The sequence below is a fragment of the Myotis yumanensis genome, unplaced genomic scaffold (genome assembly GCF_028538775.1).
Source record: "Myotis yumanensis isolate MYYU_CA2020_CCGP unplaced genomic scaffold, mMyoYum1.0.hap1 SCAF_9, whole genome shotgun sequence".
In the NCBI taxonomy this organism is placed as follows: domain Eukaryota; kingdom Metazoa; phylum Chordata; class Mammalia; order Chiroptera; family Vespertilionidae; genus Myotis; species Myotis yumanensis.
The window spans coordinates 19,368,691-19,512,869 of NW_027223760.1; the positions used below are offsets into that span (position 1 = coordinate 19,368,691).

At 38.3% G+C, this 144,179-nt stretch overlaps 1 protein-coding gene and 1 pseudogene across 6 annotated transcripts; both read right to left on the reverse strand.

The window, feature by feature from the left end:
• Positions 1 to 12,670: 12,670 nt before the first annotated feature.
• Positions 12,671 to 85,243, reverse strand: POT1 (protection of telomeres 1). 6 transcript variants are annotated; one of them, XM_070423835.1, is made up of 20 exons: positions 85,184 to 85,243; positions 81,999 to 82,197; positions 78,852 to 78,924; positions 77,509 to 77,600; positions 69,411 to 69,521; positions 68,595 to 68,642; positions 66,357 to 66,471; positions 56,150 to 56,280; positions 50,777 to 51,067; positions 45,464 to 45,619; positions 40,022 to 40,191; positions 38,861 to 38,943; positions 34,569 to 34,625; positions 32,819 to 32,975; positions 29,997 to 30,202; positions 25,306 to 25,441; positions 21,036 to 21,124; positions 18,730 to 18,821; positions 15,943 to 16,048; positions 12,671 to 13,913 (listed from the first exon to the last, which is right to left on the reverse strand). In XM_070423835.1, the coding sequence occupies exons 2-20, from the start codon at positions 82,119 to 82,121 to the stop codon at positions 13,801 to 13,803; spliced, it is 2,349 nt and encodes a 782-aa protein (XP_070279936.1). In that variant the 5' UTR covers positions 82,122 to 82,197; positions 85,184 to 85,243; the 3' UTR covers positions 12,671 to 13,800. The 6 variants fall into 6 exon arrangements, 5 of the variants coding, with proteins under 5 accessions (XP_070279936.1, XP_070279938.1, XP_070279937.1 ...); XM_070423837.1 differs by lacking the exon at positions 85,184 to 85,243 and adding an exon at positions 84,990 to 85,115; XM_070423836.1 differs by lacking the exon at positions 85,184 to 85,243 and adding an exon at positions 82,660 to 83,039.
• A 43,160-nt stretch (positions 85,244 to 128,403) lies between these two features.
• On the reverse strand, positions 128,404 to 130,525 carry LOC139016838 (developmentally-regulated GTP-binding protein 1 pseudogene; annotated as a pseudogene).
• Positions 130,526 to 144,179: the final 13,654 nt, after the last annotated feature.

Here is a 144,179-nt window from a genome sequence, read left to right on the forward strand (position 1 = left end):
ACAAATATTATTTCATATGAGGTTTTGGAATTAATAGAAATCTGTTCAGTTGTGATTTATGTGCACTTCCAATCTGAAATTGTTACAGAGGAAATTGTGGCAGTTAATCAACATGCAAATTACATGTTTATGTATGAGTTAAAATAAATTTTGACAGAAGTATGCATGCCAAATATTAAAATTTAAAGCTTTAGCCTTGTAATGAAAGTGACTCAAACCACAGAAAGATCTGCCTTACCTGTAGATATATTGAAGGTCAAGAGAGTTTTAATTAATAATTGCCAGATAATTTTTCACTTGTTGATAACAAGTGCTATAAAATAAAACATTCAAAATGCAGGAAGTCAGAAAACACTCATACTCAAAACCTCACCTGCCACCTCCATCACAACACATTGTTATAATATCCATTCCAATAAATATAATTTTTAGATATGTGTTCAGGATTAAAATGGGTACATTTAAATGACCATTCTAAGATAGAATTTCTGTTCATAAATATTTAAAAATGGACTCCTGTTTCTGAATCTCAATCATGAAAGTTCAACTTTTGTTAGAAACTTTACAAGATTATGAATAAAAGAAAGGAGTTGTGTCCTGGCCAGGTAGCTCCGTTGGTTAGAGCGTAGTCCCAATATGTCAAGGTTGCAGGTTCAATCCCCAGTCAGGTTACATATAGGAATCAACAAATGAATGCATAAGTAAGTGGAGGAAAGAGACTTTTAATTAATGTTATTCTTTCTCTTTCTCTCTCTCTAAAATCAATAAAATTTTAAAAAGCAGTTTCTATGAAAAGGTATGAGATTGAAAGCAAAACACACAAAAAATAAAGTAATTTTCATTTGGAAGATCCTCAAGTTAATATGATTAAACACAAGTTAAATGTTAGCTACTGTTCTGTACTCTAATTGCATTACATTCATTATTCTCTTTAAATGTTGGGAATTGAAAGAAGTTGAACCAAACTGAGGCCAAAGGAATGAAATAACTTGATCAGATCACACTGCCAAGAAGTAGTAGAGCTATCTTTTCAATCAAGGCCTGGTCCCAGACTCCTTGCACTGATCAACTACACTGTACATCTCAGACTAAAAACAATACTTTCTCCCACAATTCCTTGTCATTTCCTGGGTACACTGCCGGTTAATGAATTTGGTGTGGAACTAAAGGTGGAGTTACAAGGTCCAGGATAGCACCCGTAATGCCAAGAAACAGTTCGAGAAGGAAATAGACTAGCTTTTGGCGTGAGGGACAACAGGATGTCAAAAGAGGGTAACTGTGAAGAAGATAAGCAGATCTGGGCCGGCTCTGGGCAGAGACTAATTTAACAAATAAGAGGGCTTCAGTGAGACAGCCAGGCATAGAGAATGGAAAAGGTGTTAGAAAGGCAGAATGACAAATTTAAAATGTATATTAAAGAAATTTAATTATAAATTGGAGACAAAAATGAACCAGGAATTCAGAGCCAAGACTCAAACTATAAGAGAAAGTGGAAACAGTTACAGAGACAAAAGAAGGGCCCTTGGAGCTTAGGAGAGAGATACCTGCCTTGAGAGACCAAAGAGGGAGAAGTCTGAGCATGCTCCAGTGGGGTTGGGGGGGTGAGAGAGAGAGAGAGAAACTCACTCTGGGGCAAGAAGAGGGTGGGGAAACACACAGGCCTGTTCCATAGAGGGAGCTTTTATCTGAGGTCTCAGGGGCGGATCTCAATAGAATATTCACCAGCTTTCCCCTTGTACCTCCTCAGGGTCCTGGTCTTCACTGGTTGGTCAGTGGCAGGCGGCGGGGGGTGGGGGTGGGGGAGGGGGGTCATTACTCCTTGCAGCTGGTCCTGATGTCAGGCATGACTCATTCTGATTTTGCTGCTTCTGTGGGCCTGGAGCTGAAACACAGCCGAAGTCTAGATGGCACCTCCAGAGGTTAGTGCCTCAGGGAGTGGTCATGCAAGGGCTTGTAGCTTTGCCCATTGCTAGGCACCAGGGCCTCTCCGCCCTTGTGACTCTCTGCATCTGGCCCATGGTTCCTGCTCTGCTTAGGCCTGTCTAGCTGCCTACAACATATTTACTATCCCACTTGGGATAGGCATTTTTTAATATTTTACTCCATTTAGTTTTCATATTAACCACTCCAAGAACAAATACTTTAGAATATATTTTTTCCCCTCATTGTTACAGCTGCAGGTACCAAACATTCCGAAGAACCCTGGGCTGGTAGAATTTAAAGAGTCAATGTTTGAGCCTACACCCTTTGGTTCCAAATGCTGCCATATGTTTAAGTACAAGGAGGGAGGGAGTTAATAAAAATAGATGTTTTAGGTGATTTTTAGTACATTTTCTGCATATAATTTCTCGTTGTTTTACCATCTTAACCATTTATAACTTTATCGTTTAATAGTGTTAAGTACATTTACATTGTCCAACCAATTTCCAGAATTCTTTTCACCTTACAAAACTGAAACTCTACCTATTAAACAACTTTCCCATTCTCCCCTTCCCCAACTGCATTTTACCTTCTGAACATGAGAGTTATTAGTTTAATCTACTCTTTTGTTCTCTTTTTTATTGAATCTATTGGTTAATAAAATTATGTAGGTTTCAGTTATAAATTCTATACTACATCAGTTGTATGTTGTATTGTGTGTTCACCACCGCAAGTCAAGTCTCCTTCCACCACCACTTTCCCGCCTTTACCCTCTTCTACCTCCCTCCTCCTCCCCCTCTGATAAGCACCATACAATTGTCTGTGTCTGTGAGTCTTGGATGTTTGGGTGTGGTTTTATTTGTGTGTGTGTGTGTGTGTGTGTGTGTGTGTTTTGCTTAATCCCTTCACCTTTTTCACCCAGCCTTGCAACGTCCTTTCTGCTCTGACAGCTTGTAACAAGTGTACATATTTATGGAAAGAAGTGAAAAAAAAAAGACATTTCTAAAATGTCCTACATTTTGTATATTCCTTTTAAGAAGAAGATACTAGTATCTGTATTTTTCTTGTGAATTGAATTGTATTTTTATAAGTTCAAAATGACCTTTTTTGTCTCAGTTCACTCCACCTTTAAAGGAAGGTCTATTCTTGAAATGGGGCCTATCAGGCAAGGATTTAGAGCCCTCTTGGGTCCTCTGGGTGCAGACGAAGAGGAAAGGGGTGAATTTAGAGGTGCATACTATTTCTTTGACAGTAGTATTTTCTTTGTTTTGATTGGCAGGGAAAATTGACTAAGATAGGGCACTATTTTTGTGCGCATGATAAACCAGGACGTGTTGAATCTAGAGGATGTGTCATACTTCCTGTGGTTTTAGCACCAAATCAGGTCCCTGGGCTCCCCAAACGGTGAGCATCAGGGGTGTCTGTGAGAACTTCTCAACACGGTGGAAGGTGACATATAGGGACACAGGAGACTGGCTCACAGCGAATGTCTCATGACTTGCCTTATGATGTCCTGCTGGTCCCAATAAACTCCAGCATTTCTGGAAGATTCTCCACCTTCCACACAGCCTTGGCTTTACATAAATGCAGTAGGTGCCCTGGGGACATTTGATTACATTTTAAAAGAATACCTCTCTAAGTTGCAACATGAAAATATGCAAAAGTAGTGTGCTCTTTTTATTAATTTCCCCCTTATCCCAGAGAGGAGGAACATGTTGTGAAGATTATCCTAATGCTATGATGTAATGAGACTACTTTTCTCAAGCTGTTTAAGAAAAACGCTTTTATTCTGCTAGGGCAATGGTTCTCAACCTTCCTAATGCTGAGACCCTTTAATACAGTTCCTCATGTTGTGGTGACCCCCAACCATAAAATTATTTTCGTTGCTACTTCATAACTGTAATTTTGCTACTGTTATGAGTCGTCATGTAAATATCTGATATGCAGGATGTATTTTCATTGTTACAAATTGAACATAATTAAAGCATAGTGATTAATCACAAAAACAATATGTAATTATATATTTGTTTTCCGATGGTCTTAGGTGACCCCTGTGAAAGGGTCGTTTGACCCCCAAAGGGGTCGCAACCCACAGGTTGAGAACCGCTGTGCTAGGGTTTCTCCTCATCTAAGCAGAGTAAACTGAGTAACGTGACAAAAATGTGTTTATGCTTTAGTTTGAATATGAGTTGTTACACGATCCTCACAGGATTTGGAAAAGTGTAGACAAGGTTCAAAAATCGAAAGCTGTTAGCATTCAGACGGGCTCTGCCTGTATCTGGCATGGGTATGATTTTGAGGGAAGGGACTGTCTTGTTTTTGCTGCATTCCCAGTTTGCAGTGCTCTGAAAACGTGCTTGTTGAAAAAATGTATGGACACACGTACTGAATGGGACCAGAGTGCGTGAAGGCTCGAACTGGATCTCAAGTGTGCTGACTCTCAGCCAGGGAGAGGTGGGCCAAGCCACCTCATCTTCTAGACCCGCCTCCACTTCCAAACTTCTTCGTGGAGGCTGGTGCCCTTGCACTGAGTCTGTGGGAGGTGATCCCTGGAGTCGGGCAATGTGGCCTCTTACTCTTGTACTTGGAAGGTCTGGACAGTCCTCTATCTTCAGTACAACACCACTTAAGATTTTATACGAACTTTAAATATTTATAACAACATAAAGTATTGCCTTTCTTCCAGACTTGTTTGCATTGTGTGAAGGCCTAAGGCCTTGAACCAAACAAGGGAAGCTCTTCCAAGTTCAATCTCTTATGAGGTGTTCTTTTGGCAGAGAGGAATTTCTGGTAAAGAGCCAGATTAAGGCAAGTCTGAAGTGGATATTAACTTTTCAAAAAGCATTGATCTATTAAGAGCGGATCCGGGGGAATCCTGTTATGGATTGTAGTTTAACCTCCTCTGCCATGTTCCTTCAGGTGTGCTCTGGTTCTGAAAGATCTGTTTTATCACTGTCTTAGGATAACCAAGTGTTGTGTCATAAAGACAAGAAGACATAGAAGCCAGGTTTAGGTAAATTTTAAGTACCTCATCTGTGTAATTTCTATAAGAACCAAATCTTATTTTCTGAGTCATTTAGATTATGATATGTATCACATTCCCTTTTGGTGATCTTACAGTAGAACGTAATTTTGCACTTTCAATATTGGAAATTCAATGATTTCGAGTAGGTGTCAGTTACAGTCTGTGGAACCATAAAATAAGCATTAAAGTAGCTCACCAAATATTCTGGCATAAAAAATGCATTTTGATTTGCATTTAGATTTAACTAAAACCACAGGGACTGAACACTAGTGTTGTATTACGTCCTTATTCTGTTTAAATCTCTAGTATAACAAGAAGAGACAGGTACATGGAGCCATATAGCTCATTCCAAAATTAGATGCTACCAAATATTAAGAAATTTTCTTGATGACTTTAAAAAACAACTAATAAATAGACAGGGAATGACTTATTAAATATAACCACTCTTGAGTGATAACAGCATTGGGAAATCCACCGATTTATTTGTATTTTAGTTTTACATGACTCAAATGAAGAAACTGAAGAGACTTTTACAGACTACATTACAAAAAACGTTCCCCATAATATTTACTTGACTTTTTCTTCTTTTCCATCATTGCTTTAGGGTTGTTTTCAACCAGACAGAATATTTTCTCTCTCAGGGCTCACACACTGTGCTGTTTTCAGACTCCTCGCCTTGTCACTTGGTCAAGCTATTCCCTATTTCAAAACCAGTATCAGCTCTACTGATACATGGTTGCTGTATATCCTGAGTTTGTTTGTCTTTCTGTATTTTTCACAAGAATGAAATAGAGAAAATGGGATTTTAAATAATAAAACCATGTAAGATAACCCTCTTAGGAGAGGATTCTTTGGTCAATTGATCCAATGATTTTATTCCATTCCATTCCCACTTTTGCAATCTCTTCAGTAGATGGAACCTGCAATGACCTGGAGTGCGTGGTTGTTTCCCTTGTCTCCACTGACCAGGGCTTGCTTGGACACTAAACAGAAGGATGAATTTCAAATCTTCTTTTAAAGAAGAGCAATAAAAATTAGTTTTTGTTGGGAAGAGATTAACCAGAGGACTTATATGCATACTAGTAGCCCAGTGCACAAAATTCGTGCACATTGAAAGGGAATTAATTGCCCTAACCTGTTTGGCTCAGTGGATAGAGCATCGGACTGTGGACTCAAGGGTCCCAGGTTCGATTCCGGTCAAGGGCATGTACGGTGGTTGCGGGCACATGCCCAGTGGGGAGTGTGCAGGAGGCAGCCGATCGATGTTTCTCTCTCATCCATGTTTCTAATTCTCTATCCCTCTCCCTTCCTCTCTATAAAAAATCAATAAAATATATTTTTTTAAAAAGGGAATTAATATTGTTATTTGCCCTTTCTCTATAATAGAAGTGTGAGAGATGAAAGGAAATTAGTAAAATGTATATGAAAATAATATATAAATTTATTAATAAATAAACAGTAACAAGGGGGGGGGAGAAAGGACACTTATGTAATACCCTTTGTAATACTTTTAGCGAAAAATTAAAAAAAAAATAAAATAAAATATTGGGATAAAAAAAACAAAACAGTAACAAATATAACAACAGAGGCATGATATAAAAACAACAGTGATGCAAACAATGACTGATAAAGTGATTTAACTTATTCTAATATCTCCCTGTACACCACATTTATGAGTGAAAACACTTTCAGAGTGCTTGACTAATTTCCCTTGTGATGAAGTATTTAGAACTTTAACTGTAACGTCACATGCTCTTCAATCTCGAGAGAAAGCAACATATAATTGACCATGTGGGAAAACGGGTTCAGGTAGGAATATGCCTACTTTGTCTAGAGTTTGTCCTTGTGATTTATTAATAGTCATCACAAATGCTGGCATCACAGGAAACTGTCGTCGAATCAATTTAAATGGGAGGCCAGTGTCAGATGGGGACAAATTAATTCTTGGAATCAGAACAACCTCTCCCTCTGCAGTTCCTGTTAATACTTCAGCTTCGATAATGTTAGGTTGTAATCTTTGGATAATAAATCTGGTACCATTACAAAGACCCCATTTACTATCGAGATTTCTCAATAGCATGATGATTGCACCCACTTTCAATTTTAATTTATGACACGGCATTCCCAAAGGAGTAATATTATTAAGAAATTCATGGGAAAATTTTCCTTTTCAGCATCATCTGTGGAATCAATGGAATCATCACTCAAATATGTGTGAAAATCTCCATCGAGTATATCCAAATTTTTTTCATTTAATTTTTGAACATGCTCATTTTTTGGACAAAGAATTGCACGTTTAGATATATTTTTAATATTATCTATAGCTGTGGTTCTCAACCTTGGCTGCACATTAGAATCACCTGGGAATCTTTTTAAAATCCTGATTTCTGGACCTCATCCTCCGGAAATTCTGTTTCTTTGTTACTAATGTTGTGGTCCCACCCTATAACAAAGAAACAATTTCTGGAGGATGAGGCACAGGAATCAGGATTTTAAAAAGATTCCCAGGTGATTCTAATGTGCAGCCAAGGTTGAGAACCACTGATCTATAGATATAGTATTTCCAAAGGTAGCTTCAATAATATATCCATTACAAATCATTTCACTTCCACGCTCTGCTCCCAGGGTGGGTTCCTGCCTGAAACCTCCCCCTGAGGGCAGGTTCCTGCCTGAAACCTCGCCCTCCAGGAAACAGCTGGGGGAGGGCACAGCCATTTCCAAGACGACCCCTGCAGGACTGACTTCCTTCTGGTTGGTCGTGCTTCTGGCTGTGATGTTACACCCAGGGTTTTTATATAAGTAAATATGCATAACCCATGGACACAGACAATAGTGTAGTAGGCCTGGGGGAGGCTATGAGGTGAAGGAAGTCAATGGAGGAAGAAAGGGGGACATCTGTAACACTTTCAACAATAAAGACAAAATTTTTAAAAATGATTATTTTGGCATCAAAAATATAATGATATCTAATCCTTTATGAAGGTTTCCTATGTGCCACATTCTATGTGTTTTATATATCTGATTTCATTTAATACACCTTGCATCCCCCTCATGGTTTTCTGAGGGGCGCACTATGAATATTTTCAAATTTCAAGAGGCTAACCAATTTGCCTAAAATCAAACTAGTTTGGAGTGCAGACGGGTTGAATGCATGCAGTATTTATTATTATGATGATGATTAATTATTGCTGCAAAAAAGCTTTATTGTTTCCATTTGGTCCAATGCATGGGAGAGCACTTCAGGGTGGTTAAAAGGATGTCTAGTAGTTTCAGGGAGAGGCTCAGGCAGAAGTCAGACAGGGGATGCAGAGGGGCCCCACAGAGGACTCTGGGCTCCATGGATCCAGTTATGTTTGAGGGTGAACCTTTCAAAGAGACACTCAGCCCCAGCCTGGGGGCTGGGCAGCCTGCAGAGGGTAGCCAGGTGGTTTCCCATCTTCTCTGTGAGTTTCACCTCCTCATCCAGGAAATGGTTCCTCAGGAAGTCAGAGAGATGGGGGTCTGTATGAGACCCAAAAGGGCCAGGTTCGGGTTCTTCTCCATGAGCATGGGGGCTTCCATGGCATTCTGAGTTTTACCCGCCTCACCTTGGGAAGAGGGCATGGTTACCACACTGGCTTTGCATCTTCAAGAGCCGCTCTGTACCCTCTTGCTTCTCCTTGGCCAACTTGCGGAAGAAGTGGCCCATGCCCTCCAGAGCCATGTTGTCCAGGTTGAAATAAAGCCCAGAGAGGTAGGTGTAGGAGGCCCTCAGATGCAGGCTGACCAGATTGTACTTCATTAAGGCTCCTAATAACTCTTGCATATGCAGAGATATTTGAAATGCTTTGATCATTAATAAAATCCAAACAGAAAAGTACCTCAAAGAAGAGCCGAAGGTGGAGAGCCAACTGAGAATCCCTGCTTCCTTTCTTCCACTGGCAGGGCTTGCCTCCCACCTTCTGCATCAAATTGCTGCATTTTAAAGTGACTGTTATCAATCACAAAAATCATTGCTTAGTGGGTTAATGTAAAAATTCACCTTGTTACTCCTAATAATGCGATAAGTAAAAGGTTTGCCTTTTTGAAAAACATGATCTAACTTTTGTTATTGAATAACAGCAATGTGAACTGTTGCATTTTCATGCATAAATTTTGTTCAAAACCTGTGGCATCCCAGAGGTTAGGAATATTAAGTTGTTTTTAAGTCTTTTCTTTATTTAGCTCCTGTCTTCTTGCCCCATTTTTTTAAGGTTGAGTCTTTTGTTGTAAATCACATCAAATCCCTCTTGGAGAGACAATGAATAAGTGAATACAAATGTATAAGCAGACTTTTAAATTCCAATTTCATATTCTGTGTTCTTTATCGTAATCTCCATTTAAGTTTTGGTCATTGTACAGAAATATTTGTCAATTATTCCAAAATTTAAGAACAAGTTCATCATTCTAGAGCCTTATCTAATTGGGAATAAAGACATAGCATTTCCTATCCAATAAAATAACATCATAGTGATGCCTATCTAATGCAAGCTACATTTTCATCTGACTCCACAAGTTGGATTTTTAAAAGTGTGTTACCTTTCCTATTAACTGTTACAGAAGCTTGGGACAGAAAGTGGGACAGAAAGTCATTTAAGAGGTCATTAAACTAGGCAAGAGATTTTAAATTCTAGGAAGACTTTGCCCTCCAATGGAGGACAGAAATCTGCTGAAGAATAGAGTTATATGTAATGACAAGTTGGCTTTTATGTGGGAGTTCACATTTCAAAGGGAAAAATCATTCTAAATGTGTAGAAAAAAAGAAGGTATATACTTGAACTTTAAGATTAGATATGAAAAGGTACTTGTTCAGAACTACAATATTTGATGGAATATTTTACGAAGAGATGATAAATAGGTTTTCAGTGAAAACATGCTCCAAATCTTCAAAATATTGTGAACAAATAGCTGAAATAAAAGAAACTTTTCACACAGTTAAAAAATGTCTTTCTTTGGCAGTTGATGACTAGATTGTCAAGTAAAATACAATATAATACCCTGCAAAGTAAACTCAAAACAGAGAATAAAAGTAAGTCACACGCACGTGTGTACGTGCGCCCACGCGCGCACACACACACACACACACACACACACACACACACACACACCAATGTGACTTTGTGGCCTAGATTCTAAGGGGAAAAAATAGAAATTAAGATGTTGCTATTGTCTAAAAATAGCAGAGGAGTTTCTGAACTGTCCATGTTTCACCAACTGGCACATCTGAGGGAGGGCTCCCATATGCATCGATGCATTATCCTTGTCATGTAATTGATGCCTAGCACTTCTCAACCCATCAAATGCAGTCCTGAATGGAAGGGACATTCATCTCCATGTAAGAGGATCATCACTTTGAAACTGCAAGTGATCTCAAATTTCCTAACAGCTCAAATGACAATATTGCACAGTGCTACTGATTCATTTCCCGACTGCCAAAAGCAGACAGAATCTCACATACCAGAGCACACTGGGGAGTTCCGATACCATTTCCAAGTAGCAAAGGGAAGAGATCACTGTGCCCAGATTTTACTGGCTGACTAGGTCTCCATTTTCTGGGGTGTAGGAGGCTTCAACAGAATTTCAGAGAGAAGGTGGGGAGTGATTAACCAGGGAACATATGCATATAATCATAGCTTGTGGATACAGACAATAGAGTGGTGAAGGCTTGGTAGCCATTTTGACAGGTGTGAGGTGACACGTCATTGTCATTTTAATTTTCATCTCTGGGATGATTAATGCCTTTGAGCATTTTTTATGTCTCTTGGCCATCTGTATGTCCACTTTGGACAACTGTCTATTTAGGTTCTTTGCCCATTTTTTTTATTGGATTGTCTTCCTTTTGTTAAGTTATATGAGTTCCTTATATATTTTATATAATTTTTTTTTTTTTTTTACAATGGAAAACAGTCTGGAAAACTATATACCAAACTGTGAAAAGTAGTTTCCTCTGGGGTACTAGTTAGAACAGCAATTAATTCAACTTTACATATTTTATGTTGTTTTAAATTCTTATATTACTTTTATGAAAAATATTCTGGATGGAAGGAAAACTTGATGAAATGCATGGTCAAATTCAAACCACTGAAATAACTAGAAGAATATAGCTTTCCCCCCAGAAAAAAGGAAAGCTTCCAGAAAGTGCAGAGAATTGGCTGGATTGAGAATCACTAGCTTCACAAACTCATGCTTTGACTTTGGAAACAGATGACGTGAGATTTTGACCCACTCCTGTGATCTGCAAGTAGCTAGAGCACAGGATCTACCCTGAGTCACAAAGACACTGCTTTCTCAGGTGGACAGGGATGTATTCAGCTTCCTCACTTCCATCCACACCAGTTTTTCTATATTCACTTAGAAACAACCCTGATGTAGAGCATGAGACCAGGGGTGAAAAAAAAAAACAACGGGAATGATGCATTGCATCTGGGCATGTGCAGCTCCTCAACTAAAGCAGTGTGATGGAAGGGGGGGGGCGGGGGGGGGGACGCAGGAAGAGCCTGCAAGCAGTGCATATTTCATGATCATATCGAGATAAGAAGCATCGACTACCTCAGATCTTCTAAGACAGGCATGCTCTTCCCCATAAGAACAATCCAGGAGTGTCCAAAACAATAGATGCTGCAGAGACTGAAACTGAGTTTAAGGCTGTACACGCACTGCTTCCTTCACTTCATGTCATTTTAAAACTGACAGGAAGACTTTGCCAGTATTCACAGGGACAATGCTCAAATCCGGGCACGATGAACTACCATCTAGTTGTTGCTCCAGGAACAGAATTCTCCTATTACTCCGGGTTCTTGACTAGCATACGGCACACAGTACCACTGGGTAAGTACTAGTGTCGATGGAACTCTTGCTCAAAACTGAAGTTAAAAAATAATACTAAGGATGACAATGTAGGGTGTCCAGGAAAAAGAAAACAAAAGAGAAATAGCCCGTCATCATGAAGCGTCACAGTTTCCCCTCCTCACTTCAGAGAAGCACAGGTTGACACTGTAAGCCTGGGGCTCCGCTGCCCCTACTCCTCTAGACCCGGTGCTTCCCGAAGGCAGAGAAAATGTCTCTCTCCCTTTGCAGCCCAAGCCTACCAGCAACACTGAAACTTATCTGTTCAAATTTATGTTCTGAACCAAGAGTTTAAATCCCCCAAACAGCAGCATCGGTCTCTTTCCATTGTCTCAAACAAGCTGATACTTCAGTGGGAGGGGAGATGGGTAGTTAGGTCTGGAGATGTGCTAACATGCTCAGAAACTAGAATTTAGTTATGAGCAGAGGAAATCAGATATTCAATTATTTTTTGCAATAAAATGTTACAAGCCTTTTGGTGAGTGTAAGGAAACACATCACTGACTCTTCTCACTTCCAATGTTTCAGATGTTTAAGGTAGGACGCATTTGCAGAAAACCCCATGTTGGCTTTTGCTCCAGAATCCTCAAGTAGTGAACAGTGCAACCTCTGGAGAGTACTGACTAGCATTTAATAATTGTATGAACTTAGACAAGTTGGTTCATCAATCGAGCCTCCATTTCTTTATCAGGAAAATGGGTTGTTGTGAAACTCCAATACATGTTAAGTGCTTTGCACAGTACGTGGTATGTAGACAGTCCTAAATATGTTATACTGATATACCTGCTTTGATTCTTTGCTTCAAATCATGCCTGAGTTCAAATAGGGCAAACAAACAAAAGAGCTGAATTATGTGCATTTATTCACGATTGAACTAGAAAAATCTGTATCTGTCTTTAGCAAATAATATACATAAATGTACACATATATACAGATATATAGAGTAGTTTCATAAAACTGAATACTCATGATTTTATTTTTTCAGTTGTTTTAACATTATTTAATGAGGTGAGCAGTCTGTATTCCTCCCCTCCCCCGCCCGTTCTGTGTTTTAAAGATATCCCAATTGTTGGAATTTATCACATCTAAGAATTCCTGACAGTAATGATTGTGCTCATTATTCTTAGTAGCATACATGCATACATTGGCAGTTCACATAATACATGGTTAGTTTCAAGTTTAAAGAAGTGATAGGTAAACACAGTAAAAAAAAAAGTACACCACATTCCCAGCACCCAGATACACTTTCTTAAGTCAGGATGAAATAGAATGACTTCTAATATCATATAGAGAAATAAGCAATCAACGCATATCATTCTGGTCTAAAAAATGGATTTATCCTAAATTGGTCAATATCAGCCCCCAAAGAAAGCAATTCTACCACTTCCACTTAAAGTAAACCCCTCTTTAAAGTACACTGTGGCTCATTTGAAGAAGCATTTTTTTGAGGGGTATTGGTTTAAGCAGATCCCTTTGTACAAAACTAAAGCAAAGCAAAACCACTATCCACTACAAGCATCCTTGAACTCAGTCAAAGCTCAGACTTAAGGCCAGGGTCTCTTCTAAACCCATAACCATGCTAAACGCAACACTGCTGATCTAAAGACCTAGGCAAGAAAAGCAGCTCAACCAGGGATGGGGGATGGCAGAGAAATCAGTGGCAAAACCAACGGGAAAGTGACTTTAATGCAGGAACAAAATAGCTTCTCTGAAAGGTCTACGAAGAGTAAGCAAAAGTCTTTATTTATTCATTGTCTCTCTTTCTTTTATAACCCGAGCAGCCATCATACTGGATATTTCTGAGTAACAGGAACATTTTCAACTTACAACAAGGTGTTAAGATAACACAATGCCTATTTTTTTAAATTAAATAGTGGTTACAATGAAAGATAAACTACTGAGCTAAAGCATTTACATGTTGATAGCAATCTCATAGAAAATAATGTTTTTAAAATTACAATATTTTACATATGCTAAGTTGAATGTCAATATTAGATAACATCATCTGCAACTGTGGTGTCAAAAATCTGATAGCAAATTTGCTGCTCCGTTCCACTTGTGACATTATACGATTTGATGAAGCATTCCAACCATGGATATGTGTCTACAAACCCAAAAGAAAATGTTACTTACCCATTAAAATTAAACAAATAACTCTGGCATATCTAAGCATAATGCTTAGCTAGAAAAATTAACATACTTAATCTGAAGATAGAAAAGTAAATAAATATACTCATCAAATGTAATGTTATCTACTCTTCCAAATTACACATTGGATTCATGTTATTATTTTACAGTGATTCTGACTAATTTGAACTTTTTTCTAACAACAGGAAAAAGTAATGTGGGATCTTCAGAATGTTTGATAGTGAATGTTATAAACTACCTCATTCTGAATTTTTATTCCTTTTTTTTCCTGCTAATTTCGTACTAATCTCCAGTTTTATTTATTTATTTATTTATTTGTTTATTTACTCTCTTGGTTGACTGCAAAGAAAAGAAACGAATCAACCCTGAATTTCTCGAATCAGCTGAACACCTTACATTTATCAAGGTAAAACTATAGGTACCAAGCACCGAGTCACGGCAAAGCTGGCAGCCATCGATGCCATTTCCAAGCTTTGGTTATGACCACAGTAAGTGTATTTATAACATCTAGAAAAGATTCTGATGGTTCCTTCAAATTTGAATTTGAAAGACATTTAATCTAGTCCTCAATTTGGCAAGTGTCAAGAAGGACAGGAACTATAAATAGGTAAAATATCATTGAAAAGCAATTTTGAAGTTATGTATCAAAAGTCTACCTGACCTGTGCTTTTTGATATGACAGTTTTATTTCCAGAAATCTATCCAAAAGAATCTAAATAGCCAACAAAATTAAAACTGCCATCAAATAAAAATATGTAAGTTAAACTTTGTTACAAATGTATAAAAAACTATCTTTGTAGAATTGCTATAAAATGTATAGACTGACCAGGGTAAAATAAAGCCTGATTAAAAATAACCTATAAGCCCAGCCAGTGTGGCTCAGGGGTTGAGTGCTGAACTATGAATCAGGAGGTCATGGTTTGGTTCCTGGTGAGGGCATGTGCCTGGGTTGTGGGCTCGATCCCCAGTAGGGGCTGCGCAGGAGAAAGCTGATCAATGATTCTCTCTCATCATTGATGTTTCTATCTTTCTTTCCCTCTCCCTTCCTCTCTGAAATCAATAAACATATATATTTTTTAAAAATCTATACAAGTTAAATGAACAGTTAAATCTACAGCTGGTAAAATTTGTTACTGATGGAAAATTATTAGAAGGGTCAAACTGTCTTAATATGATTTAGATCTGCAAGTTTCAATGTAAATACAGATAATGGCCACAAAAGGAACACTCAGTGGCTTTCGGTATAGTAATCTATACAATTTGACCTGAAGATTTGGTTGATGAATCAAATGTTAAATCAAAAGCAACTAAAGCTGCTAAAAATAATTAATAAAATAAAAAACTGTAAAATCTGAAAATAGTTAATACTGAATAGAAAATTCATCAATTAATTAAACTGGCTAAATGGAGTTTGTTACAGAAAATGTTTCTTATAAAAGTTTCCTCCCTGTTAATATAACTTCAAATAAAATATTTGTATGTATAAACAGAGTGTCAAATTTCCTTTGATCAAAACTGCCTCCCCTTTATTGTATTTCAAAATATTTAAAAAACCTTTTCATTTCAGAAACTATGATTCATACCTATTTTTTAAAATATATTTTATTGATCTTTTACAGAGAGAAAGAGAGAGGGATAGAGAGTTAGAAACATTGATGAGAAACATTGATCAGCTGCCTCCTGCACACCGTCCCTACTGGGAATGTGCCCGCAACCAAGGTACATGCCCTTGACCAAAATCAAACTTGGACCCTTCAGTCCGCAGGCCGACTCTATCCACTGAGCCAAATCGGTCAGGGCGATTCATACCTATTTTATACCTGCCACTGTCTTCATCAAAAGGTAGATCATACAGTCATTAAGCACTACTTAGTAATTTATTTGAATTCACATTTCAAAGTTTGCATTCCTCTAAAAGTTCATAATTTAGATATATGCTGGTGCTATTTTTTAAAAAAGAATGAATGGCATATACTATGGCTTACCGATTTTTTTTTCTGGAGGGCAAAGCATATTCATGATCATATCCATACTTTCCTGAAGGTAATCATTGGTTAGGATTTCTGATGCTGGAATATGAAAGAATTTGTCCTTAAAAATTATAGAAGAAAAAGGAAATGATATTAATCTTTAATTCAAGTTATAATTAATATAAAATGGGTGGGCAAAGGTAGGTTTACATTTGTACTGACATTCTTTTGAGTTAATAAAGCTATTGTAATAATCATAATCCTGCATATTTTTTTCCATAGGAACTGTAAACCTATTTTTGCCCACCCCTGTATCTTAATACTATCTAATTAAAATAATCTAGACCAGTGGTTCTCAACCTGTGGGTTGCGACCCCTTTGGGGGTCGAACGAACCTTTCACAGGGGTTGCCTAAGACCATCGGAAAACACATATACAATTACATATTGTTTACAGTAGCAAAATTACAGTTATGAAGTAGCAACAAAAATAATTTTATGGTTGGGGGTCACCACAACATGAGGAACTGTATTAAAGGGTGGCGGCATTAGGAAGGTTGAGAACCACTGATCTAGACCAGTGATTCCCAAAGTGGGCGCTACTGCCCCCTGGTGGGCGCTGTGGCGATCCAGGGGGGCGGTGATGGCTACAGGTGCATTTGTTTTAACTTTCTTTGTATTACCTTTCTATTCTGAGTTCAATAAATAGTTTCATAATTTCAAACTTCAATGTTTCTAATTTACACCTTTCTTTACTATATTTTACAAAAAAGGTAGAAACATTAATACATATATCTTTCTGTTTAATTGCTATTAAAATTAAAAAAAAATTAATTTCCAGGGGGCGCTGAGTAATATTTTTTCTGGAAAGGGGGCGGTAGGCCAAATAAGTTTGGGAACCACTGATCTGGACTATGTCACTCTATCAAGATTCCAGAATTCATAAACGACAGTGCTAGTCTGAACTCTAAAATATGATTTACTTTAATAACAGATTTGAGATATACAATTGAGTTAAATGGCTCTGACTTAATAATAATCAGAAAACAGGGAGACTTACTATTCGCTTAATAACACATACTGAGTGCCTACAATGTGTAAATATTAAGTTTAAGAGTATAACATATTTACTTAATTTTTTCCTCTTCTACTCGAATGTAAGGAGGAAAGGGATTTTTGTTTGCCTTGCTCACTACTATGTCTTTACCACAAAGAATAGTACCTGGCACATAGAAGGTGCTCATTAAACATCTTACCTAATAATAGAAAAACATGTAAATTGACTGTACCTTCGCTACACTAACCAGCCAATCAGGAGAGTATGCAAATTAACCCAACAAAGATGGTGGTTAATTTGCATACGTAGGTGTGAAGCGGCGGAGTGAAGACCGAAGGCGGCTCAGGCCGGAGCGAAGGCCTGGGTCCCGGGTGCCGGAGGAAAACCGGTGCCGGCAGCCAGGGGAAGGGAAAGCCTATTGCACGAATCTCTTCGTGCAACAGGCCTCTAGTTTAGTTAATAAATGGATACATGAATTGTTTAGGTAGGAGAAAATTCTCAACCTTACCCGATTCTTTCACAATGTGTGTAATAAAAAAATAATGTTATTAGCCTCTCCCTTGGCTTCTGGGAGGTAATCTGTAAACCTGTGGATGTCATGCCTGACGGGAGTGCCCTTGTTTGCCTGGGGACACAGGGTCACACTGGATAGTCTAACAATGCGCATTTGTGTCATATAGTATTAGCTTGACCACTGCGGGGTCTGGAGACTGAGATCAGTCATGTGTACATTCAACCATGACTACGTGACTGGACTCCAGCAAAAGCTCTGGACACTGAGGCTCAGTGGAGCTTCTAAGGTTGGCAATACTCCATAGGTGCCCTTACACGCTGTTGCCAGAAAGTCACTCTGTCTGCTGTCTTCTACAACACGAAAGAGGGCAAATGAAAGTTCCACATTTGAAACTTCCCTGGATTCTGCCCTATGCACCTCTTCCCTTGGATGATTTTAATCTGCATTTTCTTAAGCTGTAATAAACTATAATGGTGAGTAAAACTAACAAGCAAAATAACGAGACTCAAAGATAGCATGGGGTGGGGGTGGGAGTGCGGCTGGGTATGGAGTGTGGAGAGATTGAGCAAAAATGAAAAAAAAAAAAAAGATAAAAAACTCATGAACATAGACAACAGTGTGGTGATGACCAGGGGGAGAGGGAGAGAGGGGGAAGGGGAGGTGGAGAAGGGAAAAAAATAGCTTTCAGTCAATTCTGTGGGTCTTTCTAGTGAATTATCAAAACTAATGGTGGTCGTGGGGACCTCTGACCTTGCAACCTGAGTCAGAGTGAGGTTGGTCTTGGAAATCCCCAAACTTGGAACTGCTGCTGGGAAGGAGGGTGGTCTTGTGGAAAGCTCCCTAGCTTCACCCACGTCACTATCTCCCTACCAACATAATTGTGTTCCCTCTAATATGAAATGAGGAGGCTTTAGAAGCCTAGTGAAATGCTGATTGTTAATGCCTAGAGGGCATGGTTATTCACTGCCTTTGACTCCTGGAACAGATTTCTGGGTGGTATAAAAAATTATTCTCCTAAAATTCCTATTCTTCAATTTTTCATTATTTGGACATTAAGATTTATAGTGTAATATCAAAAGAGAGAGAAACACATAGACAATTTAAGATCTATGCACTATTTTTTCTACATTGCCTTAAATCGTGTTAGTAATAAAGCAGGTATGAATAAATATATTAAAATTCAAAAAAAATATTATTTTTAGTTAAAAATATCTTCACCACCTGTTACTTACAGAATCCATGAGGTAAGCTTCCAATACTCCTGTTCCATCATCAAGAGTGAATGTCATCACAAACACATGTTGAAGGGGTACAACACCCAATACTAGTGAAGGGAAAAATAGATTACATAATATGAATTTGCTTTCGGATAGTATGTACCTGTTAATTTTGTTTACTAAAATAATTTAAAAGAGAAAGAAAAACATATATATACTATATCTTTTTGTTCTCCAACATATCTTTTTGTAATACCAACATGTTAAGCTCATTTTAGCAGGTTCATTTTGGAACATTACAATATACCTATATAGAGGCAATGACATATAAACAACTGTATCTTTTTGATTAAATATTAATATATCTTTAAAATGAGTTGATCTTGATAGAAAACATAAAAACTGATTAATAAAATATAATTTATTACATGTTAACCTTATGAAAGACAAAAATAAGATACCAGAATGCTCTGAAAAATAGCATGCAGTTCAATATTTATGATTATGTAACATGTCTCTCCCCTCTGTACTACAGGTATAGGGATCACTTATTTTTTAAGAGACATCATCAGGTGAGTGGACAAAAATATCGGAATCTGAGATTTAATAATTTAGTAAGATGAAGAAAAAGGAAGAAATTAATGAGATAATAAATCATATGAAAATTTACAAGTTAAATGCACATCTTTGTGTTTGGAAATGGAAGACATTCAATATGTTTACAGAATGGAATAAACAGAATTAATTAGGGGGCAACTAAGAAGAACAAATTAGGGCATATAGTTGTGACAGTGATTGTTAAAACAGAGAATTGACTTTTAGGATTTAAGGGGTCTCAACAGGTTAACACTGTGAGCTAAAACCTAGAAATATGAACACAAAACCTACTCTGAGGGACTATACAAACAAACAGACAACTGCATTAAGAAAAGGATAGGAAGACCACGCTGTCTGGACAGAAGTTCATGTGAAAGTAACCTGGAATTTCACTGGACCACAAACAAAATAAGAGATAGCAGTATCATACAGCTGAATTAAAAGAGAAGGAAAACAAAACCAAGTATACAAATTAATATAAAAAACAAATTAATATAAAAATAAATATTAACACAGTAAGTTCTTAACAATATTATCAACAGGTTCTTGGAACTATGGCAAAACAACATATAACAAAACCAATTTTACCAGAGGCTAATTGATATAAACAAGAGTTAAGTTCCTAAGGCATCTCCTCAATGTTACAAGGAAATGACAATGAACAAAACGATGTTATTCAAGAACCTGCTGTACAATGAAATTTTCCGGCCAATACAAGTTTTGTTTGTATTCTGAATTGGCCAGTATCTGCAGCCCTATTTTCAGCTTTGAATGCTAAACTTGGAGGAGAGCATTGGCAAAGTGAAATGTTTACTGAGAAGGAGAAATAAAATACAAAGGAATGTGGGAAAGTACCAAAGGAGGTGAGATGCTTGCTTGGAGAAATAGACTAAATGAAGGCTCAACAGATATTTTCAAATGTACAAAGTCCGTTGATCTTTGGAAGAAGAAATAGATATTCTCTAATTCTAGTAAATAGAATGTGGCCCAGGTTAAAATCATAGGTAGGCACATTTTGCCTCAGTATCAAAAACTGCCTAAAAATTAAGGGAATATGTTGCCTTGCAGTGTAATGAGTCCCCTGTCACTGAAAGAGTTTTAAGCCAAGGCTAGGCAACCACAGTTAAACATGTGAAATAAAAAGATAATTGTTCCAGCTAAAGACTTGTATTGGGCAAAAAGTTGTAATAGCTATCTCGAAAACTCTTTTAAATTCAAGGTACTGCTCTAACCGGTTTGGCTCAGTGGATAGAGCGTAGGCCTGGGGACTGAAGGGTCCCAGGTTCGATTCCGGTCAAGGGCATGTACCTTGGTTGCGGGCACATCCCCAGTGCAGAGTGTGCAGGAGGCAGCTGATCGATGTTCCTCTCTCATCGATGCTTCTAACTCTCTATCCCTCTCCCTTCTTCTCTGTAAAAAATCAACAAAATATATTTAAAAAAAAATTCAAGGTACTATGAGCTGGAGAGATTTTTCAGAAGCTGTATTTGTGATTAATGATTAAAACTAAAACAAATTACTGAACATTAAAATAAGAGTAAAAATTAAAAGATAATGGCAGATGCTTGAAAGTTAAGTTTCCAAATATTTTAAGCATTTACTTTATACTTTTATTACAATCACTTTGCTCTGGTTTTACTATATCCACAAATACTGAAATATAATCAGTGAGATCACCTGACACAAAGACAGTAAAAATTGAAGGACAAAGAAATTTAGCTAACCTTCTGCCACAGAAGAAGGAATCCATGATGTTTTATCATCCAGATTATTTAGATTTTGTATTGGTCTCAAACTAGAACACTTTTTACATCTGAAATTAATAAAACAAAAACAACCATTTTAAAATAACTTATGATATTACTTATTATAACTCATTTAATATTATAACTTATTTTTGCTGTTCGACTATGCACGTTTTAAAAAACAAATTAAAAAAATAGTATTGTCGCTCCTATATTGTGCATATTACAATCAGAATTATTTTAATAAGCTTTTAACAATAGAAGCAATCAAAAAGAAAGTATAGTTCAGAATAAACCAATAAATTGAGAATTAGAGAGAGGTTTCAGGTCCAGATTATTAATTAATTGCCTTATTTGGTAAAACAAAAATGTTTAAACAGATAATCTTTAAGAACTTTCATTTTATGGCTCTGTGAACAATAAAGAATAGCCGCGGTCTTAATATGAGCAAAATATTGTGACTACAGAAGGCTGTATTAGCAACATTTGGGTATTATATTCAGTAAGTACATATTTAGAGGTTTATAGTTTGTGATGCCTAATACTATAGTTATTCTTCATAATATAAATCAATTTATAACTATGTAATATTCTAAGATTATACATTATTTAGTATAGGTATTTTGATTCTTATATACAATATATTTAAAGTGATTTTTTTTACATAACATCATAATTTTTAGATGATAAAATATGTATTTAAATAAAAACATAAAAATCCAATATTTAAGAGGTTCATGCAGACTCCTTTTTATTTGCAAGCTGGGGGAAAATGGAGGGTTAACTATAACAAGAATTATCACCTCCCACCCTTCAAACAAATCTGTTTTGTGTGTGTGTGTGTGTTTTTTTTAACAGAAAAAGGCAACTGAAAGAAATATTATTGCCTTAAAAATGGCAATATTAACTTTAGACATTGATAAAACAAGTATACAAATAAAAAATTAGCATGCAAATGAAAAATTAAGGGTAACAAATAAAAATTAAATACAGAATTCATTAGTTCTAACGTAGTGAAAGAGAAAAAAGGAGAAAATTAAGAACATTTTTTATAAATCAATTCCAAAGAATATTGAAGAAAAATAAGTAAAATAATAACAAAAATAAGAGAACAGTAATAGTAGAGGTGAAAAACAACATAAAGTGTAGAAATAAGACCTAATTATATCAAAAATTAACATTTTAAACTCATCTATTTAAAAATAACTAAAATTTACTCGTAACTATTTATTCATGAGACCCACTAAAGGATAACAACAAAGGAACACGAAAGCAAAGAGGAGAATAAGATACTAAGCAATTACAAACTGAAAAAAAATCCTGATACAATAATAAAAATATAATCAAACCCCAAAACCTTAGGGCAAATAAGTCATGATTGCCCTAAGGTTTTGGGGTTTGATTATATTTTTATTATTGTACTAGTGGCCTGGTGCACAAAATTCGTGCACATTAAAAGGGAATTAATTAGAGGAAATATTTTAATATTGCTATTTGCCCTTTTTTATAATAGAAGTGTCAGAGATGAAAGAAAATTAGTAAAATGTATATGAAAATCTTCCTCCTGTCAGAGTCTGGGGCACACCACTGGACCCAGAGTCAAGTCCCCGCCCACCTGCATGCTGGGGGCAACCCAAGCCTCCTGCTTGCTCCAGCTCCGTGGCCACCGCAATCTTAGTTGGGTTAATTTGCATACTCCCTCCTGATTGGCTTGTGGGCGTGGCTTGAGTGTAGCAGAGGGACAGTTAATTCGCATGTTTCTCTTTTATTTTATATAGGATTCTAGTAAATGAAGGATATTCCAAAGTGTAAAAACTAATATTGTTTTTTCTGGTTCAAGACTGGCCAAAGTGACTGATATTAGGAAGGATATTGGAAGAGAGGAAGAGGAGAGAAAGGTGCAAGCAAATGAGGATGGGCATGTAAAAAAGAGAAGGCCCATGTTAGTGACTTATTAAAAAGAAACAAATAGCCCTAGCTAGTTTGGCTCAGTGAATAGAGCGTCGACCCAGGTTCGATTCTGGTCAAGGGCACATGCCCGAGTTGGGGGCTTGATCCCCAGTAGGGGACATGCAGGAGGCAGCCAATCAATGATTCTCATTCATTGATGATGTTTCTATCTCTCCCTTTCCCTTCCTCTCTGAAATCAATACAAATATATTTATAAAAAAAAGAAACTAAATTTGACAAACTTTATTTATTATTATTTTTTAAATCCTTACCCAAGGACATGCTTAGAAAGTGGGAGAAAGAGGAAGAGAGAGTGAGAGAGAGAGGAAAAGAGGGGAAGGGAGAAACATCAATGTGAGAGAGAAACATCAATCTGTTGCCTTCTGCACATGCCCCGGCAACCTTTAGGTGGTGCACAGAACAATGCTCAACCAGCCACTCTGGCCGGGCAATAAAGTTTTAGTTTTGAACTAATTGCTGGATAAATCTTGATGAGCTTAACTCTGAAGTCATGAGTTCAATGAGAGATATAATTAAAAATACAGGGCACATCAGAGTAAAAATAGCTACAAGCCAGGGCTTTAACTCAGTGGCACACTAGTTCCAACTTATACCTGAAGTTTGACATTTTGTATACGGAACCGAACCCAGGGCAATCTCCACATGCCTACCAATGACTTCAACAGTCACAATCAGCCGAAACCGGTTTGGTTCAGTGGATAGAGCGTCGGCCTGCAGACTGAGGAGTCCCGGGTTGGATTCCGGTCAGGGGCATGTACCTGGGTTGCGGGCACATCCCCAGTGGGAGATGTGCAGGAGGTGGCTGATCGATGTTTCTCTCTCATCGATGTTTCTAACTCTATCTCTCTCCCTTCCTCTCTGTAAAAAATCAATAAAATATATTTAAAAAAAAAAACCCAAAAAAAAACCAGTCACAATCATAGTGATAACGTGATTGCAGGATGCAGTTTTCAGCTGAAATCAAGATTTTCATATTATACCAATGAACAATGGCTACAAATATAGGAGCATGCAAGGGGGAGGGCTGGTATAAGATGTATTCTATAATTCAAGGTTTCTCAAAGCAGAGCACTTCAAGATGATTGTTTCATCAAGTGAAGGAAAGGAGATGTTATCCCCACTACTTCCTTCCAAAGGTAAAAATCTATTTCTAGTTCCTAATGTACTCTGATATGTTCCAATTACTCAGTGGCAACTAATCTGTAACTTTGTGCCACAGGAATTCTGGAATTCAATCACTTAACATTGACGAGGCTGCAGCTCTGAACCTTTCTCTGTAAGTAGTTAAATCCTTGTGAAAGCAAACAAATGGTAATTACTCTCTGGGTAGCTATATATCTAGCACATTGTAGGCACTCAATATATATGCTATCAAAACAGTAAATATAGAAGAGAGAACCTAGAGACCAGACTTGGCTGGAGATCCTACACAGAACCTAGAAACAGAACCTAATGAGAGAACCTGGCTGAAGAACCTAAAGACAGAACCTAGAAACAGAACCTAGAGAGAGAACCTGGCTGAAGAACCTAGAGACAGAACCTAGGGACAGAACCTAGAGACAGAACCTAGCGAGAGAACATGGCAAAAGATCCTGGACAGAGCCTTTCTACAGAACTTGGCTCATAATTTTAGCAAATGTTTGGGTTTGGTATTTTTCAAAGTCTTGGAATAAACTTACTCTTGTAATCTCAATATATGAGATAGAACTAGTCCCAATGATTGCAAATAGCTGATTTTTTTCTGACTTTTTAATTTTAGCCATTCTGGGAGTGTGCAATGAAAGCAATGTGGGAAACCGCCTATTGTTTTCTCTAGCAGAGAGGTGTGGACAAGGAGCCAGGAATGCTGGTGACCCTCGAAGCCCTGGCAAAGGTCAGGGCTATGAACCCACTGTTTAGTTGAGACAATGGTAGCTGAAGGAACTTCCCCACCAGATAGTCATGTAAATCCTTACTGGTAAGATAGTCTGCCTGTTACTGGAACTTGCCTGCCTAAGGGCTATAGGTGAATCCCAAACTGAATAAAAGGATGGCAAGGCCTGAGCACAAGCGGAGCCCATCCTCTTGGGATGGGCTCTTGCCTGGCCCCCCAATTTCCAAATTAAAAAAAAAAAAAAAAAAAAAAAAAAAAAACAGTAAATATATATGAAAAATCTAGTACATATAAATTGGTACTCAGTAAGTATCCACTGACTATACAGAAACAAGTGGGTAAAATAATAACAGTAAAAATTACTCTTATTTTTAATTTATAAAGTTCCCAGAACTAAAAACATACCCGTAGTGATGTATTTTTCCTTGGATAAGGAATGGTACTGAAAGATCAAGCAGTTCCAGGTCTTCATGGCCAGATTTCACAGGGATTACACTATGAAACTTGTCTGCCAGTTTGTAGATTTCACTAAGTGTACCTCCTATTAAGAGAATAAAAAACCCTTCAAGTAGTACAAATATAATGTAGGCAAAATGTAAGGTATAATAAAAGAGAAAAAGACAAAGCCATGAATTTAGGGATTTAATACATTTATACATTCATTCTGAAAAATGATTTGTAAACAGGTTCCTGCACAGAAACCACTGAACAGAAAATGCTGAGACTTGAGCAAAATACAAGGCTTGTGAAATTTTAATCATCTTCTTAAATGTATACAAGTTGCTCCTTATGCCAGGAACACTTGGTTTCAAAGAATCAAAAGAATAAAATTAAAAGCCAAAATACACAGGATTCTCATTACTAAATTTTCTATTACTACTAATGTCTAGGCAAGTTCAATCCTGAGTTTGAGATAACTCTTTTAACTTTTAGGTCAACATTAAGTAAAGATGCATAGTCCATGTAATATGAATTCATGTACTATTATAGTGTTGGTTCATTTTTCCTGGAAAACCATCTCAATGACCTCAATTTTATGACAGGGTGAGCATTAAAACCATCATGCTGGCTGAGAAGAAACAGTACGCCCAATGGTGCACCATTATTACAAGGCAGTATTTTCGGGGGAAAACTCACACCTCTTGGTACCTTTTCTGGTGTACTTTTTACTTAGATTGATCATTGTTCCTCTTTAGGGAAAAAGAATATGATTTATAAAAATACTTTGGTGTATTTCCTAAAATCTGTATAAAATTTGGAACATTAAAATTCAGTTGTGATGGGAAGCATTTCTGGCATAGCCAACTAAGGATGTCCAAAAATACACTTCTCCATAAAGACAAAATGAACACTGGCAAAACTGTCAAATGCAATTCTTCCAGAACTCTAGAAATTAATGCAAGGCTCTCAACAATGCAAGGATAAACTTTCCCCCTACCCCTCTGTCTGCAGCTCTGTGGGAGCTAGAAACCACAGCTCTGCCAGGTCACACTGCAGTTAGGTCCTAGCCTTGGGTTAAGCAGGGTTACAATACTCAGAAACACAATAAAATAAAAACATTATATTTTGATGAAACCCTTCCATATTTTAAAGTGCTTTCAAATCTTTGTAAGGTAAAGTGTTATTGCTTTGAATTACTTATTTACTTAATAAATATTTACTGAGAGCCAGTTATATGCCAGGCATTCTATGCCAGGTGCTGAAGGTACATAGATTAAAATAAACATGTATCCTGTCCTTAGAGAGCTTACATTCTAATAAGAAAAAACTTCTATGAACAGTCAGATAAAACACAAATATAATACAAGAAGAAAAGTGCTCTACTGGGAATACAAGCAGTATGTTATAAAAACCACTCAACTCTGTCTGGTCAATCAGAAAAAGAGCTTCAAATGTATAGGTGCCCATTAAATACTAGAGGCCTGGTGCACAAAAATTTGTGCACTGGAGGGGGGATCTCTCAGCCTGGCCTGTGCCCTCTTGCAGTGTGGGACCCCTCGGGGGATGTCCACCTGCTGGCTTAGGCCCACTCCCCGGGGGATTGGGCCTAAGTTGGCAATCAGACATCTCTCTGGCAGCCCGGGAGCCCTCAGGGGATGTCCACTTGCCAGCGGGGAGCAGGCCTAAGCTGCAGTCAGACATCCTTAGCGCTGCTGAGGAGGCAGGAGAGGCTCCCACCACCACCTCTGTACTGGCAGCCGTCAGCCTGGCTTGTGGCTGAGCAGAGCTCCCGCTGTGGGAGCTCACTGACCACCAAGGGGCAGCTCCTGCATTGAGTGTCTGTCCCCTGGTGGTCAGTGTGTGTCATAGTGACCAGTCATTCCCAGTCCTTCTGCTGTTAGGATCAGTTTGCATATTACCCTTTTACTATATAGGATAGAGGCCTGGTGCACGGGAGGGGGCCGGCTGGTTTGCCCTGAAGGGTGTCCCGGAGCAGGGTGGGGGTCCCGCTTGGGTGCCTGGCCAGCCTGGGTGAGGGGCTGATGGCTGTTTGCAGGCTGGTCAAGCCTCCCCGCCCCTCACCCCATGGAGGTTTGGCCAGCCTGGGTGAGGGGCTGATGGGTGTTTGCAGACTGGCCACACCCCCTTCAGGGTGGGGGTCCCCACTGGGATGCCTGGCCAGCCTAGGTGAGGGGCTGAGGGCCGTTTCCAGGCTGGCCAAGCCCCCTGGCGATGGAAGCTCCCAGCCTCTCTTTTTTTTTTATTCTGGGATTTATTTACCTTGTATAATTGAAACTTTGTTGCCTTCAGTGGAGCTCAGAGTTGGCCGCGGCAGGTGGGAAGCTTGGCTTCCTCCATCACTGGAGCAACCAAGCCTCCTGTTTGCTCCAGCTCCCTGGCTGCCGGCTGCCATTTTGGATGGGTTAATTTGCATATAGTCGCTCTAATTGGAAAGTGGGCGTGGCTTAAGGCATAGCAAAGGTACGGTCAACTTGCATGTTTGTCTTTTATTAGATTAGATTCCACATGAATTGCTAAACTAGTGTTTCTCAACCTTCCTAATGCCGCTACCCTCCAATACAGTTCCTCATGTTGTGGTGACCCCCAACCATAAAATTATTTTCATTGATACTTCATAACTGTACTTTTGCTACTGTTATGAATCGTAATGTAAATATCTGATATGCAGGATGTACAAAGTGGTTGTGACCCACAGGTTGAGAACCACTGTCAAAACAAAGGGAATTATTGAATTTACTTCTGAAGATGTACTAGAGCACAAATTCCCAGAAGAGCAATGGAATGGCAAGAAGGCACAGAGTAAGATGCAGGGTTTAGGAATTGCCACCAGTTCAGGATGGCTGGAGAGGGAATTATGGGAGAGGAGCCTGAAGGTTTGTGGCTGGGTGGTAAGATAGGACTAGGAGCTAAAGGGACTTTGTAATTCAAGCTCCCTTGGACCTTCAAAGCCATCTTGGCTTCAGCACAGAATTCTGTGGGAGGCAGTGCCACACAGGAGGGTCCTGAGGCACACAGGACATCCTCTCTTTGGCCCTAAGGACAGTTCTTATAAGCTTCCTAGGACCACAGCTTTCTTTTATTTTTATAGCCTACAAATACTCTGACTCCATTTTTTTGCATGCATGTGTCTGTGTGCTTTTGTTTTGAAATCTATCTCCTGGTACAGATTAAAATATTGCTAATGGAATTAAGATACCACATTTCACTCATCAAAGTAGCCAAATTCTTTAAAGTGCTAGTATATGATCACGAGGGTAGGGGAGCAGATAACGGCCTATGCTGCTAAAGCATATGCAACTAGGATAACTTTACTACAAAGGAACTAGGCAACATTTACTTAATTACTGTGCCCTCATAATTATACTTTATCCAAAGTTCATCACAGAGTTACTATGTCAAAAAACGGAAAACAATTCAGTTCCACCACTTACCACCTACACTGGGAAAGACATTTAACTTCTCCGCAGTTCAGTTTTCTCATGCATCAAAACAGCTTATAATAGTACCAAATGTATAGGATTGTTGTAAATATTTAATTATTGCACAGAAATTAAAATAGTTTCTGATACACGATAAATGTATTAAAATAAGATGCTCATGAAAATGATAAAATGTGTATTCTAGATATAGCTATTTTCTAAAAGGGTTATGTACTGCTACAAAATAAATACAAAAATGTCAGTAATAACAATGATCATAACCCATTGTAATAAAGAGCATTCATTTATAGAATGCAACTACAGATTTCTATAATGCAAAATTAAAGAAGATGTTTTCCTTTTATTATGGAATATTCTTAAGAAAAAAATCTCAAGGAAAATAATGAAACTAAATTTAGCATGGGAAAAAATCTGTGGTAGATATATTAGATAAAAATAAGACAAAAGTGGAAAAGCAATGCAAAAATAAATAAGACTCAAATTTTAACTTTTTAAAAACATGTCAAGTTATCTTTACTTGTCTCAAGGGTCCCTTCTCTGGTTAGATATCAATAGATGATATCTATTTCATTCTACTTTTATGAAGCGATAGTGACATCCAGAGGCCAAGGTAACAGCAACTGTACATCACAAGCAGCCTCTTAATTATTACTCAGCTTGATAATCAGCTTGGATCTAATTAAAATTACATGCAAAAATCCAACAAAATGAACAAATGCAAACACCTGAATTTAATGTATAATTTCAAAATGTCATTCAGATAAATATATATATATGTGTATGTATATATTTAAATATAGTTGTTATTGATAATATATTCCATTTTATGAAATTTAAATTAACAATATTTTGACTTAATATATCCTAGGTCAGTGATGGCAAACCTTTTGAGCTCGACGTGTCAGCATTTTGAAAAACCCTAACTTAACTCTGATGCCGTGTCACATATAGAAATTTTTTGATCTTTGCAACCATAGTAAAACAAAGACTTATATTTTTGATATTTATTTTATATATTTAAATGCCATTTAACAAAGAAAAATCAACCAAAAAAATGAGTTCGCGTGTCACCTGACACGCGTGTCATAGGTTCGCCATCACTGTCCTAGGTTGCCCCTAAAATAAGTTTAATAATAATTAGAGAAAGACATAAGAAAGCTATAATCTAATAAAAAAACAACTTAAATATCTTACCTTCTATCAAAATTAGACAGTCATTTGAAAGTGGGAGAATACCATTATTTTTCACAAAATGAACAGCTACTTGTCGTTCTCCCTGATCTTTAGTGGACCAGACTTTCGAATCATATAATGAAGTATTTTGTAGTTTAGTATTGGGAGTTTTAGTTGCGTTTTCTTGCAAAATTTGATCCAAATCACCTTCGTGCAGAACTTCCTGCCTAAAATAATCAACAATGAAAAAACACAAAACAATTGGCATAAGCTTGTAAATTCAAATTTTCCAAATTATCCAATCAAAGAATTGTTTATGTGCTGAAGAACCAGCTTATTTTAAAATATGGAGATAATTCACTTTCCTGATTAAAGACTGTTATTCGATAGAAAGATATTTGTATTTCATGGCTAAGTAGCTCCTTATCAATAATTACATTAACCACCAGCAACTTCCCTGGTTTTGTGATATCCAAGTTTTTAATTATAATTATTTCTAGTACCAATTTGTTCTCCTTTGTAAGGAATGCTTAACTTCCCAGTGGGATAAGAAAATGCAGCAGTCCCCTCCTTGTCTTCAACCCACTTACCACCTAAGAAATCTCACTATCATAGGGCATCTACTTCACAAACCAATATTTGTTTTGATTTCTTTTAATCTAGAGTAATAGTTTTGAAAAGTCACATGGTAAAGTATGCTTGAGTAGAAATGCCATGATCTGGAATCAACCAGCTGTGTAACTTTAGGTAACACCTCTTAACCTTTGTGAGGCAATTTCCTTATTTGTGTAAAAAATGATCACAGAGGGTGGTTTTGTTTCACAAAGTTAAGTGATATTACAGAATTTGACAAACTATCATTTGATAATGCTTCAAGAACTATCTAAAATCTGTCTGATACTTTAATTCCAACTATCATTTAAAATTCAAATGGGCAGAAGACAGTCCCCCCTTTCAGTTAAGAAGACATGATGATCAAAAATCTCTACTAACAGTATTACACTTAGATTTTAGATGGGACTACACATAAATCAGTGTACACGGAGGCATAAACACAAACAATATATAAGCACACAAATATAATTGAGATGCGTATATAGTATTTATATATCATATATTTAGAGGGAAGATTGTTGAGCTAATAAGCTAGTAAGTACACATTCATTCTAATGTCTTATACATTTATATGTTTATCTATCTATCTATCTAAAAACCTAATATGCAAATAGACCGAACAGTCGCTATGATGTGCGCTGACCACCAGGGAACATGGTGGGCATTGACCGTGGCAGGATGATAGAGGTGAGTGGGGGCACCAGACCAAGGCAGGGCACTGGTTGCTGACATCAGGGTGAGCCTACGGTGGTTGCTGACATCAGGGTGAGCCTACGGTGGTTACTGAAAATTCTTTGTTCCCACGCACTGATATCCTTCCCGGCGCTTGCACCCTGCTGCTGGTGCACGGCGCTGGTCTCGATTGCTCATCAGCTGGTAGGAGAGGCGGCTACTGGCCCCAATTGCCCCTGAGGGCTTCTCCACCTTTCTCTGCTCCTGAGGGGCAATTGGGGCAGCAGCCACTGCTCGCACCTGCTGACGGCACCGGTCCTGCTCACACCCGCTACTGCCGTCAGCGTGTGGGAGCAGCGGGAAAGGTGCTGCTGGCAGACGGGACCTGTGGTGGTAGGTGCCAGGCGGGGGCATGGAGGATGAGCAGAGACCTGCAACTGTGCCCACTGCAGCCTCGAGGCCCACAGTTCCTTTCAAGTGCATGAGTTCGTGCACTGGGCCCCTGGTATTATAATAATTGATGTTTAGAATGAAGACTTTAAGGTACTGAGAAATTTTCAAATACTAACAATAATTTAAGTTGCATTTACTATGTTGTAGTTATTAAACAGGAGAGAAATATTTCCAACAAGGCTTTCTATGTCAGTTAAAATTTTCAACTAACCAGAAGTCTTTTCTATTTAAGAATTTTAGTTGCTTTGACTATTTGGGATCTTTTGTAATTCTATACAAACGTGATGATTATTTTTTCTATTTCTTTAGAAAATGTCATTGGGATTTTGACGGGATTACATTAAATCTGTATATTATTTTGAATAATATGGGCATTTTAACTATGTTGATTCTTGTAATCCATGAACATAGAATATCTTTTTAATTCATTGTGTCTTTTTCAATCTCTTTTAATAATGCTTTGTAGTTTTCAGTATATAGGTCTTTCATGTTCTTTGTTAAGTTTATTCCTAGGTATTTTATATTTTTGTTGCAAATGCAAAAGAATTGTTTTTTCCATTTATTTTTCTGAAATGTCATTGTTAGTATATAGGAATGCAGTGGATTTTTGTACATTGACTTTGAATCCTGCAACTTCATTGTATTTGTGTATTGTTTCTAATAGTTATTTGGTGGAGTCTTTAGCATTTTCTATGTAAAGAATCATGAAATCATTAATTTTAATAACAATGTCACCCCAATAAATATAATTTAAATAAAAAAATTATAGTAGTTAATGGTTTATTTTTAAGAATATTTTTTGTGACAAATGAGTAAGTCTCCCCAAATATTTTCATAGTTTATTATTTGTCTGCATTTGACAGAGCTAAATTGAATTTCACATCTAAAAATAGCCCCTACTTTTATTTGTTATTACTAAGAAATATCAGAAGGATTTACTTTCTAAGAATTTAGTATTTTCTCTTAAAAATGTTAGCATTCTATCTAAATATAATGCAGAAAATCACAATTTACTCATTCCCAGGACTTAAACTGACATATATGAAAACATATATACATAAGTATTATGAAATGAAACTTGTGTTATTATGGAAGATACTTACATTGACTGACAGTTAGGACAATAAAGTTTAATAGACTGAAAGAGTTTTCTGGGCTTATATGATCTCAATTTTGCTCGGATACGATATCGTTGGGGAGCTTTTTGTTTCAAAATAGCACATAGTGGGGTGTTCTCCAAATATTGATGATCTGTAAGTACTATAAAGAAATTTTAGATTAAGGTAGAATAATCTATAAGAATAACAAGTATATTCATGACATGAATCTCCTTGAAAATATATTCTCAAAAATCTATTTAAATTGTATTGTCAACCTTGATAAGGTTTTTCCACATTTATCATCATCTCCATCTGTCTTTATCTCTGTCTCTCTCTCTCCACATATACAGGGTGTCCCCCCAAAAACGTATGCACATTCTAATAGTTGATAGTGTGTGTATACATTTTTTGGGGACACCCCATACCTTACAGATACATAATTCATTTATAATTGTGTATATATGAGAATCCTTAGAGAATAATTTCCAGACATCACACCCCTTTAACCCTAAATATTTCAGTGTGTATTTCACAAAAACAAGACTTCATTTATATAATATAACAGCCTTTATTCAAATTTCTTCAACAGTCCTCTCATAATATTCTTATTCAGCATTTTATTTCTGGGTTAGAATCCAATCATGAGCCATCCACTTCATTTACTTTTCAAATCTCTTTGAACCCCTTTGGTGAAGACTGGTTCCTTAGCTTTACTCTGTCTTTCATGACACTGATGTATTTGAGAAGAGGCCATTTATTTGGTTGTGCCTGGCTTTTCTCATGATCAGATACAAAATATGCATTTCTGGCAGGAATATTACTATATAAATAATACTGTGACCTTCCTCTTCAATGTATCACATCAAGAGGCATACGATATCAGTGTTTTCTTTCCTGGGGATTTAATTGTTGATTAAGGTGGTGTTCAACAGATTTCTTGACTATAAATTTATTTTTCCCCTTTTTAATTAATAAGAAAGTAATTGGGGAAAACATAAATATCCCAATCTTATTAAACAGGAAAGATTCCACTAGTTTAGGACACACTGGCGATTCACAAATAAATCAATTACTATCATGGTTGCAAAATGGTGTTGTCTTTTATCCTAGCTTCATCATTCCTTTTACATTCATTAGTTGCCATTCTATTTTTAATAAGAGCTTCCAATCCTGGCTGGTGCTACTCAGTGGTGAGAGTGTCATCCCTTGCACCGAAGTGTACTGGGTTCAATTACCGGTCAAGGGCACATACCTGGTAGGTTCGATCCCTGGCCCTGGCCAGGGTTCCTATGGGAGGCAACCAATCGATGTGTCTCTCTCACATAGATGTTTCTCTCTCTCTTTCTCCCCCCTCCCTTCTTCCCTCCCAGTCTCTAAAAATAAATGGGGAAAAAAAGTTTAAAGAGTTTTCCATTCAACTTCATTTGTTTTGTTCTTTTATTTACTATCCACATGAGCTAGTGGATTCTACTTTATTCAGTAAGTTCTATTCCATCACTAGTATGTTTTATTTTGATGCTCAATTTGAACAAGATGTGACATGTTCCATCATTAACTGAGAATTTCTTTTCTTGGTTTTATTTTATGCTAGTTAGGATGAGATAGAGGAATAAAAGAGAAATATAGATATGTTTTTGCCCTCATGGACATCTGCTCTCAATATTTAATAGAAATGAATTTGTTGATATGTGGAAGGGCAGGTTTTAATGTGCTCATGATTATGCTGTATTTCAAAAATGAAACATGGTCTTACTTGTAGCTGATAGTTGTTGACATCTTTCCACCTCATACAATGATACTGATCCAGAGCCTATAGGAAGAAAAATAGGGAATTATACAGTTTTAAAATCCATTAAAAATTTAATGAGGCATTGAAAACCATAATACATTGCAGAGAAACTGAAAAAAATTTAAACAAATAATAAAATATGCCATGTTAAGTGATGGGAAGTTTCCCAAATTACTCTGTAGATTCAATATAATCCTAATCAAAATTGCAGCAGGTTAACTGTACAAAGAGACAAGTGGATTCTATCACTTAGGTAGAAATATAAGAATATAGAACACATCTTGACAAAGAACAAAATTGGAGAACTTATACTCAAGACTTAAAGACTTGCTAAATTAAGACCATATGGTACTGACATAAAGGCTGACCAACACATCAACAAAATTAAATAGAAAGCTCAGAAATAAAACCACAGTTACATGATCATTTTATTTTTGATAAAGGCAGCAAAGCAATTCAAAGGGGAAGCAAAACTCTTTCAACAAATGGGGCTACAACTGGAAATTAGTGTGAGGGGAAAAAATGCTTAATTTATAATATTAGTAGGCACTGGACAGAAAGCCCAGAAATAAATCCACATTTATGCCCATTTAATTTTTGACAAAGATGCCAAAGCCAACTTACAGAAAAAGAAAACAAGCAGGTGATACAACTGTAAATTCATATTTTAAAAATGTCTATCTCATACAATACTACTAGCATTAAGAAGGAATAAACTATTGATACATGAAACAATCTATATATATAAAAGGTTAATATGCAAAGTGTCCCCTCAGGAGTTCGACCAGGCGTTTGATTGCTATGATGTGCGCTGACCACCAGGAGGTGGTGCAGAACAAAGGAAGGCCCAGCCAACAGCTGGAAGGCCCCGATTGGCCCTGATCACCAGCCGGGCCTAGGGACCCTACCTGTGCACGAATTTTGTGCACCAGGCATCTAGTATGAATCTAAAAAACATAGTTTATACAAGGGTACACAGTAATTCATTTATTTGAATTTCTAGAAGAGGTGCAGTTAATCTACAGCAGAAAAATAATCAGAAATTCTGGGGTTAGGTAGTGATGAGGATTCACTGGGAAGGAGCATGAGGGAACTTTCTGTGACAAGGATAATGCTCTAGATTTTAAGAGAGATTCTGGCAGCCACTAGATCCTGCTGGGAGCAACTCCGCCTCAAAGGGCAGCCCTATACAATGTCTCACTCAATGATTGAGGTTAACCCTTAGAGCCACCCAGCCTAAAGGGTTAACTCCACCCACTAAAGGGCCAACAGCATTCATCAAGATGTAACTAAAACAGGGAATGCACATAACCCATAAGAAACATTCCTGGAGTACTGAGCACAGGTAATCTGGAAGAATGTGCCATTGAGCCCGACAAGACACCTCGAGACTATACCTGCACAGCAGCCTACACACCATGGTCAGGGTCAAGCCTCAGTTAGCCAGCCTGAGGGTCGATCCCACACATGAACATGCCCCAAACAATCAAGACCTAATTACAAAAAGAGGGCCCAAATAACCCACACAAGAGACATTCCTAGAGTGCCCAGCTCAGGAGATCAGAGACTGCACCATGGGGTCCCGCAGCACACCTACTGCAGAAGGCCACCACACCAAGACTGGGAGTCATAGCAGTTCTATATACTATATAAAACAAACACAAAGAGACAGCCAAACTGGGGAGACAAAGAAAAAAACCCTAAGTAAAAGAAAAGAAGGAAATCCAGAAAAAGAGCTAAATGAAATGAAGGCAAGCAATTAATGAGATATAGATTTCAAAGTGGTTATAAGGATGCTTAACAGCATGAAAAGTTACATAGAAACCATGAAAAAAATCAGGTATAAGTGAAGAATATGCTGATATAAAGAATACATTGAAAGAAATAAACAATAGGTTTGACAAAGCAGAAGATTAAATCAGCAATTTGGAAGACAAGGTAGAAAAAAATCATCCAATTAGAGCAGCAAAAAGAAAAAAGAATTAGAGAAAGAGGATACTTTAAGGCAGTGGTTCTCAACCTTCCTAATGCCGTGACCCTTCAATACAGTTCCTCATGTTGTGGTGACCCCCAACCATGAAATTATTTTTGTTCTACTTCATAACTGTAATTTTGCTACTGTTATGAATTGTAATGTAAATATCTGATATGCAGGATGTATTTTCATTGTTCGTGACCCACTGGTTGAGAACCGCTGCTTTAAGGGAACTTAGGGAAAACATGAAACTTAACAACATCCACATCATAGGGCAATGATGGCAAACCTATGACACGTGTGTCAGAGGTGACACGCGAACTCATTTTTTTGGTTGATTTTTTGGTTAAATGGCATTTAAATATATAAAATAAATATCAAAAATATAAATCTTTGTTTTACTATGGTTGCAAAGATCAAAATATTTCTATATGTGACACGGCACCAGAGTTAAGTTAGGGTTTTTCAAAATGCTGATATACTGAGCTCAAAAGGTTCGCCATCACTGACCTAGGGCTTCCAGAAGAAGAAGAAAGTGAGCAAGGGATAGAGAATCTATTTGAAAAAATAATGACTGAAAATTTCCCTAACCTGCTGAAGGAAAAAGTCATGCAAGTTCAGGAAGCACAGAGTCCCAATCAAGATGAAACCAAAGATACGCACGCCAAGACACATCATAATTAAAATGGCCAAGATTAAAGATAGAGAGAGAATCTTAAAGGCAGCAGGAGAGATACAATTAGTTACCTACAAGCAAGTTCCCATAGGCTGTCAGCAGATTTCTCAACATAAACACTTCAGGCCAGAAGAGAGTGGCATGAAGTATTCAAAGCAATGAAAAGCAATAACCTGAAACAAAGACTGCTCTATCCGGCATGCTATCACTTACTAGTAAATTCAAAGGCAAAATAAAGAGCTTCCCAGACAAAAAAAGGCTAAGAGAGCTCAGTTCCACCAAACCAACATTGCATCACATGCTATAGAGACTGCTTTAAGAGGAAAAAGAAATAGAGAGGAAAGGAACATAAGCATAAAGAAAAAAATGGCAATAAATAAGTACCTATCAATAATAACCTTCAATGTAAACTAATTAAAAGCTCTAATCAAAAGATATGAAGTAGCTGAGTGGATAAGAAAACATGACACATTATATATGCTGTCTACAAGAGACACAACTCAGAACAAAAGATTCACATAGGCTGACTGTGAAGGGATGGGAAAAAATATTCCATGCAAATAAAAACGAAATAAAGCTTGGGTAGCAATACTTATTTCTCACAAAATAGACTTCCAAACAAAGGCCATAACAAGAGACAAAGAAGTTCACTACATAATATAGTTGGTCTTCGGGTTACGCCAGAGATCTGTTCCTAAGGTGTGACCTAACGTGATTTTCGCCGTAAGTCGGAACCCACCTACATAAGCACCTATGTCACTCACATGGAGCACATACACAGCAATAATGAAGTGAAACAGCAAACAAAATTTAAAAGAAAGATAACAATTCCTGACCTTGTGGTAAATAAATAATAAAAAACATAAAGCACATATGCACATACGTCCAAATGACGGAACTTTTTTTTTTTTTAATAAGTAAATGGGAGATGGAGACGTAACCACAAAACGATGTACGTCGAGTCCGACATAACCCGAGAACTATCTGTACTAAAGGGATCAATCCAGCAAGAGAATATAACCCTTATAAACATATATGTACCCAATATAGGAGCACCTAAATATATTTTTAAAAACTGGTGGTAGACTTTAAGGGATAGATCAACAGCAAAACAGTCATAGTAGGGGACTTTAATACCCCACTGTCATCAATGGATAGATCTTCCAGACAAAAAAATCAACAAGGAAACAGTGACCTTAAATGGAACACAGGATCAGATAGATTTAATTGATATTTACGGAACATTTCACCTCAAAGCAGCAGAATATACATTCTTTTCAAGTGGACATGGAATATTCTCAAAGACAGACCACATGCTAGGACAGAAAATAAGTTGGAATGTGTGTAGGAGGAAACCATTCAATGTGTTTGTCACATCATGTGTCTCTCTCTTTCTCTCTTTCTGTCTCTCACTCTCCTCTCTCCCCTCTCCCCTTTCCACTCTCTCTAAAAATCAATGGAAAAAAATATCCTCACTTCTTGGGTGAGGATTTAAAAAAAAAAAAAAGAGACAGATATAGGAAGATATTAAAATAGAGAATTAATGTTGATAAAACCATTTTACTTGGCAGAGATTAAACTGTGAACGTTAAAAATTGTCCTTACTTGTTGGAAAGCTGTCCTCACATTCCGATTGACATACACCATCTGAACACTGATTGGCTGTCAAACTTGCACATTCTAAAGCCCTATTATTGGAAGAATATAAGTTAAAATCACATGAAACAAAGTTAATATGGTCAGTTTAGCTCTACCCATAGGAACCAAGAACTCACTAAAATTGTATAAAAAATTCTGTGTATTCATTTCTCCGTAGAAGGTCTATATATCTGGAGTTCCAAGGGTCCTCAAAATTTAAAAAAAAAACACCTGAGTCTAAGAAGATACAAGTGTAACAGTGGGACGATGAGATATTGTAAACAAAAATAAGTTTGTAATTTAATGGATAACATTCTTAGTCAGCACAATCTCACTCTAGATCCAAGAACTAAAATATTATAACATGATAAAATAGTGAAACTCATATAAGATTATTAAAATAACGAATTTAATGGATTTTAAAGTCATTGCTTTCAAAATTTTAATATTTAGAAAGTATCTACATCATTTCAAAGTACTGAATGGGATATTTTCTATATCTCTTTGAAGATATGCAGAAGATTTACTTTTATTTCTCTAGAATACTGGTCAAAAATTCCTATACACAGAGACTAGAAACACATCAGGAAAAAGAACTGCATATAGGACTTAGGGTACTACTCACTTTCTGGAAATATCTAAAGTTTTAAAAATATGACACCCTAAAACACTTCTGTTACCTATTTTATCAGCAACAGGCACTTTAGAAAGGCCACTATTTTTTTCATAGTAGGATCAAGTATAATGAAATGCTAGATATATATGCAATTTTCCAACTTTAGCTAAGCTCCAGTTTCCACTCTTTGTTGCTGTCCTTGGAAAATGTGGCAAATGACAGAAGAGCATATGTGCAAGAATAGACGAATAGAGGTAAGTACATACTGAAGTGGAAACCTTAGACTATATCCCCAGCTCTGCTACTATTTAGCTATTTGAACCTACAATCACTTCATTTGTTTTATTTGGTTCATCTCACTAAAAAAATGGATAATGCCACAGAAGGCTATCAGGATCAATTACAAGGAACCTTTTAGATTCCCCCTTACCATCCCAGAATAGTATTGTCTTGAAAATCTGCTTAATTGATACCTTATTTACAATTTTTAAATAGATGTCTAATAAGCCTACTTTTTCAGTTGATCCACATCAGAGTTGCTTTCTGGCAAGACTCTGATTCCCCGACCATAACTGGTACCTCCATGGAGATGAAACTCTAGAGCTAACAATGTAGCCTGGTTCTCCGAATTCACTGATTGAAGTTTGGTATGAAGGCTATAAATTCTAAGAAAGCTTCCAACCTAAAAAGAGATTATTAATTTTTTTTTAGAAAATGAAGAAAAACCAAACCATTTCTAGTACTCAAAATATTTAACAACCATATGGGGTACAGACCAACCACCAGGGGCAGTTTAGAAAGGCCAATGACATACCAGAAAAGATACTGGTATGTTATACTGGTAGGTTGTGTACTGAACATCAGCCCCAATGACACCGTATCAAACCCAAAATGTGTGTGTGTGTATATATATGTGTATATGTATATATGTATATATATATATATATATATATATATATATATATATACACACACACACACACACACACACACACATATATATAAAAGTATGTATAACATACATATATATATATGTTAAAAATAAGTCATTTCTACTTCAGAGATATTAAAGTATGAAAGATTGAGTCTTAGCATTGATAAATGACCTAAATCAAGCCTATGCCCTCTATTTGATTAATAAATTAGGATTAATAAACCTATTTGATTAAGGTTCCCGAAAATAACTTGTTTTAACTACTTTAATGTAAGATTTAATTAAATCTGATCACTAAAATACTCATTATAAGAATATTATAAAATAATTTAAAATCTGCTACTATATCAGAACAATACATCCCTTATCCCACAAGTTCTATGAAAACTTTTAGATTAAACCAATTATAGTTGGGAACTAAATGTTCTATAGTTAATTTCTATGGTTAAGTTTTGTTAAGCATAATCTTAAAAATACCTTCAATTATAGAGTGTTTGCTATGCTTTTAATGTAGAAGACTTAAATGAGGCAGATGAAGATTGTCAAAGAAATTGACACCCACCAAAAGAAGAAACTATATAACCTAAATCTTATTTATTTTTATAAAGAGTTATAAACAAAAGGAGTTACCAAATTGGAAATTTAATTTATTTGCATAAGACAGCACTCTTGACTGCTGATGATTGGAGGAATACAATTCTCTTTTTCACTTCAAGTTCAGAATTGAATAACAGTGGTGAAATGCTATGCAACAGCAAAGCTATATAAGGTGGAGTATAAAAAAAAGAAGTCCTGGCCAGGTGGCTTGGTTGGTTGGACTACCATCCTATACACCAAAAGGCTGTGGTTCCATTCCCAGTCAGAGAACATACCTAGGTTTCGGGTTTGATCCCCTACGGGAGGCAACTTCTCTCTCTCAAATTCAATAATCCTATACAATAAAAGCCTAATATGCAAATCAACTGAACGACTGGTTGTTATGATGCGCACTGACCACCAGGGGGCAGACGCTCAATGCAGGAGCTGCCCCCTGCTGGTCAGTGCGCTCCCACAGGGGGAGTGTGCTCAGCCAGAAGCTGGGCTCAGGGCTGGTGAGCACATCAGTGGTGGCGGGAGCCTCCCCCACCTCCACTGCAGGCGGGTGGTAAGGAGCGAGGGGTTCCGGACTGCGAGAGCCCTGGACTGCGAGAGGGATGTCCGCCTGCCAGCATAGCCTGATCCCCAGGCCTAAGCCGGTGGGCGGACATCCCCCCAAGGGGTCCTGGACTGCGAGAGGGTGCAGGCCAGGCTGAGGGACCCCCTCCCGCCCCAGTGCATGAATCTGGTGCACCGAGCCTCTAGTAAATAAATAAATAAGATGAGATAGTAAACCAATCTCCCATCTCTGCTTATTGCTGTCTTAGTTAATTGTATTTCTCCTCACCACCCTCTGGATTTGATGGAGGGGAGAAGTGGGAGAAAAAAGTAAGGGGGGATAACCCACACTCCCAGATGCTACTACTCCTTCATTCACAAGAGTCTTTTTCCCATCCAATAATGGATTTTGTGAGGAGGAGGCAAGGCAGTTTTTTTTCCTCTGACCTCTTCCACTAACATCTACTTCATGGCAGTGGAACAGGGTGGTCAGAGAAGGAAAACACAAAAAGAAGAAGAAAAAAAAAAAGGAACTGATTTTCCTCATGATATCCAAAGTAAGATACTGAAACAAAATATAAAACAGTCTATTTCTATTTACTTTTATCTGACTTTTCTGAACATTTATTATAATTGATGATTCTTTTTTTTAATATACATAATATATCAGTACAGTACACATAAGCCCCACAAAGGACTTAAAGAAGGCTGAAACACAAGGAGAAAGACAGCATATTCATGAATAAAAAGCTTCTACATTATAAAGATATTTCCCCTTGATTAATTCATCTTTAAAAATCAATGGAATGTAGATTAAAATCCCAAATATCTTTCATGAAATGTAAAAAGCTGCTCTAAAAATGTATATAACAGTGAACAGACAAGTCAATTTTGAAGACAACTGCGAGCGGGGTCTTGAATTATGGAATATCATTTTAAAATAAAGGTACAACAATTAAGACAGTCTCGTATTAATGCAGATATATGTATGAACATAGATAAGTCCTAAAAATGTCAAAGGAAAAAAGCAAATTACAGAATGATACATATACAATATACATTTTTCAGACAAAAGTATAATAAACATGGATATTCATGCCTACATGTTAGGATATGTAGAAAGAGAATATTGAGGAGGAAAAATGAGAATAAGCAGAGATACAAAGAAGGTTCAGTATGTAGTTTTAGTTCTAAAAAATTGAAAGTACCTAAAATAAGTGTGACAAAACATTTAGAAATGTTAAGTATGAATGGTAAGCATATCAATGTTTATCATACTATCTTCTCTATTATTGTATTTCAAAATAAAACAAAATTTAAAGACCAAGAGAGAATTTATTTATATAAAGATGACAAATTGTTATTTCCAGAAATTCCTTCTGGAGGCAGCATTGTATTTTCATAAGCTTACTAAATATACTAGGAAATATGCCAGATGCTCTATTATAATGGACAAATATTACTTAATTTTGTCGGGAATGTGATAAGATTCCAGAAATACAAGTGATGGTGTCAGAACCAAACAATTATAAAAACTACTTTAAAAATTGTTACAAAAGCCCATTTCAATGCAGAAACATTAAAAATAAAGCAAAGCAAGTACAGGTATTAAGAAATCACTATCCCTTTAGAAATAATTTAAAGATTCCTTATAAACTCTCATGAATTTCACTTTAGGCTTAATATTTTTAAAGATCTATACATGTCCAAATTATATCTCTTGAGTCACTGAAGGCTAAACAAAATTGTTATTACGTGTTTTATGATTATTTTAAAATTGTGTCAAGATAAGACTGGGGATTGAATATACACTGCTTTAACTTCCAGATAAAAGGTTTAAACTGTCAGTTTGTGTAAAATGCTTAGACAATGAGATAACTTAAAAACAAGATATATGAAAAATGTTATGGGCAACTTATGCTGTAAAAAATGTGTTATAAACAGAAGTCAATTATATTTATTTTATAATTGTTTTAACTGTCCTCTTTATTTAAAAAAAATTTTTTTTCTTACTGTACCTAAACAGTAAAAATGTGTTCCATGTATTTCGGTATAGAAATGGAATTTTAAATAGTTATCCTCAAGTGTTGATAAGAATTCATTTGTATCAATGTCATCTATCTTGATTTCTTAAATTAATATGAAATGGTTGATATAGAGGTTGTCTCAGAAAAATTAAAATGTGATATCAATGTACATTCATAAAATACTACAGTTATATTATTTATACACAGAAAAATCCTCTTCATTTTTCTATTACACTGCAGATACATATGTCCTATCTTCAGAAAAAAACTAAAAGCTCAATATTTAATTGTGTGCTCACAGCACCCTCTAGTGGGTGAGATGAAGCAGACAAAAAGGGAGAGGGGGAAAAAACAAAAAAAATTCATAGCACTTGCTCATTCAATCATTTACCAGCAAATACTATTTTTTTCATCCTTACTTCATGGAAAGCACTGAGCTGGGTGCTTCTCAGGACTTGGATAAGAAAGTCAGGACAAGTGAGGGGAAACAGAAAGACATGTAGAAGCAGCATAGGGAAAGATAAGGGCATTTGAAAACAGATCTAAAATGTAAATCATTTTCACTTATAAAAGAAATCTATATTTTTAAAAGATTTTAGCACAACTTTAACATTACATTTTTGTTAAAATAAACGAATCAATGTAGATAAAATGAGGGAAAAGCATCAAAGATCTACCTCCAACAGTTAATTTTCTCAAATATGTCAGAACATGAATGTACACACACGCATAAAGGAGTAAGAAAGTGCAGTAGTTACCACCATCCTGGAGCCTGACTTAATCTAATTTATTGATTTGGGTTGAGTGGGCTTTATTTGTAACACAATGTGCAAGTGGAAATATACAAATTTTAAATATACAAATATTATTTCTCCAAAAACATGTATTTACAAAGGAAAACTGGGCACTAAAATTCAGTTCTAAAAATTGCAATTCACTTTCAGTTTTCTTCCTATAAGTTGGTTGTATAACTTTCTGTAAGTAAGCTGTGTACCTAACTCCCTAAAGGTGGGATGGGAGCTATTTGCAATAAAGAAAATCATTTCTTTATACTGGTTAAGAGATTGGCTCTGGAAACAGACAGTGTAAATTCAAATACTGGCTTCAATAAGTAACTGTGAATTCTCGGGCTTACTCTCTGAGTGTGTCCGTTTTCTCATTTGTAAAATGGAAATGATGACAGTTATCTACTGAACAGGATAAAGCTAAATACAGATGAAGTGCTTAACAAATGTTACAATTATTACCGTTATTATTAATGATGCTATTCTTTGCTGGAAAGAACACTTGCAAATAAGATATAAAAAAATAAAGAAAAATATTCCTTAAAATATATTATTACTAAGCAAAAACTATCTTATCTAAACAGTATATGCTTTCCTAAAGCTATATCCCCAAAACACTGAGCAAATTCTAATAGACTGTACAGTACACACACACAAATAGACACACAATTTATGATGGTAGAGGTAGAGTAATAATTTCTTAAACTAGTAAGTACAAAGACTAGATTTTATCATACTGAAAATTAGCAAAGCTCAATGTTTAAATATACAAATATTTTATAAATCCTGTCATTTTAAAGCAGTACGTCATACACAACAAAATTTTTCTTTACTATTTTTATAGTAATATTGCATATAGATTTAAGATATTCAGGAAACATTACTTTGAAAAAGCTGTTCAAGCCATTATATTTTAGTACACTAATAATTATTATGAACATTCATTTTACAAATTAAATATTAAAGAATATAAATTTGGAGTTAATTTCTAGACCTCAAATATCATCTATGAATGAGATTTACCCCCATTTATAAAAATTAAAAAAAAGCAAACAGCTCGCTATTCAACATCACCTTCAGAGATTTTGCCACTTGAACATGGTTATCATAGACTAAAATGTCGACTGCCAGGTTCTGCAGCCGCCGGATGTGACTTAAATCACCATGAAAAACAAGGTCTTGTACGCAGACTCTCCAGGACGGAAACGGGGTCCTGGTGCCATCCCATACCTGCCGGAAGAGGGCAGAGCAAAGTTTAATGACCTTTTTGTAAAACTGTGGAGGCTAAAAGAGTTTTACTTGCTGGCAATATAACTTAAAAGTAATTAAATGTATACTCCCAAATCTCTGCTAAACTTTAAATATGATGTATAACCTTTTCTGACTGTAAAAGGACTACAAATGAAGACGTACAGAAAAAAGTTCAAACTACTATGACCGTAGAAAAAACAAGTGTTGAACTTTATACTTTTTTCTTCTATGTATTTATGTCTTGTATTATTATCATTTTTTAAGAAACTGGCATTATATTCTGTTTTTCATTTCTAAGAATATTCTTGAGCAATTTATCAGGAAATTTAAATATTCTTCTAAAATACAATTTTCAATGGCTTCACATTATTTCCTGGTATGGATGCACAAATTTATTAAACCAATAACCCCTTTATTGGTCAGTTGAGTTGTTTCAAACCTTTCATACTATTTCAAATAACTTAGCAATAATTATCTTACATATATAAACTTTTATGAGTGCCTCTGCTAATATTCTTAAGTATAAATTCCTAGCTTTTAGGAATGTTTGTTCAGTTGTTTCAATTTGGAAAAGGCCTTTAAATGTACAGACAGGACTATTTTGCTTATGTTAGATGTTACCAATACAAATGCATGAACGTCATGGGTGCTGGAAAAGGAATAGGGATACTGATTGCTATGTAAGGTGCACTCAGATAAAGATGGGACCAGGGCACAGGGCCAGCATGTACTGCCCCATCCTTAAGACAAGAGCCAGCCCGGCCTGTGCTGTAAAAGGGTATCAAGTGGGAATGCCTCTGCATGTCAGGAGTTTGACTTGAATAAAAAACACCACATTGCTAAACAGAAGATGTCTGCCAGGGTCAGGTTACAGAGGAAGGATTGAATAATGCTGGTGACAGTGCAAGTTTCTAATAAACAATTATGGGTTTGTGTCACTCATTCTAGTCCCTAAATAGTTCAAAGACGCAGAACAATTACCTTGAGAGCAGTAACATCACATGGCACAAACATGACTCTCCATTTGGAATTTGTTCTTCATTTTGTGCAGACTGTTTCTGTGACTTTAAAATGTCTTTAAGACCCATCCACAAGCCTTTTAAGGGAGGAGCTGAGAGGATACAGTGTTGCTACATTGCTTTTATGTTATAGTTTTAATTGCCTAGAAATCAGACTTTTAACAACCTTTCTTTACCAATTTGAAATGTTATTTTTATCACATTTTGAATTATCATAGGTATAAGAACATTTCTGAGGTTTTTAATCCTTTCCATTGATCAGTCTTACTATAACTTTAATTATTATAACTGCATAATATGTTTAAACTGGAGTCCTGGTGCACAAAATCAGTGCACTGGGGGGGTAGGAGCTGTCCCTCAGCCCAGCCTGCACCCTCTCCAATCTGGGACCCCTCGGGGGATGTCTGACTGCCGGTTTAGGCCCAATCCCACTGGCAGTCGGACATCCCTCTCACAATCTGGGACTGCTGGATCCCAGCCGCTCGCCTGCCTGACTGCCCCTAACTGCTTCTGCCTGCCAGCCTGATCACCCCCTAACCACTCCCCTGCCAGCCTGACCGACACCTAACCGCTCCCCTGCCAGCCCAGTCACCCCCAACTGTCTTTTCCTGTCAGCCTGGTTGTCCCCAACTGCCCTCCCCTGCTGGCCTGATCACCCCCAACTGCCCTCCCCTGCTGGCCATTTTGTGGCTATGAGCACAGCCATCTTTGAGGGTGTAGCAGTGAATTAGCATATTCCTTCCTTATTGGTTGTGGGTGCCACCATCTTTGAGGGCGGGACAGTCAATTAGCATATTCCCTCCTCATTGGCTGTGGGCGCCGCCATCTTTGCGACAGTGTGAGGGTCAATTAGCATATTCCCTCTTTATTAGATAGGACTAGAGGCCCGGTGCACAAAAATTTGTGCACTCAGGAGGGGGGGGGTGTCCCCGCAACCAGGCCTGTGCCCTCTCGCAGTCTGGGACCCCTCAGGAGATAACGACCTGCTGGCTTAGGCCTGCTCCCGGGTGGCAGAGGGCACGCCCAATCCCTAGGTGGAGCCCCTGGTCAGGCTCAGAGCAGGGCCGATTGGGGAGTTGGGGCGCCGCCCCGTCATGCACAGAGCAGGGCGGATCGGGAGGTTGTGATGCCACCCTCAGTCACACTCAGGGTAGGGCCAATTGGGGGGTTGGGGCACCGCCCCGTCACACTCAAGGCAGGGTAGATGGGGAGGTTGCAGCGCCACCCCCTGTCACGCACAGAGCAGGGCCAATCAGGGGGTTGAGGAGCTCCCCCCCGTCATGCACAGAGCAGGGCCGATCTGGGGGTTGAGGAGCTCCCCCCTGTCACTCACAGAGTAGGGCCAATAGGGGAGTTGGGGCACCGCCTCATCACACACAGAGCAGGGCGGATCAGGGGGTTGGGGCGCTGCACCCTGTCACACTCAGGGCAGGGCCAATGGGGAGGTTATGGCTGTACCCTGTCATACATAGAGCAAGGCCCGTGGAGGTGGGTTGGGGTGCCACCCTCTATCACCCACAGAGCAGGGCCGATCAGGGGGTTGGGGCCCCGCCACTGTCACACTCAGGGCAGGGCCGATGGAGAGGTTATGGCTCTATCCTGTCACACACAGTGCAGGGCCTGAGGGGGGGTGGGGGGGTTTGGGGCGCCGCACCGTCACACACAGAGCAGGGCCCATCAGGGGGTTGGTGCGCTGCACCCTGTCAAACACAGAGCCGCAGGGCGATCAGGGGATTGGGTAGCTCCCCCATATCAGGCACAGAGCAGGGCTGATCAGGGGGTTGGGGCGCCTTCCCCTGTCATGAGCAGAGCAGGGCAGATAGGGAGGTTGTGGCCCCGCCCCCTGTCACACACAGAGCTGCAGGGCCATCAGGGGGTTTGGGCACTGCCCCCTGTCATGCTGATCCCGGTGCTGGGAGCCTCGCTGTTCCGCTGATCCCGGTGCTGGGAGGCATATTACCCTTTTACTATATAGAATAGAGGCCTGGTGCATGGGTGGGGGCCGGCTGGTTTGCCCTGAAGGGTGTCCTGGATCAGGGTGGGGGGCCCACTGGGGTGCCTGGCCAGTCTGGCTGAGGGGCTGAGGGCCGTTTTCAGGCAGGCCAGTGACTGAAGCTCCCAACTGCTCCTTTTTTTCTTTTTTTTTTTTCTATTCTGGGCCAGCTTTAGCTCTGAGGCCTCGTTGCTGAAAGCAGGTTTCTGGCCTTTACCTTCTGTATTTGATACAATGTTGCGGTCCAGCTGGCTGAAGCCCGGCTGACTGAAAGCTGGTTTCTAGGGTTTTGTTTAGCTTCTATATTTGCAACATAGTTGCTTAGAGTTGCAGCTGAGAGCCCGGCAAGTTAGGCGGGGAACGTTGGAGTCCGCAGTCACTGGAGAAAGCAAGCCTCCCTGTTTGCTTCAGTGCATGGCTGCCGGCCGACATCTTGGCTGACAGTTAATTTGCATAAGGATATGCTGATTAGCCAATGGGAAGGGTAGCGGTCGTACACTAATTACCATGTTTCTCTTTTATTAGTGTAGATATCTGATAGACAGCTCCCATTTAGCTTTCTTTGGTAAGCCTTTCTTGTTTTATTGCTAGTCATTTGTTTCTAATAAACTTCAGAATTATAATCAATTTAAAAAAATGTGATTTTAATTAAAATCTTACTTTCTTTAAAAACACTTTAGTAAAAAAAATCAAAAATCTTTTATTAGTTCAAGTTTTCTTTAAAGCTCCTTAGTAAAGTTTTCCTCACAGAAATTCAGATATTTTTTACATGAACTTTCTTATTTTACAGTCATTGAGACTTTGAAAGATATTTTTAAAAAATATATTTTTATTGATTTCAGAAAGGAAGAGAGAGGGAGAGATAGAAATATCAATGAAAAAGAGGATCAATTGGCTGCCTCTTGCATGCCACTTACTGGGGATCTAGGCAGCTGCAACTTTCGCATGTGCCCTCACCTGAATGGAAATGCGACCTCCTGATTCATAGGTCCACACTTAACCACTGAGCCACACTGGCAGGGCTGAAAGATTTTTGTTCAATTATCTGTTCTATTCATTACTGATATGTAGAAGAGCTATATTTTACTCATTTTTTAAACCACTTAGCTCACTGAATAATTTTTATTAATCCAAATAGCTTTTTAGTTTATTGTTGGGGTTTTCATATCTTGTGAGTACTAGGAACACATAAATGATATTTGCTTGTGAATACTAAGCCAATAACATGCATTTACATATTCAGAGTATTTAATGTGTATATAAACATGTGCTATTATCAACTTCAAAAACTTCACATTTTACTCAAAGATTTATATCTACCTTAATATGGGCAAGATATAAATGATAATAATGCTAAACCAATATTGGTCCAAGAACTACTGCAATGCATTTCCACCCCTACTGTTCCAAAGGGCCAGAAGTTAAGGAAACCCACAGGAGCAAGGCTGAAGCAGTGCTGGTTTAAATGCATCCTGCCTAGGATGCGTAGGTGAGGATAATATCAGACAATTGCCTTCTTCAAAAGCTACTCATGATTTAACAGGGAGAGTGGTAAACAAAGACTAGATGGGTCTTGTGTCACTTTTTAAATTCTGTTGATTTAAAAACATAAGAGCAACGAACACTTCAAAACTGTGATCTACCCAGGGAGCAGGCAGAGAAATGACATCAGATGAGAATGTGATATCAAAGGTCCACGAAAGTAAATGAGAAGGCTACCTTGACAAGGAAGCAAAAATATGTGTATGTAGAACTGCAACTAAAAAATAGTAATATTTTTAGTACTAAAATAAGAAATATGTATTTTGTTAGTACTAAAAATACATAGTACTAAAATAAAAATACATATTTTATTAGTACTAAATAAATATAACATAAAGTATACTACATTTAAAATGTAGATATGATAATACCATTTTTCTCTAGACATACAGGATAAAGAAGAGAAATGCAGGAGTAGAGCTGCATGAATTTCCAGGCTAATCAAAAATGGTAAGTTGGAGTTTAAGTTCATCATATAACACGCAGTATATATAATTATTCCATCAGAATGCTAAAACATAAGTACCTTAAAGACATGTAGGTGGTACTAATTAATAATTCCAAGTATTTAAAAATACCTACCTTTAGAAGAAACGATGCTCCGTCCACTTCAGCTTTGCCCAAGAGCTGACAAGTCAGGTCAAAATACTGCATCGACTGAACATCACACAATTTTACTAACGTCGAAGAAGGTGAAATATGAGTAGATGCCCACGCACGTAAGGTTTCTACCATTTTGTGGTCCTCAGTTGTGAAGTTAAAATACTTGCTCGAAGTACGAGGTATAACAGGAGCTCCCAAAGTTCCCTCAAATGTCAAAGATGCAAAGCCAGAACTGGTGATACCTTGGGTCTCATTTTTATATACTTGGATCTAAGAAAAGGGGACAAAGTAGAAGACAAAACAGAAACACATAAAACTGCTTACTGATGCAAAACCTGGGGGCTGAAAATCAGAAAGATTATAAAATCTTGCCAGTATAGTTAAGAGAAGACATAATTATTTAGTATTTCATTTAACTAGTATATGAATTATAAAATCAACTGGGTTCTATCAAGATCCACAAACACCATGTAAACTGTAAAACACTATGCAAAATCTATTTCTATTTTCTACAGAACTAGGTGTTAGACTCCCTAATCCTACCAAGCTTGTTCTTTTACATTTATTAGGTTTAAGACAGAATTTACAGAAGGAAAAACAACAAGTGCCAGTTATTTATGAGCATACTAGAGAAAACTAGAACACCTAAAATGTAAGTTTGAAGTGAATTAAATGCAACTGAGGCTAAGGTTTCATCAGTCTGAGAGAGCTGAGATATGCCACTTTAGCTTTCTAAATTTTGAAGTTCATTTATTAGATGCACATGCATTTATGATAGTTACGTATTTACAAAGCAACCCTTTGGTGACCTTGTGAAATGTTCCCCCATTTGATCTTTTGTAAACTCTATCTGATATTAATAGTTATTTTATTTTTTACTTACTATTTGCTTGGTATATCATATCTTTTCTACAGCTCTGCTTCCAACTTATTTGCATATTTATTTCTTGTAGCGATATATTTGGTTCTTGCTTTTTATCAGTCAATTCTTTTCTTTCACAAGAAAATATAGTAGCTATTGATATGGTTATATTTAAGTATACTATCATATTTCCTTTTATAATTTTTTTCCATTGTTTCTTTCCTGTCTTATTTTGAACAATACTAGTATGTGTCCCACTGACTGCTCCTTAGCTATGGATGAATCCTAACATCTCAGTCAGTTTGGAACACTTCCTCTTTTCCACTTCCCACTTTTTCTATCCCATTTTACACTCTTTACTGAAAGTATAATAACCTCTAAAGGTAACAATCTTTCAGTGGTATAATTCCGTTTAACCATCCCACCATCCTCTGTGCTGTTGGTGTCCTGTTTTTCTACATATTTTACACACTTCACCTTCCAAAATAAGTTTTTCTTTTAAATAGCCATATGTATTTTAGTTAAATTATAGGAGTACAAAACACTGTATTTCATATTTGTTCATTAACCATTTCTTTTGTTTTTATTTTTGGTCATTTTTTATTGATCCAGTTTCTGGTTGATAGTATTCTTCTTTGCCCTGAATACTTTCTTATAGTGAAGATATGCTAGCTATGGATCCTCTCAATTTCATTTATATAAAAATGTCTTTACCTTTTTTTGTGAAGGATATTTTCTCTATATAAAAAAATCTTGGTAAATTCATTTTTTATTATAACTTAAAATGTACCATTACTTTATTCTTCAGATGTCATTATTTCCAGGAAGTAATCAGAGATGACTGGTATCACTGTCGCCCAATATGAAATGTATCATTTCTCTACAAGCTGATTTCAAGATTTTTTATCTTTTTCAATGTCACCATGATTTCTTTAGATGTGCTTTTCCTTGTGCATCATGCCTAAAGTGTACTGAATTTCTTGTATCTGTAAGTCAATATTTTCATCAAAATTGGAAAAAATTCTGCTTCCTTATTTCTATATTTTTCCTATTCCCAGTCTCTTTTCCTTTGTATCATGTGTCATGTTCTACTGTATGATATTATTCTACAGATACCTAAAGGCCTGTCAATTTTTCTTTAATCCTTATTCTTCAGATCACATAATTTCAATTGACCGATCCTCTTGTAACTGCTGTTTAGCCCATCCAGTAAATTTTTCATTTCATTTCATTTGCTGCTCCTTTCAGTTACTCAATTTATTAGGTTCTTTTTCAGTTTCCATTTTCCTACAGAAATTTCTTATTTTGCATTAACCAAATGTTCATGTGATTTACTGAATATATTTTGCTTATTTCTTTGAAAATATTTATAACTCTTTTAAAGTCTTGGTTTAAAATCTAACATCTGAGTAAAAGAACCAAGATGGTGGTGGAGGTAACTGCCTGTACTCGCTGCCTCCCATCAAAATACTGAACAACCATTATTCAGAACCGCCTGAAAGCTGGCTGAACTGAAGCCCTACAACTAGGGAAGTAAAGAAGAAATCACGTTGAGACCGGTAGGAGAGGCGGAGGTGTGGAACGGGCTGGACTGGCACACACGTGTGCCACTTTTTTAATCCAGAGGGAGATCGTCCCTGTGGAGGCCCCGTGTGAGGAGCAAGGGGTCCCAGCCCCACACCAGAACCCCAGCCCAGGGTCCCAGAGCTGGGAAAAGAAGTACCTGTAACTATGGGCTGTAAAAATCAGCGGGGACTGGGGCTCAGTGACATGAAGGCTGCTCGTGACCCAGGTGTTCCTTTTAAAGGGCTGGCTCACAAACTGAACTTACAAGGTCCAGCTTCCTCTGAGCTCCAGTGGTAGGGTGAGGCTCTGGGGCAGCGGTCGCCAACCTTTAGGAACTCAAGGACCACCAGTGGTTCTCGGACTACCGGTTGGCAACCACTGCTCTGGGGGGATCCAGACACACACGAGGAAGAACTGGACTGTCTGGCATTAGGGCAGGAACTCTGGAGGCTTTCTCCCAGAGGGAGGTGGTCACAGGAGTCACTGTTTCTGTGCTGGGACCTCCCTGGTTATAGGGCTGATTGGCAGCCTTAGCTGTTTGCTCTGCCCTGGCAATTCCCTGAGATCCCACTCCATCCAATTTGCAGCCCCACCCAACCTATTTGTAGTAGCTTTTGCATATGAATGGCCTGTCCTTGCTCAGGCTTCAGACTTTGCTAAAATCTCTAAAACAAGCTGCAGCTGGGTCAGCATGCCCCAAACCTATCAATAAAAGGCCCAAGACCTGGCACAAGCACCAGTCTGCCTTGCTTCACAGCTGGGCCTCGCCTGGGCACCTCCAAGCCCAATACAAATACCTCCTGCAAGGTGGCCCCAGGCAATGGCTGCATTTGCACCTCCCTGGAGGCCCTAGAGCTAGTGCACCTGGGGACAGCTTCAAACCATAGCAGATTACAACTCTACACATCCATAAGCGACACACTCAAGAGGCAGACTCAGTGAGTACCAAAGCCCCACTGAAGCAAGTCCTGATCCATAGGGGTGTTTCCTGCACATTAGCTCTCCCACTGCAGTCACAGCTGGTCCTCACAGCCAATTAGCCTAGAGGTAATTCCTCCCACTGATGCCAACAGCAATCAAGGCTCAACTTTAAGACTGTATACACAGCCCACACAGGGATGTCCCTAGAGTGCCCAGCTCAGGCGACTGGGGAGGCTGAGCCACAGGATCTTACAGGACACCTACAATACAAGGCCACTCTACCAATTCCAAAATACATAGCAGCTCTACCAAATACATAGGAATAAATACAAGGAAGCAGCCAAAATTGGGAGACAAAGAAACATGTCTCAAATGAAAGAAATGTAAGCAAGCAAACTTTTGGATACAGAGTTCAAAACCATGGTTATAAGGTTACTCAAGACCTTCATGAGACTTTCAAGTATCTTAGTGAGAAAGTCAAACACATGAAAAAGGACCAGTTAGAAATCAAGCACACACTAACTGAAATAAAGAATAATTTAAAGGATTCAACAGTAGAATAGAGCAGTGGTTGCCAACCGGTGTTCCTCGGACCACTGGTGGTCTGTGAGGTCTGAAAGTTTGGCGGCCATTAGAGAAGAGGATCCTAAGAATCAAATCAACAATGTTGATGTAGTCACACAATGGAATACCATTTGGCAATGAAAATGAGCAAAATAAAACTATATGCAGTAATATGGTTGAGTAAAACAAACATAAACCATACATTAAATGAAAAGCAAAAAACTATAATCTATCCTCTTTATATAAAAAAAACAAACACAAATGAAAGTAATACATGTTAAAAGTTACGAGACTATTACTGAAAGTGGAGAAAGTTAATGACAACCTTGGGTGGGGATATGAAGGAAGTTTCTAGAGTGCTAGTTCTATGAATATGCTTACACTATGAATATGAACCGGGAAATGTATATTCTACTTCAATTCAACAACAGAAGAGAATCTAGAAACTTTAGAAGTGGAGGGTGTGCTGTATGAATATGAATATTACAGGACCCCACAGTGTGTGAAAAATAACCTACTTTGTGAAATTTGAATAAAACTGTAATATAGTGCTATTATATTTCTATTTTTATCTTTATGAACATATTCTCTACTATTCATCTATTCTTAGGGAAAAAGTACTGATAGATCAAGAGAGGTAATTCCCACCATAGAACAGAACATACCTGGAATATTGTGCTCATTTATAGGTATCACGTTGACCATGAGGGACACAAACAAACTAAAGTAGTTAGAAAAAAAAGACAACCAAGATAATGAAGGGGTTGCATGCAAACCCATGTAACAGGAGGAAAAGATGAGGGACTAAAATGCTTACAACCTAGGGGACTGAAAATATTACAATACTGAAAAACTGATTTAAAAAACACACATACTACTTAATAGCTTTACTTTTATATCAAAGGTTTTCTTATATTTAATTATTTAACTGCTAGCAGAACTTTAAAATTATCTAAGTATCTGTTCACATTTTAACACATTTGATCAACTTGTTTTGATTTTATACTTAATTTCTCAATCCTTTCATTGTACCAGAATTAATACAACAATCAGGAAAGAATAATACAATCTCCCAATCTTTTGTACACTTTTGTTGTTGTTGACCTAAGACTTTTTTTTTAAACAAAATTCTGTATTAAACTCTAAATGGAAAACATTTAAAACATCAATCTATATTTAGAAGCAAGAAGATAGAGCACAACCAGTCTGAATCATGGCATCTAACACATTTGCATGGAAGAAAGGCAGGCAGCTTGCTCAAATACAGAGGTCTCCTAATATACATTATTTGAAGTATGATATGACTTACATTTCTTCTAATCTCTTGAAAATGCTTGATGTCATATTCTAACGAAGCAACCACGTAATTAGTGCTAACTAGTTTTAGTGAATACAGTGCTCTCTTAAAAAATATAAGTTCTAGACAGTATGAATTATACCTTCAGCCTGTGAAAGCGAACGATATCTCCATTTTTATAAATTATTGGAAGGCTTTCATAATTTCCACTAAAGAGTAGGCAGGTTAACTTTACATTTGTCTGGTCCACAATTGTAACAACCGAACAATAATCTGGAAAACACAAGAATATTTTACCTGACTTTTAGTATTTCAAAAGATTTGACAAAATGAGAATATGTTCAGTTCAAAATATCAAACAAACTTTATGTCTTTAAGTATTCTAAGAATAAGATAAAAACACAGAGGCATTTTCTTTGCTCTCAGAATGCACTACAAAATTATTTTACAAGTGTTTCATAAAAACTAAATTTGGTAAAACAAAAATTAAAATCTTACTTAATATAACTTATCTGGAGTGGCAATAACTTCTCAAAATTTAAAATTATGATGCAGACAAAAACATTCAATATAATCTAATTTATAAAATAAACAACTTTAGAGTGAAAGCAAAAGACTAAAAGATGTTTGCAACAAATGTGAAGATGAGTCAATATACTGTATAAAGGTCCCATGAGAACTGGTTATAAAACCTAGGATTTCACAGTAAATATGTAATTCAAATGAACGAACAATACATTGAAAACTGTAACAACAAACTCAAATGGGAAATGATTTGCTAGTTACATCTATGAGTTTACACACTAGAGCAAGAAATATTTTATATAATTTAAACTGGAAAACAATTAATGATAGTTGAGTTGCAATGGAAACAATAACTTCAAATACTGGTAGTAGTAAAACTGCAACATATGCTGCCTTTTAATATACAAGTTTCAGAAAATTGCACACTCAAAAAAATATGTTGACTCCTGTCCTTCCCAAGAGCCTAGTAATTACAACATAGAAATAGAAAAGAATAACCCAGAACAGTGAAGGAAAGGGAGATGAGAAGGGAAGAGAAAAATAAAGGGCAAAGGATATCAATATATTTCAGGAAGATGGAAAAATAAATGGTTACAGGATAAAATGGACTGGCTATCATCAATAAAACAACAGGCAACAAGTGCTGGCGAGGATGTGGAGAAAAGGGAACCCTTGAGCACTGTTGGATGGAGATTGGTATAGCCATTATGGAAAGCAGTATGGAGGTTCCTCAAAAAATTAAGTATGGAACTGCCTTATGATCCAACCATTCAACTTCTGGGAATTTATTCCAAAACATGTAATCAAAAGAATATATGCACCCCTATGTTCACTGCAGCTTTATTTACAATACCAAGATTATTTGGAAGCAGCCCAAATGCCCATCAGTAGATGAATGGATAAAGAAGCTGTGTTACATTTACACAATGGGGTACTACTCCACCATAAAAAAGGAAATTGTACCCTTTGTGACAGCATGGATGGGCCTGGATAGCATTATAAGTGAAGCCAATCAGAGAAAGACAAATACCAGGTGATTTCACTGAAATGTGGAATATAATGAACAAAATGAACTAACAAGCAAAATAGTGACAGACTCATAGAGAGCTGGCTGACAACTGCTGGAGAGTGGGGTCCAGAGGGGTGGAGAGATTGGGCAAAAAAAGAGAGAACCCATGGGCAAGGACAACAGTGTGGTGACTGCCAAGGGAAAGGGGGAGCGAGGGAAAGGCGGGGGATAATGGTGATGGACAGAGGCTTGACTTGGGTCAAGTCATTAGTGGGCCCGCAGCTTGATAGACAGCTCTCTTCCCACCACCCTAGGCTGACACTTTCAATCAATACCCTATGCAAGTACTGTTTCCATCAGGTTTCCCATGCAAGGAAGAGATCAAGTTAGAAGAATAAGCTACTCATATACAAATGTCTACAACCCCAAATAAACCATATCTAAACCATATTTAAAATGTAAAGACAGCAATTACCAGAAACAAAACTGGAAGGAAGGAAAGAAGGAGGGATGAGGGATGGAGAGAGGGAGGGAAGGAGGAAGGATAGGAAGAGGGAGGGAGGGACCAAGGAAGGGAGGAAGGAAGGGAAGGATGGAGGGATGGAAGGGAAGGAAGAAAAGGAGGGAAGGAAGGAAAGGAGGAGGAATAAAGGTCGGAAGGAAGGGAAAGAAGGGAAAGAGGGAAGGAAGGGAACGAGGGAAGGAAAGAAGGAAGGGAAGGAGGAAAGGAAAGAAGGGAAGGAGGGAGAAAACTGGGAGGGAGAGGTGAGAGATGAATAGATGAAAGCAAGATAGGAGAAAAAGGGGAAGGAAGTGGGAGGGAAAAGGGGGAAGAAAGGTAAAGAGGGAGGATGGAAAAAGAGAAACCTGATTCTATGAGGGGGAAACAATTCAGAGAACGTTAAAAAAAAAAAGAACTTAAAAATAAAAACAAAACTTTAATTTAAAAAGAGAAAAAGATATTATAAGTTCATCTCTTGTTATACTAGCAGGATCCACTGAACCCAAGTTTAGTTTCTGAGTTTCCTTTTTCAGTAGTTCTAACAAATGTAAGGAGGTTACTTCATGACATTTTTTCTATCTTAGCAGTCTTCCAAAGATCACAAAAAAGATAAATCTTACTTTTTTAAGTCAGATTTTTTGTCATGTGGCTCTACCATACCTTTTTAAAATCTAAGATACATATGGGATCTTAGTCATCTGTTTCTTCATGCAAAGTTTGTCAGTATATTAAATCTAACTTTATAAGTACTCTCCTTGCAGGTACACACACACACACACACACACACACACACACACACACACACACACACACACACACACACACCCCAGTTCTATTCAATTACTGAGCTGCAGGCCCAAAAAGACTTACAATAGCAGTATTCTTCAAAATATCATCTACCTGCTGCAGAGCAAGCTCTCTGGGATGGCATAATTAAATATAAGGATGCTCTTAGAATTTCCTAAGATTATCTATAAAATAATGAGTTGGGCACAAGCTACGCATTTTAACAAATACTAAAAAGGCAAACTACTAAATAAGCTTTAATTAACTACTCTAAGCAGTGTTCTACCAAATACAAACATACATACAAATATAATCCTTAAATAATGAATATATAAAATGAAAATATTCATTTCTCATAATCCATTTTTTACTTATCCCCAAATGAAGAAAAAATTAACTTGTGGAATTAGGGACAACTTATAACTTCACATTTTAATAATAAAGTTAAAAGGCTAAGAAGGTAAATTTATAGTCTATTTTCTCGACAGCTAACATCAGCAGGGAAGGTAGAAAGAGTAAAAAGACCTTTAATAAGTCAGTATTCTTACTTTACCGAAAGAGTACATAATATCTAAAAAGATATTCAACCTTTACAGTAATGACTTTAACGCATTAGTAAGACTTTATATTTAAACTGTTGACAAAGTACTTAACTACTTTAACACTTAGGTAATGCTTCATGTAACTTGATATAAATATGGAAAAGATAACAAATGATAAATTAAGCCCTATGCTCTGCAATCTTGAGCAATTCACCTAATTTCCTCAGTATGATTAAGTGTAAACTGTCTTGGAGTTTTATTACAAGAAAAAGCTGGTAGCACATCTAAGCAAGGTCCTTAATCAAAGAATCATCCATGGATAAATTATGTAACACAAAAAATACCTCCTGAAAGCTGTTTCACCATTTTATCTACTACAGCACTGCTTTTAAACTAATCAGTATTTCAGCTACAGCTTTCCGCTCCTATAAAAGTTTATTATTGAAACATTCAAGTAAAAGCTATGAAGGCAAATCACGGAATCAAGGTCATACTATATGCTACAATCTTTGTTTCACGAGGAAGCATCATACAACACATATAACAGCACTCCGTTTAATAGGCTGGTGTGAGGTTATATAATTTCCCTTGTGTTCTTATTATATTGCAAACGATCATGGGAAGCAGGAAAGAGAAGAAAGCATGATCACTATGATCTTTTGATACATATAGTGACAGAGATTAAATAAATAGGTAGGCAGGTACACAGATAGGTATTCCATGAATTCACAGTTCATAACTGCTATTCTGGAATTACAAAGACGAACAATGGCCTCTATCTTCACAAAGGTTGTATTTAAAACAAGAAAGACCAAACAACAAAAACATATTTTAAAATACCTATAAGAGTATATTGATATTCAGTATATTGATATTGATACCTGCTACAATATGGATGAACCTCAAATCATACGCTAAGTGAAAGAAGCCAGAAGCGAAGCCTGTATGTTCTGTGAGTCTTCTATATGAAGTAACCAGAAAGATATACAGACAGAAAGAAAATTAGTGGTTGCTTAGGACTGGGGATGGGAATGAGGATTGACTGCAAACAGAACAGAGACTTTGGGGTATGGTGTTTCTTGCATATGCTGTCCCCATGCATCAAAATAAAACTGTCTTCTTGGTTAAATCAGTTAGCATCAACCATCCAAATCTCAGCATTGAAGTTTGGCTCGCATATCTTATTAACTATCATCTCCTCTTCCATTCTATTTGACATTAAAATCAGACCTTTTTTAAACTTGGAGTTTATTGTAACTTCAGAGGGAGCAAATATAAACACAGGCACTCTACTGTCTGAATCCTTCTAAAATGTGATGAAAACCATAACCATGAATGAAATCAGAGGTAGGCAAACATGGCTGTGGGCCAGCTGCCCATTGTCATAAAGTTTTACTGCAATATAGCATCACCGGTACCACTTTTAATTCCACATTTATACAACAGAGAAGATACTACATCACACTTAGGGCATCCTGTAAATGTAAACAACAATCAATATGAAAGACATAACAGAATTTAGTAAATAAGAACTAAAATATTATTTAGAGGGTCATGCCCCTGAAGAATACAGGCAATACAAATTACACAGAACAAAATGTTTCATTTACAATTGTAGTTTAGTACTATGTTATGTTTCTAAACTCCTTTTAGTCTTAATTTTATATTTTAAAAGATATCATTAGCAGAAGGTGGGAGTGAAATTAGTCCCTCATAGAGAAAATCTTCATGACTTTAGAGACTTTTATGGTTTAAAAGTGGCTCAGTGGTTGAACACTGACTTATGAACCAGGTCACAGTTTGATTCCTGGTCAGGGCACATGCCTGGGTTGCAGGCTTAATCCCCTGTGGGGGCTGTGCAGGAGGCAGCTGATCAATGATTCTCTCTCATCATTGATGTTTATATCTCTTCCTCTTCCTTCCTCTCTCTCGAAAAATCAATAATAATAAAACAAGAAAATGTCTCAAGCTTTAAAAAAATTAAGCTATTTTATTTATATTTTAAATATGTTTTTATTGATTTCAGAGAGAAGAAGGGAGAGGAAGAAAGGGATAGAAACATCAATAATGAGAGAGATGTTTCTGTATGCCTTCTACTGGGGATCGAACCTGCAACTCGAGCATGTGCGCAGGCAGGGAATCTAATCAAGACTTCCTGGTTCATGGGTCAATGCTCAACCACTGCACAACACTGGCCGGACTAAGCAATTTTTTAAAATCTGAGAAAAAGCTAAAATTAAAATTCTCTATATGTGTTATCTAAAAAAATGTGATCAATGTTATCTGTACAAGACAAAAAACTGCATTTTTTACTCCATTTAGCCAGCTCTCTAAAGCAAAAATGTGAGGCTTTCAGAGAAGATAATTGCTTTAAATCTCAAAATACTATGAAGGCAGCAATGACCCTGTCTTCCTATTTGAAAGAGGCCACAGTATGTACCACTGATGATCCATTATCAAAATCAATTTTGATAATACAATGATCTTTTAATATTTGCTGTTTACATAATCTCTGAGAAATTCTCAGTTTTTCATAATGAATGTTACCACAATTGAATAAAAACATATCTGTAGCTTTTTTAACAACAGGACTGATAAACTTCTGCAAAAATTAAATCTACAACTTCTTTAAGACTGAATATAAAGCTTTGGAAATAAAGCATTTGATACCTTATATAAGGTTACAGTCTGCTACAGGTCATATGTAATCATTATTACTAATGATGAGAGAAAAGTCTCTAAAAAAATTTTGTCAAAAAAAAAAAATGCTAAATTGTACCAAACTTCCTCTACCACACTGAATGTAACATTTATAAAATAAATTTTAATAAAAAATCCCAGCTAATGATATATAACAGAATAAATTATTTTCCACCTACCTAAATTTGAGTGGCATAAAGGTAATGTTCCTTCACATAAGTAATTATGTACTTATATGCGATATTTAGATGTGTATTACAAAATAATGATTTATCCTATCTAATAAAGAGGGAATATGCTAATTGACCCTCACGCTGCCGCAAATATGGCGGCACCCACAGCCAATGAGGGAATATGCTAATTGATTGCCCCACCCTCAAAGATGGCGGCGCCCAGTCCCCTCAGCCCCAGGGCCGCCAGAGGCTTGTGATGCTGGCAGTGGCAGCGGCAGAGGTGTGATGGGGGTGTTGCCTTCTCCTGATCGCCTCTCGCCCCTGAGGGCTCCTGGACTGTGAGAGGGGGCAGGCCGGGCTGAGGGACCCCCCTCCAGTGCATGTATTTTCATGCACCGGGCCTCTAGTGTAGTATAGAAAAGGCACAGCTGTGGATTGATCCTGTACATTTATTCTGGTACTTCTCAGTGCTAATACTAATGAAGGTGTTCCTTTCCTGAACATAAAACCAGCGCTATTTGTTTGACTCACCTGTAGCATGTTGAAGGATGGGTTCTATCATCTACACTAATAAAAGAGAAACATGGTAATTGGCGTACGACCGCTACCCTTCCCATTGGCTAATCAGCGTATCCTTATGCAAATTAACTGTCAGCCAAGATGGCGGCCGGCAGCCATGCACTGAAGCGAGCAGGGAGGTTTGCTTCCTCCAGGAACTGCAGACTCCAACGTTCCCCGCCTCACTTCCCGGCCTCTCAACTGCAACTCTAAGCAACTATTACTATGTTGCAAATAAGAAGCTAAACAAAACCAGCTTTCAGTCAGCCCCGGACCGCAACATTGTGTCCATGTTTTCAGCAGCGAGGCCTCAGAGCTAAAGCTGGCCCAGAATAAAAAAAAAAAAAAAGAAAACAAGGAGCAGTTGGGAGCTTTTAGTCACCTGCCAGCGGGAAAACAGCCCTCAGCCCCTCAGCCAGACTGGCCAGGCACCCCAGTGGGGACCCCACCCTGATCCAGGACACCCTTCAGGGCAAACCAGCCGGCCCCCACCCGTGCACCAGGCCTCTATCCTATATAGTAAAAGGGTAATATGCCTCCCGGCACTGGAATCAGCGGAGCAGCGAGGCTCCCGGCACCGGGATCAGCGTGACAGGGGGCAGCGCCCAAACCTCCTGATCAGCCCTGCTCTGTGCCTGATGGGGGGAGCTCCCCAATCCCCCGATTGCCCTGCGGCTCTGTGTGTGACAGGGTGAGGTGCCCCAACCCCCCGCCCCCACAGGCCCTGCTCTGTGTGTGACAGGGTAGAACCATAATCTCCCCATTGGCCCTGCCCTGAGTGTGACAGGGTGCAGCGCCCCAACCCCCTGATCCGCCCTGCTCTGTGTGTGACAGGGGGCGGTGTCCCAGCTCCCCTATCGGCCCTACTTTGTGAGTGACAGTGGGGAGCTCCTCAACCCCCTAATGGGCCCTGCTCTGTGAGTGACAGGGGGTGGCGCCGCAACCTCCCCATTGACCCTGCCTTGAGTGTAACAGGGGGCAGTGCCCCAACCCCCCAATCAGTCTATCCTGAGCGTGACTGAGGGTGGCATTGCAACCTCCCGATCCGCCCTGCTCTGTGCATGACGGGGCGGTGCCCCAACTCCCCAGTCGGCCCTGCTCTGAGCCTGAACAGGGGCTGCACCTAGGGATTGGGCCTGCCCTCTGCCACCCGGGAGCAGGCCTAAGCCAGCAGGTCGTTATCTCCCGAGGGGTCCCAGACTGTGAGAGGGCACAGGCCGGGCTGGGGGACCACCCCCCTCCCCCCCCCGAGCGCACAAATTTTTGTGCACCGGGCCTCTAGTCAGAAATAAAAATATAGGTGTAACTACAGTTATAACATAGACAGTTCTAAAACTTTACCATCTTGCTAGTAGTATTTCAATGAATATGAATGATAAACTGATGACATTTTAATTTAGTATCTCATAATAAATACAGAAATATCTGTCACAACAGATGGCTTATTACTACTCATGATTTTTTTTTTTAATATATGTTTTTATTGATTTCGCAGAGGAGGGAAGAAGGAGAGAGATAGAAACATCCATGATGAGAGAGAATCCTGGATCTGCTGCCTCCTGCAAGTCCCCCACTGGGAATCCAGCCCACATCCTGGGCATGTGCCCTTGACCAGAACTGAACCTGGGACCTTTCAGTTCGCAGGCCGACGCTCTATCCACTGAGCCAAACAGGCTAGGGCTCATGATTTTTTTTAAATAAGGGATTGGATCCAACTAAACATATCTGATAGACATACAAGACAATTATGAATATACTAGTGGTCTGGTGCACGGATTCGTGCACATTGAAAGGAAAATAATTAGAAGAAATATTTTAATATTGTTATTTGCCCTTTCTCTGTAATGGACGTTAGTCGCCGTCTGTGGGGCGATCAGCGGGGCAATTGGGCCCCTGTTCAGCTCCCTCAGTGCCTGGGCTCCAGGTGGCAACCCTGCCTCCTGCCACTGGTCACCTTCTGTGGGGCAACAGGCCCCCTTACGCACCTGCCTTGGCCTGGTGCCGCTCGCTCACCTGCTCCACCATCCCACCCTTGTCGGGACCCACTGGGGCCGGCAGCGCCTCCACTGCTGCCTGTTGCTGGCGCTGTGTCACTGACGCCTGCCATATTCGCGCCAGCCCCTGGTGGTCAGTGCATGTCAGAGCAAGCGGTCGAATTCCTGGTCTAGGGGACAATTTGTATATTAGGCTTTTATTACATAGGATAATAAATATTATAGTTCCCCAATGCTTTCATTGTATGTACATGACTTAATAACATGTTGAAGAAATTTATTATGCTAATAATTTAAAATTAACATTGAGTTATCCATTTTTTTAAAGTTATACTTTTATTCTATATTACTATCATTTTATTATTTTTGATAATATGTTTACTGATTAATTTACTAAAAACTTTTAATGATAAGAATTAGCAACATATCAAGTGTAAAAAAATTTTTAAGCTATATCTTTAACCAAGTTCGGTGGACATTATTACCAGCAATGTGGCTTATCCTCAATTTGGCAGGCCAATTACAGCCAGCCAGATAACACTTGCAAATGGAGGAGGATCAAAGTTATCGTTTCTTTATAGCAAATTCCCAGAATGAGCACATGTAAGATTCAGAGAGGGAAAAAATCTGATGGTCAGAAGAAACTACTAAGATGAAAGTATGCAAAACTGTATGTCGAATGGTATGATGGGGTGGGAAATGAAGACTTGGAAAAAATAAAGTCAAATGAAAATATGTGAAAAATACATATTTAAACAAACATTTATCTGCTTTAACTTTAATGTTTACTGTTTCTCTTTCCACTAAAATAGGCTTTCCAATAAAACACCCTTTGTGGTCTTCAGATATGCTAACAGGCTTCACAGGACCATTTTCATATAGACTAAGTATTTACATTATACATTAACAAAATAGTTGACCATATGAAAATAAGATATTTCCCTCGTCACCCCACTAAAGGGCACACTTCAAGCTCATTCTACCGTAATAAAATTTGCACATCCATAATGTGATATACAAAATCTTTTAAAAATATGATTTCAGTGAGGACATCTTTGTGTTCCCAACATGAGCCACAGTTCCTGGCAGATAGTAAAGTATTTCATCAACACCACCACTGATCCATATTTTAAAAATTTGATCACATCTTACATTTGACATTGAAGCATAGCTTAATTGGCAGTGCTCTTCTCTTCTTAACCACGTAGAATAATGCCTTACAAATAATGTTTCAGATTAGATTAAATAGAGTAATGTTGATTTAGTTCAGCTGAATTAAATCAAGGTAAAAGTGTGTTGTCTATTCTATATAATGAAAGCCTAATATGCAAATCAATCGAACAAAGGAACGACCAGTCGCTATGATGTGCACTGACCACTAGGGGGCAGGCGCTCAACACAGGAGCTGCCCCCAGCCCACAAGCCCCAGGTCAACACATGAGTGTTGGTTGGCAATTGTAAATATGACTTGAGCTTCTAAGACAGGATACTGAAACTGTATTCCTGAAACCAATAAAACAACGCCAGGTAATTAGAATCTTGACCAATTTGAATACCTACCAGTTCCTTTGCTTAGATATGGAGGCTTAAAGAACTTCACAACACCATAGACATTGACAATCATGCCACCTTTGAGTTCATTCAGCGGTGTGTACGTATAACGTGTTGCTGGAACCTGAAGAAAAACAGTAAATAAGTCGATATTAAGTATTTACATTTTAGAATCATATTATGATCAAAGAAGAGTCATCTAACCACATTTTTTTTGAGTGTCTGATAAGAGGCTGAAGCTTGAAAAAGGAAATGTACAGCTTAAAAGGTTGCTATATAAACCACTAATATTAATTTTTCTTAGGAATAACTTTGATCATAAATGGTATAATTTGTACACAATTCTAAGTAATGACATTTAAAAGATTTTGGTTATGGTTTTTAACTCTAAGTAATATCACTTCAGAATCTGTGGGAAATAGATTTTACTTCGGCCTAAATAAAGCTAGGTTTTGATTATAAATGGTGTGAAGACATTAAAAATGGTAAGAGAAATGAAATTTTCTGAAATAACTGTATGTAAGTTTGGAAAGAAAAGGGAAAGTGATTCCCAAGTTTAAGTCTACATATTTGTCAAACAATCCATAAAAGAGTTCATGCCCTAACCAGTTTGGCTTGGTGGATAGAGTGTCGGCCTGCAGACTGAAGGGTCCCAGGTTGGATTCCGGTCAAGGGCATGTACCTTGGTTGCGGGCACATCCCCAGTAGGGAGTGTGCAGGAGGCAGCCGAATCGATGTTTCTCTCTCATCGATGTTTCTCTCTTATCGATGTTTCTAACTCTCTATCCCTCTCCCTCTCCCTTCCTCTCTGTAAAAAATCAATAAAATATATTACTTAAAAGAAAGAGTTCAGACATCTGATCCTACTACCCACCAATATACTATCTTAAGAAATATCTCCCTAATGTATAAATGAATGACCATATCTATTCTGGTCATCTAAGTAATATACTTGTTAATTCATAGCCAACAAACAACTTAACCATAATTTGGCTTTCCATGTAAATAAGTTAGTATATGTATGCAGAGCAGCTAGGTTATATCCTAATAGTTCAGAATACCTGGGCTTTCTGAACAACCACTTTCCTCAAGTTTAGAGGCTCTTTTGTTTACCTCTGCCTTATTTATGGGTTCATGGATGCTTGAACCTGATCTACTTATACTAATTCTGAGAAATATTAACATTTGGGGTTAATTTACTTTTTTTTAACAAAGTACATTAATCCTTTAATTGGTTATACTTTCCCTAAATCAAAAATTCAAATTATACTATTATAGAATTATTCAGAATTTAAAACCTGTACCTAATAGTCATTGTCAACTAGAAACAAAATCTCTGAACTCTTGTTTGCCCACTAGAAACTAAGGGCTTAAGAAGATAGTAGAATACAAATTTTGTATTAAACTTTATCATGACACTAAAAGCCCAGTGCATGACAGTGGGTCCCTCAGCCCAGCCTGCGTCCTCTTGCAGTTCGGGACCCCTCAGGGGATGTCTGCCTGCCGTAGAGGCAGGAGAGGCTCCCACCACCGCTACTGTGCTCCCCAACCATGAGCCCAGCTTCTGGCTGAGCGGTACTCCACCTGTGGGAGTGCACTGACCACCAGGGGGCAGCTCCTGGATTGAGCGGCTGCCCCCTGGTGGTCAATGCACATCATAGCGAACGGTTGTTCCGCCATTCGGCCCCATTTGTATATCTGCCTTTTATTATATAGGATTAGCTTCTTTCCATTTTCACTCAGCTACAAGTAGCTCACCTGTAAAAATGGGAACTTCCTAGTGTTATGAAAATAAAATTTTATTAAATACTAAAAAAAGTGAGAAAAAAAGAAGAGCAAAATGTCTGACAAGCATAATAAACTACTTCTAATTACATAATTCAACACATAAAAACCTGTTTAAATACAATATGATTAAAATGAAAGAAACACATTTGGCTAAGAAATCCCAATGTCTTCACACAAATCAAATTTTTTTTCTGTTTCAGTTTCCTTATGCATGTAACTTAGAGAAAACATCAGCAGATCTTCCAGACAACAGAATAACCAGGTAATAATTACTAGGTAAATATATACCTTGAATGGAACATCAGATATCAAAAAAGTAGAGATTATGTTTTCCCACTGAATCAAATACTACTTCAAAATCAGATTATAACTATACATACATATTCATGTGTGTATCTATAGTTGTGTATATGTGGGGGTGTGTGTACATGTTCTAAATTAAAGTAAATATCATCTTACCAAAGACATTGACTCTGTAGAAAAATCTATTATAGATTTAACATAAACCTGAAAAAAAAAACCAGAAAAGGTTTATTTGTATACAACAACTTCCAATGTGGTTACAGACCTTTAATTGTAGCAAAACTACACACTTAACTGTAAATAATATTCAAATGCATCACAGTGGCATAAAGTTATGGCTTATAAATTAACAGTGACGTGTAAAGTTGTCTAAGCTAAGCTTCAGTCTAATTCATTAATTTTAATACCACAGGACAACCTCTAGCCCAATAATGCCCTGTGCATACTAGAGAGAAACAGGCAGATGTTGGCCTGTACGCACATGGCTTGACCCAACTCTATATGACAGCTTTCCTCAAACAGGTAGTCTCCAAATGTGTGTGGGGTGGAGGGTGGATCTGGAGGAGGGAAAAAGTAAAGACAGAGAGAATGAGCACCTTCATAAAGAATAAAATAGGAGGAAATCAGTTTTACCTAAAAAGGGATACTTGATCAACTTAAAAGTGCAATTCAATAGATAATAAAAGAGGCTGACAATATAACTGCAAAGAATAAGATGAAGTCTGGAGTGCCTGTGGAGTTTCAACATTTTCATCAATAAGTAACTATCTTTAAGGGATTTTTATTGTCTACCTGGAGTCATCTAAACATAAAGTCAGAAAAAATATTTTCTATTTTTAAAACTTAAAATATTAAAATAATTCAGTCAGGCTAAATAGTTTACCTGCAGATTTATAGAAACACTACTTCTATTCCATCACCTTACCTCATTAAAACCATAACATGAGTAGAGACTAAAAGTTACACACTTACATAAACAGTTGACTTGAAGTCCTCAAGTGCTTTCAAAAATAAGCAATGTTCACCATCTTTGCTTGTTGTAGGTGAAGACAAAACAATAAAACCAGCCACTGCAATGGTGTCCTGCATAAAAAAAAAAGTTTCCATTATCAAAATATCTATAATTTTTTATTATTTATAAACAGGAATCATTGCTATAAAATGGAAACTGGTTAGCTGGACTTGTTTAATGCTTACGGAATATAAGACTGTGCCTACCACCTCCTCTAAAAGGGTATCAACAGTGCAGCCGGAGATGATATAACACCCCCATTTCATAGACCAGGAAAACACTAAATCATTTGGAAAAGTTTATTTACTGGTACTTCAAAAATCAATGTTTATCTCAATTTATGTCAATAAGTTTGTACAAATAAACGAAATGAAGATAAAACACATGATCCAACAGTATTATGAGTGGAATTTAAATGAAACAATCTCAGACTTGAGAAAACTCAGTACAAAAACTCCACATTGTTACAAAGCTAATATATGTGTCTATAAATTCAGGGTATGAGACATAAGAAACTTCCATTTATAAACTATTAAGGTTTATAATAGCAGTAAGAAGTCACTCTCCATTTAGTCCTGCCTACCTTATTCTATAGTTAAATTTTCTTATTTTCCAAATACTGAAACATACACACTCAACAAGTTCTGTCTTATTGCATTACATATATTTTATTATCTTACTCCTCTAATTTTACCACCCAAACCTTGAAATAAAAAAATTCCTGGGCTTTTGGAAGCTTCCTTCAATAATCTTAATCTCTACCAAGTAAAAGCCTTTTGTATAGAAGACTTTAGCTTTGCACATACAAAGTCTGGTTTCAAACCCCAGGATTCTATATTTGGATCCATTAACTAGGCTGTGAGCATCTTCAAGACAGGGGCCTGTTTTATATTTATAGGGTTTGGCACACAGTAGGTCCTCCATAAACAGTCTGTGAGTCAATGAAAGGACCTTATATTGTCTTTCTAAAACCTCTAGACCTATCCAGATATTTCAACTCTGCAAATTTCCTTTTTTTTTCTTCAGGTGATTGCCAAACAATTGTGTCTATGCTGATAATGCTAATAATCTCAACTCTTCATAGTTAAATGGGAGAAAATGTTCCTTCTTACTCTTTTTCCACCATATTTTAAAGGGAAATAAAATAAACAGGAAGATTGCTTCTGGAACAAATTACTTTTACAAACTGAAAAATATGCTATGCTTTCAATTTATTATCTCAGACCAGTATGCTCTGATTTAAATGAAACATTAAGATTTTAGTAAAAGATTTAAAGTTTAATCAAACTCTCTTAGCCCTAAGAGAAACCTTCACCCTTCTCAGCATGGAAGCAGTTAAGAGGCCACCAATGCCCCCTTCCCCTGAAAGAATTCAGAGCCAAGATCCTTGAGGGGATGTGTTAGGCAGTTAGACATGAGCAGAGCAAGGACAATGGGCCAACTGGAGGAGAAATGGATGGGCCAACCCTGAGATGTGCTTTTTACCACTCCAACTGCTCTGAAGCCAATAATGAACCTGTGTGGACTCTCTCTCCCTCTCCCTTTCTTAGAGGAAGGGAGACAGGTTTTAGAACAGGTCATAAAGATAGAATGAGTGTAACAAAAAAAGGGGGAGAATTTGTAAGAAACATGCCTCTGGCTTATCGTCATAGAAAAGAAACAGCATGTGGCCTGGCCATTAGTGAATTTCTACAGAGCAAACAGGGTGTGGGGGTAGGAGAGGCTATGAACTGTACACTGCACATGGCCTAGGAAGATTCCCCTAGACCAGCGGTTCTCAACCTGGGGGTCGAACAACCTTTTCACAGGGGTCGCCTAAGACCATCCTGCATATCAGATATTTACATAACGATTCATAACAGTAGCAAAATTATAGTTATGAAGTAGCAACGAAAATAATTTTATGGTTGGGGGTCACAACATGAGGAACTGTATTTAAAGGGCTAGAGGGTTGAGAACCACTGCCCTAGACAAAGGGAGGTGGAGGCAACTAGAGAAGGCCCCAGCCCATTTTTTTAAATAACCCAATGGGAGACAGCAAGACCTAGGTGACCTATTAGGAAATAGGTGATCAAATAGTACTTAGCCAATGAGGAGCAGCAGGAGGGTCTAAATAAATAGGCTATGTTTCCAGCCCCATGCGTGATCCTGTAAAATGGACTCCTGCTCTCGAGAGTATTATTCAAAGTCTCATTTTCGCCATGGAGAAAAAATAAAAATAAAGTTTAATCAAACTAACACAGGAAGATAAATAGAAGTAGGTGAGTCACTGGCTTACCAGTTCTAAATTCTCTTAAGAGTACAAAAAATAACCTAACTCATGTTATTTTCTATCTTACTTTAAAATGTCTTAAACATAAATATTATATGAAAAGAAATACATTAGATGCAAGTGTTGGAGGTACAGATGCACATTTTTCTTTCTACTTTTCTGTATAATCTAAATTTTTAGAATAAGAATTTCTATTATGATGGAGAAAACATTTCAAATGAAGGGAATAAATTACTAAAAGCATTCATAGGAAACATTTATTATATTTATTTATTATATTTATAAACATGAATATATATTTGAATATAACTACATTAGAGGACCACAGTGATCTCATCCCAAGCGATCTTGCATGTTTTATCTCCATATATTTCCATTCAATACTACATACATCGGATTCTTTTACACACCTACTGCTTTTCTACATATATTCTTTGCTTATTCTGAGGCCTCACAATAATAAATAGCATTTTTCTCCTTTGCAAATACCTGACCCTATCTATTTTTTAAAGTTTGGGCTATAAATGCTTCTTCCCAGTGAGGTCTAGTGTAGATTTTTGTCCCTCTCCCAGAAAAATAATTATCCTCTGAACTCTCCTATGCAGCTTTTGATATTTTTCGTTTTGTGTGTTATTTGTAAACTTTTCTTATTGTTTTTATTGCCCTTAAAACTCTTTAAGATCCTTGGGACTGCCCTAGTTGGTTTGGCTCAGTGGATAAAACATCGGCCTGCGGACTGAAGGGTCCCAGGTTTGATTCTGGTCAAGGGCACATGCCTGGGTTGCGGGCTTGATCCCCAGTAGGGGGCGTGCTGGAGGCAGCCGATCAGTGATTCTCTCTCATCATTGACGTTTCTATCTCTCTCTCTCCACCTTCCTCTCTGAAATCAATAAAAATAAAAATATTTTAAAAAATCACTGGGACTAAGAATAATGTACTATCTATCCATATAACCTATACTAGTGACTGGCAGAGGCTTCTTTTCTGTTCATAGTCAGTGCTCAACAAGTAGCTGTTGAATAAATTAATTAATACTGGTAAAAACCGAAGTACAGATATAAACAAACGAGGAAAAAAATGGTTCTTAGGATTCAGTTCCCATAAATTTACAAATCATAATGGCTTTTAAATTAATTCACATACAAAAAGGATAAGAAAGATAAGTATATAATAGGCAGTATTAGTATTATAAACATCATTAGATTGAGTTGAAAATTAGATTTAATATGCATTATTTTAAGTTCTAAGCTTCTGAGGAAAGCACACTGAAGCCATTCAAACAAGAATGGGAATTACATAGTTCAATGTTAAGAGTATATTCTGCGATATTAGAGTAGATGTTTTCTCAATCTGCTAAATAAGTATTAGGAAACCAGCTTGAGAATAATGCCATGCTACTAAAATGACAAGGCTTTATCAATATACTAGAGGCCCGGTGCACAAAATATGTGCATGGGGGTGGGGGGCTGTCTGTCAGCCCGGCCTGCACCCTCTCACAATCCGGGACCCCTCGGGAGATGTCCGACTGCCGGTTTAGAATCCAGGACCACTGGCTCCTAACTGCTTGCCTGCCTGCCTGCCTGATTGCCCCTCATCCCTCTGCCTGCCTGCCTGATCACCCCTAACTCCTCGCCTGCCTGCCTGATTGCCCCTAACTGCCTCTGCCTCGGCCCCCGCTACTAGCCTGATCGCCCCCAACTGGCCCCCCTTGCCAGTCTGCTCATCCCCGACTGATCCCCACTGCCGGCCTGCTTGCCCCCAACTGCTCCCCCCCCCCCACCCCCACAGCCGGCCTGATCACCCCCAACTGCCCTCCCCTCCTGGCCTAATTGCCCCTAACCACCTCTACCTCGGCCCCCGCCACCATGGCTTTGTCTGAAAGGACATCGGAAGGTCTCCCGGACTAATTAGCATATTACCCTTTTATTAGTATAGATATTAAACGTTCAAACTTATTTTAAATAAAAGCTAAAACTGGAGAAAAAGAAAAAAGGGGTCTCATACTGAGGGAGGAACTAGTAAAATGAGAACATATGTATTCCAGCAAAATGTATCATTAGTCTAGCAAAGCAAAAATTAAACTTTTGTTAAAAAAATTTTTTTAATGTTTTAAGATATTTGTTATATTCAAATACAGAGCTAACCTTAAGGGCACGAGCACGAAACAAATAAAGGTACAGGAATTAAAACCGAAAATTCATTGTTTTATGAAGTTTTAGCTTTGATTTACAATAATCTTTAACCTTAATACTATAAGCTCTAAATTAAATAGCCTACTTAGACCTCCCAAATGACCAGCATTTGTGGATTTTAAACCCAGAAAAAATTTAAAGTAAACTTGACCTCAGTCTTCTCACCACTGTATTTTAAAAAGGAGAAATCTTATTTATCATTGTTAACATCCTCTATTACCTGACAAGTACTAATTAGCTAGTATAGTTCTATTCTATTTTAATATCTATTTTTAAAATTTCAATAGAAGAAAACACTTTTCACATGTCAGGTAAAATACTAATATCTAATATACAGTACATATTTTGCAGATGCATTTACATGTTTTGCTAATTCATTATATTATAACCTTTTATATTATTTTTCAAATAAAAATTTAATATTAGAATCCTAAAGGATAAAGGTGGAAATGTATTTAAAAATATAAGCAAACAGATTCCTTAACATTCAAAAACATGTAATTATTTTTAAAATCCTCTTCTAAGATAGCCAAGATATATTATGAAAAAAAAAAGCAATTTACAAAATATGGATAGAAGACACTTGGTAAAATGTACATGGATACAAAATTATTTATGTATATATGTGCATATATAGTTACCCATATATATACACACTTATTTATAAAAGCTGAAAAGATACCAAAAGAGGGAGAAAGAGAGAGAGAGAGAGAGAAGAGAGAGAGAGAGAGAGAGAGAGAGAGAGAGACAGCAGTACAATGGGACAAGGCAATGGGAGTATGTTCAGAGGTAGCGGGGCAGTGTCTGCTTTTCTGGTTATACCTTTGCATATTGCTTAAATGTTTTCAAAACTATGGCCACATAAGAACAATACTTAAGATAAATATTTTCAAGACCTAATTCAAGTCCACTATATCTCCCTTAGACAGGAAAAAAATACATTTGTGGAGATAGTTTCTACACTTACTACAAGTTCTATAGCAAATCTTGGGCTTTGAATGGTTATTTTCAGAACAGTACTAATGACAATCACCACAGGGGATTACTAAAGGTTACTATGTTTATCAAATGATAAACATATGGAAGTACTTTGCAATTTGTGAAATTCTATACAAATGTAATACAATATTTTTACTAAAAGATTAGAAAAAAAAGATGTCATATATGTATAAGATTAGTAATAGAATATTTTTAGTAAAAGATTAGAAAAAGACTGGTTAAACTGTCCAGCCAGGGTGGCTCAGTGGTTGAGCAATGACCTATGAACCAGGAGGTCACAGTTAGATTCCAGCTTGTGGGCTCGATCCCAGCATGGGGTGTGCAGGAGGCAGCCAATCAATGATTCTCTCTTATCATTGATGTTTCTCCCTCTCCCTTCCTCTCTGAAATAAAAATATATTTTTCTAAAAAATTAACTGCCCATAGATATGTGTTTATTTCTTAACCCTTAATTCTATTCCATTGATATACATGCCCTTATGCCCCTTCCATACTGTTGATTACAGTATCACTTAAGTTTTATTAATCATGAAACATGAGACCTATGACTTTTTTTTTTTCTAGGTTATTTTGGAATTCAGGGTCCCTTGAAACTCATTATGAATTTGAGAACTGACTTTTCCAGTTCTGCACAAAAGGTCATTGAAATTTTTATAGAAATTGCATTGAATCTATAGATCACTTTAGGTAGTTTTGACAGCTTAATATTAAGTCCTCCTACCCAGGAATACATGTCTTTCCATTTATACAGGTCTTATTTTAACTTTCAGTGTACAAGTCGTAAATTTATTCCTTTAGATCAGTGGTTCTCAACCTTCTGCCCCTTTAAATACAGTTCCTCATGTTGTGACCCAACCATAAAATTATTTTCATTGCTACTTCATAACTGTAATGTTGCTACTGTTATGAATCATAATGTAAATATCTGATATGCAGGATGGTCTTAGGCGACCCCTGTGAAAGGGTTCACGACCCACAGGTTGAGAACCGCTGCTTTAGATGCAATCATCTCTGGAATAATTTTCATAATTTCATTTCCAGATTGTTCATTGTTAAGTGTATTGAAATCCTACTGAGTTTTGTGTGTTGACCTTACATCCTGAAATACTGCTAACTCATTATTAGTTTTAATAGCTTTCTTTTGGATCCTTTGGGATTTTCAAATATAGGATCATGTTATCATGTTGTACTTTTTCCTGTACAATTTAGATGTCTTTTATTTCTTATTATTTAACTAGAGGCCCGGAGCACAAAATTCATGTGCGGGTACAGTCCCTAGGCCTGGCCTGCTATCAGGGCCATCTTCCCCAGCTGCCCACAGCCAGCCCCACCCCCGGCCGCCACCCATCCCTGGCTCCCCGTTCGCCATCGGGTGATTATTGCCTAATGGCTGGGGGAAGGGACCGAGAGGTTGGCTGTTCCCACCCACTCGCTGGCCCCGCCCTCACCACGGGTGGCCATCAGTCAATCGGAACCTACCGGCCAGGGAAAGGAACCAAGAGGTGGTCAGTGCACCTCATAGTGACTGCTCCAGTGGCCGTTCTGCCATTAGGGTCAATTTTCATATTACCATTTTATTATATAGGATTACTCTAGCTAGAACTTCCAGTACAATGTTGAGTAGCAGAGGAGAAAGTGAGCTTCCTGTGTCTTATTCCTAATCTTAGGGGAAATGCTTTCAGTCTTTGACCATTGAGAATGATGTTAGTTGTGGATTTTTCATAAATGTTCTTTATAATGTTGAGGAAGTTCCCTTCTATTCCTAGTTGTCTAAGTGTTTTGATTATGAAGAGGTGTAGGATTTTATGAAATGCCTTTTCTGCATCAATTAAGATGATCATTTCCTTTTTTCCTTTGTTCTTTTAATGTGATGTATTGCAATGATTGATTTTCTTATCTTGCACTCCCAGGATAAATCCCACTTGGTCTGTGTGTCTGCTCTAATATGCTGCTGGGTTCGTTTTGATAGCATTTTGATGAGGATTTAGCAGGCATGTATTTTTAAAACAATTACAAAAAAATATTATAGCCCTTGCCAGTGAAGCTTGGCGGTTAGTGTCAGCCTGCTAACTAAAGGGATGTGGGTTTAGTTCTCAGTCAAGGGCACATACTTGGGTTGTAGGTTTAATCCCTGGCCCTGGTTGGGAAGCATGCGGGAGGCAACCAAATGATGTGTCTCTCTCACATCAATATTTCTCTCTCTTTCTGTCTCCCTCCCTTCCAAAAATATACCTGGGTGAGGATTAAAAAAAAAAGAAAACATTATAAACATACAAAGAGCTACTGCTCATATTATTTCTTAGTAAGAATTTTTTTTAATTGAGGATAAATGTATATATCTTTAAGACATTCTATTGAACACTAAAAATTAAAATGAAGTAAAAGGAAAAAATGTCCCTTTTTATGTCAATGATGAGTTTTACTATCTTAGGGTTGCTGCAATTTTAAAGATGTTGCTTCTTTAAGTATCATTCTTTTACATACCTGCAAATATGTAATGAATCTCTAAAAAAAAAAGTCTACAGGATGACTATAGTATCATCAATGATTCTAAACCCACTTCTAAAGTGATAAAGTAATATGAAAATATTTTACCCCTTCAGTGAAAACTTTTGCACAGTCCTTTGCTAATTTTCCAAAAAATAACACATTGATGGCGTTACTCTCCGAATCTGAATTTTCTTGTTCTAGAGAAAAACACACACACAGGAAAACACTTATTCGATATAGCAGTTTTATACACAACAGAAAAGTGATGGCAACTACATTCTAAAAACAATAGTTATGCTCTGACCGGAGTGGCTCAGCTACTTGGGCATCATCCTATGCACCAAAGGATTGCTGGTTCCATTCTGGGATAGAGCACATACCTGGGTTGTGGGCTGGATCCCTGGTAGGGGGCATGCAGGAAGCAGCCAATAGATGCGAAGCTCTCATATCAATGTTTCTCCCTCTCTCTCCCTCTCCCTTACTGTCTCTCTAAAAATCAATTAAAAATATTTTGAAGCCCTAACCAGTTTGGCTCAGTGGATAGAGCGTCAGCCTGCGGACTGAAGAGTCCCAGGTTCGATTCCAGTCAAGGGCATGTACCTTGGATGCGGGCACATTCCCAGTAGGGGGTGTGCAGTAGGCAGCTGATCGATGTTTCTCTCTTATTGATGTTTCTAACTCTCTATCCCTCTCCCTTCCTTTCTGTAAAAAATCAATAAAATACATTTTAAAAAATATTTTGAAAAAATAAAAACAATAGTTACTTCAAAATGTAATTATAAAGAATAATTACAATGTTTACAATTCAATTTTGGTTTACTACTTTCATTTCAAACACAATGAAGAGAATGCTACTGGGCATAAAAACCAAAACTATAACAAGTTTCAAGTAGAATATGTTCTATAAATCTCTATAAACATCACATTAATATCACCTAATGACCACTTTCTATTTAATTTCCCATATTTATAATCAAAAGAAACTGAACAAGATATTAATTGTTCAATTTTTATACAATATAACAATATCACCCCACAAATATTCCATTTACTGAACTTCTAGTAACTATAGTTTTGGGCATATTAAGTTTTAATTTAGACAAGTGTGGTCTTCTCCCCCAGCACCCATATATTGAAGAGTAAAAGAGCTGTATAAAAACTAAGCTATCTGTAACTTTGAAAATAAAAATTACTTGGGTATAAGAAATAAACATTGGACAAGTCACATCATTTGGATCTTCTAGGCTTTGGGAAAGAATTTCCATAATCTTCATTCTCTAGGAATCACTTCCTATAACCACTGCAGCAAGGCTGAATTCGAGGACTCAATTATATCATCATATAAGTAAAATTGCACTTCTGTGTGTATCTGTGTGTGTACATTTATATACAAAGTTACCCATTTGTATATTACAGGAAAAAAATTAAATAGAAATGATCTTATATACCTTGTAGTCCAATCTTCAAAATAGGTGTTCTGTTTCCACCATAGGTTAAAGGAGAGATATGTGAAAGCTTTCCCTGAAACGAGAGAAAAAGAATTACACAGAAGTCAAAGAGGTTATTATAACACCAAGATATAAGACTGGAATCATTTTTTAAAGGCAATTGACTTTTATCTTACAAGAAATCACAGTATTATGTTTAAGTCAGTATTTTTAAGACATGAAAATGATTTATCTAGAGAACAATGAGGGCCTAAAAATACTTTTGTTCATAAATTAATTTCTTTTTGTTTGTTTTTTATTGTCTAATGTTTTACATGTCTTCCTTTTTAAATACTTTTGTTCATAAATTAATTTCTTTTTGTTTGTTTTTTATTGTCTAATGTTTTACATGTCTTCCTTTTCCCCAATTGACTGCCCCCAGCCATTTCTAGCCCCAAGAGCAAGCCCCCATCACCCCAGTGTCTATGTCCATTGGTTATGCTAATATGAATGCATACAAGTCCTTTGGTTGATCTCTAACCCTGTACCTCCCCCATAAATTAATTTCTTAATCCCATTAGTTAAATATTACCAATTCCTCATTTTATATATAAAGATGAACTAGCTCAACTTCAACTTTATTTTAGCTTGTAAAACTGTTTTCTACTAAAGAAAAAGATTAAGAGTTTGCTCCTAGAAAGAAATTAAAACTTATTAAGGAAAAATTTTAAAGTGAAAAATGATAATCTCATAAATAAGGACAGTGTGGACAAATCAATGGACTAAGGCACAAATACAGTTTAGGCTTTGTTCTGCTATAACTAAGCAACTCTGTCAGTCAAAAAAAGTTATTTAATCAGAGTTTCAGAAAAATAAATTATTTAATCTGGATAGTTTTTATCATTTCTTTTAGCTCTAAAATTTAATGATTCTATGATCAAATATATTATAGGGTTCTTTGAAAACGTACACACAGAAATATAGTTGATTTAATAAAGTTTAACAATAGATCCTATAATACATCTCCTAAACTAATATTCCAACTTTGATATAGCCAACAACAAAAAACAGCTATGTTCATAAATCAATTTAACTTAAAAGCATCAGAAAAAAAGAAAATATGACTATCAGCAGCACAAAATGATTCAAAGTAAAGGTAAATAGTTTCACTTAGGAAGTACAAAGCTGGAAAGAACGAGAAAACGTGGAACAATGAACAAATTCACAGTTTTTCTTGACACACCAGAGTTGAAAACAGAAAGCAACCAAATAACCAGAAATCTAGGAAAAGAGAAGTTCCTCCAATGAGAGATGAGAGGCAAGTATCTACATGGAGAATATTGATTAGAAGGGCAAAACTAAAATGCAGCCTTCTTGCTCTTTCCTTTATTCTTGGACTTACTATACTAATAAGCCTCTCACCTACCTCCCATCATTTTCTCCTTAGTCCCTAACTTAAATGTGTAATAATGAAAATGAAATGTTCACTAAATATGCGTAACAGAATATTGGATATGGAAGAAAAAAGGTTCAGTGACCTTGAAGACAAATCAATAAAAATTACTCAATCTAAAAATCTCTCTCCACTAAGAAAGAAAACAATGCTGAAGAAAAAGAGACCTGTAGCTAACCAGCAAATACCATAACATACAAACATACATGTAATTGACATCCAGAAGGAGAAAAGAGTAATAATGTCAGAGGGGAAAAAAATTCCAAGGAATTTTATATATCCTACTAGAGGCCTGGTGCCCAAAAATTTGTGCACTGGGGGGGGTGGGGGGGTGAGGGGGGTCCCCCAGCCTGGCCTGTGCCCTCTCGCAGTCTGGGACCCCTCGGGAGATAACAACCTGCTGGCTTAGGCCTGCTCCCGGGTGGCAGAGGGCAGGCCCAATGCCTAGGTGCAGCCCCTGGTCAGGCTCAGAGCAGGGCAGATTGGGGAGTTGGGGCACCGCCCCGTTATGCACAGAGCAGGGCGGATCGGGAGGTTGTGATGCCACCCTCAGTCACGCTCAGGGTAGGGCCGATTGGGGGGTGGGTGAACCCCCCATGTCACACTCAAGGCAGGGTCGATGGGGAGGTTGCGGCGCTGCCCCCTGTCACACACAGAGCCACAGGGCGATCAGGGGGTTTGGGCGCTGCCCCCTGTCACGCTGATCCCGGTGCCTTTTACTATATAGGATAGAGGCCTGGTGCATGGGTAGGGGCTGGCTGGTTTGCCCTGAAGGGTGTCCTGGATCAGGGTGGGGGTCCCCACTGGGGTGCCTGGCCAGTCTGGGTGAGGGGCTGAGGGCTGTTTTCCGGAAGCGGGTGACTGAAGCTCCCAACCGCTCCTTTTTTTCTTTCTTTTTTTTTTTCTGGGCCAGCTTTAGCTCTGAGGCCTCGCTGCTGAAAACATCGATACAATGTTGCGGTCAGGCTGGCTGATCCCGGCTGAATGAAAGCCGGTTTCTGGGGTTTTGTTTAGCTTCTTATTTGCAACATAGTACATAGTTGCTTAGAGTTGCAGCTGAGAGGCCGGCAGCGGCAGGCGGGGAACGTTGGAGTCCGCAGTCACTGGAGCAAGCAAGCCTCCCTGCTCGCTTCAGTGCATGGCTGCCAGCCGCCATCTTGGCTGACGGTTAATTTGCATAAGGATATGCTGATTAGCCAATGGGAAGGGTAGCGGTCGTACGCTAATTACCATGTTTCTCTTTTATTATTGTAGATATAATAGAAGCCCAGCAACCATACAGCTAAATGACCAGAACGACTAGTTGACAAGTTGCTATGATGTGCACTGACCACCAGGGGCAGACGCTCAACACAGGAGCTGCCCCAGCTGTTCAGTGCGCTCCCACAATGGGAGCACCGTTTGGCTGACCAAGATGAGCAGCTGCTACTGCAGCAGGAGCAGGTCCACAGCCGCACTCAGCTGACCAGGATGAGTGGCACTCCCATGGTGGGAGATCCCTGCAGGCCACACCCCCATTAGTGCACAAACCCCATGCACCGGGCCTCTAGTTAGCCAATAATTTCCCTAACTTGATGAAAAACATTGACTTATGGATCCGAATAGCTCAGTTACTAAGAAGCAGGAGAAATGCAAAGAAAAAACACACCTAGACATACAACAGTCTAACTACTAAAAACAAAAGATTAACTATTCTGAGTTATGAACATTCTTACCTGGACATATTTCTTGCTATAATCACAACCTAGCTGTAGGGATCTGAATTCTACTTTGTGTAGTTTATTTAGTGGCTCATTTTCAGGCACCCCATTGACTTCTTTTATTAATTCTAGTGGCATATCAGATCTGCTTTACAGTGGCATATCAGATCGGCTGTCCAAAGCAAATTCAATCAGGGAAGTTGATATCTTGATGCTGAAAATACAGAGACCAGTGTTTTATACAAAATGTAGTCAATATTTGCTTTAAGCTTCTATGTCTTAGTTTTGCTTTGCTTTTCCTTTTAGTTAGTTATCACTGTTGGTGGACAAGAGCTAGAGAATGGATTATGCTATAATTTTATTGCAAGGATAAATATACACATTCTTCTAAATCACTGAAACTTAATCCCCTTCTATTTGCTTTTGTATTTTATTTTTTAAAATTAAATCTTCATTGTCAAAAGTATTACATATGTCCCCTTCCTTCCCTCATTGACTCCTTCTAGCCTGCCCCCACCACACTCCCGAGGCCTTCACCACCCTACTGTCTGTACCCATGGGTTATGCATATATGCATACAAGTTCTTTGATCTCTTCTCACCCACCCACCCAATCTCCCCCCGATCTTTTCTGAGGTTCCACAGCTGTTCCTATGCTTCTATGTCTCTGGATCTACCTTGTTCATCAGCTTATTTTGTCCATTAGATTCAACATATGAATGAAATCATGTGATACTTGTCTTTCTTTGACTGGCTTATTTCACTTAGCATAGTACTCTCAGGTCCCTCCATGATGTCTCAAAGCATAAGAGATCCTTTTTAACAGCTGCATAGTATTCCATGGTGTAAATGTAGCACAGTTTTATCCACTCATCTACTGATGGGCTGTTTCCAGATCTTAGCTATTGTAAATTGTGCTATGAACATAGGGTGTACACATTCCTTCTGATTGGTATTCCAGGTATTGTAGGATATATTCCTAGAAATTGGATCATGTAGTCAAATGGGAGTTCAATTTTTAATATTTTGAGGAAACTCCATACTGTTTTCCACAGTGGTTGCACCAGTCTGCATTCCCACCAGCAGTGTACTAGAGTTCCCTTTTCTCCACATCCTCGTCAACACTTGCTTGTCATTTGTTGATGATAGCCATTCTGACAGGTATATGAATTTTAAGTTGTATGAATTCCTTATATATTTTAGATATAAACCTTTATCTGATTTTTCATTGCCAAATATGTTCTCCCATGCAGTGAGCTTTCTTGTTGTTTTGTTGATGGTTTCTTTTGTTGTGCACAAGCTTTTTATTTTGATGTATTTCCATTTGTTTATTTTCTCCTTAGTTTCCTTTGCCCTAGGAGATGTAAACATATTGTATCTGTAAACATATTGCCATGAGAGATGTCTGAGATTTTGCTGCCTATGGTTTCTTCTTAGATTTTTATGGTTTCACGTCTTACATTTAAGTCTTTCATCCATTCTCAGTTTATTCTTGAATATGGTTTAAGTTGGTGGTCTAGTTCATTTTTTTGCATGTATCTGTCCAATTTTTCCAGTGCCATTTACTGAAGAGACTGTCTGGACTACTTTGTATATTCTTGCCTTCTTTTTCAAATATTAGTTGAGCATAATGGCTTGGGTAGGATTTATTCCAGGGATGCAAGGCTGGATCAATACTCGCAAATCAATAATGTGATGCATCACATAAAAAATTGAAAGACAAAAGTCACATGTTCATATCTATAGATGCAGAAAAAGCGTTCGACAAAATCCAACACCCTTTTTTGATAAGAACTCTCAGCAAAGTGTGAATAGAGGGATCATAACTAAACATTTTAATAAAGGCCATACATTACAAACTTACAGCCAACATCATACTCACTGGGCAAAAACTAAAACCATTTCCCCTAAGAACAGGAACAAGACAGGGATGTCGGCTTTCACCACTCTTGCTGAACACAGTACTGGAAGTCCTAACCACAGCGATCAGACAAGAAGGAGGAATAAAAGGCATCCGAATTGGAAAGGAGAAAGTAAAATTCTAGCTATTCACAGATGACATGATATTGTACATAGAAAACCCTAAAGACTCCACCAAAAACTTCTATATTTAATAAATGAATTTGGCAATGTAGCAAGTTACAAAATTAACACCCAGAAATCGGTGGCATTTTTATAAGCCAATAATAAATTCTCAGAAAGAGAAACTAAACAAATAGCCCTATTTATCATTGCAACAACAACAACAAAAAATACTTAGGCATGAACTTAACCAAGGAAGTAAAAGACCTGTACTCCAAAAACTACAGGACAATGAAAAAAGAGACTGAGGAAGATATAAAGAAGTAGAAGAATATACCATGTTCATGGATTGGTGGAATCAACATCATTAAAATGTCCATACTACCCCAAAGCAATCTATAGATTCAATACAATCCCCATTAAAATACCAACAGCAGATTTCACAGATCTAGAACAAATACTCCAAAATTTTATACGGAACCAAAAAAGACCCCGAATAGCCGCAGCCATCTTAAGAACAAAGTTGGAGGGATCGCAATACCAGACATCGAGTTATACTACAAAGCCGCTGTAATCAAAACAGCCTGGCACTGGCACAAGAACAGGCATATAGATCAATGGAACAGAAGAGAGATTTTAGTTTTGTATTTTAAAAAGTACTTCTAAAAGTCAGTTTTAATATCGGTGATAACGGAGCTAAGAATAGCCTTTACCACCATGCTTTAAAATGCACAAGCCGCTGGGCAAGGAAAGTTTTGACAGTGTTAATATTGCGTAGGCAAACTGTACTACCAAAAGCAAATTACTCCCAAGTATATCCTTTGCCTCCTCCCTCCCGCCCGATACAATCAAAAGAAATGACTGCTGAACTGACGTTAACGTGTGCACCGTAGGTTCAGTCTTATTTCTCAGGACTCTTAACTGGGACAGTTAGTGCCAACCTCCCCCCGCCGGCAGCCTCCGCGGGGGCGGAACGGGGACTAACCCACTCAGGGCTCCCCGACCCCAGGCGGGGCGCTGGGCACCGCAGCTCAGACAGCGACGCGCACGAAGAGCTTCTCCGCAATAACGACGCCACCTCTGGGTCCAAACGAAATCAGCCTTTATCATGCCAGGTCCGGTTCGGATCCACCTAGGATGCACACTACCGACTCCAGACCTACTCAAAACTGTACTCACCGCGCTCCGGAGCCAAACTCCGCGTTCTGACGGGCGCGCCGGTGACGTCACACGCTCGCCGGCGGCGCAGCTCCCGCGCATGCGTGTTCGGGCCCAGGGACCACCTCGCCGTTCTCTCCCGCGCCCGCGCAAGGGGGCCTGAGGGCTCCCAGCGTCTCCGATGCCCTGCAAGTTTAGCGGAACACGAGATGCGTCACGCGTTTATTTAAACGAGGCATGCGGCCCACCGGCCGCGAGTTTGACAGGCTTGGCCCGGGGAAGGGGGGGTGGGGTGGGAGGGGCCGACCAAAGCGTCCGCTCGGATTCCCGCCTCCCCTGAGCTTCGCCCCCGTCAGTTCCCCTGGTCGGGCCGGAAGCGGCCGCCGGGGAGGCGGGAGCTGATTGTAATTCCTGTGACTAATTAAAAACTATTCCTAACCCTGGGCGGGATCAGAGATTCTGTTTGCTGGACTGGAAGCCTGGGGGGGGGGGGGGGGGGGGGGGGGGCACTTCTTTTAACCCAGTTCTCCCACCCCCACCCGCACCCCCACCCCCAGCAATGGCCCAAGTGTACATCCTACAAAGAAATCGTCCCAGCGGTGAGCAAGGCTGTGTGCAGACAGGCTTGACGGACCTCTTCACTGTTCATAGGGCCATGATTTCGTGCATAATTAATAACTGCAGGCCAACAGTGGGCCAGGTATTGCTTGAGCTGAAAGGACTCGTTGGGGCGGGGCAGGGAGGGGTGCAGCACAGGCCAGCACCCACGACCAGCCACGTGCCAGAGGCGAGCTAGTCCATAGGAAGCCCTTTCATGAGCGGGAAGAGCATATTGGGAGGAGAAAGATGCAACCTTCAAGTTCTGTTATAATCACAGAGCTCTTCCTGGGGGGCATTCAGAACTGGCCTGGGCTGGGAGCACCCTCCCCCAGGCCCTGCACAATTTATGATTCGTGCCTCTGATCATTTCAGTGAAACCAGCTAGTGCAAAACAATCATAAAGAATTACATATTTTCAAAGCTAATCTGAACTAAAATATCTGCTGCAGATACACATTTGCAGGAAGAAACAGTTTTTAAAGTCACTTTTTCAGCAGGAAACATTAGGTAGGTGTTAGCCCATCTTCCCTCCCATCCCCATATTTATATACCCTGCAGGAATCAGCAGTGACAATGTATTTTTTAAGAGAAAACTATGCTTAGTTAGATACTCCTCTTCCTATCCTGGCCTCACTGAGCTGAGAAATAACTGTTCCTCCCCATAAGGGAAGACCTCCACGTGGGTCTTGATAGTTTCATTTTACCTCCATCATCAATCATATTCTCTCAGCGTATTTTCAACTGCTTTTTTTTATTCTTTGCCATCAGCATTTAAACACAGTCGTCCACAGCCTAAGCTTATTAAAGGGAGAGAGAATTGTTTACTATTACTTGCATAGAGTTTCTGCTGTGCCTGGTACATTGTAGGGCCTGAATATTTTGGAACTGCCCGTCAAGATCACTGAAGTCCTTTATTTCTAAGCCAAAAGGACAATAATTAGTCTTTCTTGCTCATATTTTTTTAAAAAAGTGTTTTCATTTTGCTACCACACGTTCTTAGTTTTCCTCTTATCCTCTGTCAATTTAATCTTTTAACGTTTTTTCTTTTCCTCTATTTACTCTATAAATGTTCATTTTCTAGTATAATGAAGACATCGAACAAAAGTGTCTATAACTGCTTTTATTGTGATTATTCTCATTTCTCTAGGACTAAACACTTCTTACACATCCAAGTAAATTTCAATCTTGTTTCTTCTTTAGTCTCCTAATTAGTGGCAGAGGCTGGGATGCATAAGGCTCAAGAACCTATATTGCTTTCCCTAAGATTAGCAATTAGTTTGTCCTACAAATAAAGAAAATTGAACATGAATATACAGTACAATTTAAGATAATAAGAGAGGAAAAAAGACATTGAATCAATTACACAAACACATTGAAGTCATATATGCCAAAACAATCCATTACTGTTTTTCTATATCGACACAGCATTAAAGATACTTCAAGACAATGCAATAACTATTAAAAATTATGATTTTTAAAGGTGTAAAGAAGAAAGTTTTGATATAATCCACAATGTAAAAATGTTCAATTTTAAAAATGGTTAAAATGAGATTCTCTGCTCTGGCCGGCTTAGCTAGGTGGTTAGGGTGGTGGCCCGCAGACCAAACAGTCATGGGTTCAATCCCCAGCCCGAAACCAATCAACATGTCTCTCTCACATTGATGTTTCTCTACCGCTCCTTTCCCTGGCTTTCTCTCTCTCTCTCCTCTAAAAAAAAAAAAAAAAAAATCAATGGAAAAAATATTCTCAGGTGAGGATTTAAAAAAGAGAGAGAGAGGGATTCTCTCTGATAACTAGTGAGCACCAGAAGTGCAAAACTTCTAGTTTCCTTCAAATCAAATGTAGCCCTTTTGATGTCCCCTCAGGAATCCTAGGGGACAAACCAAACACTAGGGGAAGAGTGAATGGTGCTCTGGAGAGAGAAAATGAAAGTCTAAAAGCCAAGTTAGCATAACAGGGAATCCCAATGTGTGAAGAAAGCCACGGACTAAGCAAGAAGGAACAAGACTTCATTATGAATGGGAATGGGTCATTCTCCTGTTTTGGGCCATGCCACGTGATACCTAAGTGGCTCATAGTTTGTAAAAGGCACAGGGTTGAGATAGGCTGTCTCAAAAGAGAAATTTTGATGAAGTTACGCCAAAGCTATGTTGAGATAGAAAAAAAAATGCACCCACAAACACTACCATGAGTGTTAATTGAGGAAAAGTTTCTCTGACAAGCTTATAGGAAAACACGGAAATCTCCAGGTGCCTATGTAAGAACCATATTGTCTAAGAAAATGGTTGGTTCTTCAGGTTTCTCTTAGAGGTGAGTAAGAGATAAAAATTGAGAAGGAATCATCATAAAGCCAGAGGGTATGCATGATTCTCAGAAGAGCTGTCACTCTTTGATGCCTCTGCTGTTTTCCATTCACCCATTACAAAAATAAATTGTCTTAACAGTGTAAAGTTATTTTTCTCACAGTAAGGAAGTAAGGAATTTGGTTTATGTTCAGATTGATACAAGAATAATTGAGGAAGCATACACATAGAGGGAGATGGAAAAAATAAGAGGAAAAGACTTGCTGGAAATTAACACACATGAAGGATAGATTTAACAAAGATGTTTCAGCTTTTTAAAAAAATATATATTTTTATTGATTTTTTTACAGAGAGGAAGAGAGAAGGATAGAGAGTTAGAAACATCAATCAATCGCTTCTCGGCCTTTTGGCTAAGATCAAGTGTAGAAACATCAATCAGTTGCCTCCTGCACACCCCAACTGGGGATGTGCCCGAAACCAAGGTACATGCCCTTGACCGGAATCAAACCGGGGACCCTTTAGTCTACAGGTCAATGCTCTATCCACTGAGCCAAACCAGTTAGGGCTGTTTCAGCTTCTTAACACTGTAGATGTAGGGGTTTGTGTCTTAAGCTTAGAGTCCCTGTTTTCTACATGCCTACATTTTTTAAAAATATGTTTTTATTTATTTCATAGAGAGGGAGGGAGAGAGAGAAACATCAGTGATGAGAGAGAATGGTTGATGGGCTGCCTCTTGACCCCACTGTGGATCAAGCCCGAAACCTGGCATGTACCCTGACTGGGAATAGAACTGTGACCTCCCGATTCATGGGTCAATGCTCAACCATTGAGCCACACCAGCCGGGCCATTCCCTACATTTTATACCATGAGAATATACAAGAAAAGTTCATACAAAGAACCTTATTTTTATGTAATCTTAGACTAAAAAATTGTGTTGATGGTTTGATCGCTTGGAAAAGATGATGGTCCAGCTCTAAAAGATGGAGGGCACACTCGCATATAGCAATTAGTCTGATATTTCCCTCTTTCTTTCCTCTCTTTTTTTATGAGAGATCAGAAATAGGCAACTTTAAAACCTTTATAACGAATAGCTTTAAATAATGAAAAACACATTAGCAAGTTGCATGCTTTTTAAAATTTATCATCATTATTACGAATATTTGAGACCATTTACTTTAGATTCAAAATGCATTTTTAACACAGAAAGACATTTTGTAACTTTGTTGGAAGTTTTTATTGCTAGTTTAAATAGAATCTGCACTTATTATGTTCATACACTTTTTCAGGAACTGGAAAAGTCAACAGCAAAGAGTTCTCTTGATGAAAATTGAGGGATTTTATACATTTTTCAATTGTACATGATAACAGTGAAATTTTTTTATGTCTAAATGACAGTTTGTCTTGTCTCCCCACAATTGCCCATCAAAGATTGTGTGTTGTTAGAATGATAGGGTTATAGCTACTGGATTAATTAGAGAATAAAATAACATTTGTGTTGGCCCTACTTTTATTTAGTTCTCAATAGTGAAAAATTAGTCCAGGGTATTTTTCCTATGATTAAAGCTGAATAGAAATGATTACCATATAATCACATTTGTAAAACTTCATTTTAATTAGGGTATATTCAACCCCGAGTGCAGTGTCAGAGCCTAGCATAGCCGAAGAAATGGAACAGATGGAGAAAAACACTTTACTATTCCTGCTTATTTTCATATTAAGATGGTGTGAAACAGGACTAATGTCTAGAGACACGTTGATTTAACAGAGTTTTATGTCTCTATTAGAATAAAAGGAAACGGTGAAAAAGAAATTTATTCTTTTTTTCCTGTCATTTATATCTGACCATCAAGAGTTTTTTATGTATGACAAATATCTGCTAATTTTACTCATATTAGACTTACAGATACTAATAACTTTAACCTTGATCAATCTCTTCCCTAATTTTCCCTTACATTAGAAATGCCTGTTTTCTTTCCATTTCTCCCAGGTATTCTTTATATCAAACCATCTATTTCTCCATCAGAAAAATCCTCTATTATTTCCCACAGTTACAGATTCAAGAATGAGCATATTGCCCTGACCGGTATGGCTCAGTGGATAGAGCGTCGGTCTGCGGACTCAAGGGTCCCAGGTTCGATTCCGGTCGGGGGCATGTACCTTGGTTGCGGGCACGTCCAGTGTGCAGGAGGCAGCTGATCGATGTTTCTCACTCTCTATCCCTCTCCCTTCCTCTCTGTAAAAAATCAATGGAATATATTAAAAAAAAAAAAAATGAGCATGTGACCCAATGCAAACTGGGGAGAGGTGAAGAGATATTTGCTGGGTCTTCTGGAAGAGTCTCTCTCTTTCTCTCTCTCTCTCTCTCTCTCTCTCCTTGACAAATCAAGTAAAAACAAAAAAACAAAACAAATAATGTAAACCAATTACTCCTGGCAACCATTCTATGAACACACACACACACACCACCACCACAACCACCACCACCACCATCAACAACAACAGACTTAAGATGAAGCCAGTCTGGGGACTGAGCAGAATGTACAAAAAAATTAAAAAAAAAAAATCATTCTCTAGCCAGTTTGGCTCAGTGGATAGAGCATCGGCCTGAGGACTAAAGGGGCCCAGGTTCAAATCTGGTCAAGGGCATGTACCTTGGTTGCATACTCCATCCCTGGCCCTGACTGGAGTGCCTGCAAGAGGCAAACAATCCATGTGTCTCTCTCACAAGGATGTTTCTCTTTCTCTGTCTGTACCCTTTCCTATCACTCATTTTAAGTACAAGCATACCTAGAAGATATTGTGGGTTCAGTATCAGACTAGCACAATAAGATGAGTATCACAATAAAGTGAGTAACACAAATTTTTGGTTTCAGGTGCAAATAATAGTTATATTATACTGTAGTCTATTAAGTGTGCAATAGCATTATGTCTTTAAAAAAAATAACAATGTACATACCTTAATTAAAATACTGCATTGCTAAAAAAAATTCTGTTATCTGAGCCTTCAGGGAGTGGTAATCTTTCTGTTGGTAGAAGGTTTTATTTTCAATATGAAAAAAAAATGCAATATATGCCCTAGCCAGTTTGGCTCAGTGGATAGAGTGTCAGCCTGTGGACTGAAGGGTCCCAGGTTCGATTCCAGTCAAGGGCACATGCCTGGGTTGCAGGCTAGGTCCCTGGTAGGGGGCACGCAGGAGGCAGCCAATCAATGACTCTCATCATTGATGTTTCTCTCTCTCTCTCTCTCTCTCTCTCTCTCTCTCTCAAAATGCAATATCTGAAAATTGCAATAAAACAAAGTATGCCTTGATTTCTCTTTTTAGCCAGTTGTATTTCCTGTATCTTAAATCTGCTGGTACATGAGACTCTCTTTGCTTTTCCACTTTTCCAATGTTTCCCTTACATTTCAAGGGCAGATATAAATTTAATATAACAGACAATTCTCCACATTGAAAATAAGGGAACAAACTCTCCCTTACCACTTTTCTTAAAGACCTTACTTCAGAAAATGTGTAACTTCTTTCTCTGCCTTTTTGAAATATATGTAAATCTTTTTAGAAGCTAAACTAGAGGCCCAGTGCACGAAATTTGTGCACTGGGGATGGGTGGGGGGTCCCTTAGCCCAGCATGTGCCCTCTTGCAGTCCGGGACCCCTCCCTTGTTACTGCCCACCTGCTTGCTGCTTCCTACCGCTTGGCTTGCTGCTCCTTAGTGCTGCCACGAAGGCCTTGGGTCTGCTGGGTGCTGGGCCTGCGGGTTTGTGTCTCTGATACACCCAGCAGCCCCAGCACCAAGGTGGCAGGCCTTGGGGCTGCTGGGTACAGGCCGCCCGTTGCGTGTTTGTGTCTTCTATCAGGCCCCCAGCAGCCCCAGCAGCCCCAGCACCACCTAAATAACTTAAGGGAAACTTTATTTAGTCTTCTTTTAAAAGAAATCTAGTTTAAAAATGAGTTGCAGTTAAGACAGAACAAAGAACATGGTACCTAAGAGTGAGATAGACTGACAGAGGAGAGGCTGGGCACTGGTCAGGGGCTTACATGCCAACTGTTCTCCACCTGGGAAATGATGTAAAATCGGTTTCTTTAGTTTTCTGCTTAATGGTCTTCTCCAGCACTGAGGTCAGAGGAGCCGCCTTCCAGCCCATAGGCTGCTTCTCAGAGTCGAAAATTTTGCCATAGGCCTCTGCCTAGGACAGGACCTCTGAACCCCCAGGGTGCATAAACACACAGGGCTTCCATCAGGCTCCGCTGATCCCGGGGCCTGGAGGCCTCTCGGCTCCGCTGATCCTGGGGCCCTGAGGCCTCTCGGCTCCGCTGATCCCGGGGCAGTGAGGCCTCTCTGCTCTGCGGCTTCAGGGCTGTTTGGCTTCGCTCTACCGCTTGGAGCCTGAGTATGCAGATTAACCGCCATCTTTTAGCTTCTATAATTGAAACATTGTATCTTTTGGAGCTGTTGCTTCAGGAGCTCAGAGCCCCACTGCTGCAGGCGGGAACCTTGGTTTCCTCTATCGCTGGGGCAACCAAGCATCCTGTTCTCAGCTGCCTGGCTGCCTGCCGCCATCTTGGCTGACAGTTAATTTGCATATACTCACTGATTAGCCAATGAAAAGGGTAGCGGTTGTACGCTAATTACCATGTTTCTCTTTTATTAGTGTAGATAATCCTCCTACCAGCTTTATGAAGCAGGTATGTCTCTCAAGGACCTGGCAACCATCATTCATCCCTACCTCTCTGTCCTTGTGGGAGGGATGAAGCCTCACTTGGGTGGAAGTCTTCTTTAAGTTGCAAAACTACCTCTAGTCATAAGTATATGACGGGTTTGTTTTTCCTTTGGATATAGCCAATTAACTAGCCATAGATAATCATGTCAATTACCAGGTAAACTTAAATATGTGAGTGTTAAGTAACACCCAAGGTAAGTCATAAATACATGTAATCCAATGTATAACTAATAACAAAATTCATATAATAGTTTAAATTACTAAGTGGCTACTAACTTATTGCAGTTACCAATATCCTCATTTGGACCACCTCATTTAATCCTGATAATGACTTTGTACATTCAATACACTACAAATTTAGTGTTTTTATATTAATAGAATTTAAGACATTCATGTTCTTGTTTCTATAGGTGAATACAGTCTATATTTATATTTTCCCAACTGTATTTGAATTTTTAATCCAGCCCTTTAAAGTTGTCAAACAAAAACAAATCAATATATTTGAATTCTGTTTCTAGCAAAGACTGTAGAAAAATATGTCTATCCTCATAAAAACTTAAAAAAAGATGGGTATATTGTAGCTCAAAATAATCTACATACATAAACATATATATATGTTTGCAATAAACAAAAGAAAATTTAAAGTGTTTTTTTTTTAAAAAGAAAGATCAATTAACAACACAGGTTGATGCTGCACATCTAGGAGGTGATGATCAAATTCAGAGATGGAGTACAATGCCCAAAGACTTGAGTTTAAGTGTTGAGGCACAAAAGATGAAACATTTGGGGCATATAAGATTTGAATTGGAACTAAGGCACTTGTACAAATCTGGAATCCTCTGGTTTTTCATTTTGGTGAAAAGGGGGTTACAAAATACTAATCTAAATCAAATCATCATGTGTCCATTCAGATCTCTGGGCAGAAAACACAAACATTTCATGAGTTCACAACCAAGTGTGTGCCATGCCAGGGTTGAAGCCTGATCTAGACTACTTGTTAGTATGTGTGAACCTTGTCTGTACGAATCCTGAAATAGAAACATAAGTATTAATAGTGGTACTTATGTTATAAGGATAGACATATAGGTAAATGGAATAAAAGGAATAGAATTGAAAGTTCAAAAATAAATCCATAAAATTAAGGCCAGCGATTTTTTTAAATTTTATTTTTATTGAGTTTATTTATTTCAGAGAGGAAGGGAGAGGGAGAGAGAGATAGGAACATCAATGATGAGAGAGAATCATTGATTGACTGCCTCCTGCACACCCCATACTGGGGATCGAGCCTGCAACCCAGGCATATGCCCTGACCAGGAATCAAACCCGTGACCTCCAGGTTCATAGGTTGACACTCAACCACTGAGCAACACCGGCTGGGCAAGGCCAGCAATTTTTAATGATGGTGCTGTGTTAGTTAGGATTCTCCAGAGAAAAGGAATCAATATGATGTGTGTGTGTGTGTGTGTGTGTGTGTACACAAATATATGCGGCAAGGTGTGGGGGGAGATGAAAGAGAGAGATAAATATTTTTTGTTAATCCTCTCCCCAGGGTATTTTTTTCCATTGATTTTTAGAGAGAGTGGAAGGGAGGGGGAGAGACAAAGAGAGAAACATTGATGTGAGAGACACATTGATTGGTTGCCTCCTGCACCTACCCAGACCACCCTCTGATGGAACCTGCAACTGAGGTATGTGCCCTTGACCAGAATTGAACCCACACCCTTCAGTCCACAGGCTGAGGCTCTAGCCATTGAGAAAAACCAGCTAGGACTAGAGAGATTGATTTTAAGGAATTCATTCACACAAGTGTGGAAGCTTGGCAAATCCAAAATTGGTAAGGTAGGTCTACAAACCGGAGATGCAGGGAAAATTGAAGTTTGAGTCCAGGGGCAGTCTACTGGCAGAATTCCTTTTTGCTAGAGGGGAGATTGTCTCTGCTCTGCTCAAACCTGCAACTGATTCAATGAGGTCAATATGAAGGGTAATCTGCTTTACTCAAAGTCAACTGATTTAAAGGTTAATCTCATCCAAAAATCTCCTTCACAGAAAAATCCACAATAATGTTTTATCAAATATTAGGGCACTGTGGCCCAATCAAGTTGACACATAAACTTAACTGTTATAGGTGTCAAGGCAATTCAATGGGCAATGAGGAGTATAAAGATATTAACATTAGACTTTTTCAGGTTAGGTTACACATATTAGAAATTTAAGGGGAACCACTAAAATACAAAAATAATTATAACTTCCAATAGTTTAGAGCAGAAAAAATAGAATGAAGACACTTGTTCAACCCAATTGAAGACAGTAAAGTAGGAAAAAAAGCACAAAAACACAAAGTGAGGTAGCACAAACAAAAACTAAAAACGCACAATAAGTAATAAACTTGACCATTAAAAGAAGGAAATTCTATGACTGAATTACAAATTTCCAGCTATAAGCTATTATAAAAGGCACATCTAAAACAAATGATATGGTACACTTGGAAGGGTAAGAAAAATTATATCTCTAATAAATATTAATCGAAATAAGCTGGTGTAGCTATATACACTCGGGAAAAACAATTTAAGTCAGAAAACAATAAGGTGAAAGAGGGTCACTATAAAACGATAAATTAAAAAAGTACTCACTAGAAAACAATGGTAAGAAAAAAAAATCTAGAAATGCATTGTTGAGTATTTATGCATGTATAATTCCCCAAATGTTTAAAACTAGATTAGGCCTACTTCAGCAAACTTCCTTTTTTTTATTTCTTGACATCTCACCTTGGAAGTTCAGGATACATTTCTTTCACTAAGACTTCCAGTATTGATTTTTTCCTGCCCTTTCCATCTTTGATTTTGCTCTTATACAGTATATTGTATATTGAGTCTGATGGGAAACCTCACAGGAGCTTTGCCTTTTATATGCTTGTAAGTGCCACGTATTCTTACAACTATTATAAATAAATAATCATCATCATCTTGGGGTGAAAATAAAACATAAAAATGTCAACCTTTCAAACAGAAATAAGTTACCTTCCTCTGTTTAACTATACCTTAGAGACACATTCTTGTAAAATTCTAGGAACTCTTCCAAGTATATATTGAAGTTAAAAAAGAAAAAAAAATAATAATGCTATATATAATGCTAGGGTGAACAGCAATAGTTTACCTGATTTTAGCACTGAAGGTCCTGTTTCCCAGGAATCCCTTCAGTCTCAGGCAAACTGGGATAGTGCCCAATAATATCACTCTTTTGTTAAGAAATCTAAAGCATAAACATCTTACACTTTTTAGTGAATATTTTATCTAAGTAAAGTTTTAGGCAAAAGATCAAAAGTTAATGTCCATAATGAAGAAAAAAAAGTAATTTTTCTTAACCAGAGTTCTTTATTTCTATTGTTAAAAAAGAAAATGTCTACACTTTTGTAGCCTAAGTTTCTCTTTCTAAGTTGATTGAATATAGGGCATCTTATTAAGTAAAACATTTTCAAAATGGTGGAAAATGGACTTTTCCCTTAAACTAATACCTGTTGCCAAGAAGTTTCTGGTACTTATAAAATTTTTATTAAGCATTCTAGAGAAGTACACACTTATTTTCAGATACTACAATGTTTGTTAAGTTGAAGAAGGTGAAGGAGTTATGAAACCAGTCACCAATTCTTAAAAAGAATATTTCAAAAATGTTTCGTAGCTTTTAATTTGCTTATATTAAACAGGTAATTATTTTAGCAAGGGAGTGATTCAAATAGACTATGGAATTTACAGTAAAGAGAAAATATGTGGTTACAATAGGATATATTTCCATAAGCAAATGATATAAATCTCTCTGTTATCTGAATTATAAGGAAGTCTATTTTCCATATTTGTTGACTTGTAAAATTTAAATTTTCTCATGTAGTCAAAATGCTTCTGGGAACCTAATATTTTCTCAAAAATGTTCATCCATTCACAAAATTACGTACTGTGTCTGGATTTCCAAAGAGGACCCTACCTTTAAGGGGTTCATATTCTGTTTTAATGTGTAAGTAAACATTAATTTATTAAAATTGAATATAATGCCCTGGCTGGTGTGGCTCAGTTGGTTGGAGCATCATCCTGTACACCAAAAAATGATGGGCACATAGCTTGCAGGTTCAATCCCTGGTTGTGGCCCTATAGGAGGCAACTGATTAATGTTTCTCTCACATTAATGTTTATCTCTCTCTCTCCCTTCCTTCCTCTAAAATCAATTAAAAAACATTTAAAGTTGAATATAATATAGTTTTATATGGAAGGTGCTATCATTATAACAAGAAATAAGTTACTAAGATGTATTGCAAAAACTTCAGAAAGGCTTTGATGCTTGAATTAGATTTTGAATTCATTTATTCATCCATGAATGCATTTATCAAAATTATTAAGCAACAATTTTGTGCCAGGCATTGTGCTTAGTGCTGACTATCTACACTAATAAAAGACAAACCTGCAAATTGACCATACCTTTGCTCTGCCTTAAGCCATGCCCACCAGCCAATCAGAGCAACTATATGCAAATTAACACAACCAAGATGGCAGCCGGCAGCCACGGACCTGGGGCAAGCAGGAGGCTTGGTTGCCCCAATGATGGAGGAAGCCAAGCTTCCTGCCTGCCGCAGCCAGCTCTGAGCTCCACTCAAAGCAACAAAGTTTCAATTATAGAAGGTAAATAAACCCCAGATACCTGCTTTCAGCGCGCCGTGGCAGTGGAGCTGAAGCGAGCAGGAGTGGGTTGTCCCTGGCAATGGAGAAAGCCAAGCTTCCCTCCCGCCTGCCCTGGCTGGCTCTGAGCTCCTCTCAAGGCTACAAGTTTCAATTATAGAAGGTAAATAAATCCCAGAATAATAAAGAAAAAAAGGAGAGGCTGGGAGCTTCGGTCATGGGGTGGGGGGGGGGGTGGGGGGGAGGGGCTTGGCCAGCTTGAAAACGGCCCTCAGCCCCTCACCCAGAGTAGCCAGGCACCCCAGTGGGGACCCCCAACCCTAAAGGGGGTGTGGCCAACCTGAAAACAGCCATCAGCCCCTCACCCAGGCTGGCCAGGCACCCAAGCGGGACCCCCACCCTGATCCAGGACACCCTTCAGGACAAACCAGCTGGCCCCCACCCATGCACCAGGCCTCTATCCTATATAATAAAAGGGTAATATGCAAACTGACCCTAACAGCGGACAGACTGGGAATGACTGGTCACTATGACACACACTGACCACCAGGAGACAGACAGTCAATGCAGGACTTGCCCCTGGTGGTCAGTGCACTCCCACAAGGAGAGCTCTGCTCAGCCACAAGCCAGGCTGATGGCTGCCAGTACAGTGGTGGTGGTGGGAGCCTCTCCTGCCTCCTCAGCAGCACTAAGGATGTCCGACTGCAGCTTAGGCCTGCTCCCCGCTGGCAAGTGGACTTCCCCTGAGGGCTGCCGGGCTGCCAGAGGGATGTCTGACTGCCAGCTTGGGCCTGATCCCCCAGGGAGCGGGCCTAAGCCAGCAGGTGGACATCCTCCGAGGGGTCCCAGACTGCAAGAGGGCATAGGCTGGGCTGAGGGGCCCCCCCAAGTGCACAACTTTTTGTGCACTGGGCCTCTAGTCTATATAATAAAAGCCTAGGCGATCATTATGGCAGAATGACTACAACAACCAATTGCTATGATGCTCACTGACCACCAGGGGGCAGATGCTCAATGCTGGAGCTGCCCCCTGGTGTTCAGTGCACTCCCACAGGGGGTAGCGCTGCTCAGCCAGAAGCCGGGCTCAAGATTGGCAAGCTCAGCAGCAGTGGCGGGAGCCTCTCCCACCTCCATAGCAGCGCTAAGGAGCAGCAAGCAGGCGGGCGGTAAGGAGCAAGGGGTTCCGGACTGTGAGAGAGATGTCCACCTGCCAGCTTAGGCCCACTCCCTGGCAGGGGGACATCCCCTGCGGGCTCCGGGACTGTGAGAGGGCACAGGCCAGGCTGACGGACTCCCCCCCAGTGCATGAATTTCATGCACCAGGCCTCTAGTCTATATATATATAAAAGCCTAATATGCAAAGTGTCCCCTCGGGAGTTCGACCAACAGGGAGTTCGATCAATCATTATGATATGCGCTGACCACCAGAGAGCGGTGAGGAATGAAGGAAGGCCCCAGCCAGCAGCTGGGGAAGGGAGGCCCCGGTCAGCAGCCAGCAGCTGCTAGGGACCCTAACCATGCACGAATTTCATGCACTGGACCTCTAGAATATATATAAAAGGCTAATATGCGAAGTGTCTCCTCAGGAGTTTGACTGGGAGACCAGGAGTTCGATTGCTCGCTATGATGTGCGCTGACCACCAGGGGGCTGCACGGAACAAAGGAAGGCCCTGGCCGGCAGCCAGAAGGCCCAGATTAGCCAGGCCTAGGGACCCTATCCATGCACGAATTTTGTGCACTGGGCCTCTAGTAAATTATAAAAAGGAAGAGAGAAGCCCCTAACATTATGCAGCACATATTCTATTAGGAAACAGAGTCAATAAACATGTTCATAAATAAATAAAATACATTAATTACGATTCTGGCAAATGTTATCAAAGAAATAAGCAGGAGTTATGAGAGAGACAATTTGAGAGAGTTTAGGAATAAATAAAAGTTGTTCGGGCAGATGGGGTAGGATGGACAAGGTCATGCCAAGGAACAAATCCCAAAGTTTAAGGCTTCTGGCTTCCTTCTACAACACATACTTGGCACTTCACATCAGTGGTCAGCAATCTTTTTGAATTTCTCTTGGTGACTGACTGCAAAAGTACATCCTAACATTATATCCACCACATTCTAATTTGTTTATAACATTTCACCCTTTGACCTCATGTCCTTTTTTCCTGTTGTTTTTTTTTTTTAATTGCTTTGTTAGACTCTTTATTTAATACCACTTTCCTACCAGCAACGTTTCCTTGACTCTGATTCCTATTCTTCTCCTGGTATGACCAGAGGTAAAGAGAGTCAGAGAGTAAGGGATGACTATCAAACCAAAAAGCCAAATTTTCTATAATTTCCAGGGTAAAATACGCAGGTGCAGGAAAAGTTAATTAAAATAAAGAACAGGTCTTGAGAGAGGTGAGCTTATGTCAGAAGGAGGAAGAGGAAGGGGAGGAGGCAGGGAGAGGAGGAGAAAGGCCAGGGGGAGGAGGAGGAAGAAGAAGAATGGGAAAAGAAGAAGAAGAAGATGGAGAAAAAAAGAAAAGATCAGAGCACTAATAGATATTTTGTCCAAATCAGGTATGAAACGAGCAAAGTTCTACCTTACTGGATACAAGTATGGGAGTGAATGAGCCTCAGATAAAGATCCATAGCTTTTAGAAACCCACCAACCCTTTGGCGTCAACACTACCGCTATGAATTTGGGTTTTAGTTTCTGGCTTTAGATGGATTATAGAAACTATGAGCCTAAGCATCCTTTTCCACAAGAATGCTCTGTCAATGTAGATCTGTGTTTTCTCTCTTTCTTTTAATTAAAAGTTTTTAATGTTGACATGATTGCAGACTTCTCCCAAGATCTGTGCTTTTTCCGTGCTTCCGCTGTGAAGTCTACCCAACACATTTATGATCTGTCCCAACAAAAAAGTAGAGAGAGAGCACGTGCAAAACACGAGGCTGATATCGCTGTTGCCAAAATGTCTGCTCTGTAACCAAGACCTACAGAGAATGATTCTCTTTCACATGGTCTCTGCTTGGGCAGCTTCTATTAATAGCAGTTGCTTTGACAAAAGAGTTGACAGTTTTGTGTTGTTTTTAATCCTCACCAAAGGATACATTTGCATTTTTTAATTCTTTTGTGTTTTTGTTGTCGATGTTGTTTTAGTTGTTTTTCAAGATGGGGGGGGGGGGGGGAGAAACATTGATGTGAGAAACATTGATTTGTTTTCTCTCATACATGCTCCAACCAGGGATCAAACCCAAAACCTACGTGCCTACCCTGTCCGGGAATCAAACCCGTGACCTTTCAGTGTATGGGGCAGTGCGCCAATCAACTGAACCACCGGCCAGGGCAATAGCTGGCAGGTGTAGACAGTACTTATAAAGTCATTATGTTTCAAGGTAATACTATCTTAACTGTTATAAAAAAATGGCCTTACAATGAAAAAACAAAGGCCACCTAAGTAGAAGTGCTAAATGTTCTCACTGATGCTTGTACTACTTTTGCACTCTCTTTGCTGTTAGTTTCCTAATTAATGAGGTAGGTGAGAAATTCATTTGGAAATTGTTATTTCCTTCACATGCTTTAAAAGGAACAGAAGTGTCTGTTAAAAATGAGATATCTTGGTTTTGTGCCCAATTATCTCTTCCTTTCACATAGTGTTAAACTAATTAGTTCAGTACTATCATCCTACTTTCAGATCATATTTAATTCGATTAATTTCATCTCCACCAACACATTTCCATAAAATAGCTTATTATTTGTTTTCATCAATAATTTGTTATAGTGACTGCTCTTATATTCAGGTTACTTATATTACTTACCTTGGAAGATTAAAAAAAAACTGTAAACAAGTTTTTATTACAAAACTTTTTTTTTTTTTTTTTAAATATATTTTATTGATTTTTTACAGAGAGGAAGGGAGAGGGATAGAGAGCCAGAAACATTGATGAGAGAGAAACATCCATCAGCTGCCTCCTGCACATCTCCTACTGGGGATGTGCCCACAACCCAGGTACATGCCCTTGACCGGAATCGAACCTGGGACCTTTCAGTCCGCAGGCCGACGCTCTATCCATTGAGCCAAACCGGTTTCGGCTATTACAAAACTTTTTGTGTGTCTTCAAGTATACTTCATTTTGATTTTCTAAATGAAGGAAAAATAGCATAGATACATGCGATTTTTTATTACAAACCTAAAATTGTTTTTAATACATTTCCACTGATCATTTAACATTATAAATATTTTCCTGATTATTTCTTTACATGATATTTAAAAATCACATGTGACTATGTAATCTGAGACATGACAATTTAGTAGCCAATTGAATTCTGAAAATTGGTGTTCTTTTAAAAGTGAAAAAGGCATGGAAGAAGCATTTGGTCCTGAGCAATTATGTGGGAGTATTTTCAAGGATGCTTAGAGTTATTTTTGCGAATGCAATTTATTTCCAAATGCTGGCAGAAGTATTAACGTGTCTGTTTAAAAGGAAATTTATATTTGAAAATATTATCAAAGTTTTTCCTATTTGGTACGGATCTGTTCCCAAATGTGCCCTAATTATCTCAGTGCATCTGAATAAAGGCATTTGCCAAAAGGATAAACAGACATGACTCCTAAGACAACTTTTTTTGGTCCAAAGAGGAATGAAGTTGTTAATCTCCCAGCCACTCTTTCTCTGAGTTTGGAGAATTCTTGGCTCTCTTGGTTGATATAAATGTGCACTTAGGATTGGCTTAACGTAAGAGGAAGGCAGAAGTCTCTCTAGACTACATGGCTTTAAGATATTAATTCTGGCCGAGGCTTAAATATCAAGGACTGAGAAAACAGTCCTTTGTGCCTGAAGAGAAAAGCAAAGACTGATAATGGGATGGAGAGCATCCAGGGCACCTGAAATGGGGAGGCAATTTGGCCAATAAGTGGTGAACTTCAAATTTTCTAAACTTATTCAGATTTTGTTGTTGTTTTGTTAATTCTCACCCTAGCATGTTTTTTCCACTGACTTCTAGAGAATGTGGAAGGGAGGGCAGGGGGGAAGGGGAGAGAGAGAGAAACATTGATGTGAGAGAGACACATTTGATTAGTTGCCTCCCGCATGTGCCTGGACCTGGGCCAGGAATTGGACCTGAAACCCAGGTATGTGGCCCTACCAGGAATTGAACCCGTGACCCTTTAGTGCACGGGATGATACTCTAACCACTGGGAAACACGAGCCAGGGGCAGATTTTATTTTAGAATTAATGTGTAACTTTGACAATCAGGATATAGGACAGTGATGGCGAACCTATGACACGCGTGTCAGAGGTGACATGCAAACTCATTTTTTTGGTTGATTTTTCTTTGTTAAATGGCATTTAAATATATAAAATAAATATCAAAAATATAAGTCTTTGTTTTACTATGGTTGCAAATATCAAAAAATTTCTATATGTGACACAGCACCAGAGTTAAGTTAGGGTTTTTCAGAATGCTGACACGCCGAGCTCAAAAGGTTCGCCATCACTGATATAGGAAATTCATTAGGGTAAAAGTATGTTTATAAGGAAGACTATAGATTGTAATGGCAGAAAAAATACATTTTGCCCTAATTTGCAGTTTTAGCTTGGAATGACTGACTATGTCTTATTCCAATGATTGTTATGGAGGATGACAAAAAAAGTGTGCTTAGTACTTTGGGCATGTAGGAAAGAGCCAGTCTATAGTGAATATTACTAAATATTTCCAGTGTTCCTAGTTTATGGCTTACTTATTCATAAGATAAAAAACAATGGAAATAATCCAAATGTTCAACTACAAGGTATCCATTATGAATGGGTAGTAGTTAGACATTAATAAACATACAATCCTTTGGAAATGTTCTAATATATTAAGTGAAAAATTGAGCTATAAAAGAGTAATTTATGGGTATGTCTTAAATACAGTATGTAGGTGACATAGGATATGCCACTAGGATTTCCCCTTCAAGGATAGATTTGTTGCTCACAGGGAGTATGCTTGGCAAGCAGCCTCCAGCAGGTACATCCTTCATGGTCAGCCCAGCTTGAGAGAGCTGCTTTGCCTGACCTCACTCCCCTCCCCAGCAGCTTACACACAGTATTTGATGTCGGCCAGGGTGTAAGGGACCTGACATAAAACACTAGGAAAGGTAAAGTTATACTTGCTCTAGAAATACTTCTGAGGTTCGGTGAAGCTTTGTCGGATCTGACAAAGTTTGACTTCTTCCTCTACCAGCACCTGTTTTCCCCTTCTTTTCACTGAAAAGCATCTTGCACACCAAACTCAATCTCCAACTGTGGTAGAACGCCCCTTCCCCCGGAGATGCCATGTGGGAACCCCAGGAACCTGTAAATATGCTACCTTATGTGGCAAAAGGGACTTTGCAGGTGTGATTAAGTTAAGGATCTTGAGAAGGTGATTCGGTGAGTGCAATTGAATCACAACGGCCCTTAGTAGAGGAAAGGAGAAGTATCAGAGTCAGAGGAGGAGATAAGACAAAATAAAACAAATCTGAGCAAAACAAAAAGCAGGGGTCAAAGCCAGAGAGAGATTTGAAGATGCTAATCTGCTGGCTTTGAAGGTAGAGGGATGGGTCAAGGAGCCAAGGGAACCAGACAGCCTCTGGGAGCTGGAAAAGGTGAGGAACTGAATTCTTCCCGAGAGCCTCCAGAGGGAGCATGGCCTGGACGACAACTCGATTTCAGCCCACACTGAAATCATTTTGAGATTTTTTCGTTGTTGTTAATCCTCACGAGAATATTTTTCTATTGATTTTTAGAGAGAGTGGAAGGGAGGGGGAGAGACAGAGAGAGGGAAACATGGATGTGAGAGAGACACATCCATTGGTTGCCTCCCACACAGGCCCGGATCAGGGCCTGAATCGAGCCTGCAACCCAGGTACGTGCTCTTTACTGGAATCGAACCCAGGACCCATCAGTCAGTGGGTTGATACTCTAGGGACTGAGCCAAACTGGCTCCTTTTGAGACGTTTGACTTTCAAAACTGTGAACTTATAAATTTTTCATGGTTTAAGCACTGGCTTTGTGAAAATTTGTTACAGCAGCCATAGGAAACTAATTCACTTACAACATTTCATATTGTTCAATATGATATTTTTTTTGGTAAAAAATTATTTTTCACAGGAAAAAATACTGAGAAAATGTAAGGTATGCAGTATTTATTAACGAGTAATATTTCTCCTTATTTTGTTTATATGCCTTTTCAGATTTTCTACAATATACATTTCTTCTGTAATATGTAAATTTTTAAAGAAGGAAAGAAATGGTTTTCATGATTTTAGTCAAAACACTCAAAAGTAATAATAATATATAAGTACTCATATTTCATAAAGGAAATTGAGAAAGAATACTATGTTTAGAGTAATAGAAAAATCCTTTACAAACAGAATAATTGGATTAAATAACAGTTTAATACACGATAATTAAATTATTATAAATTTTATTTCATTCAATCATCCTTTATGGATGATAGTTATTCACCTAGGTTTTTTATTCTTTTTTGCCATCATTAACAATCTATAATAATAAAAGCATAATATGCTAATTAAGCCAGATGTCCTTCTGGACGACCTTCAGGGTGAAGCCAAGGCTGTGAGGAAAGCCTGGGTCCTGGGTGCCAGAGGGAAGCCGGTGCCTGCAGCCAGGGGAAGGAAGGCCTACTCTTGCACGAATTTTGTGCATCGGGCCTCTAGTGCTATCATAAATATCCTTGTACCTAGATTCTTATTTATTTGTTTATTTTATTTTAAAAATTTCTTTATTGATTAAGTTATTACATATGTGTCCTTATCCCCACATTACCCCACATCCCCCACCCCCATCATTCTATTTATTTAGGATTTTAGGAAAAAAGTCTTCTACTTATTTTAACTTATTTCTAAGTATTTTTCCTTTATGATGCTGTTGTAAATGGAATTGTTTTATTAAATTCACTTTCATATTGTTCATTGCTGGCATACTGCATATCCTACAACCTGGCTGAACTCATTCACTCATTGTAATGGATTTAGTGATTTTCTTAAGATTTTCTATATACAAAATTTTGTGATATGCAAATAGATTTTTGCTTCTTCCTTTCTCATCTTAATGCCTTTAATTATTTTTCTTGCCTAATTGCTCTAGTTATAACCTCTAGAACAGAGGTTTCATTCTTTATTGTATTAATATTTTGCATTAGTTTCTCCAGAAAAACAAAACCGATAGATACAGGTATAAATAGTCATATAGATATACCAAAGGAGAATAGTATGAGGAATTTGCTCACACAAACTGAAGCAGCCGTAAGGAGATGGGTTGGTTAAAGCATGATGAATCAGAAATCTTCATCAATTGAAGGAGCAAAGCCAATGTAACCTGAGAACAGTGAGGCAGAGCCAAAAATAATGGAGGAAGGAAAGGAAAAATCCTGAAGTGGAGCCCCGCCCCCCTGCCGCATTCCCCCCTCCCCCGCCTCCCCGCATCCCAGGCAGATTCCTTTGTTTTTATCTCACACAGATGAGTTTCAGTCCTGACTAGTTCTTGCCTGGCTGTCTATAGATGTTAGAATCTAAAAGCAAATAGCTGACTGCTGTGGGATTGCCAGCAGAGTGTAGACACAGTTTTCTGGCAGAGGTAGTTCTTATATTGATAATTTAAGCCAGTCCCTTCATAAAATATTAACATTGCAAGGCTTAGTTAGATGCTGTTAACTGCTGAGAGCCGCTGGTGAGATCTGAGCTCATGTTGGACTATAACTCCAACATAATACTTTTCTTTTAAATCAGCAGACACAAAGGTACTGACTACACGAGAAAATTCAGGATGTTATTGTGGAACACCCTGCAGTTACTGCACAGGAAAGAAGTATTTCTCATTTGAGCCGAGCATCTGAGACTCCATGCATATAAAAAACTGTCAATATCTCATGCCTCCAACTTTAATTTTCAGCATTCAGAGCACAGTGAGTGTGAAGTTTCGCCCAGAGACTATTGTAATCTCAAATGAGAAGAAAATGAGTAGTGCTGTTGGGCATGAACAAAGTAGTCCCCCTCTTCCCTGATCTTCAGCTTTTATTTCTGCAGTTTCAGTTACCCACAGTCAACAAATATTAAATAGAAAATTTCAGAAGTAAACAATTCATGGATTTTAAATTGCATGCATTCTGAATAGTGTGTTAAAATTTTATGCCGTCCAGCTCTGTTCAGCCCGGGACGTGAATTGTCCTTTGTCATGTGTCTCCACGTTGCATATGCTACCTGCCAATTAGTTACTACTTAATAGCCATCCCGGTTATCAGATCCACTGGTGCGGTATTGAAGTGTTTGTGTTTAAATAGCCCTCATTTTAGTTAATAATGTCCCAAGTGAGAGTAGTGACCCTGGCAATTCAGATATGCCAAAGAGAAGCTATAAAGTGCTTCCTTTAAGTGAAAAGGTGAAAGTTCTTGACTTAATAAGGCACTTTATCACCTCACATCATCACAAGAATAGTGAGTACAGTATCAAAAGAGAGACAATATTCACATAACTTTTATTACAGTATATTTTTATCATTGTTCTATTTTATTATTAGCTACTAGAGGCCCAGTGCACAAAATTCATGCACAGGAAGGGGGAGGGGTCCCTCAGCCTGGCCTGCACCCTCTCCAATCTGAGATCCCTTGAACATCCCTCTCGCAATCTGGGACCGCTGGTTCCTAACCGCTCACCTGCCTGCCTGCCTGATCACCCCTAACCACTCTGCCTGCCTGCCTGATTGCCCCTAACCGCCTCTGCCTCAGCCCCGCCACCATGGCTTTGTCCGGAAGACGTCTGGTCTATCTGGTCTAATTAGCATATTACCCTTTTATTAGTATAGATTGTTGATATTCTCTAACAGTGCCTAATTTATAAAACTAAACTTTATCACCGGTATCCTATATAATAAAGACTAATATGCAAATTGTCCCCACAGGCAGGAGTTCAACTGACTGGGAGTTAGACATGTGCTAACCACCAGGGGCCGATGCAGAACATGGCGGGTGTTGGTGACCTAGCGCTGGCAGTGGGCGGCAGTGGAGATGCTGCCGGCTCTGAAGGGCCCTGATGATAGCGGGACCGTGGTGGGATGGTGGATCAGGTGAGTGGGCTGTGCGAGGCCTAGGCTGGTGCAAAGGGAGGCCCAGGCAGGCAGTGGAGGCAGGCAGCCAGGGGAAGGATGGCCCCAGCCGGCAGCCAGCAGCCGGCAGCTGCTAGGCGCCTTACCCATGCACGAATTTCGTGCACTGAGCCTCTAGTATACATATAGGAAAAAACATAATATGTATAGGGTTAGGTACTATTCACAGTTTCAGGCATCCACTGGGGATCTCAGAAAGTATCTTCTGGGGACAAGGGGGGATTATGTATATGTTGCCATAGTCAGGCACCAGGAGATAAATATACAGGGTGAGTTTAAGATGAATTTTCCAGAGATATGTTACTGTCCTAGAATAATACTTAGGTGCTCAGATGGCAAAGTAGACATGCGGCAGAAGACCTCAAAGTAAATTTTTCCCCATTCATATAAAATCAAGGTTTGCAAAGACCTTCTGAGTTGTGTGTTTTTTTTTTTTAATAAAGGATATTTAATGTAACATTCTTTGTGATTTCCTAATCTTCCTATTAATTCATTTAAATTCCATGCACATGTCAAATATAAATGGGATACAAGGTGATTAATATAATTTCTGTACTCTAGGAAGAGACTGGCTTAAATTATATGTTTACAGAAAAGAGACAGATGCATAAAATTAACTATAATTTATGGCAGAATGTGATGAATCAATTCAGAGTCAAACCAAGTAAAAGAAAGGGTAATTATCACTAGGAAATTAAAGGTAGTTTCTTGAAAGATATGGAACTTGGGCAATTTGACTGACCCTTAAAAGTTAGCTAAGATTTCAACAGGCAGAGGCAGAGAACAAGGAATTCAGGCAGAGAATAGCAGCGAAGGCTTGTAGGCAGTCAATAGTAAACCAGGTAAGTGGACTAGTGTGGCTGGAATTTAGGGAACAGGGAGATAAGGCTGGAGAGGCACATGAGATAAAGATCACAGATGTTTTGGAATACCAATGTTAAAATAGTTGAATGATATTCCTTAGGAAATGCTAAGTCATAAAAAAGTTTAGTCGGTGATAAAGGTTTTGTTTATTTTAATCCTCACCTGAGAGAACCATTGATGTGAGAGAGAAACATCTATTGGTTACCCAGTGGGGATTGAACCCTGATTGGGAATTGAAACTGCAACCTTTCAGTGCACAGCACAATGCTCAACCAACTGAGACACTAAGGCCAGGCTAGAGTTGTTTTTTGTTTTTTTATTAAATCCTGTTCTATTCAACATGTCTACTATACAACTATTTCTTGATCCCATTACCAGGATAATAGTTTTAGTCTGCTTCCAGAGAATTGCTCTTATTTTCATATTCTCTGATAGCTTTTCTCTTCAGATTCTAACTTTTTACATTTGATGCATGAGCTTCTGAACTACAGTGTTTGTATTGGATTATTTGATTAAACCATAAACTTGTATTTGTATATCATCAATGTTTGTTTCAAATCTTGGTAAAAATAAGCCTATCTTATGGTAAAAATTTGGCATGAGTGTCATTCCTGTACCATTAATGTTAACTGAATGCTTCAAAATCTGTGTCACTTTACTTTAACCTGATTTTTAGCATGAGATCCACGGAGATTATTCATCTGGCATCAAAATATGATGTAGCAATAAGATAAATGAATTGACAAGTATTCCTTAGAGCAACTTTATCCACGATTTCTTCAAAATAGTTTTGACACCTTGTCAAACATTTTCTTTTCTAACAGTCATTGTATGACTACCTTCATCAAACTACCTGTACATTCACATCCATTCAGGCTTAAAACCAAATCAATGTCTCCCCATTTGTTTCTAGTGTTGAGAATAAGAATTGCTCAATTCAGAAAATCCTGTAAGGTGACATAGTCTAATGCATTGAGCGAGAAAGAGAAAGTTGAAAGCTTGAGCATCTATTTCTTGTTTGTTTCCCATAGACTTGTAATATAACTTTAGAGGCTTTTATTTCACTTCTGTCTATATTCTCTTATCCATTCCTAAATTTCCCCTGTGGTATTTGCCAACTGTCATTAAGAAGATGATACTGATATACAAGTTATAATCTATAGAGGGGAACATTATTTATAAAATCTGGGGGAAATATTTATTGAAAAAACATTTACCCTGTTTTTTTCCCTGGAGTTTTAAGTTCTTACATCATGATTCATTGTACAACTCCAAATTAAACAGAGCTCTCATTCACTCTTGTTAATGTACTTGTCACATTTTCATTTTTAAGCTCTATCAAAGTGAAATGTTCCATGGAGTTCAGTCAAGATGGTGGTATAGTAAACACATGCCACCCAAAACCACATCAAAATTTACAACTAAAATACGGAACAACCATCATTCAAAACCACCTGAAATCTGCTGAACAGAAGTTCTACAACTAGGGAATTAAAGAAGAAGCACACTGAGAATGGTAGGAGGGTTGGAGACATGGGGCGGAATCACAGAACAGGCTGGTTCCACACCCACATGTGGCGGTTTAAAATCGGGAGGAATATCTTGGCTGTGGAGATTTCTTTCCCCCACCATGCCCCCCAGAACAGGGTTCCAGTGCCAGGAAGATAAATTCCCACAACTGGTTTTAGAAACGAGCAGGGATTGTGGCTGAGTGACACAGAGGCTGTGGGAGTCCCAGGCAGTTCCTCCTAAAGGTTCTGTGCACTGACTTACTCAGACTCACTCCCTTTGAGCTCCAGCAATGGAGCAGCAGCTTGAAAGGAACCTGAGAGGAACTAACTTGTTCAGAATAAGGGCAAAAGTTGTAGGGGAAGCTTCCTACCAAATCAAAGTGCTAGCAGAGGCCAGGGTTCCTTTGCTGAGCCCCCCCCCCCCCCCCGCCACCCCCCCTCCCCCCGCCCCCGAGCTGACTGGCAGGCACCATATTTGAATCTCCATCAACTTAGCTCACAATTTTTGCCTTGCCCTGATGACTCTCTGAGACCCCACGCCTCCTTACTTGCGAGCTCATTCAAGCCATTTCCAGTGGCTTTTCCATACAACTGGCCTATTTTGCCTCATGCTTCGAACTTTCCTGAACTCTCTCAAACAAGCATAAGCTGGCTTCAGCATGTCCTCTATGTTTCAATAAGTGGTCCTATGCCTGGCACTAGTGGCAGCCCACCCTGGCACTGGTTCACAGCTTGGGGTCTCCTGGGCACCTCTAAGTTCAACACAAGTAGCTGCCATATGTAGATTGCTTTGTAGCTCATGCTAGGTGGCCCTGGACAGGGCACAGGCAAAGACTGATTTTGCAACTCCTGGGATGCTCTAGAGCCAGTGCATCTGGTAGTCAGCTTTGACCACACTGGATTACAACCCTACCACCTCCACAAGTGATACACTCAAAGGGCTGACTCAGTGAGCACCAAAACCTCCTGCTCCATAGAGTTGGCTCCTGCACAGTAGCTCTTCAACTGTATTTGCAGCCAAGCCTCACAACTTATTGGCCTGAGGGTAAATCCCTCCCAGTGATACCAACAGCAATCAAGGATCAACTACAACAGGACAGTACACACAGATCACACAGGGGCACATTGGCAGTGTCCAGCTTAGATGACTGAGGAGGCTGAGCCACTGGGCCCTACCAGACACATACTATCTAAGGCAACTCTACCAAATCTGAAAGACATAGCAGTTTACCTAATACATAGGAACAAACACATGGAAGCAGCCAAAATCTGGAGACAAAGAAACATGTCACAAACGAAAGAACAGAAAAAAAAATCTCCAAAAAAACAAAAAAACAAAAAACAAAAAAACCTAAATGAAATGCAACCAAGAAAACTACCAGATAAATAGTTCAAAACAATGGTTATAAGGATGCTCAAGGAACTTAATGAGAACTTTAAGGAACTTAGTGAGAACATTAATAACAAAAAAAGGACCAGTGAGAAATGAAGCAAATACTAACTGAAATGAAGAATAATTTATAGGGAATGAACAGTAGAGTAGAGTATGCCTAGAATCAAATCAAGAATTTGGAATATAAGGAAGCAAAAAATACCCAATCATGAAAGCAAAAATAAAAAGAATCCCAAAATATGTAGATAGTGTAAGGAACCTTTGGGACAACTTCAAGCATACCAACATTTGGATCAGGGGGTACCAGAAGAGAGGAAGCAAGAAATTAAAAACCTATTTGAAAAAATTATGTAAAATTTCCCTTACCATGTGAAAGAAATAGACATATGAGTCCAGGAAGTACAGAGAATCCCAAACAAGATCAAACCAAAGAGGCCCACAAAAAGACACAACATAATAAAAACGCCAAAGGTTAAAGACAAGGAGAGAATCTTAAAAGCAGCAATAGGTAAGCAGTTAGTTACCTACAAGGGAGCACCCATAAGACTGTCAGCTGATTTCTCAACAGAAACTTTGCAGGCCAGAAGGAAGTGGCAAGAAATACTCAAAGTGATGAAAAGCAAGGACCTACAACCAAGATTACTCTACCCAGCAAAGCTCTCATTTAGAATTGAAGGTCAGATAAAGAGCTTCCCAGACAAGGAAAAGCTAACAGAGTTCATGACCACCAAACCAGTATTACATGAAATGTTAAAGGATCTTGAAGAAGAAGAAGAAGAAGAAGAAGAAGAAGAAGAAGAAGAAGAAGAAGAAAAAAGAAGAAAAAGATAAAAAATATGAACAAGAGACTAACCAAAGAACTTATATGCATTACCTACAGACACAGACAATAGGGTGGTGAAGGCCTGAGTTGGGGCAGGAATCAGTTGGAGGGAGCAATGGGGAAACAAAAGGAGACATCTGTAATACTCTCAACAATAAAGGTTTAAAAAAGTAAAATGTTCCATATGACACATTATTTCATTGAATGTATTGGGGTGACAAGTCTTTGAGACAGAAATGAAATCTAAGCTATTGCTAAAGAAAATTGCTTCTACTACTTGCTCTCTTATTCTCTCTGTCTCTTCAATTCCTTGTCTCTTTCATTCTTGAGAATGATTATAACAATGTTTACTTTCATAATAAAATGCCCCTACCCAATTTTGGGGCATATATTTTTTTTAATCTGAATTTTATTGGTGAAATTCTTATTTAGCAGTTTAAATTCAATTTTTGAATATGCATGAAAAATGGCAGATTCAAAAGAAGTTTTAATACAACTCAATTCTTACTATCATAGGAACAATTTCACTTAAGATCTTCATGCTTATCAACCTACCTTTTTTGTTGGTTTTAATCCTCACCCAAAGATATTTTTTCCATTGATTTTTTTTTTTTTTTTTTTTTTTTTTTTTAGAGACAGTGAAAGGGAGGCTGAGAAGGGGAGAGAGAGGAACATTGATGTGAGAGAGATACATTTCTCACATCCATTGGTTGCTTCCTACATGTATCCCAACTGGGCTGGGGAGAAGGCCTTCAACCCAGGTACGTGGCCTTGACCGGGAATCAAACCCATAACCCTTCAGTGCACTGGTTGACACTCTAACCATTGAACAACACTGGCCAGGGTGCATGTCAACCTATCTATAAGAAACAAAATAGCTTATGATATGTCAGTAAGAATTTCAAAAGAATATCTGAAAATAGAATAAAATTATTTTTCAATTACATGATGCAATATAAACTTTTATTATTAACTATTATAATTTTAAATAATTTTGTTTCAAGTTTTTCTATTACAGAAATAAATAAGCTTAAAAACTAGCTACCTGCCACGATTAATTTAAAAACCAGGAAAATAAATAAGCAAGCAAACACAAAATGTCACAAGAGTGAAAGGTGGTCAAAAGTGGCCATTTAGTCGTCTCAACTGAATGATGGGTGACCACTGGAAATGGATTTGCAAGCTTTGATATAATTATTTATGCATTAATTTCATCCTAGCCTTTTAACAGAGCTAATGGCAAACACTCTTGTGCTGTAATAAGTAAATTACTTCTTTCTCATTTCACTTATTCATAGATATAGTGAGTCTATTTACCTGAAGTCATATGATTGACTTCTACATCAACATAGAAAAATGATAACACTTCTGACAGATTTGGCTTATCTTCCTCACTGTGAGTGTTAGAAAACTTAAAAACCAATTCAGTCGCCATCTGGAGAGTAATTTTCAAAAAAGTTTGGACACTGAGATCTTCAGAAAATATTTAATGCTCAGTAACAGAAAAAAACTCTTGACTTTCTTTGCATTTGAAGTAACTATCACAAAAGAAGTGGATTGTTCACAAGATTTACAGCATTTCTTTTTCTGCATTTTTATTGTATTGTATTATCCTTGCTTGAAAACTTGATAGCTTGTTCAGATTTCAGAATTTCATTACTATTTTCTTTCAGGGATGGAAATGTATGTCTATCAGCAAATTAAAAAATAAACTATGACAAAAGGTTCGTCACCTCTGAGTATAATTCATTGTCATCTTCTCTCTAAAATCTATGAAAATTCAACACAAGGATATCATCCTTTTAGGAAATAACATAATTCATTCTGAGGATGATTCACCTGTATTGTAATTGAAACCTGCTCATTTTTATGTATCCTAGAATAAAAATAATTAGGTTGGTGGAATTCTTTGGATCTCTAGTGTTATTCACTTAAGCTGGTCTTTGGATATAAAATTTCTCTATGTTTATATTTTTTCTAAAGTTTTTTAAAAAAGAAAGTTCTCACAGGATAAAAGGATGCCATTATAAGTACAAAGATCAGCATATCATAAAGACAAAAGCACAACACAAAGACACCGAGATTACAATGAATTTCTTCTCAAATATTCACCTAATGTTATTTAAAGACTTTAATGCCTGTGGCAGTGCTGCATACATATCAGACACTAGATCAAAGCTTGTTCAACAAATGGATAACCTTTGAATAAAACGTTGTGAAAGGATAAAGTCAGTGATGTGCAGGCAGGCTAAATAGTCACCTCAGATGGTGACTAAAGAAAAATTGAATTTATTTAAGGAAAAAGAAATGGGAGACGAGGATACCAAATGGAAGGGCTACACCGAGAAAAGGAGGCCTTTGAGACAGGTTCAGAGGGTAAGCCTGGGACGAGCAGCCACGGCCTATTGCTGCCCTGGTTGCAAGTCTCATGGGGTCCTTTAGGGGTTGGTGGATATGTGTCTACGGAGAAATGGCACGGCCTTGCTCCTTGGAGGGAGAGCACACATTGGGTTCTTTGTCCTGAGTGTATTTACCTCTTTCTTGCAGGTGGAAATCTTAGGGGAGGTCTTAGAGGAGAGTCTTTATAGACTATCCATTCACTTTCCAGGTGTGCTCTTTCAGGGTCATGGTCTCCAGTGATTGGTTGGTGCCAGGGCAAGGGGTCATTAGTCAATACCTGGTCCTGAGGCAGCCATGGCACCACTTGTCTGGTTTTCTTGGCCTGGAGCTGAAATACCCTGAGGCCTAGATGTTATGTTTAGGGAGGAAAAGGTCAGGAGGTCTAAACTGCCTGACCAGTGATATATTAGGGGAGGATAGGTTACCCTGGGGACGAGGTTCTTGTTTTCCCAGTTTTGCCCCTTGCTAGGTAGGCATATGGTGCTTTCTGTCCCGATGAGTTTCTGTACCTGGCCCAATGTCCTTGCTCTACTCATGCCTAACACTTTGCATTTAATTATTATTTTTTAAAATATATGTTTTTATTGATTTCAGAAAGGAAGGGAGAGAGAGGGGGGATAGAAACATCAATGATGAGAGAGAATCATTGATTTGCTGCTTCCTGCATGTCCCCTACTGGGGAATGAGCCCGTAACCCAGGCATGTGCCCTTGACTGGAATCAAAACCAGGACCCTTGAGTCCACAGGCCAATGCTCTATCCATTGAGCCAACCTGGCTAGAGCTGCTTTTAATTTTTAAAACTTTAGTGTACTTAATGTGATAGTAAAACATTTTACTACATCAGCTGCCCAGATGATTTTATTACTCTGCCGAAGAAAATTTCTCCATAAATAAATTTATTTTATGACATACAGGTTATGAAATGACCGTACTTGGAATGTATTAAACACATAGCAATGAAGATGAAAAAAACAATACTCAATTTCTACAAAACATCTTTTAAACTAGTCCGAATAGTTTCTCTTTAATTTTAATATTTATTTAATATACTATTACAAAAGCTTTATTGGTACTCTAAAGTCTAAATTAGGCAATATTTCTGCTATCTAAATGAATAATAATGACAAAAGGAAAATATATATAAGAAAGAACCCTTATAAGTAGTTTATATAAAAAGAAGTAACATATCTAAAGAATATAGAAATTATTTTCTATTCATAGATAAAATGTGTTGGTCAGGTATTTTTCAATATTATATCCAATTATAGATCCTTTTGTTTCAGTGATGTTCTTTTTTACATACCCTTTATTTCAATTATGTTTTATTATATATTCCCATTAAGATATCATAGTCACTTAAAATTTCAGAATAAATTTACTTTTCTTAAAAAAGCTATCAGATTATTCACTTTATAGAACACTAGAGGCCCAGTGCACAAAATTCATGCAGGGAGGAGGGTGTCCCCTTAGCCCAGCCTGCACCCTCTCTAATCCAGGACCCCTTGGGGGATGTCTGACTGCCAGGATCGGGCCTAAACCGGCAGTCAGACAACCCTCTCCCAATGCTGGCTCCTAATCGCTCACCTGCCTGTCTGCCTGGTTGCCCCTAACTGTCACCCTCCTGCCAGCCTGGTTGCCCCTAACTGCCCCCCACTGTTGATCAGGTTGTCCCCAACTGCCCCCTCCCTGCCAGTCTGGTCATTCCTAACTGCCCCCCTGCCAGCCTGGTCACCTCTAACTGTCCCCCCTGCTGGCCTGGTAGTCCCCAACTGCCCCCCCTCTACTGGCTTGGTCGCCCCTCACAGCCCCCCTGCCGGCCTGGTTGCCCCACACGACCTGCTGTTCAGTCATTTGGTTTTCCTCACTAACCCCCCTGTGGCCTGGTCATAGGCAGTGATCTTGTGAGGGCATAAGGGTCAATTTGCATATTACCTCTTTATTATATAGGATAATTAAAGCATTTATAGTTTCATAAGATCTTAAACACTATTTAACTTAACTCCTATCTTCTCTTTCCCTTTTCTTCATCACACAGTTTGCATATAGGTAAATTGAGGATGGATGAAGGTCACACTATGAACACACCATTCTGTTTCTTTCCAGAATTTGGGCCCTTAAAATATCAGTACTTATGGTGAGATACAAGTCCTCTCCAGTCCGGTTTTTCCATTAGTTCTCTTCAATCTCTGTGTGATTAGGAAATCTGGTTAAGGGGCATCCATAAAATTTAAAGGACATGTTTAGGACTGCACATGTACTATGCTTGTACATAAGGGCCAGAATCATAAATCAAACCTAAGACTCTATATTCTGTACATCTTTCACTAGATCACACAGATTTTGGTCTAAATGTTCATTCAAGCCAGAGATAATTGGCATACTGGGCAAAAGGCGAGGGAGGTTATGACCAAAATATGTAAATGAGCACCTGCTGAAGACCACCGGAGCCATCTGCTTCTTGAATTCTCATACCCATTTGCCTGCTTTTTTACATTAGCATTTCCCCTCAGTTATTCAGGATGTGGAGGGAAGGCCACATTCTCTAATTATAGGCTTGAAGGCATTAGCAATTACTGAGATCATATCAAATGCACTTGTCAAAGAAGTGCCTGCTTGATTTAGTGAACTAGTGTCCCAAAATGCTTGAAGTGGGTTATTCTTAAATTGTGACTTATGAAACTAATTCAAGTTGAATTTATAGATTCCCAGAGTCATTCTTTCCAGCATTCATTTCAGCATTGGTTATCACTCTGATTTACGATTCTAGGATCCTTTAAGACCTCAAATTCCAAGTCAAATCAATGAATTCAGTAAATACCTTTCCTAGACATTAGTGTCTAAAAACATTCTCTTAGTAGATCATTCAGTTGATATTAACATTATAAAAGTAAAGCATAGCACATAAAAAGTTGGAAATATGCAGAAAAAAATAGAAATAAAAGAACAAAAGACACAAGTAATCACCACCCAGATACTGTTGTTCATTTTAGGTATATATATTTTCATTGCGTGTGTGCATAATTTGTATATGAATTTAGAAATGTAAATAATATCAGGAGTATATTATTTATTTATATTAAGAACATAGCCTAATAATCCCAGATGTAAAAATTTTACCATTTAACAATATACTATGAAAAATGTATCCCATTGTCCATTATTACTCTATAACATAATTTTCTAATGGCTGCATGTGTTTCATTTAATCGATGAATCATGATTTACTTAACCACTCCCCTCCTGTTTAATATGTTGGTTGCTAACATTATCTTCATCCCAATAAACTTTTATGAAAATCATTACATATAGATCTTGGCATACATATCTAATTATTTCTTTAGGAAAGCTTATCAAAGTAAAAATTGCTGGGTCAAAGGAGAGTAAACTTACTTCTAAAAGATACTTTTAAAGACTTACGTCTGGTAATAAATTTGAGGTGGGTTCAAAATTCGCCTTCTCAGCATAGTCACCATTCTTGAACATTTACTATGGGTTCAACACAGCTCACAAGACAAGGATTTAAAATTTTACTTGGCACAACAAAACTTTTGGTGTTTGCTATTATTATGCATAACTTACTGATTTGGAAGAATATAACAGATTTTAATAATTTGTTATATTTTGAATACATTTGATCATGTAAGCAGTATGTATCCTTATCTTTTATGTGAGCTGGTTTTGTAGGCTTTAACTTAATACTGTTAATGCTGTGGAGATCTTTTATTTTCTAATGTAGAGAGGCACAAACTAGAAAATTATCCTGCCAACTTACTAGTGACAACTTATGACAAGGACTTTCTTCAAATAAAATTGCGAATACAACTACTTGCTACCATTCTTCTTATTACCTTCCTCTCTGGCTATGATCTCTAAGCAAGATGGATAATTCATAGCTGCATACTCATTAAGAACTTGTGCATAAAGTCATTCTCTCTCTGAATCAGACACTTGAAAAACAAAACTGACTTCTAAGGAAAATTGATGGGAATTAATTCTACTTCCAAATAAAAAGTTTCTATACAGGAGAATTTTGAGGATGGTTAAGAAGTCGATATAGTTAAAACTAGTCATACTACATAATATATTACATGTGGGGAAAGTAATGTGGTGCATCACATATTCAAGACTATGCAACATCTCATTAGTTGATAATTCTTTTTTGACTAATGATACAGGATTGGACAGAAAAGGAATTTTGGAAATAAGGTGTTTCAATATTAAATTACTTTATGCAAATCAATTCATTCAATTTTTAGTTTTTATGCTTCTAGTTGAGTCTTTTATTCCTCTTTGTTAGGATGTTACATTAGATATCTGTGCTTGTCAATGAATGATGATACTTAACAGTGTTGTTGTTTTTACCAATAATAATATTTTAACAAGAATAAATTAAATATGCTGCCCTTTCTATACATTAATCAATAATGAGAAACAGATGCAATAGATAAGATTCTTAAGCATATAGGTAAATTAAGAAAAATAGGTAAGTTAATTTAAGTCTACATTCTCAAGAATATTATTTATTCACAATTGCAGTAAAATGGTCACTTTTTAAAGATAATTTGAAAGAAATAAATACATTTTGAATTATCTTGAGATTTTTCTTACCTTTAATTAGCATGTTTCTCTAATTAAAAAAAAAAAAAGGATTTTTACATCTTGGAGCCAGTCTTACATTTTGTAATTCCTATATAATAAACGGGTAATATGCAAATCCACCAAACGGCAGAACGACCAGTTGCTATGATGTGCACTGATCACCAGGGGGCAGACTCTCAACTCAGGAGCTGAGTTGGTCAGTGCGTTTCCACAGGGGGAGTTCCACTCAGCCACAAGCCAGGCTGACTGCTGGCAAGCACAGCAGCGGTGGCAGGAGCCTCTCCCGCCTCCACGGCAGCAGTCTGACATCCCCCGAGTGCTCCCAGATTGCTAAAGCGCGCAGACTGGCTGAGGGACCCCGCCCATCCTAAGGTGCACTGGGCCTCTAGTTTATAATATTATTTAACTACAAAGTATACTTTTCAGGTTATTTTCAAGACTTTCAATAAAGCTCTATACTTTTAATAAGAGTAGCTTTATGTTGATTACCTAGACTTGTTAACCGACTGGCACTGGCAGCGTAGTGAAAAGCTTCTCTTGGCTTGGAGAGGGAAAACATGCTCTTAGGCTCACAAGCCAAGAGACACGTTGGCTCCCATCAAATCGCTTTTTAGAGCAACACTGAAAACAACCAGTTTGCTAGTATCACAAGCGTAAAAATCAAATCTTCTAATTGTGCAGTTTAATTTTAGTTTTCCAAAGCATTTAGTGAAATTTCAGATTTGTTCAGGCTACCTTTTCATTGTGGAGTGATTTTACCTCTCCCCCCCGCCCCCACTAAAATTTCTCTTGATAGGAAGAGTATGTACAAGCAAATATGATGAGCTCATTTCTTTCCTAAACTACTTTTTCATTACCTTTATAGCATGAAAAACAAAATTCATTTTCACCTTTTATTATATGTGCCACTCATATTTTTAGTTTAGTACTGGAAACCCCGGGGTTTCATCTTATTTTTAACAACACTGATTTTTAAATAATACCAGACTTATCAGGTTTTGGACTTGTAAAATAGTTCACCAGAATTGCGATCAGCATGCTTTCTACCGAAACCTACTGAGCTTGAAGCATCAGCTATCCAAGATCTCTTTCATGGCGTGTCAGCTGTGAGCCCTACACTTTCATATCCCCAGCAGTTGGTGCAGTCATGGAGAATCACAGAATAGCTAAACTGGAAGGGATTTTTAAAAATCATTTAATTGCAAACATTCTGGCATATTACAATGTAACTCTTCCCAACTGCCATCAAACCACAGTTTTAAATTCTCCTAAGTACTAAGCAACCAACAAGACTTTATTGAATAAACTAGTTATATTTCTTGTGGGTCTAATTGCTCCTACTGATACTGTTGTAATAGACCCAGTTATTAACTAACTGGAAAGGAGAAAAAAGAAGGCCAAATAGTATAGGCATGCCATTTGTGCAGCTTTGGACAGGGGAGGAAGAGATGCATGCCCAGGAAAGTCTGGGTGAAATAGGGAAGGTACTTACTGTCCGTCACACCTGGGAAGAGGTCATTGGCCAGAGCTGGCGTGGCCACTACAAGTATGGAAAGATTTGAGATGCTTAAGCTCCTAAACAAAGGAGTTTTCTCTCTTGTTTGCTCACTCGTGACTCCTGGCTTGCGGAGATCTCACGCTCCTGCATTCAGCCACAGAAAGTTGGACCCCACACACAGTGGGCTAATGGGCTGCAACTAGCCTCATGCTCAACCAGACCCAGCTCCACCATGGAAGGAAAACTGTGGACGCTGGCCTTGCTTCTAGCTCTACTGAATCCCCTGCTGCACATCTTCCGGGACTGGATTAAGGGAAATGGGACTTTAGAAACCAAAGGATGAAATTCCACTAAAATAAAGCTTTCTACCACATCCCATCCTTCCATGGGGGCCTCCAGAAATGCTTATTTCAGTTGTACTCCAAGAACCCAACTCACTCCAGCAACGGAGAAAGGCGATCAACACATTTCTCCAATAACTCTCCTCCTACACTTTTAAATGTTTAAAACACATTATGGCTTCCCTTTGTACTTAGGCTGATATCAAATATTGTTAACGTGGCCTGTGAGGCACTGTACCATATGGCCCTACACAATTATATGAAGGAGATGGTTTGTACCGGCTTGCAAGACTTAAATGTTCAATAATTTTGTGAGTTGGTTGTTAAACTCAGACATTATTTTGAAACTTACAGACAGTGTTATATAAACTTAAAATTAAATACATTAGATTTGAAACAAAGGTAATTAAACACTCAAAACTCACCACTTCCTAATTATTTGACTACATTTTACTAGTATTTTGAGGTTTACTCTTATCTTATACCTGTTGTGTCTACATAATGAAAATACCACGTAATGACATGCTACTGTGCAACTCTTCTCAACTTCGCATTTAGTGATGACATGTCAGTAGCTTGAAATTGGTCGTGGTGGGAGTATTACCTTCAGAAATTGGTAAATGCTAGAAATCAGGATTAATCAGCATTTGACTTACTATTTTGTTGACTGTACAAACTTAAGAAAGTGATAGAAAAAAGGTTAATAATGCAGATTGAAAAGTATCATGTATGTAGCCGTTACCTTTTAAATATATAACAAATTAGGTAAATACTCTTCAGATTTGGAAAACTATTATGTGATTCAACGAAGAAGTCCCTCATGCCATTGACCAACAATTGTGATATCAGAGATATTTCTTCATTGTTTCACCTTCATCTTAATTGCTAATGGAAATAAAAATACCAACCAACATTATGTTGAAGCTATGCTTGTTTGTTAATTGCAACCATAGATTAGCTGTGGACATAAGAGTTCAGCAAATATCAGCAACAAAAGTGTTCTGTGAGAACCAATTGGCTATGTGGCATTTATAGCAAACTGCATTTTATATGTTATTATTCTTTGTAAATTGTGTGCATATTTTTAAATTTCTCCCTGGGAGCCAATTCAGAAATCTGGCATAAAAGCACAATACTGCCCCTACCTATATTTAGTTCCTGTCTCCTGCTTCCCTCACCAATTTTTAGGCAAATTGGTTAGCTATTTCACTTCTTTAAAAGTACTAAGCTTTTTTGGGGAGCTTCAGGCTTATTTTACAAAACCCCCACCCCCATCCCTCTCCTGCCCCCAGAGTCTCTTTACTCCTCCATATCTGGCCAACATCCACTCATCCTCAAAGTATCAATTCATATCAGTATAATAACATGCTTTAGCACTTGCAACCTAGAGACAAAAGAAAAAGCAAAACTATCTCTTTTCTTGACCCCACTTCCTATTTTAATTACACCATATATTTTGGTATCATTTGAGAGCAACCCTTATTAAAGAAAGCTATTTTTGCTGTCTGTATGTCTGACTTCAATCTCACTTCAACCAACTCCACATGGGCTGTCTTCCCAGTCATCAGTGAAAAAGATATTGCATGTTTCCCATTCTTGGTAATTCTTCTGTCTTTATCTTACTCCATTTTTCAGCAGCATTAGACACAATTAACCAATATTGCCTTCTCGAGCCTCTTTATTTTCTTGACTTCCTTGCTACTATACTTCTTCGGTGGCTGCTCCTTCTCCTGTTACTTTTCCGGTGGTATCGGAACATTCGTGTACCCCAGGTAACATATTTTAGCCTTTTTCTCTTTCTTCCTTACCCTTTCTCCATAGATACTTTCATCCAGTTTTGTAGCTCTACATACCATCTACATTCAGTTTAACTCTGAATATCGCAGAACTCCAGATCATATGGTATGTTCACTTGCATCTAATAAATTTGGTTATTTTAATAGGTTTTTCAGGTCTCTATCACATAGTCTTCTTTCTTCTATTTTTGAACAACCCCTTTTAAAACACTAAAAAACATTGTTAGCTCAAGGGCAAAAAAAAAAAAAAGCTGCAATTGGCCTGCCAGGAGGAGTTACCAACCCTGCTTTATAAGAAGCCAAGAAGAGGTGAGAGAATGAACAGAGTCATGAGACCAGATACTAAGACAAGCTGCCCCCAGGCCTGGAGGATGAATCTGCAATCACCCCAATATTTCTGTCACATCATTGCTAGTTTCCCGCCCACATCCATTCTCTTCCTCTCTCCTGTTAAGATATCATAAATTTCCTCAGCTAAAACAATATGCCCAATGAAAAACACTGGTCTTCTCAGAATCCCTTGGAGGTAACATAATCACATACACAGAATTACAAGAAGATAAAAGGAAAGTATGCAGTGGAATTTCAGGCAATTTTTGTACAGGTATAAGTATACCAGTCATGCTATGCCTCTGGATTTCCATATATGTGAATCAATTATGTCCTTACTGTTACTCAAAAAGTGATCCATGAACCAGCTGTGTTAATATTGCCTGAAGCTTATACAAATGAAGAGTCTTAGGCCCCAGCCCAGACCAACTATAGCACAATCTACATTTTATCAGAATTCCAAGGTGATTAATTTTATATATTAAAACCCTAATATGCAAATTGACCGATCAGCTAAACGACCATGGAACGATCGGTCGCTACAATGTGCACTGACCACCAGGGGGCAGACTTTCAACACAGGAGCTTCCCCTGGTCGCAGGCAGCTCCTGCGTTAAGCATCTGCCCCCTAACCGCCCCCCCCCCCCCACCCCCAGGGAGGTGACCAGTGGCTTTAATTGGGGGGCGGGGCCAGCCAGCGGGTGGAGTCAGGTCGCCAGCCAAGGCGGGTGCCAGCAGGGCCCCCCCAATCATCCCGCCCACAGGTCACCCCACAGATGGCCCTGATCTCCGACCAGGCCTAGAGACCCTACCCTATATATTGGGAACAGTCTCTTAGATTTAAAAATTATAACCTGGCAAGGCTACTCTAACACTGAAAAAACAGGATGATGCAACAATGACATGCATGGACTCTGGCTTACACATTTTGTGGTCAGTCCTGATTCTGACACTTATAACTGTGTGACAAAGCCACTTACTTAACTTCTCGCTGCTTTAGTTTTTCTACCCATAAGATGGGGAAAATGGTACTACTGCCTCAGAAGGATCATGTTATGTACTACTTTTTATAATCAGGGCAAAAAAATGTAGCTGCCCATACATAGCAAGATGCCTTTCACCTGTATGAAAAGTATGGTCACTGGTGCATGCAGCGTCCTGGATTGTGAGAGGGATGTCCAACTGCCAGTTTAGGCCCGACATCCCCTGAGGGGTCCGGGATTGGAAATTTACCAGTTTACATTTACTTCTTTCCAGATACTGGTATTGAATTTTATTTGTCTTAGTAATTGATGATATCAAAAACATTATTTTTCCCTTTTATTTTCATGAGTATTAGAGTAAAGTTTGGGTATACTTCATGAATATAGATAACCAAATACATTTTTAACTAAAGGTTCTAGGGGCCTTATATTATTTATCTTCAATTCTCAGTACCTAGTATACCATTTGTTTCATAGTTGTTGTTAAAATGAAAAAGAAATTTTGAATATAGGCATTGTAACTTCAAATCCTTCTTTCACTACATGGAACTAATATGTTATTAGTTTTGTAATCAATTGAAAAATTTTTTGCATGGTTGACATCATATTATCTTACAAGGATCCTCAATTATTTTTTGACTTCTAAAGCTTCAAAGAATATTATGAAAAACTTTGTAGGAAACATTGTCCTTTAATATAATAGATATTTATTGTGCATCCAATATATGTGGGGCCTTATGCTGGTTGAATAAAATACAATCCACAATGTCTGCACTCAAAGAGATCCTATTTAGTAGATAAGATGGACATCATAAGCATACTTTTAAGCATACTTTTTATAAGGACAGTAGATGTAAAACATGAATGGAGTAATTAACTTTGTGAAGATCAGAGAAGTGGAATTAAAGGATGTGACAGGTGGAAATAGAGGATATTACAGGCAAAGGAAAGGCATATTCAAATACACCAGTATTTGATGTACTAGTATTTGGAATTGGGGAGACTGCAAATAGTTTAGAATTGTTTAAAGTGGAAAGGTTAGGAGAGTAGACTAAAGAGAATGCTGAGTCCAGAGCAGAAAGGACCTTGTGTATCATATAAAGGAACTCTGACTTTATTTAGCTGCCCAAGAGTTATTTACTTGGGCAGGAAACCTACTTCAAAAATATACAAATTTTTTTGAAACAAATTGAAATTGCAGTAGCTTGTGCATTTCTCCCGTGGAAATCACTTACATAGGCAAAGGGGAGCTTATGAAATGTCTTGCTCAGCACAGAGAAGCATTCTGGAAACAGTAAGGAGGTGGATTGGATGACAGATAGGAAAGCTATAGTTTAGCTGTGTGAATGGGGAGGTGGGCTTGAGTGACTTAAGGGCTAGTCAGATCAACAGGACTTCTTTTATAAATCAGGGTTTTGATCTAACTTATTTACTTATATTTAAGAGAAAAGAGGAAGCTTTAAAAATAACTATATCTATCCCTTATGGTTCCATGACATAATCAGTAGAAATTAGATTTGGTCATATGTATTATTTAACTTTACACATGTAAAAGCTATTTATAGTCTCTTTAGTGAATGATACTTATAAACATCTATATACATAAAAGCCTAAGTGACCCTTACAACCTGTCGACCGAACAAGGTCACTATGATGTGCACTGACCACCAAGGGGCAGATGCTCAATGGAGGAGCTGCCCCCTGGTGGTCAGTGAGCTCCTATAGCCAACCTCCCATGGCTGGCCAACCTCCCGTGGTCCCTCCCCCTAGCTGGCTGGTCCCCATCAGCCCCAATCACCAACCAGGCCAAGGGACCCCACCTGTGCACAAATTCGTGCACCCGGCCTCTAGTATTAAATAAAAGGGAAAGGGATACTGCCTCACAAACTGACATAATGAATTCATACCTTTAATTGAGACTTTGAGAAAAGATGCCTGCTTAACTCATTCACTTTAGATTCAATGTCATATTCATGTATAGTTTTACACTTTCTGAAATAGTCTGATATAGTCTAATGTAAATTGGCTCCAATTTTATACAGATCATATTAAATTAGTTTGGGGGCTCTAAAAGACTTTTTAGAACTTGACTGAGACCTTTACCTACTTTTCTTCTGATTCTTATTTACCTACATTGTAATATTTACAGTTTTGATTTTATAACTTGGCTGGTTAGGGTAATACTTCCCAGTATCTTTTACATCATGGCATACCTAGAAAATGATATATGTACATAGACACTACATAACAACTGCTTGGTTTAGGAGACCACAAGCCAGGTGCTCTAGCCTACATACCCTATCCCATTACTCTGAAGCTGGAGAAAATTGCTATCTCCTCACACCCCCCACAGCTTATTCACACTGGTTGGAATTCTCTGAATTATGAAATGGAACTTAAAGAACTTATGCTTATGGGACACCTGCATTGTTCAGCAAGTATTTTGATAGTATTTGGCATAGCATATAGCAAAAATGCCAATTGGCTCAAGGAATTGATGCTAGAGGTCACATGAGGATCTTGCAACATGGTATGCATAACTCAGCACAACCTACAATCTTTATAGAGAGCATGGCTGAAATCACATGTTTTATTGATGAAGATTCAGGAGTCTTTGATAGGATATTATAAATATCCAATCCTACCATTTAATTAATTAGAATACTTGAGATTAAAGAAATTTTGTGTGTGTCTTGTCTTACTCTAAGAAAGTAAATGACTTGAAGAGAGGTTAAATGACTGGACTGTAAACTTTATGAACTCCTTGGTAGAGTGCATAGCACATGGCAGAAGTTTTTAAAAATTTTGTTGAGTGCATGAATGAATTGGCCAGGGTCACACAGGTAATGGCAGAGTCAAAGGAGAATTACAGTCTTCCGCCTCCCAGCTCAATGATTTGATTCACTGTGTATAGACTGTATGTCACATTATTATCAATGTTCTGTGAATGAATAATTCCCCATGTGGCACAAGGCACAAAAGGTCATAAACATGTGCTAGAATTGAATATTTTAAGGATATTTCTTTCCTTCTGTTTTGTAGCTGCTCTTATCCATCATATTTATAAGTCAAATGTGAAATATTTGTGCTGCTATAAAGCTATATTTATCTTAATGTATTTTTGTAAATATAGGCCATTTGAAAAATCAACAAAGTTTGCCCTATATGAGCTTTCACAACATTTTTTCTCTTGGGCAGTTATAGTATTTTGTAATTTTCTTCAGTAATAGAATATATTCAGGTTTGTCTTTATTTCCCATTAATGAAATGATGAAAGATACAAGTTTAAATAATTAATTACTGATGTATCCTATATGCAAGCATTAAAATCAGAAAGAGCACTGTCACTGAAAGGTTATGTCACTCAAGAGTTCATTAAATATTCATTAGCCTCACCTTAGTGAAAGGTGTCCTTGTTTACATATTTGCAGATTTGCATACACATGCCCTGAACAAGATTTCAAAAATGTTAGTGATCTTATGGGCACCTTAATTATGAATAGATATTTGTGAAATCTTTACCGAATCTTTATATCTTACATAATAAAAGGGTAATATGCAAATGGACTGAACAGTAGAACAACTGAACAACCAATCAAAGCATAATATGCTAATGATATGCTAAGGCTGTTCAAGGGCTCACTATGACGTGTACTGACCACCAGGGGGCAGATGCTCCGACCGGTAGATTAGCTTGCTACTGGGGTCTGGCCGATCAGGACTGAGCGAGATGGGCCAGACATGCCCTGGAACCCTCCCACAGTCCCTCCCCAGCCCGATCGTGCACCGGTGGGGTCCCTCAGCCTGACCTGCACCCTCTCGCAATCCAGGATCCCTTGGGGGATGTCGAAGAGCTGGTTTCAGCCTGATCCCACAGGCCACTCCCCTTGGGAGGGCACCAGATGCAGGGCTCATGGCTGGCAAGCGCTGCTGTGGCAGCACGAGCCTCTCCTGATTGGGACTGATTGGGCAGAGCCCGCAGCAGGCACAGTGGAGCTGGGATGAGTGGGAGCAGCAGGCAGCGTTGGACTGTGGGTTTCGGCCCGGTTCCTGCAGGCCACCCAGAGGGACCCCACCTGTACATGAATTCGTGCACCAGGCCTCTAGTAGTTCAATATACAAAGTGACAACAAGACAAAGCAAATGAAATTCCAGTTTGGGTACCTCCACCTTCCTCCCTTGAATCCTGATCCAGTGGCTGCCAAAGCCAGAAAGAACTTGTGGTAGGGTGTCTGGTCATGGGGAAAGCTGGTGTGGTTGGTCTGGCAGAAAGCTGGTGTGGTTGTCACTTCTCCACAACCTGAATGACATTCTACTCCTCTAACTAAATGGTTTTTACCCCTTTTGAGAATTGTGTTTCACAGAAAGACCCCAGACTAGAGCGTACTTAAATTCTTTGATGAAATCTTTGTGAATCTTCATGCAGCAATCCTTTACGATGGCCCTAGGGCAGTGATGGTGAACCTATGACACGTGTGTCAGAGGTGACACATGAACTCATTTTTTTGGTTGATTTTTCTTTGTTAAATGGCATTTAAATATATAAAATAAATATCAAAAATATAAGTCTTTGTTTTACTATGGTTGCAAATATCAAAAAAATTCTATATGTGACATGGCACCAGAGTTAAGTTAGGGTTTTTCAAAATGCTGACACACCGAGCTCAAAAGGTTAGCCATCACTGCCCTAGGGTAAGGCAGCACCACTTGCAATATTTATGTAATCTGTTAACTGGCCTTTGGGTTTGGTATAAATCTTCATTAGTTTGACATAGTCCCATATATCTTCCAACAGGTCTTCAAAAGTCCAGTGGTGATGGGGAAAAATGGGTAAATAGTGAGCCACCTTAGAGATGATAGCTGATTCTTCAGTGGAGATCTGATCAGTCTTACTTAATATACACATCCTGGGGATATACTCTGTTTTCTTCCATTGTTTCAATGAGGTCATCTGATGCGGGATCACTCTGCAGAGTCACTTCAGCATGATGAAGTTAGTATTCAATCAGGATGCTCTTCACAGTTTCAGCATCCAGCTCACTTTGAGGGCAAGCGGCCATGAGATTCATGCCTCTTTTATCCTTTTATTTACAGCCAGTTTTAGGTGGCTTGCTATTCAAGTGAGTGTCAAGGCCTTCCAGCTCATTTTCAATGACCGTATGTCCTAAGATCTTCAGGACATTCAGAACAATCAAGATCACATTATACGTTCAGGTCACTGCAATGACTTGATAACCTCTACTTTTCCCATCTTTGGCATCCTCACTGATATCTGGGAGATTCAGGAGCTGGCTTTTGGCACCTCTTGACACAGTGGTCAGAGTAGTGAAATCATAGATGGCTGCCGCATCGGAATATACCCCCAACAGGTGACTGGCTAGTGTTGACTTCCCCACAGATGAAAATCCACAAACCCAATTCGAGCATCACCTGTGAGCCTTATGTGCCCTGGGTGGTGGGCTATGGCCTTATTCTTTTGAGTCCTAGCCTTCTCCCTGCCATGGCCTCAGGTGCTCCTGCTTTGCATAAGAGAGTTACTTCCTACCTCTCATGAGAGAGTTCCATGGCACGTGGCTTTCCCCAGCCTAAGGGACAGCATGGGGTGGGCTCTGTCCTCAGCCAATCTTCCTTTTTTTTTTTTTTTAAGGGTTTCTGTCACTTGATGTAGATATCTATTGATTTCAGAGAGGAAGGGAGAGGGAGAGAGAGGTAGAAAAATCAATGATGAGAGAGCATTATCGATTGACTGCTTCCTGCATGCCACCTTCTGGGGAATCAAGCCCACTACCAGGGTATATGCCCTGACCAGGAATGGAACCTGGTGACTCTTGCTTCCTGGGTCAGCGCTCAACCACTGAGCCGCACCTGGCTGGGCTCGGTCACGTCTTTATTGGGTGTGGGTTACAGCATTCAGTGTGGCCCCCTGTGCGGGCGCCTGTGTGCGCAGGGGTATATTGTCAAAAAACTACACTACACGCCAACGAAAACAAAGCAGGAAGATGACTTCATTACAAGGGCTTCCACCTGCAAGACAGAACCCCCAAGACCACGGAAGAAATGAGTTCCGAGTTGCTTTATAGTCGAAAAGGGTTCAATGGAGCAAGTGCGGAGGTTGTCTGGCTACTTTGGTTGTGGGGGGTCGTCTTCTTACTTGGCTCAGGGTGGCTCCGACAGGGGAGCGAAGGCTTGAGCTCAGAGATGCCATGAGCAGACTTGGCGCCCAGGGCGGCTGGTGTCCTCTGCTAAATTCTGAGAAGAACTGTAAATTCCTGCAGTGTCTGTGAGGAAAGGCTAAGGTTTGTTTTCCTTTACTACACCTGCTTCAGCGAACTCCACGTCTTCGCCAACCTAAGTGATTCCATTTTTTGTTTTGCTGTAAACTATCCCATGCACGTACCTATACCCATCGCAGGAGGCCAGAGCTCTGGTGGGCTGGGAGGTCAAACTCTTGTGCAAGAGGGTGTTAGAAAGAGACAGGTTCCAGAGGATGGCGGCTTTGGGGGCTGTGGTCTACCCGCGGGGGAAGGCAGCTCTGTCTGCATGTCAGGGTGCAGCTGTCAGTGCAGGAGACCCCGAGGGGCTGAGCTTTGGGGGCAGCTTGGTGGACAGAGCAACCTTGGTTTCCCACCCACCCTCGGCCCTGGACTGTGGCCAGGTCTAGCCCTAGCCCCGAAGTGGGTCGGTCAGTCTCCATTGGCAGGGAGGAGCCCTATAGACCGAGTGCTCCATGGGACCATTCCTTGGGCCCCTCTGCAGAGCCCATGACTCTTCATCTTTCATGATAATTTATATTGAACAAATATTTGGAGGAAGAATAATAAGTTAAATTAACGATTATCATAAAATTCAGTATGTCATGGTATATGAACTGTAGCTCAAGAATCACATTGATCACTATGGCCAGGGCTTCCAGAACTATGTTGAATAAGAGTAGTGAAAGAGGGAATCCCTGTCTTGTTCCTGTTCTGGAGGGAAATGGCTTTAGTTTATGCCCATTGAGTGTGATGTTGGCGGTAGGTTTGTCGTATATGGCCTTTATATGTTGAGGTATGTTCCCTCTAGTCCCACTTTGCTGAGAGTTTTTTATCAAGAAAGGGTGTTGGATTTTGACAAATGCTTTTGCTGCATCAATTTATATGATTATGTGATTTTTGTCTTGCAGTCTGTTTATGTGATGTATCACATTTATTGATTTGTGAATATGGCACCAGCCTTGCATCCCTGGAGTAAATCCTACTTGGTCATGGTGTATGATCTTTTTAATGTAATGCTGGATCTGATTTGCTAAAATTTTGTTGAGGATTTTAGCCTCTATGTCCATCAGGGATATTGGCCTGTAGTTCTCTTTCTTTGTCGTGTCGTTATCTGGTTTGGGGATTAGGGTGATGCTGGCCTCATAGAAAGAGTTTGGAAGTGTTTCTTCCTCTTGAATTTTTAAAAAATAGTTTGAGGAGTAGAGGTGTTAGTTCTTTAAATATTTATAGTCAACAATATTGTAATAAGCATGTATGGTGTCAGATGGGTACTAGATTTATCAGAGTGATCGCTTTGTAAGTTATATAACTGTCTAACCACTGGGTTGTACACCTAAAACTAATATAATATTGTATGACAACTACAATTAAAAAATAAATTTTACTTGAAAATTAAAAAAAAAAAGAATCACATTGATGTGAATTCTACTGATGCCCCTTTCACCATTTCTCCACTAGGCTGTAGTGTTTACAAGCAGACACTAAAGTGAGGATTTAGCAATTGCCACATTGTCTATAATTTTTCAGGTATCATGGAAAAGGAAATGTTACAGAATTTAGAGGAAGGAAAATAACAATTTCACTTTTTAAAAAGTGTGTGTTTTTTCCCCCTGAAAATTGTGTTATTTGACTAGAGTAGAGAGGAGTCTGGATTTTGTTGTGAAAGGGGTGGTTTATTCACGTACAGAAAGGGGTGCCTTGATTAGTAGGAGTTAGTATGTGGTGACTTAGAATAAACTTAGTCAAAAAGCCCTTCATGTTTGTGAGGGCCTTCTGTCATTTCTTTATTGGAGCATGGGGTGTGTCATTTTATATGGTCCTCTTTATTCAGCGTGTGGTAAAGCTTGGCAGGTAAAGCAGAAACAGTGTATCATGTTTTTAGCCAATTTCTCAACAGTTTTTTTAGGACATACTTGAAGGCAAAATAGAGACATGCAGACAAGATAACTCTGAAGATGAGAGTAAATATATAGCTTTTATATCAATGGAACAAAATATCCCTACATAGAAGTTATACAAATAATTGGCACATTTCTGTTTGAAATTCATTAAAGATTTAAGACATAGAGGCATACTTATAAAACTGATCAGCATTCATCTAGCAGTACAAAATTAACAGCTAATATAAAATGGAGAAAAATCAGTATTCCAAAATAACTCTAGAGTTGGAAATAATGTGTTGCATTTCATAAGCAGTATTTACATGGAAGGTCCAGAATAGGCAAATTCATAGAGACAGAAAGTAGATTAATGGTTAGCTAGGCCTAAGGAAAATGGGGAATTGGGAGTGCTGAAATGGTTTCTTTTTTGGAATGCTGAAGATGTTTTGGAATTAGATAATGGTAATGGTTGCATAAGTTTTGGAATATACTAAAAATCATTAAATTGTACACTTGTAAAGGGTGAATTTTATAGTAGTGAATTATATCTTGATAAAAGTTTAAAAAGGTATTTATGGTTAGTAAACTGGGAATAGAAGAAAACTTATGAAGAACAGAAGGAAACTGACAGAGTAAATATTTTTTTATCTTGGACATATAGCCTGGTGAAACTCTAGTTGCATTCTCATAAACTTGTGCATTAAAAAAAAGAATACAAATAGAAGTATATTATCTGTTTTTATTAAGCATTATTTAACTATTCTAATATGATACATATCATTTAAATACTGGAAAAGAGAAGGCAATATTATATTCAATGCAGGTGATTTGATTACTTATATAGAACACAAAGGATTTAAAATGAAAACAATTAGATTTAAAAGAATTCATAAAGGTGGTTAGATAAAATGAATTGTTTTAAAAAGTCAGCAGCTTTCCCATATGTTATCAACAAACAAATATAACAAAATGAAATAGAAAGAGAGCTCATTTACAATAACAGCCTAAGTAATAAAATACTCAGGAATTAAATTCATGAATGATGTGCAAGAATGAAACCCTTATATAGGTCTCAGGGATGGGCAATTGTAGCAGACTGAATTAAAACAATTTTGTGTATGTGCATATCTGCAGTTTTCTAGGTAAAGAATCTAAAATTTCCACAAGATTCTCAAATGGCTTTAAGAAATAAGGAAGTTTTTTTTTTTTATCATTGCCTATAAAACAGCAGTATCTGTGTAATACCTTAATCAACAAAGAAATTAAAGATTAAAAAAAAGAATACATTAAGAGGTGGAAGAATAGCTTGATAGATAAGTTGAAATAGACAAGTGGAAGCATATAGAAAACAAAAATTAAAAACTAGTATATTTATGTATTTGGTGTATGATAAAGGTGACATCTCCAATAATAGAAGACAATGGATTATTAAAGAAATATTTTTCAAGAAAATAGTTATTCAGAAAAATAATTTTTTACTTCTTCCCATATATCAAAATTCATATTTATTGAAGACATTATATAAAAATTATTTCTAAAATATGTAATAGAAAAAATATAGGTGAATTTTTATGTAATGTTTGAGTCTTAAAAAAGACCTCAAACTATTATTATTATTATTTTAAAATAATTTTTTTTTATTGATTTCAGAGAGGAAGGGAGAGGGAGAGAGAGAAAGAAACCTCAAGGATGAAAGAGAATCATTGACTGGCTGCCTCAAGGATGAAAGAGAATCATTGACTGGCTGCCTCCTGTACGCCCCCAACTGGGGATCAAGCCCACAACCTGGTCATGTGCCCGGACCAGGAATTGAACCCCGACCTCCTGATTCATAGGTCAATGCTCAACCACTGAGCTACACCAGCCAGGCAGCAAACAAACCATTATTCACAATGAATATAAGAACTTCACATAGAGTATAAAAGGCAAATAACAAATCAGGAAAAACATTGCAATATAGTTGACAAGTTTTAATGTCAATAATACATAATTCTCTAAAAGATCTAAAATAGAAACATCAAAAGAAAAAAGCGATCATAGGCCAAGAATAAAAAAGCAATTTCTCAGAAGAAATACTAATAACCAGTAGACATAAAGTGTTCAAGTGAACTAGTAATCAAAGATATTTAATACTAAACACTGAGTGTTTAAACCGGAGACAGGAAATGGATCTTTCCATTTATATACTGATGGTTGGGCTCTAAATTCCCATCATGTGTGTGTGTGTGTTTTTTTTTTGAATGGCAGTTTTCCAATATCTATCAAAAGCCTTAAAAATGTGCATAAAATATGACCCATTAATCACTGTTTTCAGAATGTATCCTAGAGAAAGAATTGTTCAAATACTCACAAATGTATATTTATTTGAGAATCGTTGTTGCAGCACTTTTTCTAATGGTGACAATTTAAAAAGTATTAAGTAGGTTAAAGCAGTTGTGGCTGTGGTGGCAGTCCTTTCCAAAAGCAGACATCACAGTATTTCCAGGCCCACATGCTCTTTCTTAACCTTATCACTCCCCCATTTGCAATTTGAGTCTGTGTTCCCTCCCCTCCACCCCCGAACCTAGGCAGGACTCTCTCACTGAGTAGAATATGATCAAAGTGAAGTTGGGTGACTTTTAAAGGCAGTATGAGTATTCACCTGGCTCTCTCTCTTTTGGGATTTTTCTCCCTGGAAACCCATGCTGTTGTTTGGAGCCCAGAGCACATGGCAAGGTCACCTGTCGGTGTTCCAGAAGGAAGCCCCAGCTGAGGTCGCTGCTGACAACCAGCATGTGCCAGTCAGGAAAGTGAGTGAGATTTCAGATGATTCCAACCTTCCAGCCTTTCAGCCACTACAACTGATGCTAAGTAGAGCAGAGACCAGTTGTTGAGCTCTTCAAAACTGCAGATTCATTAGCAAAACAAATATTGTTTTCAGTCAGGTATGTTTTGAAGTGGGTTGTTATATAGACTTAGGACCTGGAACAATGTTTCATCTAAAACTGGAATATTATGAAGCCATTACAAATGCAAATATAGATGAATAAATAGATATCGCAAGACTTTAAAGACATTTACAAAGTGCAACTTAGAAAAAGGGGGGATCATAAGAGTGTATATAATTACATTTTGTGTGTGTGTGCACAAAAATGAATATAAATATCCCGCAGTCAGCATAGGCAGAAAAAGAGGTTGAAAAAGTATTTACCAACATTTCTAATTGTTCTTCAAATAGATGTTGATCATTTGTTCCATAAGGATGAAACACATTTAGACTTAGTTTAATCAACAAGTGAAGAACAAAATATAGAGAAACCTGGCTCAATAGCTGTTCATAAGAGAAAGACAGGTTTTTTAGTTGATTACAAGTTCAAAATCAGCCAACAGTGTGGTCCAAATGCCAAAATGTTAATGCAAACATAGGTGGCAATTTCACAATTTTAGAGTCCGGAGGACTAGAGGCAATAGGGCTGTCATATGACACACTGAAGAGATCACATGCTGTGATATCATGGATTAAGAAGCTCAGCAACTAGATTTCTTCCAGAAGAAACTGACCCAGATAGTGATGGGGACTAAAACAGGATTCTACGGGACAGTAGAAACAACAGGGGATCCAGCTGTGTTAGAAAAGAAAAAGCATGCCAGGTATGTGTAGAGAAGTAGCATTAGACTACATCTGGATCATTTTAGAGAGCAGGAATTAAACAACAAAACTTCAAAGAGACAGATTTGGATCAAATGAAGACAATACTTCCAATTAAACTGAATTATTAAAAAATTGAAGGTTCAGCTGACAGATGTAGTACTAGTCCTCGGCTCTGGTGTTGAGGCTCCCAGGTGTCAGTATGTTTAGAGAGAAACTCTGAACTTCCTAGGAGGTCTAACTGGGTATCAGTTAAGTCCCAACCCTGCCAAAATCTACAGACGTCTCTGTCATAATTTCAGAGTCCCAGCAATACACTGTCCGGGCAGGGCAGTGTATTCGCATTTACAAATCACACTTTAGCATACTCTTTTTTTTGTGTTGTTCTTTATTTTATTTTATTTTTTAAATCTTTTTTAAATTTCATTTTATTTATTTTATTTTATTTTCTTTATTTTCTTTATTTATTTTTCTAGCATACTCTTTTTTAACATCCTGATTTTCTGAATTTCCAATCTTTGGTAATTAGCACAGCTGACCTAAGTTTGTCAGTGATTGTCTCCAAATTAAGGACTCATATTTCTGAAGATGATGTGTCTTAATTAAACTTCCTTAATAAACTCTCTGGCTTTGATTGTCAGTGCTTGTCTCCCTCCACACAGCACAAAATATACTTTGGCCATTTCTTAGGTGATTTTATTAATGTAGACAGCTCATCTTAGTCATTTAGCTCCATTAAGCAAAGTTTTATGCTTTTTTATCTAGAGGAATTGAGTGTAGATCTGTCTCCTATTTGCTTTTTTAAAGTGAGTTTCCTGCCCTGACTGGTTTTGCTCAGTGGATAGAGCGTCGGCCTACGGACTCAAGGGTTCCAGGTTCGATTCTGGTCAAGGGCATGTACCTTGGTTGCGGGCACATCCCCAGTAGGGAGTGTGCAGGAGGCAACTGATTGATGTTTCTCTCTCATCGATGTTTCTAACTCTCTATCCTTCTCCCTTGCTCTCTGTAAAAAATCAATAAAATAGATTAAAAAAATAAAGTGAGTTTCCTGACATATTGGAAAACTCTGGTTAGCTGTAGATAGAAGATTTTATAAAGTTATTTAACGAAAAAAGATACAGCTCCCCTTTTTTCCCCACCAGCAATTATGAGGAACTAATTTAAATGGAGCCTTTGAAATAAAAATCATATCCTCTACAGTTTTGTTATGATCCTTGCAATTTTCCTGTCATAAAAATCATTACTCTGCCCTCTCACTCTCAGCTTTTACAAGGACTGATAGACATGATAAAACTTCACCCTACCTTTGCTAAAATGTAGGCAGGGGTCTCTTACAATCTTGATATTTGGGCTAAATGGTCCTTCGGTTTTGAAAACAGAAGGTGAGAGGGGTTATAAAATTAAGAGCATAGTCCCAGGGATTATATGGTTCAATGCTCTTGACTTTCATCTAGACACATTCAAATAATTGGACCCAGCATGTGTCACTGAATCATAGGGAAATTTTATGTATCTAAAAACCATTAAATTTGGGTTATTAAACTGTACCTAAAGCAACTTTAAGCAGTTCTTAACCTACCTCAATCAAAATCTTATATAATAGCAGAGAAACTCTGTGGATAATATTCAGGAGAAAATAGAGATATGAAATAGATATTTAAATATTCCATTTACTGGAAACAATGTCTCTTTAGAATATTTTTAATAAAACAACTTAAGCATTTTTTTGTGGAAATTTTAAAGACACATTCCCACTTAGAAGATAAATAGAAACAAGCAAAAAAAGCAGAGCTATGTGAATGCATGGCATTTTAAAGTCTTTACTAGTCATTTGGAAAGCTTTCAAATTATGTTCAAGTGATCTTCACTGACTATTCACCCCTAGTTGAGACATAAATCACTTTCAAACAAAATTATTCCTAGGACTATGCCATATATGGCTAACTTTTGCTTCACTAGTTGTGAAAATTCCTGAACTACTTGGCAAATTGGTGAAATGTCTTTTTTCTTGCAGGAAATCCATATAATGGTATATCGGAAAGGAGGACTTGCATTGATTCCCCCTTGTCCCCTTGAATGGGAGCCATTCAGTTGGATCAATTAATTCCCACCAGTGACCTCTGTGCATTTGGTGGGCAACCCCTGAATTCTATTATCTTTTATTGATCAAGCACCAAAGAAAGTTTGATCTCATTGACAGATATGAATAGGATATATACAAGATCAGACAATAAAATACCTGCCTCTAAAAAACACCCACATTTTAGCTTAGTAATAGTCTCTAAGTGTAAAGGACTGAAAGATGAACATGTAATCAAACATGATGATCCCCTCATTTTCCCCTGGGAGTAAATATTTACCTGAATTATGGATTGATCATTGGATTTGAGAGGATCTCAAGTTTGGAAGTAAAACTTGTAGTCATCATGAAGTACACATTGAGAAATAATGATCATGTTTTCAGATCTTGTTACCCTCTCTGCCTTTGCTCCATACCTAGTAATTTCACACTATGGCAAGTTGTAGTAATGGTGGAATTTATGGGTTTGGGTATGAGGATCTGGGTCCTAACCCAGCGCTATCACTTATCAACTTTGTGACGTAGACAAGTTTCTTAGTATTCTTAGGTTCTGGATTCCTTGTCTTTAAAGCAGGGATGGTACTCCTACCTCATGATTGTGTGAAGATTAACTAGTCTAATGCAAGTAACATGCACATAGAAAGGCCTCATAGAGGCTCTGGTGTAGGACTCAATGATTATAGCCAGTCTTGCTATTATCATTTGACAGTATTTGTTGTACACAAAAAGAAGAAGTAACAATCCTTTCTCTTTGCACTGATTTTGCCCTCCATTAGTTTATGTGTGATAGAGCAGAAATTTTCTCTGTACTCTGTGATTGATATTGTTTACTTTCATATACTTCAGCATTCTTTTTAGGAGAATAGTGTGCAGTCTTGAAGACTGACTACATAAAAGTGGCATCTGCCCTAAGAAATTGTTCTAATTTACAGGAGCCAGGTGCCTGAAATTTGATAAGTGTGCCACTACAAGAAGGATTTTTTAAAATTTAGTGACACAAAGTTTTCTTTTTCTAGTAAAAGCATCTCAAAGAAATCAAAAGATTGATTTGTCTCTCCTTGGAAAATAATTTATACATTATGATTTCTTTAGTTCTAAGACAACATAAATGTCATTTGGAACAAGAATAAGTGAAGAATCCAGGTTCAACTATAAACTTGTCAATAACATCAGTGTTTCCCAAACCTGACAGCTCATCAAGAAACTCTTGGAAACTAAAATAAAGGCTTCTGAAAAATCTTTGTCCATTGAGAGCTGACTAGTTGCATTAGAGGTGGGGGTCTGATTACTAAGTGGACTAGTGGAGATCTTGCATTCCAGGGAGGAGGGAATGGGAGTACCAGAAGAGGACTAAAGCTAAGAACATGTCAAGTTATGGGATCCATGGGGCTGGCACATTCTTCCTGTTTCTCCGCTGCTCAGAATTTTATCCTGATTCTTTTTTAATTTCCTTAGAAAATTTGGCAAAACTACAGACAAATTATTAATGGTCCAATTGTGGTTATTAATTTTGTAACTGCCATCAACATGTCCCCTGAAGGGTAAGAATCCCAGGGCTATGAGAGTATTTTGCCCCAGAGGCAGCTTGAGCAACCAAGAAGCATAGGACCAGGAATTACAAATATCTTCTATGTTTGACCAATATATTCAGTGTATATTCCTGATTTAAGCATTTACTTTAAAGATGCGTGCTTCATTCTGAGAATATGAATGGTTTAAAGGATTACTCTAATCCAGAGGGTCCATCTTAGACAACCTCCAAGACTGTCAGCTCTTTAGTATTTTGCAGTCCCAATATGGCTTTGAAAGGAGATATTATCAAAATTCTAAGCCCTGTGTATTGTTACAGAGAACTGGAATAAATCAAGCAATGCTCGGAGAGTTTGGAGTCACACTTTCTTATTATTACGTGCCGGCCCAGAGAAAAATGCCTTTCAAATTCTGGGCCAAGCTACAAGCAGAACTTCCCTTTTTATTAAAGGGCCAGTCCTATGTGTGCTTAGTGGTAATCTCGCTGGTGGCCTTGAAAACAGCACAGTTCTATCCAATTAAAAATACACCTGGCATGGCATTGAGAGTATGGGCGTATCTAGTCTCTGGCCTACAAGGTCAGACAGCTAAGTTTATCTTCCTCATTATTCAAGCAGGCTAAAGCAGGCTAGAAAGCAAAGCTATTATTTTTTTAGAATAAGAGGCCGTCTAAAGAATAGCAGAGAATTCCAAACAGCAGTTTTACAAAATAGGGGTTAGCCTTCTCAGTGTGAAGTCAGAGGGCAGTAGCATGGGCTTGGGTTTGTGGTACTTGGAAAGAAGCTGTGCTTTCTTTAGTTTTCCTCATTTCAGTAAACGCAGGGTGATGAGACCTTCGGTGTGCCTGGTGTTGTAGAGTGCAAAATGGCTGTAATACTCGGCAGTAACTATCACCAAAAGGTGGAGCCTGATTCCTCACCCCTTAAATCTGGAGCGGGCCTGGTGATCTTCTCTTGAAATGTTGAATGTAGTAGAAATGATGGGTTACATGTAAGGAATATGAGTTATGAGCCTAGGTCTCAAAACGTCTTGTAGCTTCACCTTTTGTTGCTTGTAGAACTCCGTTGCCACCATGTGGATGAGACACCCTGGCAGATGCCTCACCTATAAAATTAACCCAACTTCACAGAGTTAATTTAGGATTAATTAGCTAATCTGCACCAATTCCCTGAAAGGACATCTAGCACATGGGAAGCAGTCTGTGGCACATTTGCTCCCATACCCCTTGCTTGATAACAGCCAGACATATGAGTCTAGACTCGACTCAGAGGCCATCTAGATAATTCAGCCATCAACTGGCCTTCTTCGCTCTGCCCGGGAGCTCAGAGGAAATAAGGGAGGCAGGTTCCTAAGACTCATAGAATCATGAGCTAAATAAATGTTGCTTAAATCCAATGGGTAGTATGCTATGTAGCAAAAGCCAACCTACACACCTGGAACAGTCCTAGTTTAGACCCGTCATCATAGTGTAATTATTAGTAATGCCTCCTTTCACTCTCAAAACTATGCCTATTTAAGTGTAAGTTCTACTATCAATTTAAGTAACTCGTGCCAGCATCTAAGTATTTGCCAAGCAAATTCTCCATTTAAAATTGTCAATTAGGTAGTTATTTTCTAATAAACCCCTTAAATGAATTCCTAAGTCATTTAGAATAAAATTCAAACTCCTTTTATGATTTTATATCTTCTGGCCCTGTTCCCACCTCTATAGATTTCACTCATGCCGTTCTCCTTCTTGTTCCACAGTCCAGGACACTGGCCTCCTTTTTGTTCTGCAAACATGGGGAGGTGTTTGTTTTTTAAACCTCCGGGACTTTGTTTTCCCTTCTGCTTGTAAAGTCCTTCCTAGTGATCTTCACACCCCTTAAGGCTCAGCACAGTGCCACAACCCCTGAGAAGCCTTCCTTGACTCCACTACTAAAAGGAGCTTCACCTCAGCCTTACCACACGCTTTTCATTTCCACTATATCATTTATCATAAAATGTAATTAAAAATACCTGTGTTCACTTGATACCCACCAGCAGTTTCTCCCACTGAAAAGTAATCCCTTTGGGAGAACGGCATCCTAAGGTCTTAGGAGAGCACGTGCAGAGAGGAGCTAAGTCAATATTTGGTGAATCAGTGCTGTGTGCTCAACTCTGGACGTAGAATTGAGAGGCCTGGACTTGATTTTTTTCTCTTCTGTTTCTATGGTGTTTTATTTGCATAAGTTATTTATCCTTGTGGCACTTTTTTGTTATCTTGAACATTTAGGAAATGGGATATTAAATGTGATAATGAACATAAGAGTGCAAGGTTGTTTGGAATGTGTTATTAAATATCAGCTATGGTTATTTGCCTTTATCTCGCCAAATGATGTGATCCTCTTACATCAAATATATATTTAAAATACTTTTAGAAAGATTAAGTGTTTTTATTAAGGTCCAAGGTCCTTGCTTGCCTGTAATTATCTCAGAGTGCAAAAAGCACTGCCAACCCCATTCCATCCTGTCTTGTATCCTGTGGGTTATTATTTTTTTTGTTGAGCGTGATTGAGCTGAAGGCAAAATAATAGTAGTGGCTCATCCTACTATACGTCTTGTCTTCTGTAATTTATTTCATGTCTTTCATATTATAGCTTTTTTTTAAAGCTCATTTTGAAACAGACATATCGATTAGTTCTCCTTATAGGTGCTTTTCATGACAACTGAAACAATATCTTAGAGTGATAGCTCATCATACCACCTCAATATAGCTTTGAAAATGATGAGATTTGCTCCTAATTTGATGTCGAATGATTACAAAACTGGAATTATGGGGATCAAAAAGCCAGTGCTGTTTTCAAAGAAATACTTCTGAATATCAGCACATGTAGATAGAACACAATGCAATTATTCTATTAATAAATAAAATGACTAATGTATAGTTATGTAATACAGTGGAAACATATTTCACAAGGGCCTTTTAAAATGAATTGACATGGCCCTAGCTGGTTTGGCTCAGTGGATAGAGCGTCGGCCTGGGGACTGAAGGGTTCCGGGTTCAATTCCGGTCAAGGGCACATGCCTGGGTTGTGGGCTTAATCCCCAGTGCGGGGGCATGCAGGAGGCAGCCAATCAATGACTCTCATCATTGATGTTTCTATCTCTCCCTCCCTTTCCCTTCCTCTCTGAAATCAGTAAAAATATATTTAAAAATAAATAATTAAAATGAATTGATATATAAAACAATTCAAACAAAAGGAAACAAGCTATATGTTAAATAGGTTTATCCTCAAAGGCATATTGGTAGCACCTGCAAAATCCATATTTTTTACATTTGTAAATTACCCTCAGTGCTCTCTGTTAAACACTTGCCCAGGACTGACGATGGCAAGACCGTGATATTGATAGTTTGGGCCTTGGCTTTTCTCTCTTCATTTGGCACCCCTCGCCAAATGGAGCATAAATAACACACTCAGGATAGGTAGTAGTTTTCCTCTTTTTTCTTTTTTTCAAACTGACAGTGTATCATATATACATAGTAAACCTTTCAAACAGTACAAAGGTGTTCATAGTAAAATCTCAATCCTCCTCTCACTGTAGATCCTTATTCCTCTAGTCCCTCCAGGAGCAACCACTGCTGAGTTTCTCCTATATGTCTGTTCTACGCATACACATTCATATTTTATATACATGCAGATGATGTTTATCTTAAGTATGGAGGACACTCTCTTCTCCCCCAGTGGTTCTCTCTTTTGGACAACTTTTGTTTTGTTTTATTAATCCTCACTCGAGGATATTTTTTCCATTGATTTTTTTAGACAGAGTAGAAGGGAGAGGGAGAGACAGAAACGTTGAAGTGAGAGAGACACATCGATTGGTTGCCTCCTGTACGCACCTCAACCAGGGCCAGGGATCAAGCCTGCAACCAAGGTATGTGCCCTTAACCAGAATCAAACCCGGGACCCTTCCGTCGGCAGGCCGACACTCTATCTACTGAGCCAAAGCAGCTACAGCTGGACAACTTTCTTAACCTCTGTTTCTCTCAGATGCCTCATCTACATAATTAACCCAACTTCATAGAGTTCATTTGGGATTAATTGGTTATTATGCATGAATTCCCTGGGAAAGCATCTAGCACAAGGGAGGCACTCTGTGTTAGCTATTGTTGTATTCATGGTTTGCCCAACATCTTGCGTCACTGTGATTGACATAATTGGATTTTAATAGGTGTATTTAAATTTTGAATCCAAATGATTTCAACTGGAGAAAAAAGTCCTATGGTGCAGACTTTAAAAAGCTGTACATAGACAAATTCTTAGCACTTTCTAAGGAATATTGAATAATCTTTTAAGCATGACCTTAGAATATAAACTTTATTTGTTACAGAGTAAATTTGATCTTTACTTAGATACCTTTACTCTAATGCAAAATGCCAGGAGAAAATAAAGCAATACAAGTGGGACTTTTATCTATTTCTTTGTTTTTACTCACCTGCTCATTTATTTGTTTAAAATATATTTACTGTGCCTTTATATCGACACAAACCTAGGTGAATAAGAGGCAAATAAAACAATCACAGTCTCTGTTATCATGGAGTTTACAGGATGGTGGGGAAGAAATTAATTACTGAAATAATTACATACAGGATATTATTACAGAAGTAGAAAAGCAAGGCATGTTTGTTTGTGTGTATAACCTAGTCTGGTGTAAGGTGTGAGGGAGGCC

Bases quoted from the DNA above. Each gene is read 5' to 3' on its own strand.
- POT1 (XM_070423835.1), bottom strand. From the start codon at position 82,121: ATGCCACTAGAATTAATAAAAGAAGTCAATGGGGTGCCTGAAAATGAG. The intron at 66,472-68,594 runs GTAAGATGATAT...GTTTTTCTTCAG, and splicing joins CTACAGAGTCAATGTCTTTG to GTTCCAGCAACACGTTATAC. The intron at 25,442-29,996 runs GTAAGATATTTA...TTCTCTTAATAG, and splicing joins CTGTCTAATTTTGATAGAAG to GAGGTACACTTAGTGAAATC.